Source organism: Bubalus kerabau, chromosome 13, assembly GCF_029407905.1.
Source record: "Bubalus kerabau isolate K-KA32 ecotype Philippines breed swamp buffalo chromosome 13, PCC_UOA_SB_1v2, whole genome shotgun sequence".
Lineage (NCBI taxonomy): Eukaryota > Metazoa > Chordata > Mammalia > Artiodactyla > Bovidae > Bubalus > Bubalus kerabau.
The window spans coordinates 61,965,972-62,105,607 of NC_073636.1; the positions used below are offsets into that span (position 1 = coordinate 61,965,972).

The following is a 139,636-nucleotide window of genomic DNA, read 5'->3' on the forward strand; positions in this document are numbered from 1 at the left end:
AGACCTTTTCTTAATCAAAGATGCTCCACGCTGGTCTGGAGGCCAGGTGCAAGGCTTGTGGACACAGAGCTGGGTGCTGGGGTCAGGGTTACTATGCCTGGGCCTGTGTGGTTCCAACCAGGCTCCGGGGAACCCCAAGAGATGTTGGCAGAGCCAGAGCCTGGCCTGAGCATAGTCTTGCCCTTCAGCCCTGTCTGAGAGCTCCCTCATCTACCTTGTCCCAAGTCAGAGATACCAGGCAAAGTCTGGGAGAAGGCTGCTCCCCCGGGGCCCCAGGTGCCCCCTCCTGCTTTCTCTTCCTGCTTGTTCCAACACCACTCTCCCCTCGGTCGGTCCACGGGAAGAATGCTGTGTCCTCTGAATGGGGGCCAAGAGTGACAGGTGGTGGCAGTCAGAGTTGCATGGCCCCTGGTGTAAGAGATCCTCTCCCCCGTCCCCGCCTCCTCTGCCTGCACCCCTGCCTCCGCCTCTGCCCACCAGGCGCCGGCCTTACAACTGCCCAGGACGGCTCCCGGGCAGCCGCTGTGAGACAGACGGACACCAGGTCGCCCCTCTCCACTCCAGGTGCCTCTGTCCCCTCCGCCGGCTAGCCCCCGCCTCCTCTCAGCCAGACAGGAGGAGGCATCCAGCAGCCCGACACACCTTTCTCTTCTTTCTGCAGCTGGAAAGACTTGAGTTAGACAAGCAGAAGCACACGCCTCCCTACCTCATGGCGACGGAAAACGGAGCAGTGGAGCTGGAAATCCCAAGCTCATCAACAGGTGCCAAGCGGGGGCCAGAGGTGGAGGGAGGAGCTTGGGAAGGGGTGTTTGAATCCAGAGCTGGGCCGGTGCTCTGGATTTGAAGTGGGAGTTCTGTGCCCAAGGCTTCTTTGTGTGGCACGTGGAGGACCCAAAAATCAGAATTATCTCTGGATAGGGTAGGACTGGGTCAAGGGCCCACGGGAAGCCTTCCCCAGAGAGACCGGGAAAATGTGAAGTTCCCGTGGATGAGGTCTGAACACTCAGAGCAAGTGTTGGGGGGTGGGCTCAAGGCCCACCAGGGGCCCAGAGCCCTGCACCCAGGGCCTCTGAGGCCCGGACAGCTCATATTGGGAGCCCACGGAATGGCCCCAGAAGTTCAGCGGGACAAGTGCTTGTAAACTGTGGCCTGGGTAGGAACCTGGGCCCAGAACCGGTCCCTGGCCAGCCTGGCTGGGGAAGGAAGGGTAGGAGGGTGGATCCTGACTGGTGTTTCACCTTCTTTGCAGACACGGCACCAAAGGGTGCAGCAGGCGAAGGACCCCCAGCTGCAGAGAAAGACCCTGGGCCCCCAGATCCACAGAAGGATCCTGGGCCCCCAGATCCAGAGAAGGATGCCGGTCCCCCAAACCCAGAGAAAGAACTTGAGTCCCCAGACCCAAAGAAAGAACCTGATCCCAACTCGACGAAAGATACTGAAGCCCCGGCCCCAGAGAAAGGGGACGGGGCCTCGGCCCAACCCTCAGCCAGCAGCCAGGGCCCTGAGGGAGAAGGAGGCCTGCAGGGAGAGCCTGCGGAGGGCTCAGCTGGGCAGCCGGCAGCCCTGCCCCAGGAGACAGCGACAGCCGAGGCCAGCGTCAAAAAGCCCGAGGCTGAGCAGGGGACCCCGGGCAGCCAGGACCCTGGAGAAGCCAAGGAGCAAAAGAAGGTAGCAGAGGGCCAAGCACCGAGCAAGAAGGGCTCACCCGCCTTTATGCACAGCCCCAGCTGCCCCGCCGCCATCTCGAGGTGAACGGCTCCTGCCTGGGAGTGGGGAGGGGTCTGCGTTACTGTCTGTCTCGGGCAATGTCACTACATGCAGTGCAGCTCCCTCTGTCCTAGGCATTGGCCTGACCGCCTGGTCTTCCTGCAGAGATCAGAACTCTGTGATAGTTCACAGAAGCCTGGAGTGTCAGGCAGCAGAGGACCTCAAAGACCCCTTCTCCAGGCATCTGGAGTCCAGAGCCCCCCTAACCCCATGGACTTGGATCTCACCAAGGGCAGGACTGAGATGTCAGGAGGAAAAGAAAACTCATCTTCTTAATACAGTTATTGGTATAATCTGAAAATATGACTAATAATCAGGCTGATAGATCATTACTAATACTCTTGAAGTGAAAAGTGAAGTGAAAGTGAAAGTCACTCAGTTGTGTCTGACTCTGCAGCCCCATGGACTATACCACCCATGGAATTCCCCAGGCCAGAACACTGGAGTGGGTAGCCTTTGCCTTCTCCATGGGACCTTTCCAACCCAGGGATTGAACCCTGGTCTCCTGCATTGCAGACAGATTCTTTACCACCTGCGCCACAAGGGAAGCCCAAGAATACTGGAGTGGGTAGCCTTTCCCTTCTCCATGGGACCTTCCCAACCCAGGAATTGAACCGGGGTGTCCTGTACTGCAGACGGATTCTTTACCAACTGAGCTATCAGGGAAGCCCACTATACTCTTAGAGCTGTAATACAGCACCAGTCTCAAGGTGCAATTCGTTAGCTTTACCTGAATGCCAATGATATAAGTGAGGTTATTAATGATATATTTATTGTAAACCACAATAATAACACTTACCATACCAGTTTGAACTACGTGGTAATATAAATAAGTATCATTAATACGTTATCTATTGTATCACCAAAATTTTATGAATCAAGAGCTACATAACCTCCCTAATTGTCACTACCTAATGATTAACCAAATCAGCAATCCTATTAACAGTTGTTAATGATCTCTTAGTGCATTGATACTCAAAATAGCAACACAGACATGGGAATTCTCTGGTGGTCCAGTGGTTAGGGCTCTGCACTTCCACTGCAGGGGGCATGGGTTGGTCGTTGGTCGGGGAACTAAGATCCTGTATGTCGCATGGCATAGCGGGGAAGAAACCACCACCACCACCACAGACATTTACGGTGTTATTAACATCCCCGGATTTTATATGAAGTGAATTTGGATTCACCATCCCACGTGTTTGGGTGGGGGCAAGGCTGTATCATCTCTAGATTGCAGACTAAGTTTTGGGAGGCCTGCCGGGGTAGGGGGAGCTGTGGCTGCTGAGGGTGTCACCCATCTGTGTTCTCACGTTTCAGCCTTGAGAAGCCACTGGCCGAGAAGCCCCTAGATGAGACATTAGAGCTCATCTTTGAAGGGGTGCCTGTGACCCCTGGCCCCACAGAAACTGAGCCAGCCAAGGTAGCAGAAGGAGAGAAGAACCTCCCGGGAGGCAGCCAGAAGGAAGGAGAAGAGAAGGCTGCAGGCCATGCTGGCCAGGCTGGGATGCAAGGGGACACCTCGAGGGGGATCGAATTCCAGGCCGTTCCCTCGGAGAGATCGGAGGTGGGGCAGGCCCTCAGTCCCACAGCCAAGGAGGAGGACTGCTTCCAGATTTTGGGTAAGCCGGGGCTGCCCTGGAGCCCAGGGAGGAGGGAAGGGGCTCTCCGTGTCTCCCCCGTCTCCTCACTTAGAGCACTAAACCCTTCTGAGCCACCTCACCCAGGGTGATACATCAAAGTGTCATCCAACCCACGGAAGTCTGAGTTCCTAGTCCCCTTCAAGAGACGGGGAAATGGGACTCAGGAAAGGGAGCACCCCAAATCCACAGCTAGAACAGGATATGAACCTGACTCCAGAGCTCTCTTGTTTACTTTCTTCTACATTGGCTAAAATTGAGTAAAAAAAAAAAAAATCAGACATGTTGGAGCACCACCAGTTCTCTGGACGGTGGGGTTTGATGTTACTCTGTAAAAGGGCTCAAATGCCCTTTTTAACTGCATCCTGGACGGGTAGGGAGGGTCATGGGAGCCACAGAGGGTTGTGAACTGAGGAGCACAGGTGTGTGTGTGTGGAGGGGGGAGGGAGGCGGTGACCAAGGAAGCTGGGCACATGAGATGGGCAGGACCGGAGTGGCCTCAAGTGCTGATGGTTTATTCAGCGAGCAGAAGGGAGCCATTGAGCATGAGCAAGCTTGGCCAGTAGGTGAATAGGGAAAGGGCCCGGGCAAGGGTGCAGCAGGCCTGGGGGGTGGGGTGAGATGGGGTCAGGAGAGCCCAGAGTGTCCTGACAACCCCCCTCCTCCAGGCCGAGGTGGCCTGGGAGACCTGCCAGTCTGCCTGGTGAGCGGCATAGTGCCACCCAGACAGGGTGGGAGGGCCTGGCGGCTGGGCGGCAGCCAGGAGCCCTGCCTCCTCCCCTTAGCAGCGGCACAGACCTCCAGGGCCACTCAGCCCAGCAATCACATCCTCGAGGGACGGACCTGAACAACCTCCAAGGGCCGTCTGATTTATCACCAGCCGGCTTCCCCTGCGGCCTCTTGCTATTTATAAAGAGGTTTCCATTCCGGGTGACTCAGCCTGTCGGCGTCCAGGGCCTGCTGTTCCCCGTATTGTCACTAGGTGGCAGCAAGTCTCTACCAAATAGCTCCATCCCCGGCTCCTCCCCGCCCACCCCTGCTCCTGGGCCAGGGCCGGGGGATACCCATTCCACAGGTGGTGAGAGCTTGTGGTGTTATTAGAGGGGATGGTAGGCAGGTCCTATCCTCGACTCCTTCAGACACAGTAACGCCTATCTGGCATGGCGCTCCACCATTATAGTTGAAAGTGAAAGTAGCTCAGTCCTGCCAAACCCAACTCTTTTCAACCCCGTGGACCGTAGCCCATCAGGCTCCTCAGTCCATGGAATTCTCCAGGCCAGACTACTGGAGTGCGTTGCCATTCCCTTCTCCAAGGGATCTTTCCGACCCAGAGATTGAACCCTGGTCTCCTGCATTGCAGACAGATTCTTTGAGCCACCAGGGAGCTCACAGTTGCGAACCCCCCACCCCCACCCCCACCCCCGCCCCGCTCCGCCCTTTTTTTAAATGGAAATGAAAAACTTTGGGATGGAGTCCTCATACCTTATAATGTGGGAGGGTCTGAGGAGTCCAATCAGCCATCCCCACTGTTGTGCCTGGAGAAGCTGAGCCCCACTCTGACAGAGGCAGAGGCCTTCCAAGGAGGGTGAGTGTTGGTTGCATAGCTGACATTGGAAACTGGGCCCCGAGCCCCTAGCCCCTAGCCCCTATCCTGGAGCCAACTGTCTCCCAGGTATCACTTGGTGAACGCCCCTGGATGGGGCCCAGGCCAGGCAGGAGGGCATGGTGCCAGGATGAGTCCTTAGCAGCCCCAGCACTGACCGAAATGGCTCTGCTCTGCTCCACAGATGACTGCCCACCGCCCCCAGCCCCCTTCCCCCACCGCATTGTGGAGCTGAGGCCCGGGAACATCAACAGTCAATTCAGTCTGAACTCCAAGGAGGCGCTGGGCGGGTGAGAACTGGGGCCCCGAGCCCCTGGCCCACGGGCGGGAGAGCGTGAAGTCCCCAGGCCTTACATCTGCCCCATGGGAGGCCCAGACATTCCGATCAGACGTGAGCCTCATGGTCACGATTGCTTCCATGTGGTCTCATGTGTCTGTGTGCAGGCTGTCACATGGCTGGTGTGTCAGTCACTCACACAAACACACCATTGGTCATTAGGTGTTTCCCATAGGAAGCACCTAATACTGTCTTGTCTGTCTCAGTTTGGAGTACCACACTGACCCCTTCAAGATGATCCTCTGTTTTGTTAGAAGTCCTGAAGTTCCCTCCCCCGGGGCCTGGTGCCCTTGCCTGCCTGTGAGGTGCCCATCAGGGGCTGTCCTTTGATGAGCCTACCCTTCCTGAGCCTGTGGTTTGTGCATGTCAGCCGTGGTCTCTGCAGTAGAGCTCACGTTTGGGGAGGGTACTGGAGCTGGCTGGGATTTCCCCATCTCACAGGGAACAGAGCACAGGCCCTCCACACTTGGCCTTTGCAACTCCCTTACTCTCAGCCTCTTCTCTCTCCAGCGGCAAGTTTGGAGCGGTCTGTACCTGCACAGAGAAGGCCACAGGCCTCAAGCTGGCAGCCAAGGTCATCAAGAAACAGACACCCAAAGACAAGGTAGTGCAGTCTGGCTGTGGGGAAGGGGAGGGGATCCTTGGAGCGGGTGCCTCTCACCTCCCGCCACCCACACGTCTGCACCAGGGGCCGGGGGTGAGAAGCTTGGTGCTCCAAAGACATCACACAGATCAACAGATAGACAGGCGGACAGTCCTGCCATAGGGGCCTGATGCCCCTGACCATAAACTTCACCCCACAGTTGGTGAATTTATCTTGGGGACTTCCCCTTCAAGCCCTCTGGTTCAGGTCAGTAAGGGCTGATGCGCACAGGCTCTGGGCCAGATGCTGTGCTGTGCACTGGACGTCCCCGAGGGAAGCCAGGTGGTCCCTGCCCCCCAAGAACAGCAAGGGAAACAGGCTTCAACACCAGCCCGGGCCTGGTTCAGAGCAGAGTTCGTTCAAGGAGTGAATGAATGAATGAAGCATAGACTCATATGGAGTAAGGGAGTTGGGTATGTGAGGAGGTGATGGCAACCTAGCAGCCTGGCATGGTGAAAGCTATATAACTCAGGAAAGCTCAGGCGGAAGGGTGGGGAGAGGAGTTCTCACAGTGGAGTCTCCCAACTCACCCGCAGGTCAGCAAAGGGTCTCCTGAATGAAGGCTTTGAAGAAGGAGGAGCTGTTTTCCAATGGGGAAGGCAGGGGAGAGATTTTCAGACAGAGGGGACTGTGGATAGAAAGGCCTGAGGATCAGAAACGGCAGGTGGGAACCCTTGAGTCAAGATCAAGACCAGGGGAGCAGAGACAGCACATGCAGAGGCCTGGAGCCCAGAAGGAGCAGGAGAAGCAGCTCCAGAGGAGTGCTGGGAAGTCAGAAAGATTTTCTTCGTGACTCTTTCTCTGTTGCTTCCACTTAATGGGGCTTGGGTCCCAGGCCTCTATCATGGACCTGGCTCAGTGGAGATGCTCAAATGTGATGTGTAAATTAATTGGAGTCAGCTATTGATTGGTTAATATTGGGTACTTTTTCTGTGCTGTGCACTGTGCCAGGTGCTAGGGAAATGGCATCGAACAAGTCCTAACATGCTAGAGAGGGGGAACAGACAACTAAAACCAAACCGAAACATAAAAAGTGTGGTGTCCGGAGCCGAGACAGTGTTAAGAAGACAAGTAAAGCCAGGAAGGAACAGGGTGTGTGGAGCTGCTCAGATAGGATCAGGTGACCTTAGGCTTCTCTGAGGAAGTGGCGTGGAAGGTGAGATATTCCAAGGAATGGAATAATGGAAAATGGAACAGTTCAGGCAGTGATCCAGTGCTCTGGGGGAACAGATCTAGGGAGAGACCTGATCTGTAACATTTGCCAGTTTCCTTGGTGTAAATATTCCTACTGTGGTTGATTTCAAGCTACGGATGTGACCACTGGCTGGCAGACTTTCTGAAAGTGACAAATAATGGCAGCTGAAACTAGGAAGGCAGTGATGGGGGAGCTGAGAAATGATTGGATTTGTAATCTACTTTGGAGGTGGAGTCAAAGGATTTACTGATTGGTTGGATGAGGGGGTGTGAGGAAGCAAGAAGAAGAGAGAAACCCTGGAAAGCTCCTAACTTTCTGTACACTGGGGTTAAAAATGACGGCCTTTTGCTGATGGACATGCTGCGGGCAACTCAACTGTGGGGAAAGGGTAGTATCAAGGGTTTAATTTTGGACATGAGAGATTTGAGATGCCTATTAGGCATCCAAGGGGGAGGGACTGGTGTCTGGAGTTCAAAGGAGCACTTGGGGGTGGAGATATGTATTTGGGAATCAGTCACATCTGGATGGAATTTCCAGTCATGGGACTTGAGAATGCCCTGGGAGACAGTGTAGAGCAGGGAGGGCTGAGCGGGAAGGATGGGGCCCAGGATTCAGCCAGCAGGAGGCAAAGAACCAGCAAAGCAAAGGAAAGATGTCCCAACAGAAATGACTGTGTGGTAAGGACACAGGCTGGAGGGTTGGGAGAGAGATGGGAGGTGAGGAGACCAGCGAGGAGGGGGAGGGCAGTGGTCCAGGCTAGGCCCACCCCGAAGAGGGTGGAGGGCAGGGAATCATGATGCTCAGATGGTAACCCTGATGCTCCTGGTCCCCAGGAAATGGTGTTGCTGGAGATTGAGGTTATGAACCAGCTGAACCACCGCAACCTGATCCAGCTTTATGCGGCCATCGAGACCCCGCATGAGATCGTCCTCTTCATGGAGTAGTGAGTGTCGGCAGCAGGGTGGGGGCCTGGGGTTGGGGGGGAGCAGAAGGCAGCAGGCCCAGAGGCAAGCCTGTAGAGGGGTCTGTGCACACAGCATCGAGGGTGGCGAGCTCTTCGAGAGGATTGTGGATGAGGACTACCAGCTGACTGAGGTGGACACCATGGTGTTTGTCAGGCAGATCTGCGATGGCATCCTCTTCATGCACAAGATGAGAGTTCTGCATCTGGACCTCAAGGTACTAGGGGTGGGCGGCCTCCTGGGAGGGGTTGGGGTGGCATCGGACCACCTGAGATCATTGCTGCAGCCAACCATCCCTCCATCCCCCATGACTCCTTCTCCTCCTCCATCCAGTCCTTCCAGCTGTAAGAGTCAAAACAGGGGGCACATCAGAGAGCAAGAAAGACTTGGTCCCAGTCCTCTCCTAGTCTGGAGTTGTTGTAGTATTTGTTGAAAGGGTCTCTTGCCGTTCTGTGAGCCCCACATATAACACTAGCTGATCAGTGTTGCAGGAGCACCTGCCTCTGTGTAGGCCCCTGATGGGCACTGCTAATGTTTGTTCACTTATCCCACAAACATGTGTTGAGGGCCCACTAGATGCCAGGCAGTGTTGGTGGTGGAGACCCACTGGTGAACAAAATAGATAAAAACGCCTGCCCTCGTGGAGCTTATGTTCTAAAAGGGGAATCAGGAAGATGCATCAGTAAGTATAGTGTTGGGCTTCCCTGGTGGCTCAGCGGTAAAGAATCTGCCTGCCAAGCAGGAGACCCGGGTTCAATCCCTGGGTTGGGAAGATCCCCTGGAGAAGGGAATGGCAACCCACTCCAGTATTCTTGCCTGGAGAATCCCATGGACAGAGGAGCCTGGCGGGTTACAGGCCCTGGGGTCACAAAGAGTGGGACACGACTTAGCGACTAAAACAAGAGCAAAGTGTAGTGCACGGGGCAGGCACTAACAAGAGTGTGTGCTGAGAGAATGTTTATGTTCTTCTTGCTCGATACCTTGCACATAGCAGGTGAGGGAAAGCAAACACTGGGTTGGCAAAAAAGTTTGGGTTTTTCCCTAAGATTTTATGAATCCCTCCAAGTCTGATCAGCTGGCCGTGGCCGTGATGTGGAGTGGGCAGGGGCCCCATGAGTGCCAGGTAGCCCCATCTTTACGGCAGGCGTTAATGTTTGTGGGATCAATGGGAAGGCTAGTGGAGAAGATGAAATCTGAACACTGAGGCGGGTGAACGCCCGTCGGCAAAGTGGACAGTACTTTCATTCATTCATTTGGTAAATACATACTGAGCACCTGCTTCTGTGCCTCTGTGCACAGAGCACAGTGCTGGGCGTGGTTGTTGCCCTCTGGATGGTGAGGACATGACCCTATCCCCTGGAGCCTGAGAGGTCAGTGGTAGAATCAGACGTAATAACTCGATGAATAGATCGTTTTATTTTTTGTTAACATTTTTCTTGATTTTTATTTTTGACTCAACCTGCAGGGTCTTGGATCCCCCATCAGGGATCAAACCCATGCCCCCTGCAGTGGAAGCGCCAAGTCTTAACCATAGGACTGCCAGGGAAGTCGCTTAGATCAATTTAAACCACTAAAAGCATTATGAAAAAGTGCGTGAGTGTAACAGGGAGACATACAAGGTGGAACTGAAGAAGAAGGTAAAGGCCGGAGCATTCAAGGTCCGATACAGGAGATGCTGCCGGTGCTGTTGTGGACTAACCCCTCCGCTGTGCTTACTAGGGGTCAGAGGCACTCAAGGTGTGTCTAGAGTGTGTGACAGCCCTTTGGGTCAGGTGTGCTGTTATCATTGCCACTGACAAGTGAGGGAGCGAGGAGGGTAAGGGAATGGGTTTCAAAGGGGCCATTCTGACAGCAGGGAATTTAGGAGGTGGTCATAATAAGCCAGGAGAGATGATGGGGCTGGAACCCATAGCAGTGGGGGAGGAATGGGAAGTGGTCAGATGATGGACACATTCTGAAAATAGAGTCAGCCGGATTTCTGATGGTTTGGATGTGGGAGGGCAGAAGGAATGGAAAGAGTGCAGGTGCCTCCCGAGTTTCTGGGCAGAACTCAAGCCTGCATGACGGCAGTGGAGGCTGCCCTTCTCTGGTCCTTGGGGTAGAGCAGGGTCCCTGATTAAAATGCAGTGTCCTGGGAAGAAGTTCAACTTAAATCTCTGTGTCCTAAATGTGATTTTTTTTTCAGGATAGCAATAAGTTTTTCATCAGTAAAGGGTTTCATGGTCGAGTAGGCTAGGTGAACCGCAGCCTGAAGCCCCTTCCCAGGGTCCCAGCTGCAGGGCTTTTCAGGAAGTCCCCTGTCCTCGTCCTCCAAAAGGAGATCTGGATCTGTCTGGTTTCCCCTGCCAATTGTGTCCATGGAGCCTTTATTTTTTTAATAATTTTTTTTTCTCTTTTTTAAAATTTTCTTTTGGCTGTGCTGGGTCTTCATCGCTGTGTTTGGGCTTTCTCTAGTTGCGGTGATCAGGGGTCACTGTCTAGTTACGGTGTGAGGGCTTCTCATTGCGGTGGCTTCTCTTGTTGTGGAACCAGGCTCTAGGTGCATGGGTTTTAGTAGTTGTGGCTCATGGGCTCCAGAACATGGGCTCATTAATTGAGACACATAGGCTCAGTTGCTCCAAGGCGTGTGGGATCTTCCAGGACTAGAGGTCCTTGCATTGCAAGGACCACTGGACCACCAGGGAAGCCCTCCTTGGGGCCTTTGCATCCTCCCCGTGTTTCAGTGGAGCACTGTTGGGCTGTTGAAGTCACTAGAATCCTGCTCTGAGTGCAGCAGTGTGAAAGGACCTTCAGAAAGCCTCCTGTTTGGGGCCTCAGATCAGATACCACAAAGCCCAGATGAAGAACAGAATCCTGTTCTTCAGAACCCATCTGGGTCAGGAGGTGGAGGCCCTGGGGAACTGGAAGACTCCTGCCCATCTCAGCGGTCAGCACCAAGTTCCTCCAAGCCGTGTGTGGCCATATGGCCAGGGCTTCCAGTGTTTCAGGGGGTGCTGAAAATCAGGGTTCTTGTGCAAAACCTGCCTTTTAGCCATCATTAACGACTTACAACGTTTCTGCCCCACAACCTCGGATGAGTCCTGTGTCCTTGTGTTACACGAGGAGGAGATGGAGGCCCAGCGCAGGAGGGGTTAGCCCTTCAGTGACCTCACATGCTCACCTGTGCTTGGGGTGCCGGATTCCAGGAGTCTTGGCTGAGCACCTACTGGGTGCTTTGTTAGATGCTGAGGGTGGGGAGCAGGGACGCCTAGAGAAGAGCCCCTCTCAGGCCTCCAGATCCCTCTCTGTGTCTGGAACAGGTAGATCTGAGGGTCTCTGATGGGGGGCTATCCACTCTGGCAGCCTGGGCCTCTGGTCCAGGGAGCCTGGGACTTGGATGGACTGGGATGGGGAGGGAGGGTGAGCTGGGTCAGAGGTCAGTCCAGGCCACCCCCTTCTCCTCAGCCAGAGAACATCCTTTGCGTCAACACCACGGGCCATTTGGTGAAGATCATTGACTTCGGCCTGGCACGGAGGTACCACCTTGGGTGGGCAGGGTGGGTGGGACCAAGGGAAGGTGGGAAGGTGTCTGGGAATGGGCTGGGAGTTGTGCTCTGAGCTCTTGGCCTGACCTCTAGGTATAACCCCAACGAGAAGCTGAAGGTGAATTTTGGGACCCCAGAGTTCCTATCCCCTGAGGTGGTGAATTACGACCAAATCTCCGATAAGACAGACATGTGGAGCCTGGGGGTCATCACCTATATGCTGTGAGTGTTGATGGGTTTGGGGCATATGGGTGGGCAGCTGAGGCCAAGATCACTTCCACCTCCCCACTCCCTCAGTTGAGGTTTACTGGGCATTGGGGGTGCACTCATCATTCCTCTTCTTCACGGTAACCCTGGGAAGCTGGGATGATTATGGCCATTTTACAGATGAGAAGAGTGAGGCTCAGAGAGGGGAAGTGACTTGCCCAAGGTCACCCACCCAGATTCAAACCCAGGTCTGTCCCACTTGAGCAGCTGGGGTCTTTTCAGCTCACGGTGCTGCTTCTCAGGATCTGTTGCATCCCCAACCCAATCTTACCTCCCTGCCTCCTACCATCGCCTCCTTCCAGCCTGAGTGGTCTCTCCCCCTTCCTGGGAGACGATGACACAGAGACCCTGAACAACGTTCTATCAAGCAACTGGTACTTTGACGAGGAAACCTTTGAGGCCGTGTCAGACGAGGCCAAAGACTTCGTCTCCAACCTCATCGTCAAGGACCAGCGGTGAGGCTCACCCCCCAGGACATGAACCCCATGTGTGCAAAGTCCAGTGCATGTGTTGTGCCTGGTGGGAACTGGGCTGGGAGGCCGGCTCCCAGGCCTGCCGCCTCCTCTCACCATGCCACCCCCTCTCCACAGGGCCCGGATGAGCGCTGCCCAGTGCCTCGCCCACCCCTGGCTCAACAACCTGGCAGAGAAGGCCAAGCGCTGTAACCGCCGCCTCAAGTCCCAGATCTTGCTTAAGAAATACCTCATGAAGAGGCGCTGGAAGGTACCGCTGGACTGAGGCGGGGAGGAGAGAGGGATACGGGGTGGGAAGGGCACTGGCCCCATTAGCCCCGTCTTGGCTGGTTCGGTCTGGAAAACAGAACTGGCTTTTCTCTCTTTGTCCTGGACTGGCTCCTGCCCTGGGTGGTGGCCCTCCACTCACCCCCTCCACCCTGGGGAGGGGCATCCTTTTATGGCCTGGGCTCAGGAAAAGGTCTCTGATCCCCATGTCAGGCTTCTTCCCTTCATTTCATAAATACTTCTTGACCATCTACCACCTCTGGGCATTGGGGACACAGCAATGGATTTCAGTCTTCGTGAACTTACTTTTGTTAGAGGATGGGGAGTTATTAAAAGTAATTCCTTTTAATAGGAAGGCTTTTTTTTTTAAGGAAGGGCTCTTTTGGCTCAGACAAAGAATCTGCCTGCAATGCAGACGACCCAGGTTCGATCCCTGAAGAACCCCTGGAGAAGGGAATGGCAACCCACTCCAGTAATCTTGCCTGGAGAATTCCATGGACAGAGGAGCCTGGTGGGCTACAGTCCTTGGGGTCACAAAGAGTCGGACATGACTGAGCGACTAACACTTACACTTATTAGGAAAAAATAAGAATGGTCAGAAAAAAAAAAAAAAGAATGGTCAGGAGTGCTGGGGAGAGGCTGTGCTTCTACATAGGGTGGCCAGGGAGGGCACACTTAGAAGGAGCCTGTGAACAAAAACCTGAGGAGATGAGGGCTGAGTCAGGCTGGTATGGAGGGGGAGTGGCCCCAGGCAGTGGGAACAGCGGGCGTAAAGGCCCTGAGGCAGGAGCACGGTTGTGGAGTGTGAGGAACAGGTAGGAGGCCAGTTCCTCTGAGTGGAATAAGCAAGCGGCAGGAGAGGTGTCCGAGAGGATGGGGAGGCAGGGCGTGGAGAGACTCAGCCACGGTGAGGGGCTTTTTCTTGGAATGAAATAGGAACCAGGGGACTGCTTCCCAGGTGGGTAGCGCTAATGGGAAAGAACCTGCCGGCCAACGCAGGAGACATAAGAGATGCGGGTTCGATCCCTGGGTCGGGAAGATCCCCTGGAGGAGGGCATGGAAACCCACTCCAGTATTCTTGCTTGGAGAATTCCACGGACAGAGGAGCCTGGCGGGCTACAGCCCCTGGGGTCACACAAAGTCGGACACGACTAAGCGACTTAGCATGCACACACAGACCGCCATGAGGGGAGCGGTACTCAGGTTTGCTGACGGGTCTGTTGAGTGAGGCAGGGCGTCCTGGAGGCTGTGGTGTCACGGCGCCTCCTGTGGCCATTTTGTGCACTGCAGCCTCCCTGGCCAGGGGCCCTCCTGGGACGAAGGGGATCTTGGGAGACTCACAGCCTGTCCTACAGCTTTCCCCCTGCCCCGCTGCTGACCGGGACCCCTCTCCCTCATCCCTCAGAAAAACTTCATTGCTGTCAGCGCTGCCAACCGCTTCAAGAAGATCAGCAGCTCGGGGGCACTCATGGCTCTGGGGGTCTGAGCCCGGGGGAGCAGCTGAGGCCTGGACGCAGCCGTGCAGTGGCCAGGGCTGAGGCCACACAGCCCAGAAGGCCGGAGCAGACGGGCCAGATCGCCGGGCCAGGCTGGCCAGGATGAGGCTGCGCCAGGCTGGGAGGCTCGGGGCTCCCACGCCCCCGCGCGGTGACTGCTTCCCCGACGTGAGCCGCCTCAGGTGTGGCCTGACTCCATCCTGCTAGCGCCTCCCCAGACAGGGCTCTGGCCCCCAGCACAGCCCGGACGCCAGGGGCCCTGTTGTTCCCGCCTGGCTCCCCTTCTTGGAACTGCTGCTCTGGTGACCCCTGCTTGACCTCACCTGGGGCATCCCTGGCCTGGGCTTGTTCCTAGCTAGAGTGGGAGGGCTGGGGGTCCTGGCATGTGGGGCTTCTGCAGTTGTGGGTGGGAGGCCTCGGTGGGGGAGGATGGCAGACGGCCGGTTTCTAAGGCGCAGCTGCCCGGGGAGACAGAGCAGGCTTTGTGAAGGAGGGCCTCCGTGTCCCCACCCGCATGTCTCCCCACTCCCAACAGATAAGGCTTAGCACACACCATCTGGTGCAGGGCCCGGCCCCCGCCCACCTTCCTTGCGACCACCAACATACAGGAACTCTGTGTGAGAGAGAAGACGCCCAGCCCAGGCCTGGGTGGAGGGGGAGGGGAGAGGCCTGGGGGATAGGGGAGACCACCCCCGAGCTTGCCTGAAGGCCAAGCCAGCCTAACCCAGCCACTCCGGCCCCCATTCCAGGGGTCACCCACGGCCTCAGAGGATGGTGTCAGCAGGCCCAGAGGAGTGGGAAGGCTGTCGGGCAGCCCCCAACCTGCTCTCAGCTTGTGCCATGTAAATAAATGTACAGGTTGGAAGTGGCCCCCTCCCTCTATGTGTGTGCATCTGGGTGAAGTCACAGCTGGCCACCGTTCACGGAGCGCTGCCATGGGCCAGTCACTTCAGCAGCGCTACGAGTATGGTGTGATGCTTACTGATGCAGCCTCAGGAGCCAGACTACCCAGTGCTTGATCTGGGCAAGGGGCTGCCCGCTTGGTACCTTAGTGTGCTCATCTGTGAGAGGCCACAGCACCAGCCAACATTTATACGGGACTACTATGTGTCTGGGCTTCCCAGGTAGCTCAGCTGGTAAAGAATCCACCTGCAACGCAGGAGACCCCAGTTCAATTCCTGGGTCAGGAAGATCCCCTGGAGAAAGAATAGGCTACCCCTCCAGTATTCTTGGGCTTCCCTGGTGGCTCAGACAGCAAAGAATCGGCGTGTAATGCGGGAGACCTGGATTCGATCCCTGGGTCAGGAAGATCCCCTGGAGGAGGGCATGGCAACCCACTCCAATATTCTTGCCTGGAGAATCCCCATGGACAGAGGAGCCTGGTGGGCTACAGTCCGTGGGGTCACAAAGAGTCAGATGTGGCTAAGCACAGCACAGCACTGTGTGTCTGGCTCTATTTAAGGGCTTGTATGTCTGTTAACTCATTTATAAGGTTACGAGATATATATTATTCATATTATACAGAGGGGGGATACTGAGGCTTAGAGAGAAGAAGGAACTTGAAGGCTTTTCAACAAGTCAGAAGCTGGGGCTTGAAATGGACTATTCCACCTCCCACACCCTCCCACCTGCCCACTTGTGGGCAAGGCTCTGCCCACAAGTCCTCCCTGCTTCTCACCAGAACAAGGTATAGGCAGATAGCAGAGTCTCCAAGTGGAGCCAGGAGTTCGGGCCTGCAGCGATGGGCGTTCCCTGGGAGGCCTAGGGAGCGAGCTGTTCTCCAGGCTCATCCACGGGCGTCAGCCCTGCTCATCCCAAGCCTCTGCTGGAGGGAGCAGCCTAGACGGCAAGAGAGCTTAATGCTAATAGGGTACAGCCTTTCTGGCTGTGAGGACAATTGAGTAAATTGAGGCCTAAGCGGGACTTCAGCAGGAATGGCAATAACAGCAGCTCCTATGCACTGAGCTCCGAGAGGGGCACGGCCCAGACCCAGCTCTGTGTGTTCCGTGACTCTGGTCCCAGCGACCCCGCATGGTGGGCAGCTGTATTACGTTCATTTCTCTTGATGGAGCAGCCAAGCCTCAGGGAGGCGATGCCATTTGCTCAGGGTCACACGGCTAGCCCATGGCAGAGCCAGGGTTTGTACCCAGACAGTCTGGGACCAGAGCCCCCACTCTGAACCACTGCACTATCTGCCTCTGCGAAATCTTGGATGGAGACCTTGACCGCTCAGCCTTCCAGCCCCTGCTTCCATGAACACTGGCCAGGAGGGCAAGGCCAGGTCCTCACCAGACCCTGCCCTGTTCCAGCAGATGGGTGCGGAGTTCCCCTGCCACAGGTGCCACGTGGGACAGGATCGGGGGGCTCTGGGCTCTGGGCTCTGAGCCTGCTGGGCTTGCACTCAGGGCTCGGGGAGGGGGGGCGGCGCCTGGGGGAGCCTGGCTTAGGCTCTTGGTGGGAGATGTGTAATGGGCAGGGACCCTAGGGCCTTGGATCCCTTGCCTGCCTGTCTGCCCGCCACCTGCTAGCTGGGCCAGGCCTGTGGTTTCCTCCGCATTCTCTCAGCCGTGCTGGCCCCCACCCAGGCTGAGCCTCGGCCACACAGCATGATGATGAGGAATGAGTCACCGCCATAGTGGAGGGGTAAGGAAATGAGGTCCAGCCAGCACCGAGATCCAGGGCTGGGATCCAGCTGGGGAAACCAAGGCCAAAATAGCAGGCTGCTCAGCAGGGACAGGAGAAGCTGGGACTAGAACCCAGGACCCCAACTTCCAGCCCAGGCCTCATCTCCCCCTCTATGAAACAAAGGACAAAGGACAAAGTTTCGGAGGACAGCTTCAGCACCACTGTCCTCTGCCACCCCAAGGGCCATGGTGACAATCGAGAGATGGGACGGGGGGCTCAGTCACCATATTTCACAGGTGAGGAAACAGGTTCAGAGAAACTGATCTGCATGAGGCCACACAGCGAATGAACGTGTCCGGATAAGGAAGCCCACCCAGAGCCGTGGAACATGGCTGGTCACTGCCTCTCCTGTCTCTATTCCCTCCAGGGAGCACGCCTTACAAAGCTCTTTTTGATTCATCGGGTGCCTCTTTTGGGTTTCCCCTGGTCCCTGGAGGTAAAGGATATGGACTCGACAATATGGAAACAATGAAGGGGGGCGGTTCAGAGAGCTTTTGCTCCTCCAGGGCCATGGAGCACACTCAGGAGAAGGCTGGGGTGGCAGTCCTTGGTGTGGGACTGAACCTCTGCCCGTCTGAGGCTGGGATCCAGCCCCGTGGCCTTCACTAGTGCTCCCATCCCCAGCAGCCTCAGAGCTGCCCTAATGGAGGGAGTGGAGCCAGAGCCAGGCCCAGAGCTCGGGGCTGGGGCTGGGGTTCTGCAAGTCCCGGGCAGCAGACCCTGCCCCTTGCTTGGCGTGCCCTGCCCACCCCACTGCCTGTGTTGTGGGCTCCCCCTGCACAGTGCCCATCATGATGCTAATGCTATAATCTTCTCTGCAAGGAGCTCTGTTGCCCCATGGGGCCAGAGCCACCAGCTGCTCCTGCACACCATCGTAGGCAAACCCCTGCCCCTACCGTGGACTCTGAAGGGTTAACACCCTCAACAGGACAGCTCCTCCCGACTGGTCCCAGCTCTTTGGTCCCAGAGAGCGGAGCAGAGAGCAGCGTTCTCCAAGACTATTTCCTGCCTCTGGGCCTTGGCCAGGCCCACAGTGACCACCCCCATGGGTCTGAGGCCACATCTGGTTTGGATTACTCCAGGGCTGGTGACGCTGCCTTTTCCTGTCGGCATTCAGTGGCCTTGAATTCCACCAGCCACCTTGGACCCAGCAGGGCAGCTGTGGGAAAAGATTCAGCCAGTGACAGGGCCGCCCCGAGGGTGTGGAGCAGCCAGGGCTGTCCTAAGGGATGTGCCCACCTGGACCAAGCATCCATTTGTGCAGCTGCCCCCGCACCTGTTCCTTCCTTCACTCTAATGGGTGTTATTTACTGAGCACCAGGCACCGTACCAAGTGATTCCCACTTGTGCAGTCACTTCATCCCACGCCGTGAGTGTGTATTCACTTTATCCCATCCCGTGAGTGTGTATTTCAGCAGTTCAGGGATGAGGAAACTGAGGCACAAGGAGCTGACGGACAAGTGCATGGATTCCCAGCCAGTACGTAGTAGGGTGAGGATGCAAAGCAGGTGGCCTGACTTCAGACACATCCTATCACTTCACTGCAATTTCTTGAGACCCTTTTCTGGGCCTGGCCTTAAACCAGAGCCTGGAGAAGAATTAGTCATGGCCTTGGTCTTTGGGGAGTTCACAGTCTCTGGAACCCCTGGGGTGGGAGGTTGGGGATTGTAGTGAAGCTAGAAGGGCGTGGAAGAAGACACTTGCTTCCATTCTCTCCTCTCCAGTGGGAGTGACAGCCAAGCTGAGAGCAAACACAGAGCAGGCCTTTTCCAGACAGAGTGAGGCGGGTTGTTCCGGGCAGCTCCAAAGACTTGGAACTGAGAACAAGCTAGTCTCGAAGCATCCCAGGGGGCTTTTGCAGACGAGGAAGCAAGAAATAAGTCTGGAGAAGTTAGCAGGAGCCTCAAATGCCAGGCTGAACCCCAGCCATAGGGAACCATGGAAGGGTTTCAAATGAAAGAGGGACATGATCAGATCTGTGATTTAGAAGGATTGCTGCAGTCCGGGACATCACTGAGTGGGAGAGAGAGACTGGAGGCAGGGAGAGGCCAGAGGGAGGTTGGGGCATGACTGCTTGAGGGGGCTGTAAGGACTGTGGGGACAAGAAGATGGAACTGCAGACAGGCAGAATGGGGTTCACGTGGACCTGTGCACCCTCTCTCAGCCTCAGTTTCCTGTCTGTAAAATGGGATGATAGTACCTGCCTCCCAGGGTCAAAGCAAAAGTGACCTGAGATGTACAGATCAAGCACCTGGCCAGGCTGCTGAGGTGATGTGTGTTCCACAATGCTCTCCAGTCCCTACTCTGTTCCAGACACTATTCCAGGTGTAGAGGACAAGCAACCAATAGACAAAAACTCCTGGCCTCATGGAACTTCCTTCTTGGGAAACAGACACTGGGCAGCAATAACGAACTTAAAATGAGTTGGTGAGGTGGATGGGGGACGTGGTGGTCAGGGAGTGAGTCCTGTGGGTGTTCGTGGAAGACTGGTCCAGGCAGAAGACGAGCAAGTGCAAAGCCTGTTTGGAGTGAGGGTGGGAGAGAGTGCAAGAGGAACCAAAGCCAGATCATACAGGCCTTTGAGAGCTTGGCCTCTGGCTCTGACCAGGAGCCCCTGGAGGATTCTCTGAGATTTAATCCACGGCAAATGGATTTATCCATTTATCCCCTCAGCACACCTTTACTGAGGGCCTGTTACATGCCAGTCAGTGGGTTGGAGAAGTGGATAAAGTGGATAAGGCAGACCCAACCCCTGGCCCCAGAGGCTTATGACACTAAGGCAGGGATGTAAGAAAAAGTGAATACACACAGAGATGCATAATTCCACATTACAATAGACGCCAGGTGGAGGAAACACATGGGATGCAAAGATGGGGGAAAAAAAATCTAGAGACATCCATTCAAATCAAGCGGTGAGGGGAGCCTTCTCCCAGGAAGTGATATTCAACTTGGGCTCTGGATGCTAAGAAGTCAGCCACAGGGAGTGAGCTCTTCAGGCGGAGGGAACAGCGAGTGCAAAGGCTTAGAGGAGTCAGCTGCCTTCACTCACTCGGGAGAGTCAGCCTCCTCTTGGTCTCCCAGAGAGATCAGGGCACCCTGAGGACTGTGGTCTGGAGGAGGCAGCCTTTCCGGGGGTCAAAGGCAGGGTTCTGGCTTTGGGAACTTTGACTGTGGGACTAAATGAGCCTCTGGTCTGTTTTTAGCCCAGAACCACTTCCTTTAGCCCCACCAGCTACCTCCCTGAGTCACCACCCAGTTACCAGCAGGGCGGGAACGGGGGATTAGGCACCTCAGGATCTGGACCTTCAGGGACAGTTTTGCCAGTGAAAGGGGCGGAGAGGCCTGGGCCGAGGGTACAAGGCCCTCCGGCGGGCCCTTTCGTGTTCTGCTAGTTGACGGACCGTGTAATGTGAGTTTCAGGTGTCCAGTTTCATTCATGTTGACTGAGTACACATATTGTGCAAGATGAGATTTTCCCATATACCAGTCCTTGAGCATTGAAATCTTGCTCCATTTTACAGATGAAGAAACTAGTACTCAGAGAGCTGACTCTACTTGTTCAAGGTCACACAGCAAGGAAGTGAAGACGCCAGGAATTGAATCCAAAGCTTCATCTCATAACAATCTCTCCTTTCGCTACACCTCCCCCCACCACCTCCACAGTAGCTAGAGCCTCCCCTGGGGGGTAAACCAGGTTAAGAAGACAAGCCCCAGAACCCACGTATTTATTTTGCTTAAACACATACATTGCTGTTTCCATGGGCCAGACCCTGTTCAAAGCACTTTGCAAATATTAATTCATGTAATCCTAGCAAGAATCCCATGGAGGTTGGCACTGTTAGTAAATCCACATTTTTCAGATGAGGGAAACCCAGAGAGGGGAAGCAACTTGCTCAAGATCACACAGCTGGGAAGGGAAAACTGGGACCTGAAGCCAGACAGCTGGGGTCCAGAGCCCTTGCTCTTAGCTGCCATACCTACTGCCTCTGGCAGCCTGGCCTCTTAGGAGTGATGGGAGGGGATGTCTTGGCTGGGGCTTGGATTCCTGGGTTTCTACACTCCCAGTAGGCGGACGTGCCAGGCTAGCCGACACAGCCTCCCCCGTCCTCCTCATCACTGTGGTGGCCCCAGAGGGCCCATGCTCTAAGGGAGAGGGTCTCCCCACCCTGGCCCAGGCGCTGTCTGGGGTGTGGGAAGGAGCCTGGAACTCTGGGCAGTGGAATGCTGTAAACCAGGGAAGGAAGCGGGTGGGCGGAGAGGCGAGGGGAGATAAGATGTGGAGGGTGGAGAAGCAGCTGAGGAAGGCCCAGCCCTGTGGGTGGGGGCAGCCTCCCTGGAGGCAGAGAGAGCAGAGACCAAAGGACCAGCAGGTGAAGAACTTCCTGACAGCCCTTCAGAGCTGCCAAACTTGGGTGGGAAGAGGCCAGCTCTGAAGGCACCCCACGTGATACGCACTGCCTGGTGTGGAGGGGATTCAGAAATGGGGCGGGAAACGCCCTTTCAGCTCTGATAGTCCAAGAATCTGAGTCTGGAATATTCTGAAGTACCACTGGTTCTACCGTTTTAGATTTGATTTAGCCTGACTCTACAAGGCCACTCAGCACCCTTTTGCACTCTGACCTGCTGAGGAGAAGGAGTGGAGGTTGGGAGCCCCTCCTGGAGACAGACCAGCCTCCAGTGTGGAGAATCAGAAGGAGAGGCTCCTGTCCTGCTAAGAGCTATACAGTTAAGGCAGCAGAGGGGTACTCCTGCCCTGCTGTGTGGCCCTGGGCACATCACTTACCTTCTCTGGCCTTGGTCTCTCCATCTGTGCTGAGGTTCTTTCTCTGGGTCGGCCCAGCTTAGGCATTCCAAGTCTCTGCCGAGCACGGTCCTTCCCGTCAGGTGGGGGTGGCTAGGCAGGAGCCGGAGGGTGTCTGTTGGTCACGGAAAGTATGTGAGGGCAGGAGGCCCAGTGGGTGGGGTCCCCGGGCTGGGCAGCAGGCAGGCAGAGGGTAACGTGAGACCATGGTGTCTGGTCTTCCTGGTCCAGCGCCTCTGGGAGGGGATCCCTTCCAGTTTGTCCCCCAAGTCAGCCCCACCCTGGGATTTGGGTTCAAAGAGTCAGGCTGTGCCTTCCTGACTGCAACCCCCTCACCGGGCAAAAGGAATGAAATCAGGGCCCAGAGAGATGGGCACCGGTCCAGGCTCACATGGCAAGTCCAAGGCAGGCTCTGAGCCCAGGGTCCTGCTTAGGCACTGGGGCTGAGGGGCCCATCTTCACTTCTGGACTCTTTGAGGGGACCTGAGAGGGACATGGAGGGGGCTTGCCTAGCTCTGGGTGTGGCTGACCCCTTTGCCTGTTCCCCTACCACAAATTGGGGGCAGGGGGTGCAGTTTCTTCTCCCCAAGCCCCCACCCCAGTTAGATGCTAAACCTCCTCCAGGGGTGGGTGGAGCAGGATGCCGAGGCTTGGGCTCTCCTCCCATTGGGCCGGCCTCCCCATCCTCCTACTAGCTCCAGGACACAGGCTGGGAAGGGACTGGGGTCACCAGGTCTCCACAGGAATGCACCACAGGGAACAGCGCCCTGCAGCGGCGTCTTTCTCTGATCCAGCTGAGATAGGACCCCCGCGCCCTGAATCTATCCCTGTCTCTGAGCATCTCTCTGTCTCCTCTCTCTCACACACACACCCTGAGTCATACTGACCCACACAGGCACACCCCGCGGTGTGAACCTCTCCTCGCCCTGCCCTGCACTCGTGGGCTCCATCCTGTCCCCTTTGGGCCACAAGGCCGCCCGAATGGGACGGGACGTCCCCCTACTGCTCCATGGGTTCCAGGCTGGGGCCCAGCACACACGGTGGGGAGGGTCCTCATACTGGCCAGGCATTTTTCCACCCCCTTCTGGCCCCACGGAGCCCCCCACCCTGCAGGTCCCCCCTCCACCCCAGCTCTGGAGTCTGTGGGAACCAGACAGCTGGGGCCGTCCAGCCGGGCTCGCTTCCTCCCAGGCCTCAGGGGACTGGCTGAGGGAGGAGGGAGCCGCAGAGACTGAAGCCAGCGTGGCCGCCTGCCCAAGAGGGGGGTTTCTGGAGGGAACTGGGCTGCCTGCCTGATGAAGGGGTCTCTAGCCTCCTGGGTATCATTTTGTGGGACCCAAGAGCCTCCAGCAAAGAATCCTTGGCTCCTGTCTTCTCTCCCTACACCCATGATCCAGACAGGGGACTGAGGTCCCAGAAGAAAGGCATCTGCTTCAGCAAGCCTGGTGTTGGAGGGTGTGGGAACAGTGAGGTTTCAGGTCCCTAAGTCTGTTCCTCTGATGGGGGACATGAATATACCCACTTCTCCTGCTTCCACCCAAGGGGGCAGCTGAAGAAGGTCAAAGGTCAGGGCTCAGTCTCTTCTGAGCTGTACCCTGGATAGCCACCCCCTCCCACCAAGAGGGAAATGTTTTCTTAAAGAGACACCAGGAGACTTCAGAGAGCTGTTGGCTCAGGGAGGTCTCCCAGTCACGTGGGAAATCCAGACAAGGGAAGTGTGCCTGCCTTTTGAGCCTTGGGCTCCCTGCCTGTGTTAGGGGTGAGGGGTGGCTTTTTAGACCTGGCACGCCAGGCTTCATAAAATGCCCCCCTCCCTCTGAGGGGGTCACTCTATGTGCCACCCTGCAGCCTCACTCAAACTGCAAGTTAGGATTGGTTGTGGGGTGGGGGGGGAGGGGCAGGTAGAACCACACAGACCTGGTTTGGATTTCTTCTCTGCCACTCATTTTCCATTTGGAGCCAGAGCTAGTGAGCCCCGAATTCTTTAGGCCTCAAGTTTCCACCACTGTAAAATGGGGATAACATTCTGTACCACACAGATAGATAGATATATATGAGAAGATATATATGAGCCCAGGACAGTATAAAGACCACAAATGGTCACAGGTATTGTGGCTGCTCATCATGAGGGAGCCAAGTTACAGACTTTGGGGCTGGAGGGTCAGCCACTCAGTGCCGCCCAGCCCCAACCCTGCTGGGCATCTCTCCTGATTACATCCCTCCTCTCTCTCTCTCCCACTCCCTGCTCCCCTTTCCTCTGCCTTCCTGGGAAACCCCCTGAGAAAGTCCCCAGCAGTAGAGAGCCTCATGTGGGACATTTCTATCCGGGGTCCCCTGCCCCTGCCATTCAACCCCACAACCACACCCACTCCACATGGAACCAGGCGTCCTGGTATTCAGCTGCCAACCATCCAGCAGACTGACCCTCATCATCACACTGGCTTTATTGGCCCTGAGAGCCACAGAGTAAATCCCCAGGGGGCCCTGCTTCCCCTCACCCCCAAGTCTGTCCAGAGGCCCTAGGGCTGGCTGAGTGTTCACCGCTGCAATCTTGGCTTCCTGTCCCAGCTGTCGTGGGCTTGCCAGGCCCGCATCCTTTGAGAGCTCCCCAGATCTCAGAGTCAGCCTCAACCTGGAGGGCGTAGTTGGCAGGGGCTATGCAGGGACGGCCTGAGGCTGGCTGGCCTTCACTCAAAGAAGAACATTCCTGGCGTCCGGTACAGGCAGGGGGTCAGCCCCAGTGGGTAGCTGGAGCTTCCCTGGACAGGGAAGCTGCCTGCAACCCAGGTTTCCTTGGGGTCAGCTGGCAGGGGCAGCGGGGCCCGGAGGGAGGCTGGAGGGGTGGATGGTGCAGGGGAGGGGGCTGCTGAGGCCAAGAGGTGCTCCAGTCCTGGGTCAGTCCCCATGCAGAAATTCAGCGCCTGCAGCCGGCACTGGTAGCTGCTCCCGATGGTGGCCTCGGGGGTCAAGATGGGTGCAGGAGCCTTGCTAAACCCCTCAGCCTCAGAGAAGCTGGTGGGAAAGCCAAAAGCAGGGCACGAGGAAGACGAGGTGGCCACAGGGAGCTCCCCTGGGCCTGCAGCCTTGGGCGTGGGCATCTCCTTGGCCTCTGAGGGTGTCTGAGGCCTGGCATCGGTGGTGGCCGGGCACATGCTGGCTGGCAAGGCCCCCACCAGACCCCCATAGCTTAGGCCCTTGGGTTCCAGTGGCTCCGGCGGGAACGGGCACTGTCTGCTAGCGGTGACGTTGGGGGCTCCTGGGTCCTGGCTGGTGGCTCGGAGGGGTCCACGGCGCGCTTTGGTGGGGCCCTTGGCGCCCTCAGCACCTGCCCGTCGGGTGAAGCGCCGCCGGCGGCGCAGAAAGCTGCCATGCTCAAACATGTCATGGCAGTCGGGGTCCAGCGTCCAGTAGCTGCCCTTGCCCGGCTTGCGGTCATCGCGGGGCACCTTGACAAAGCATTCGTTGAGTGACAGGTTGTGGCGGATACTGTTCTGCCATCCCGGCCGGTTGTGGCGGTAGAAGGCGAAGCGGCCCATGATGTAGCGGTAGATGCCGCTGAGTGTGGCCCGCTGCCCTGGAGAGTTCTGGATGGCCATGGCGATCAGGGCGATGTAGCTGTAAGGAGGCTTGGTTGGCTCGGCCGCAGGGGCCAGGGGCCCGGGCGGGGGCGGCTGTTGCATGCTGGCCGGGCTGGCCGGGCTGCCGGAACCGCAGAGGCCAGGCACGGTGTCCAGGGCTGGTGTCCGGCACAGCCTGCCCAGGCTGGTTAAAAGGCCCACTGGCCCAGCCTCCCAGCCTGGAAAGGCAAAAAGGGGTGGGCCCGCCAGGCTGCCCTCCCTTCCTCCCGCGCTCCCCTCCCCCCAGGCCCAAGAGGGGCGGGCAGGAGGGGCCAGGATTGGGAAGCTGTGAGCAGCTGCCCAGGGTGAGGAGACATGGGAGGGAAGGGACTGAGACCCTCAGCCCACATGTGCTGCCTGGTGGTGGTGGTTGAGGACGGACGGGATGTGCAACTGGGTGAGACAGAGACAGAAACAAAAAGAGATCAAGGCAGAGATAGAGAGAGAGAGAATGAAGAAAGGCAGGACAGAGACGAAGAGAGGTGGGGACATAATAGGGAGACAGGAACACACAGGAGACAGAGGCAGAGGCAAGAGACAGCAAATAGACAGCAAAAAGGGAGACACTGAGAGCCAGCCCCATACACGTGCGCACGTGCACAGAGCACAGAAAAAGAATCACTGAACAAGAGAAAGAAAGAAACCCACAAAGATAGGACGAGGGAGACACACACACACACACTCTCTCAGGAGAGAGGAGAGGTAGGATCTGTGAGCTCAAGCACAGGGAGCTTTGTGAGAAGAGCCTCAGGGCCTCTTGAATCCCCACCTCTGGTTTCCTCTTTCTCCTTTCCTCCTCCTCCCAGGCCCGTGATTCTCTTTCTCCTCCCCGCAGTGCAGAGCACTCGGGGTCACACTGTTCCCTGCCCTTCTAGCACTGGGGTCTGCAAGAGGTGGGCACCTGGGGTGGTCATGAGAGCCAGCCCAAACCCGGCCTGCTGGGCGCTGGCGCCCTCTAGTGACTAGCATGGGGAGGACAGACCTCAGGCCAGAGACATCCCCCTTCCAGGAGGCGCTCAACCAATTCTCTGGCAGAGCCTCAGTTTTCCATCTCTAAAATGGAGCTGATGACTCTGCAGTTGTCCAGGCAGTGGCAAAGCTTACACGGAATCCAGTGCCCTTTTAGAGCCTGGCACCGAGTAAGGGTTTGGGCATGACAAGGACTGTCACCTTGAGCTGAGTTTCTCCGATAGCTGCAGCCTTAGGCTGGGGGTACAGTGAAGCCCAGGACAGTCAAGGCTTGTGAAGGATGAAGCAACCTCCACTGTGCTCTCCCAGCCCCAAGCAACCAAGTCAGCCAGCACCTCCTGTGCGCCACTGACATGCCAGGCCAGCTCCCCTCCCCTCTCGACAGTTACTTCTCAGACCAACTCTGCTCCAGAGGCCCTCAGAGGTTCTTTTGAGTAGATGAGGAATCTGAGGCTCAGAGAAGTTAAGTCACTTGCCTGAGGTGGCACAGCTAGTGAGAGACCAAAGCTGTGATTTCAACTCAGAAGTCTGGAACTCCTTAATATACTACTCCTGTGAGGGGCAGGGGTAGAGGACAGTTACCAGGCCACCACTGGAAAACAGGTTTGTGACCCCCAAGGGAATAGGGACCATGGTTTGCTCTATCCCCAGTGTGCAGCATTTACCTGAAACAGAGTAGGTGCTCAATAAACATTTGTTGAATGAATTTTAAAAACAGTGATTTGACTGACTTCTGTCCTTTGCGGAGTCACACAGTTTCTCCTCTGTAAAAGTGGCTTATTTATATATCACTGAAAAATTTATTACATTGCCATCTGTAAGAGAACTCCTATAAATAAAGTCAGAAATCAGAAAAGGTAAAAGGTCTGATATCTGGGGTAGAAAACAGTGACTTTACTGACAAGGCAGGGTCACTGCCTTCATGGTGGAGGGGGTTCCCTCCCTCCACCATTCTCACAGACTCCCTACAACTCACATTTTGCAAAAATTGGTGGGGCTTGGGGATGGGATGGACTCCTGGCTCCCACTTAGGTTCCTATCCTAGGCCTGCCTCGGTTTCTCCAAAGTCAGTATCTACAGGTGGCGGTCTAGTGGTTAGCATTCAAAGCCCCAGGTTCAGGTCAAGTCCTCTGTTTTGGGAGCCCCGACCCCCACTACTTCTTACCCCCTCCAAAGAAAAGAGACTTGTGACAGGTGGAAGGAGGGTCTGGAAACTCAGAACCCCTCAGAAGTGGGACAGTTCTGTTACTGGTTGGGCTTCAGTCTAAACCATACCGAGGGTCTAATTATTAGTAAACTCAGCCCCTGCTCCTTTTTTTGGCCAGGCTGTGGGGCTTGCAAGATCTTCGTTCCCCGACAAGGGATCCCTCCAACCTGGGCCCCCAGCAGTGGAAGTGCAGAGTCCTAACCACTGGAGCACCAGGGAACTCCCAGTAAACTCAGCTTTAAGCAAACTTTATAATGGATCAAGTGCAGTTAGAGTCCACTTTAGGTACTTCCCTGGTGGCTCAGATGGTAAAGCGTCTGCCTACAATGCAGGAGACCCGGGTTCAATCCCTGGGTTGGGAAGATCTCCTGGAGAAGGAAATGGCAACCCACTCTAGTATTCTTGCCTGGAAAATCCCGTGGACAGAGGAGCCTGGTAGGCAACAGTCCATGGGGTCGCAAAGAGTCGGACACGACTGAGCGACTTCACTTTCACTTTTCACTTTTAGGTAAACCAGTGTAGGCATGTTTGACTCTTAACAAAAAGATCAAGCCTTGTTTCTGTCCTAATTGTTATTTCTGGAGCCTCAAGATTGAGTTTGATTTCCAAGCCTGATGCCTCAGGTCCAGCTGTCTATCTCTGCGCCTGGTTCCCAGGCTCCAGCTTGGTGGCTGAGTGGTTGAAGGCCATGACTGGCTTCCACTGTCCCAACCTATCTTAAATCCCCTGGCTCAGTTGGTGCAGGACTAGGGTGGGATCTATACCCTGTGGGGAGTTGCTTTAGTGGGTATGGTAGGAGGAAGAAGCCGCTTAGGGCTGACTCAGCTGTGTCAGCAGGTGATTGATGCTGTCGGGGATGCTAGGCTGGGAACCTGCCACCCTGGCACCTGGCCGTGGATCTTCGAGTGCAGGAGGAGCTCCCTGGCGAAGACTGGCTCCACCTGCGGGGTGGGAGTGAGGTGGAGGAATGAGCCAACCTTCTCCTTACCCACCCACTTTGTTGGGGGGCGGGGAGTGACAACCCATTTCCACATGCATTTTCACACAGGAGGTCTTCCAGATCAGAGGTCATATGGCAGGTCAGGGGCAGAGCTGGGACTGGAGGGAGCAGTGAGAGGCTATTTAGAGGGCCTGGGTGGGGGCTCGTTCTCCGCTGGAGTGGAAAGTGACTCACATGGGCCATAATGAGCCGCTCCTCGGGCTGGTCCGGGGGCCCCGGGTACTCCTCGCCAAAGCACAGCCGGATCTGGTATTCAGGCTCCGGGCGACCATCCTGTAGGTGTGCTCGCAGTTCTATGGGCACCAAGATGGTGGGGTCTGGGGTGGGGGGATCCCATCTGATGCCCACCTTGTGCTCATATCCCCTGACCATGTCCTGTAAATCCACATCCCCCACGTGCCCAGGCCCACTTCCACATCCCTATGCCTGTCTCATGTCTCACTTCTAATTCTCAGGCTCTGTGCCTTGTGCCCTAGGCTCACTATCATGCCCACTGCCACTCACCTATGCCTATCTTGTGCCCAGTGCCCCAATGCCCACCTTATGCTTAATGCCCTAAGACAACACGTGCCCAAGTCCTAGGCTTCTGTCCCACACCCAGCGTCCCAAGCCCGCCAGAAGCCTACACCTCCACCTCCTACAGGCTCATGTCCCTATTCGTTTCCACTCCCGGTGTTTCTGTGTCATGTCCTTTGTTTCCAGGCCCATCCCAGGCCCAGAATTCTCAAACCCGTGGCCCGGCTGTCGCGCTCTTACCCGCGAGGAAGCGGCGCGTGTCGAGCAGCTGGCAGGTGCGCTCGCGCTCCAGTTTGTTGGGCTGAGCGCGGTGCGGGGCAAGCGGGCCGCGCCAGTACACGCGGCCCTGGCAGAGGCGCTTGGCGAAGACGCCCTCGGGCGCCACCCACAGCAGCACGCCGCGCTCCAGGTGGGGCAGCAGGCGCCGCAGCACGTGGGCGCTGGCCGGCGGCTCCGGGAAGCGAACCTGCGCGACCCTCGGCGGCGGCCCCAGCAGTCGTTCGGCGGCCGCGGTGGCCGCGCGCGGGCTCAGGCTGCAGCCCTCGGCCGCCGGCGCTGTGGCTTCGCGCACCAGCTCCGCGCGGTAGAAAAGGCGCACATGCAGCCAGCAATCTGCGGGAAAGGGAGCGGGCGCGCCCGGCGTTGGCGGCGCTGGCTCCCCCTCCATCCACACAACCGGGCAGGGGACCCAGCGGTCCTCCCGGCCCCCACCTCAGGAATTTTTGACACTCTCTCCCGTTAAGTGATAATAATTCTAGCAGTAGTAGTGGTGGTAGTATATAACTGCAGCTTCCAGTATAACAACGGATACATACTTCGAACTACCAGGATGGAACTGGTAGCTGAGCTTCAAAATCCGAGTTTGGGGCCATCAGTACAATGGGGGCGTGATACTGCTGCCCTCCAAGCCCCAGTTTTTGGAATTCTAGGAGCTTTTTCCCAGCAAGGATTTTAGTGCTGGAAGACATAATAATAATAGCAACCACAACAAAACAGCAGCCTCCAGTTAGCAGTATGCTCAGTGGTTAGGGCTGTGGGCTCTGTAGCCAGGCCCTTGGATTCTAATCTCTCACTGCCACTTGGGAACTGTGGCCTCTTAGTAACTTTCCCAAGTTTACTGTGTGGCCTTGGGCAGGGTTCTTAATCTCTGTGTCTGGCTTCTGCATCTGTAAAATGCCAGGAATGGCAGTATCTATCTCACAGAGCTGTGGGGAGACTTAGAAGGATGCCTGGCATAAGCTAAGCCCTCAACAAATGTTCGCTCTTGTTATCTGGAGTCTGCATGGGTGCTTTGGGTGGGAGACAGAGGCTATTTGGCTTCAATCTTGGGCCCTCCTCAGTTCTGCACAGTGGTCAGAGGAGAGGGCCTTCCAGTTCCTTACCAGGGTTGCTGAAATCCTCAGAGGGCAAAGGGCTCCAGGGGTGGACGGGATTCTGTGCCTGGTAGCCTGGGGAAGGAGAGGAAGCAATAAGGCATTGTCTCACCCTGGGTGCCTTTACCCCTACATCAAGGTCACAGAAGAGGCCAGGGAGGGGGCAGGGTTGGGTGAGGAGACCCAGTCCTTACTGTGGTCAGCCAAAGGGCTTGGGAGCAGGAAGTCCTGCTGGGCTAGCCTGGAGGGCTGCTCCTTGTCTTTATCCTCTGTGACTAATCCGGATACATCCTGAGCATTGGGAGGAAGGGTGGTAAGGGTAGGAGATGAGACCTGTGGGCCACAGGAGTTCCCAGACAGTCTGCACTGGGGCAGATGGAGGTCTGGGCAGAATGGAGGGCAGCTGGGGTTAATAGGGACTTTGAGGTTTCAGAGCTGAAGACTCTTTCCCCACAGAGGTAAAGAGAGTTGATGGGGTTTTTAGAGATAATGGGGTCAGAGATGAAATTCATTGTGGTAGGGAGAGAAGTGCTAGGAGTGAATTAGGAGATGGATTGACAGAGATGGGGGGGACAGAGCGATGGATGGAATGGGGCACTGGGGACAGTGGAATGAACCAGGCTAATAGGGTGATGGGGATGGAGCAATGGACCATAGATGAAGGAGGAGATGTGTCGGGGTGGAGTAAGAGTGATGCAGACAATGATGGAGACAGAGATGATGGGAGATGATAGAGAGCTAGAAGTGATGAAGGTGAAGGGAATACAATGATGGAACTAGATTTGGTGGCATGAGTGGGGACATACTGATAGACCCAGTGATAACAGGGGAGAGGGGGTGAAATGGGAGAAAATAGGATTGATGCACATGAGGGATGGAGGTAAAGGTGATGGAGACAATGGGACAGAGACGGTGGAGTTAAGGAGAATAGAATGAAGGAACTGAAAGTGACAGCAGAGATGGAGTAGAGGCAGGAAGCAGAGCTGATCGAGGGATGGGGACAACGATGGCCAAGACCTGATGGAGAGGATGAGGTGATGCACTGGAGATTGTAGCAGGGGTGGCACGGGCACGAGGTGACTGTGTTGGCAAGGCTGCAGGGGCTACAAGGACATTGACCTGCTCTTCGTTCCTGCAGGCTGGCTCTGCCACTCCTCCAGGGGGCTTCTGCTGGCTCTGAAGAATGCCCTCCTCTTTACCGGGAGCACAAGCCCTGGTAACTGGATGGCACAAGAAATAGTCTGTGGTTTCCTGGGCCCCAAGGTGAATCCCTTCGACCTTGTCTGAGATGATCCCAGCTCACTGCATGATCTCAGGCAAGGCCCGCCTCTCTCTGGGCCTCAGTTTCCTCCTTTTGGAATGGGGAGGTAAACTGTAAGCATCCTTCTGTGTTTACCAGCCCATGATTTTAAGCTCAGTAAGTTCACTCTTTCCCATTTTCCAGATGGGCAAGGTGGAGTCCTTATTGCCTAGAGAGCCATTCTAAGCTTCTACCTCCAGGGGGCAGTATGGTACCTGGGTCGTGGGCACCATCAGACAGGAGCCGGTAGACCTTGTAGGGGTTGGAGATGTCCAGCTGGCTGCGTTCAGGTACTTCACAGAAGTCAGCACTCTTGTTGAGGGCACAGCGGAGCCGTGTCTTCCAGGTAGAGGGATCCTCCTTGTCAATGCCCTCTAGGTGCTTGCCCTTGTATATGGCCCAGGCCTGAGGATAAGCAGGGGAATAGGAGAGGAATGACCTGGGAGACAGGGCTGGTGCCATGCAAAGGGATGAGGACTGCCTTGGCTCCACCCTTCTCTCTCTTTCTCTGCCCCTAGGCTCCTCTGTTCCTCCCTCCCTCCATCCAACACTTATTTCTTGAGCTCCTGCTCCTTGAGCAAGCTCAAATTATAGACTGAAGGGGGAAGCAAGACAGACATCCCTGTTCTCAAGGAATGCAAGTCTAATGGGAGAAGGCAGCTGCAAACAGCTGAAAAGAAATAATTATATTCCAAATTATGGATTGTGAGAAATAAAAAATAAATAATACAACGGGACAAAAAATGATGGCAGTGATCTGCTAGCTGCTGCTGCTGCTGCTAAGTCACTTCAGTCGTGTCCGACTCTGTGCGACCCCATAGATGGCAGCCCACCAGGCTCCCCCGTCCCTGGGATTCTCCAGGCAAGAACACTGGAGTGGGTTGCCATTTCCTTTTCCAATGCATGAAAGTGAAAAGTGAAAGTGAAGTTGCTCAGTCGTGTCCGACTCTTAGCGACCCCATGGACTGCAGCCCACCAGGCTCCTCCATCCATGGGATTTTCCAGGCAAGAGTACTGGAGTGGGGTGCCATTGCCTTCTCTGGACCTGCTACCTGGAGAGCCATAAATAAAATCTGCACCTACTGTACCATACAAAGTGGACTCCAGATGACCAAAAAAACAAAAGTAAGGTGAAACCATAAACCTAATAGGAGATTATGTAGGAAGAAATCTTCTAGGGGGCAGATAATGTTTCATAAACAAAATTTTGAGGGCATGAACCATAAGGCAAAAAATTTGCAAAGTCTGAATCAGCAAGGGGATAAGATCTAGAACATATGGGAACTCCTGCAAATCAAGAAGAAACAGAGAACAACCCCGAAAGAAAAAAAAATCTTATCAAAGAACACCAATGGGTGGTTTACAGAAGAGGAAACCAGTAGCCCATGAGCATAGGAGATGTTGTGACTCATTAGTGCCACAGAAGTGCAGATAAAAGTATGAGATATCACCTCTAAGCTTACAAAATTTAGCCAGTTGGCTAAGCCAGGAGTTGGTTGGGATGTGGACACTGTTAGTGGAATGGGGGCAGAGTTTCTGGAGGGTACTCAGGCATGCCTAGTCCAGTTAAGTATAAGCATAGCCTGTGACCAGAAATTTCAGTTCCCAAGGAATTCTCACAGAAGCTCATGAGGGGACCAGATTCACTGCAGAGTTATTTGTGGTCCAGAAAGCAAATTTGTGTCCATCCCTGGGGAAGTAGATGGGTGTGTGTTTGTGTGTGTGTGTGTAATAGATACCCACTGTAGAGTCTGTACAGCATCTAGAAACAAATTAGATGGACAGAGAATAAGAATGGATCTTCAGAGCTGACCCTGAGTGAAATCAAAGTAAGATACAGAATGAGACCTACAACACAAGATGATGTACGTAAGGACACACACCAAACAGCAATGCCCACTTTGCAAGAACACATATAAACCAAAGATACTCATTAAACACATTAGAATGACTGTTATGGTTGTTGTTTGCTGTTCAGTGGCTCAGTCGTGTCTGACTCTTGCGACCCCATGCACTGTAGCCCACCAGGCTCCTCTGTCTATGAGACTCCCCAGGCAAGAATACTAGAGTGGGTTGCCATTTCCTTCTCCAGAGGATCTTCCTGACTCAGGGACTGAACCTGTCTCCTACTTGGCACTTGGGAGCCCGACTGTTATGGTAGAGGGACTAAATAAATAAAAAATAGGAGGGACTGCTTTAGAGAGGGTTATCAGAAAAGGCCTCTTGGAGGAAGCAGCATTTGGGCTGAAGCCTGATTGAAAAGAAGGAAGGAGTCTGACAAAGAACTAGGGGAAGGCTGATCTAGGTAGAAAGAACAGCGAGGGTAAAGGTCATGGGGGTGAGCTAGATTTCAAGGAAGGCCAGTGTGGAGCAGAGAAGTCAAAGGGGAAGACAAGAGATGTCTTGCTCGAATTGATCACATTCAGCAATCAGTGGTGGACGGGGGTGGGGGGTTATTTAACTGATAAATCACACTCAGTCATTGCTCTTGGAGATCCCAGGCTTAGTGGGACACCAGACAAAAGCCGCACTTCCCATGTTGGTGTCTCTTGCCAGTGGTGAGACCTTTAAGGCTTGATTTTGCGGTCTGTAAACTGTGCTAATAATACCTAACGTCACGTGGTTGTGGCAGGTGTAAGCTGAGTGGTCTGGGTACGACGCTTAGCACAGCAGCGGGCACACAGTCCGTGCTTGTTTACTGCAGAACGTGTTCATTATATTCATGATGCTCTAACTCAAAGGTAACCTGGGCTGGAGGCTCGGGGAGCTATCACCAAGCTGAGAGAGGGATCTTTGGGAACATTGCTGTGCCCCCCCCCCCAAGCACACAGAGTGGCGCTTGGCACACAAGAGATGCTCAGTAAATATTTGTGGGATGGACTGAATTTGGCCTTAAAGGATGAGTAGGAAATTGCCAGGTGAAGTGATATTCCTGGCAGGGTAACAGCTTGAGCAAAAGCGTGGCATGAAGCACGCAGAGGACAGTGAGCAGCCTGGTATGACGAGCTGATGTGTGTATGTGAGGGTGTGTATACAGTTGATTCTCATTACTCATGGTAGTTGTGTTTCCTAAAATTTACAGAAACACTGAGTAAGGGAACACTGAACTATCGCTCCTAAAGGAAATACAAGGCTAAGTCCTTGTCAGCCTCTGGTACATCAACTGGTCAATACATCCTGTTTATCAACTAGTCAATACATAACCTTGCTTTATGTGTATTTCTGTTGAAGGACACCTTATTGAATATAAACTGTTGATTCATTAACAGTGAACTTATGGCCAACACCACTATAACTCACATCTGAAAGGAACTTACCTTATACAGGTATTTTCTCCGAAAGTCATATCACAGCCTTCCTGTGCTCAGGAGTCCTACCAAAGCTTCAGCACTGTGTGGGCTTGGGGGTCATTTTAGACAGTGAAATCACCAACAGAAAGCACAAAAAGTATCAAAAATGTGGCACTAAGATTGTCTGGGAAAGGATACCTGTGAAAGGACAGTAGAAGACCTGAAACTACGGCTGTCACCTTGTTAAGCTTCCGCTGGAAATGTGCATACTGGTGACCCAGTTTTTTGTTTTTTGTTTTTTCATTCTGTGAATGACTGCAAAAGTGCCTTGAATATCAATCAGGGGATTATACATAATTTCAGCAAGTAAGAGAATTTGTCAATATGCTATCTGTGAAGAATGAGGATCTACTGCATGTGTTGGGGGAAAGGGAAAGAGGAATTAAGGAAGAAGACAGACTGAAGCTGGATTTTGAAGGCCAAGCATTATCCTGTGGGCTTTGAGGTACCGGGAGGGCGTGAAGCCAGGGGGTCACATGTGTGTGTCACTAGTGGGTTGAAGGATAGATCAAAGCACCCCCAAAGAGGGACAGGAAGGGCTAGTCCACAGAATCTCTCACTTCTGAACAGCACACAGCCTTAAGGTACAGGCCAGGTAACCACCTGTTCGACACTTAATGAGTTCCTTCCGTGAGCCGGGCACTGCGCTCGGGGTCACAACCCATGGGCAGCTGGAGGAGGCAGAATCATACAAGGCACTTGTAATTCATAGGGAAAGTTGTTCAATGGAGGAAGCAGAAGGGATCAGGACTGACTTGGACAAGCACTGAGAGCTTCCTCAATGCTTTAAACAAGTGAATACATCAGGGGAGGCTTGTCTTCAGTAGGGGATGTTTATGCTGAGCATGATGGGAGTTGGCCGGTAAAGGTGGAGAGGGTGTTCCAGGCAGGGGGAACGGAATGTACAAAGGTCTCCCAGTGAGAGACACAGGAACCATTTGGAAAGTGAAAGAACTATCTGGCTGGGTCTGAAGTTGGGGAGGGAGTGGGGAGAGATGGACAGAGGCCAGAAAGGAGCAGTTCGTGCAGGGCTTTGAGGTCCTGGGAAGGAGTTGGGACTTAATTACAGGAGCAACAGGGAGCCATGGAAGGAATCTGAGGAGGGGAGTGCAGAGGCAAGATTTACATTTAGAGTGATCCCTCTGGAGGACAGAGGGGAGAGCCAAGGGACGGGAAAGCAGGGCACTCAGTTGTCCTGGTGAGAGATGGTGGGAATGGATCCAAGTAGATGGCTGAAAGAGCGGTTCTGGAGGAAGAGCCAAACACCTTGGTAATGGGTTAGAATGAGATTGGAAGAGAGGGGAGCAGCCAGGGTTCAGGTGCCTGGCTCTGCCGTCTGGGTGGCGGGTGATGCTATCTCCCATTTTGAAAAGCAATTTTGCAGCGGGGAGCTGACAAGTGTGGTACCGAGGAGGTGCTGAGTTTGAGAGATCTGGGAGTGCTAGACTAGCAGGCTTGGGGCTTGGAGGGGAGGCTGGGAAACACTGGGCTCCATGCTGAGGCTGTGTAAGGAGAGTGGGACACCAGGAGGGAGGCCCAGGAGGGAGTGCTGCGAACACCGAAAAAGGAGGCGAGGGGATGGAGGCTGAGAAGCAGGGGCCCGGAAGGCAGGAGAACAGGTCAGGGTTGGAGTGGAGTGGGCACACAGAGATTCTGGGAACCAAGTGAGACTGTTTCAGGGAGGAGAAGGGGACCACTAGATGTAGACCAACTGAGGCGGCAGAGGGGGTGTCTAAGAAGATGATAGCAATGGCATTCTTAGAGACAATCAGAGACATCAGCAGGAGAAAGAGAAGCCAGACTGTGGGGAGAAGAGGAGCTGAGGGGTTATGAGTGAGGGCGTTGATGGTCAGAAGCCCCTTTCTAGATGCTTTATACCCTGTGAAAGTAGAGGGGAGACCAGAGAAGCAGGAGCTGGAGGTAGCTGTGGTGTTTGGGATGGTGGCAGTGGTCTGGGATGTGGCTGTTTGCTTATTGCTCATGTAAGAGATTTGAGTTAAAACTTTGATGGGAAAGAGACAGTTTGGAGGAAGTTAATGGTGACTGAACAAAGATAAGGCATTCCTGGAGGAGGTCCCTGAGAAGGGCTGGGGTTGGGAAGCACAGAAAATGTCCCGAAGTTGCTGGGGTTAACAGTTTAGGGGTGGGAAGTGGAGGGAATTTCCACCCATGGCAGTGGTATCTAATTTCCCCAGGAAGAGGGTGAAGTACCCTAGCGGGTGAGGACGGTGCAAGTCATGCAGCGCTTGGCTAATGCTCTTTTAAGAGGGTGGGCTTCCCAGGTGGTGCTAGTGGTAAAGAGCCCTCCTGTCAATGCAGGAGACATAAGAGACTCCTGCATTGATCCCTGGGTCTGGGAAGATCCCCTGGAGGAGGGCATGACAACCCACTCCAGTATTCTTGCCTGGAGAATCCCATGGACAGAGGGGCCTGGTGGGCTACAGTCCATGGGGTGACACACTGAAGAGCTGGACACACTGAAGCGACATAGCAGGCACCCAGGGGAGGGTCTCCCTTATGTAGAAAACATTATCATCAACCTAGAGACAGCCGAGGTTAAGGACTGAACGAGTGGCCGGAGGTGGCAGCGCATCAGGTCGCTCCAGGCGCTGGGACCGTGTGCATACAGAGCCCTCCGGGAACCAAACCTGGGACCCCCGCCCCGACTCCCTTACCCTGAAGAGCGCAGCGTCCTGCCGCACCTGGTAACCCTGCTTGGCTGCGTGCTTCCAGGGGATGCGGAAGAGGGTCTTGCCTGCGTCCTCCCAGCGCAGCCCCGCATAGCGCCCGCTCTCGATCTGCGCCACCAGCCATTCTCGGAGGCGCAGGGGACCCCCGGCCCCCGCCATGGGTCGCCTGCTGTCGGAGACCTTCCCTTCGTCCCTCCGCCAGGGGTCGCCGGCCATAGGGGAACGCAGTGCTCCGGGGACTAGGTCTGGGGCACGCGGGTGACCGAACCCCAGGGCGACAGAGGATCGCGCTCCGGGGCCACCTGGACAGCGCGGAGGCGGCGAAAGCGAAAGTCTGGGTAGGAAGTTTCGCTTTCCTTTCTGCTCCCTGGAGGCCCTTTCGCCCCACCCTGTGTCGCCTGGCCTGGAGGGCATCAGTCCTCACACAGCGGGCAGCCTGAAGTACCGTGGGAAGCCAAGACCCACTGGAGGGTAGAGGGTGGAGTAGCCCCGGGTTCTACCCGTCCCTGGAGCCTGACGCAGTGGAGGGGGGAGGGCCGCGGGCACCTAGGGTGTCCCTTGCTCCATCCCTGCATCTGTTTTCCTTTCTTCACAGCCTCCGGGAAACTTAGTCTCTTTCCAGGACCAGGACAGAAGAGGTGGGAAAAGCATAGTGCCTACCAAACTAACTCCTGGCAAAACTGGGAGGCAGAGACTGGTTTAAATGCACACTTCCAGCCTCCAACCTAGACCTGCAGAATTAGATTTCCTGGGCAAGAAGTCAGGGAATGTGAATTTTAAACAAGTCCCCCATGGGATTCTGATCCAGGTGATCCATGAACCACCCTTGGAGAAATATTTCCTTCAATACTGGGAGTCCCCTTCTTCTGACCACTCCCCAATATGCTTGCTTGGTCTGGCTTTCCTGCAGTGTCTCAATTGCTCACATGTCTCAACAGCATGTGAGATGTGTAAAATTACTGATTTTGTCATTAGAAGACTGAGGTCACCCAGTTAGTGCCTGGGGGAGCCAGTATCTGAATCCGGGACTCTCTGCCCCCAGAGTCCAGGAGCCTAAACAGTGTCCCACACGGCCTCCCAACAGCTGTACCTGGAGTTTATATAGATTCCTGGTGGGGTCTGTGATACCAACCCCCCACCCCACCCCACCCCCACCAGAAGTATATGCAATTTTTTCATCTCTATATTTTTTCTGGGTGGCGCTAGTGGTAAAGAATTCACCTGCCAATGCAGGAGATGTAAGAGACAAGGGTTCAATCCCTGGGTCAGGAAGATCCCCTGGAGGAGGGCACAGCAACCCACTCCAGTATTCTTGCTTGTAGAATCCCATGGGCAGAGCAGCTTGGCAGGCTACAGCCCACAGGGTCGCAGAGTCAGACATGACCGAAGTGACTTAGCACACACGTATCTTTCATTAAACTGTCAAAGGGGGATTGTGATATGAAAAAGGTCAAGGAGCTCAGACTGCTCCACGCTGGCTGTGTACCTGGGTAAACTGAGGCTCTGAGAGGGAGAAACCAGCCCTCCCTGCAGCCAGCACTGAGCGAGATGGGGGCCAGCATTGACCAGAGGCTGGCACTGTCCCTCGTGTGTACCTGCCAGGGAGCTTTCCTCATGCTCCCCACTCTCTGTCCTCATAGGGCCACTTGCAGATTCCATGAGATGCAGGTCCAGTGTCCAGCACATTGCCTGACCCACAGAGAGTGCTCAATAAATGAGTGATATTATTATTGCGGTTGTTGAGCCAGAGTGTGGTGAAGGTAATGATGAGGGGGGCGGGGAGCATCATGAAGGACCTGGAATATCCTATCAAGGGGTTTTGTTTTCTCCTAGAGATGACAGAGATAATTGTGTGTGCTCAGTTGTTTCAGTGTGTCTGACTCTTTGTGACCCCAAGGACTGCAGCCCACCAGGTTCTTCCTAGCAAGAATTTCCTAGCAAGAATATTGGAGTGGGTTGCCATGCCGTCCTCCAGGGGATGTTCCCAACCCAGAGGTCCAACCTGCATCACCACCCCTGAGCCACCAGGGAACTCCAGAGGGCAGTGGAGGCTTTTAAATAGGGCACGACACCAATTGAATCACGAAGATGTTTTGAACCCTGCGGGTGGTGGCACCACTAACCAGCCAGGAGGACCACAGGCTCCCTGCACTCTGGTGAGTCCTACCACACCGCTCTCCATACACCCTCCCACCTCAGGCCTCTTTAGGTACTGTACCCTCTGCCTGAAATGCTTCCACCCACACAGCAAAGCAGCTGTTTATTTGTTTATCCAGGGTCTTTCCCATCAGAATGTCAGCAACATGAGTGCAGAGGCTTGCTCGCTGCTGTGTCTTCAGTGCCCAGCTCATGGCCTGGCACACAGTAGGTACTCAATGAACTGTTGTTGTGTGAATGCCGAGGAGGAGGTGGAGCAGCAAGTGAAGGTTATTTCATCCATCTCCCACCCCCAATCCTGGAATCTGGGCCTCCCCCATCACCCCCAGGTCTCGGTGCATCCTAAGAACCCCTGTACAGGTGATTATTAGATTACAGAAATTTCAGATGCCTCTTAACTCTAAGTTAATTTTAGTTTAGGAAAAATAAGCTCAGGTGACCATTGTTCATCCTCAGCCAGTCTGCCGCTATCTTGGGCTGCCCTGAGGCCCTCCCCTCTCAGTGCTCCCCTGGCCTTTAAACTCTAAGTGGGAAGGGTCATTCCCAGTAGGCGGGGGCGGGTCCTCCTGGCCAGTAACCTTCAAGACCAGAAGGAGTTGCTTTTTAACAACCGTCATGGGACACAGACTGTCCAGGGTCACATCCAGCTTCCCCTACTCTGGTTGTGTGTCCTCGGACAAGCTGCCCGACTTCTCTGAACTTGTTTCCTCCCTGAGGATTAAGTGAGCTCATTCCAGTAAAAAATCAGGCATGAGGGAGGTACTACTTCTATACCTTTACTAGCTAGGATTTGTGGATAGGGAAAGGAAGGGAGCTGGGGAGGAAGGGATGGGGTTCAGGGAGGACAGGGGCTCAGCCAGGGGGCAGGGGGTTCAAAGACAAAGAGGAATTGGGGGCCTTTTCAGGAGACCAGGGCTCCAGGGAGAGAGAGCTGTGAGGATAAAGGAAGCGGAATTCAGCCCAGCACACTGCAGTGCTGGGAAGATGGCAGGCTTCTAAGGCCGTAGGGGATGCAAACTTCCTCCCATTCTTGTTTCCTGCAGGCGTCAGGAACAGCGCCCCCTCACCTTAGCTCAATGACTGAATGACTGGGAGACGAGATCAGACCGGCAGCTTCTGCGTCTCTTTAATATCCTCCAGGCCCATCCAACCCTCCCCCTCACCCACTCCCACTCCCGCCGCCTTCAATGGGGCGGGGCAGGGGGAGGCGCCCTCCCCCAGCCCAAGGACTAAGGCACCAGGTGGCTGCAGCAGGCCGGCCCAGACACAGAGCCACACACACAGATGGACACACGGACTGCGGACGCAGACAAGCCAGGCGGGCAGAGGGGCAGGGGCAGGGATCAGGCCGCCGCGCGGCTCCCACGGGCGCTGGGCCCCTCCTGAAGGCCGTGAGAAGCCCGGACGATCCCAGAAGGGGGACCAGTCGGGAGGACGAGGGGCGCCGCGGCGGGGGCGGGATCCTCACTTGCTGCCTTTGCGGGACAGACACCGCGGGAGGCAGGAGAAAGTCTGCTTGACGCGCGCCAACAGCGGCAGCGGCCGGTGGGCCTCCCGGGGCGAGCGCGGCACCAGGCGCTGCAAGGTCCCCTCCGAGGCCGTGGAGTTGGGCGCCGGGGAAGCGGCCGCGGTCGCCGAGCCCTGCCGGCAGCGCTTGCACAGCGGCAGCAGCGCGCGCACCTCCTCCTCGTCGCGGAAAGGGCTCTCGCCGAAGCGCTCCTCCAGCTGCCGGCGAAGCTGGGGCAGGAAGAGAGGCGGGGTCGGTGCCCGGCCCCGGGTCCCCTCTCCATCCTTAGACCTTCCGCTCTTTTACTAGCTCCCCACACCTTGCTAAGCCCCTCCCCTTCCTGAGCGTCCTCTTAGCTGCCCTTGGGGTCTCCATCCCCCTCAGTGAGCCCCCTCTCCCTCCGAGTCCCTTCTCTCTCCCTGAATCCCCTTCTTCCCCTTTGACACTCCAACTTCCAGACCTACTGAAGTGACCCCTCCCCCTGCACAGTGGGGACCACACTAAGCCCTCCCCAGCCTGCACAACTCGCCTCTTTCCTAATACAGCCTTGCAGACAAGTCTGGGAACCAGCTTGGCTTCCTACACTGGCTGCTTCTCTCTCTCCCTTTCTCATCTCTTGTTCCGGGGAGAGGGGAGGGTTGGCTCAGTCCCTGACATCTCCACGTGTCTGCCCAGTGGGCACAGGAGAAGGAATTGCTTTGGCCTCCTCAAGGACCCAGGGGTGGAGTAGGGACTGGACAGGTCTCTCTAAGGGAGCCAGAGGCTCAAATGCCTTCAGGTTCCAGGCAGGCAGAGTGGGCATTGCTGGCACCTGGCCAAATTGAAGGGTCCATAATCTGGCCTGCGGGTATACACATCCTAAGTTAAAAAGGAGAAGAAAACCTCTGGCTGTCCAAACAAAATACACCTAGGGGCTAAGTTAGCTCAAGAGCCACAAGTTCAAGACCTCAGAAAAATCTGCCAGGTCTGAAGCACAGGCAAAATTCTTTCCAGTCAGTGCTCAGCTCAAGTAAGAAGTCTCGCACCCCTGCCCCAGCCCCTGCCCCTGTTGTTGTTCAGTTGCTCAGTTGTGTCAACTCTTTGGAACCCCATGTGTAGCTGCCAGGCTCCTCTGTCCATGGGGTTTCCCAGGCAAGAATACTGGAGTGGGTTGCCATATCCTCCTTCAGGGTATATTCCCAGCCCAGGGATTGAACCTGCGTCCCCTGCATTGGCAGATTCTTTACCACTGAGCCGCAGCCCCTACCTTCCGGGAACTGCCCCAGCCAAACTCCTCAAGCTGCTGCCTAAAGCCTGGGTTGGGGTTGGCAATGGGCCGGGTGGCCTTGATGGCTTCAAGCACGTCCCTCCAGCTTAGCCCCGTCACAGTCATCACATACGCCGTCACGATGGTGGTGCTTCGGGAGATGCCTGCAAAGCTGGGACACCATACCCCCAAGACTTCAGGTTAGGCCCAGTCTCCTCTGTGTCCCCCAGGGACCGAATCCACACTCAGCTCTCCTACCTTTGCCTCCTGAGCTCCAACTACAAGGAACCTGCCAAAACCTGTCTTCTCACATCCAAGCCTTTGCCTTTGCTGTACCCTCTGCCTGGCATTCACCCACAACAAAGACCTGAGTGAAACATCACTTCACTCAATCATTCAACACATGTTTCCTGATCATCTGTGATTTTTCAGGTACTGGGGATATAGTTGGGAATAAAACAGACATAGTCTCTGCCAGCCTGGGGCTTATAAGATGGTTGGGAGAGACAGACACTAACCAGGGAGACAATTTCAGGTGGTGATAATTGCTTTGAAGATGAGTCCAGGGGCTAGGAAATGGTATAGGAAGAGGGATTCATCTAGTGGAAGGGATGTGGAGGATTAGGGAAGGGGTTCCCAAAGAAGTGACAACAAGCTGAATTCTGAAAGATGGGTAAGGATTGTTAAGAATATTCCGGCAGTGTACAAAGACCATGTGAGTGGGATCCAGATGGACTTGAAGAATGGAGAGATGACCAGTGAAGCTGAAGCAAAGAAAGGAGAGAGGGGGAGAGACAGGCTAGAGGAGGTGTCCCTATGGCTCAGGCAGACCTTCCCTGAAGCAAGTGTGGTGAGAAGTCATGGGATGAATGACATCTACAGGGCCAGGGGGTCCTGGGAAAACTCAAAGGTCCCATCTCCCAGCCTGGGGCTCCTCACTGCCCTATACTATAGCCTCCAAGGCTGGAGGGGAGGAGAAGGAGCTGGAACTACTGGAGGATGCTGAACTACATGCATGACTTCACCTATTCCTCCCAATAGCCCATCAGGTCAACAGTCTGTCCCCCATTTTACAGATGAGAAAATTGAGTCTCAGGGAGAAACAGCTATCTGGCCACAGCTGGGGAGAGCATCATCCATCAGGCTGTCAGATGAATGGTGGACTGTCAGGCATGGTGACAGGCTGCAGAAGCCCCATCACAGGCTGCACTCCCCTCAGGATGAAGGTGTGTTCAGGACGGAGGACACTCACTCACTTCCCCTCCCCCCACGCTCCTCCTAACTCACCAGTGTACAAGGCAGTTTCCCCCATTGAGGCGGCAACAGTGGATGAAGTTGATACATTCCTTGAAGTGCTTTTTGCTAGAGAAGAAAGCAAGAAGGTACTGAGTGCTGGGGTGGGGGGCACAGGTCTCCAAGAAGCTGTCCCCCCCCTCCATTTCTGGGATGGCGAGAGACAGACAAAGAGCCTTGGGTCCTCAGGTCAGCTGACACGTGAGGTGACTAGGGGCCGATGCTGCGGCACAGGTGGAGAAGTGTGTGTGCAATAATGGTGGCATTTCAGGCGGTGAGAGAAGCCTTAGATGAAATCCCACCACAGAGGCAGGAGCACCTCCTCAACGGGTCCTGTGGATCCTGTTTTCATGGAGGATTCATCTTGATCTTTCAAGGAAATGGGCGGGAGGAGTCCCACCCCTCTGGGGTCTACAATCAGAGCACCTGGGGACAACAGTCAGCAGTGGGGTTAGGAGCAAGATTCCCAAGGGGCAGGAGTGTCTGTCTGGGTCCCCTGCAGGCTGGGGGCCCCTACTACTAATAACACAAACAATCTTTGCTTTTTGAGCCCCCATTACACACCAGGCCCTGTCCTAGAGCCTCAACCTGTACCATCTGATCCTTGAAAGTCTCCTTGATGATGATAGACCCCCACACCCCACACATCCATTTTTCTCTCTCAGAGAGGGGAAGTGATTTGTCCAAGGTCACACAGCAAGTAAACGGCAAAGCCTGGCCTGAACCCAGATTCCTAACTCCAAGTCCAGGAACAAGCTGAGCCTGACCCTTTCCAACCCACGAGGGCATCTGAGCCTGAGGGACAGGGTGCTTTCTCCAGTCATAGGTGAGGATACTGAGCTCTTCTGGGAGGTTAAGGCTTGGCCAGCGGCATAGGCAAGGACGTGGCTGAGAATCAAAGCAGTCTGGGAGACCACCTGTGCTGGGGTCCCCAGGACAGGTCTGGGGCCTGAGTCTTCTCTGTCTTCTCTCAGGCCACCTCCCACCTCCCCTCCTCCCACCACAGGAGGCAGCTGTCCTGTTTGTCAGCCCGTCCAGAGGAACTTACATGGGTACCTCAGGGGCGTCGGCCACTGAGATGCGAAGGTAGGTTATGTCCTGCAAGCACAAAACACACATGGGCAGTGGGCAGCCCTTGCCTGCACCCCCTGACCCCAGCCTGGGCCTCCCAAGCACCTCGCGACCCTAGGCCAGTTCCTGCCCCTCTCTGGGCCACTGTTGTTGTCTCTGCCCAGAGGATAGACACCTTCTCTGAGAGCCTCTCAGGTCTGACCACCTATGGTTCCAGAACCTTCTGAGGAGATAGTATCCTAACCCCATGGGTGGCTTGGGCATCTGCCAAAAATGGGCGCAGGGACCTTTTATTTAACAGCTGGGAAAGAGTCACTTAAAGTGACTCCCCTCCATGTGAGGATTACAAAATTACACAGTAAGAAGGGCAAAGTAGATTTTATTATCTTGAAAAGAAACAAAAACTATGAAGATAAGCTTTTAGTTCATGAACTGTGGTTATAAACTCTGTGCATGCTAAGTCACTTTAGTCATGTCTGACTCTTTGTGACCCCATAGACTGTAGCCCACCAGGCTCCTCTGTCTATGGGATTCTCCAGGCAAGAATCCTGGAGTAGTTTGCCATGCCCTTCTCCAGGGCATCTTCCCAATTCTGTACTAATTATTAAAATAATCAAGTATGAATTGTCAGTAATTTCTCCAACAAACAGGCTCTGGTATCATACCCAACCTTCACACAAGATCTTAAAGATGAGTTCTGCCCACATTCCAAGAGGCACTTTTCTCAAGGACCTCTCTTCGTCCTTTGATATTCAAATGGCTCTTTTCAAGGGCCTGGCCCACCTCCAGCCAGTGACTAAGGGACCCCCTGGCCAGGTCCTCATCTGTTAGTGGCTTGTGTGAAATTCCAGCCCTTCTTCCCCAAGGTCACTAGAGCCTGCATCTTTTGCAAGGTTTGCAATTTCAGTTTGCAACACAATCGGCCTTGAACTTCCTGGGCATTATCAAACCCTGACTGGTAAATTCTGTGATGGATGGAGAGGGAGATGCTGGTGAGGAGAGGGGAGGGCTGTGGGAGCAAGGACTCATTTTGCCAGCTATCATTTCATTAGTAAATATAGTCATGCCTAGACAGCTTCCCCAGGCACTGTAGTGACTGCGTTCTCCAAATACTCCAAAACAAGCCTCTCCTATAAAGCAAAAGCCGACTCCACTGACCTGGAAATTTCTTCTTCAAATAACACTGAGAACCAAAGATTATCAGAGGTTGCTCTTAGAGACCATCAAATCTGACACAAGGGGAAACTAAGGCCCAGAGAGGGGAAGGACCCAGCCCAAGGTCACAGAGCAAATCAGTGACAGAAGCTGGTCTGGATCTCAGATCTCCAGGGCCTCTTTCCACCCAGTGTTCCTTCCCTTCAGTGGGTGACCCAGACCCTAACAGATAAGAAGGAAGGGGCTCTGTTTATAGGTTGAGAATATGATTAACTTTGTTATTGTATCAGCTAAAATTTATTGAGTACTTATTATGTGGCTCTCAACAACCCAGTGGGGTAGGAACTGTTATAAAATCCCCCTTTTTCAGACAACTGAGGTCTGGAGAGGTGAAGTCCTGGGCCCAAGGTTCCAGAGAGAATGTGGTAAAGATATGAATTCAGACCGCTGGACTCCAGCACATGTGGCCTGGATTTCTGTCTTTCCTACTCTAGGTCATAACCCTTACCCTGTTTTTTCCAGGACTTGATAATACCAGCACCAACCCTCCCAGTGGAGGCCAGTGTGCAAAACATCTTCACCATCTCGCAGCTCCCTGAGGACAGACAGGGCTGAGGGATCAGAGGCCCAGATGGGTAAAACCATAGCCCCAGGTCACAAGTGAGACACAGAGCCCAGAATCATCTATTCAGTTGGACAATGGGAAGCCCCTATGAGGACTTAGTTCCTTAGCCAAGGAGCTAAGCTTCCTGGATGTGTGGCCTTTGGCAGGTTACTTTACCACTCTGGTTCTCAGTTGCCAAAGAGGGAGCAAGTAGGGATGCTAATGGAAAACAAATCAGTTTTTAACCAAATGAGTTAGCATGGCTCAGGAAGGCCCATGTGCCAGAATAGGACCTGGCACGTAGTTGGTACTTGATAAATGAGTGCTGTGGGGGTGTAAAGCACCCCTCCCCCGCTATGCACAGCCCTGGGGTGGGGGTAAGGCATACCTGCAACAGAGGCTGGGGTGACTCGTGAATGGAGATGATGTGTGTGATCTTATTCCGGCCTAGCTGATCTGTGTCTTTGGCATCTGAAAGAAACAGGATGTCTGAGCCAGTCTGGCAGGTGTGATTTATATGTTCCCGATGGTCAAGTGAGGCAGGAGCTCACTGCCCTGCTCTCCTCCTGGTCCCTCCCTCTCCACCTCTGCCCACCCTCCGCCAGCGCCCTGCTCCTTTGCCACCTCTTGCCCCCAGCATGACAGGGGCATACCCCTATCATACCCCTAGGCTTCAGTCTTACCACTGGGGTACCCACAGGTAACAGCCCAGCACCTCCTCAGCCTTGCCCCCGCCATTCTTCCCATCGCAAACACCCTTTCCTGGCATATTCTTGACCAGGCAATTCTACTTTTAGGAATCTTGACTACAGAAGAATGAACTCACATGGAAAACTGTGTGGGAGAAGACCATGTTCTCTCCTTATGACCGTGAACACATCAGAAATAGTTAAAAATGGAAACAACCCAAAAGGGACTGGATAAATAATGGTATATTCATACTTGAATACTCTGCAGCCACTAAACGGATCTCTACGTGCTGATGTGCAAGGAAGTCCACAATATATTATTAAATGCAAAACACAGGCTTCAGAATAGCATGCAGAATAGACTTCCATTTTTTGTTTTAAAAGTGTATCTGTATCTATAAAGTTAAATGAAACATGACCCAGGGAGATGCCCCTCACAGCTCTCAGTGACCATCACTAGGGGCTGGATTCCCAGCGTATGAAGATCTTTTATCATCAAAGTAAATAAGACTCTATCTCCGCTCCATGCCCACTTCATCATCCACCACATTGACTGTTTACTATGTGCACCTTTGGCTGAGCATGGCACGGTGGTTCAAGTTCATGACCCCTGCCCTCATGGGCCTACATACTTAAAGAGGATTCAGACCTTACTTACCAAATATTCAGAAGTCGATGTGGTGTGAACTGCTGAGGAAGCTCCCAGGGAGGAAGGGACTAGGGTTTAGGAGAGGGGGAGCCCCTAAGCCCAGGGGAGACAGGAGTAGGTGGAGAAAGCTCTGCCCCAGGCAGATGTCCCTCCCTCCCCGAAGCTTTCTCTGACTCCACCGATGGAAGTGACTTCTCCTGCCACGGGTCTCACGAGCTCCAGACCAGCCTGTGTCTTAGCACAGGTCTGGGACAGGCAGAGTGCCGTGGCCTTGGGACAGAGCGGGCAGTGCTCACCAGTGAAGTTTCTGAGGTAGAGTCCAGTCTCTAGAGACCTCTCCTCTGAGGAGAAGGTTGTGCAGGGAAGTGTTCCCAGCTTCCCAGCTAGAAGCAACACCTCCAAACAGACCTCAGCCCAGAACCTCAAGACCGAAAAAACCCTTAGAGGTGGGGGTAGGCCTTGTGCTGAGGCAGACACTGAGGCTCCCAGCAGGTGTAGGCTTGCCCAGCGTCCAGTGTTCTGAGCCCTTTGCACTGGAGCCGCTCCTCCATCCTGGTCCCCCTTAGACCTCATGAGTTCTTCCCTGCTCCCAGCCTGGCATCACTTCCCTGCCCCCAGCCCCATTCCTGAGCATGTCCAGGGTGCGTGGGCCAGAGCATGAATGGTGGACACAGGCCTGGGACAGGGAGCATGCCAGGGCCTTGGGACAGAGTGGGCAGTGCTCACCAATGAAGTTTCCGAGGTAGAGTCCAGGAAGTACCTACAGGAGAGACAGGCAGGGGGTCAAACGGGTAGGGGTGCATGACAGCTCCCCTTAGACTCGTGAAGTGTCTGACTCTCAGGACTCAAGGAGCAGAGTCCTCTCTCTTGTGGGCCTAGACTCTCTGTGAGAGGGGTCTAGGGAGGGCGGCAGAAGTAGGCTACCAAGGGAGGCCAGCTTGGGTAGGGGGAGAGGAAGAAGGAGCAGGGCACAAAGACCTGGGGAAAGAGAGTGGGAGGAGCACAGGGGAGGGGCGAATGGAGAGGTGGACTTGGCGGGTAGCAGGTAGGTGGTGGAGAATTCTGACAGGGAGGTGGTGGGAAGTAGGGACAGGTGCGGGGTCAGGTAGAGGCATGGGGGTGTGGGAGTCGGGGTGGGGAAGGATGGAGAAACAGCACTAGAGAGTCCAGGGGGACAGAGACAAGGCAGACAGAGACACATGGAGACAGAGAAAGGGACTCAGGGAGAGATAGAGCCTAGGGTTGACAGAGAGCCACAGAAAGACACAAGAAATACAGAGTCACAGAGACACGGAGAGACAGAGAGAGAGAGAGATACAGCCCCAGAGAGACAGACATTGAAGTCTGCTCTTAGAGTCCCGGGGAGACGGAGAAACACACACACACAGCCAGCCAGAGCCAGAAGGTCAGAGGCCGGCGCCCGGCCGGGACTGGGGGCGGCCAGGGGCGGGCTGCGCCATCTCGGCCCCCTACCTTGGTCATACCATTCCCCATGATCCCAGGCACGGGGTTCCGGGAGCACCCCAGCTCGCCACCCGCTGAACGCAAGGGTAACAGCTGCCCTGACGGCCCGGGCCCGGCGCCTGCAGCCTGGCGGGGATCGGGGGGCCCGGCGTCCGCAGCTCGGCCCAGCTCTGCCCAGCCGCCTCCACCGCCGCCGCCGCCGCCCGCCGCCCCCCCGGCCAGGGAGGGAAATGCTGGAGCCGCCGCCGCCGCCACAGGCTCCTCCTACCTCCTCGGTCACGTGGGCCGCCCCCCACCAACCCGCGGGTCGCGGTGGGGGGCTGGACAAAGCCCCAGTGTGCCGGGCCCGGGGCCCGCGGGACAACGACAGCTTGTTGGGGCCGCGTGGGGCCTCCACCTCCGGAGGTGGGGGGGTGGGGGCGCTCCCCCAACCCTGGCACCGTCAGGCTCGGGGAGGGGACGGCGGCGGATGGGGGCAGAGAGAGCCCCCCAGCCTCGGGGCCCAGAGACTCGGATCCCAGTTCCGGCTCGGCCCGGCCCTCCCTGTGGGGCCCTGGGGCAAAATGCCGGGCTTCTTCGGCCTCGTCGGTTTTCTGGTAGAAACGTGACAGGGGCTGGATTTGGATCGCTAGGGGTCCTCTGATCTTCAGATTCTGTGTGAGGCGAGAAAAGTGGGTAATTCCTTCCTTTTTTACACCCTCCTGCCCCGCCCCCATGCAGGCATCCTACGCGCCAGTCATTCTCTTCCCAGTCTCCTGCAGCTGGTCCGTCCTCCCCTCCTCCACTCCATCCATTCACTGGTCCGTCTGTCCATTCATCCAGTCATCCTCCCATCTCTTCCTCTCATACACTTTGGCCTCTGAGGAGGGTACCATCTGAGTCAGCTTTCCTGGGACCAGGCATAACTCTACTTAGGAGCTCGCATAAATCAGAGGTACATGTGAGGAGGGAGATGAGTGAGCATTATGGTCACCTGGGTCCTTTGAAGTAAAGGAGACTGCAACAGGGTGTAGCTAGAGGCGGGAGTCTGAAAAGGTGGGTATGGAGACCAAGGTTCCAGGCCCTATTCATTCACCTATGACCTGTGCAATGACCCTGGGCAAATCCCCTTGGGCTCCCAGCTACTAACTGTATGTCTCAGTGTGTTACTAAAGCTGGAGAATGCGAAATAATTGAGAGCACACACCTCCTAGGGGACTGAAATAGTAACCGCTAAACCAGCTCTGCTCCTCAAGCAGTCACCTGCCCCTCTCCACCTACAGTAGTAGGTGACTGCAGCAGGAAGGTGGGGACCGAGTCCACGGAACGTGTTTGAAATACAGTGACTGGAGGAAAATAAAAGTGTTTCTTTGGTATTTCTTTCTTCCTCAAATTCGCAGTGTACATACAACTGCCTGTCTCAGCTGTGTGTCCAGGGTTCTCATAAAAACTAAATTATCCAACAGATACTTAGTACCCTCTATATTGGAGAAGGCAATGGCAACCCACTCCAGTACTCTTGCCTGGAAAATCCCATGGACGGAGGAGCCTGGTAGGCTGCAGTCCATGGGGTCGCGAAGAGTTGGACATAACTGAGTGACTTCACTTTCACTTTTCACTTTCATGCATTGGAGAGGGAAATGGCAACCCACTCCAGCATTCTTGTCTGGAGAATCCCAGGGACGGTGGAGCCTGGTGGGCTGCCGTCTGTGGGGTCGCACAGAGTCGGACATGACTGAATCGACTTAGCAGCAGCAGCAACCCTCTATATGGTAGTGACACAGAGGTAGGTAAGGTGGTGGTGGTTCCTACCTTTTTAGCTAATGGCCTAGACTGGCATTGCCCAGTATGAATACAATGCAAGCCACATGGGTTATCATAAATTCTCTAGTAGCCACATTAAAAATGTAGAAAGAATCAGGTTGTTACTAATAGTTTTATTTGACCCAGGATAGCAAAAATATAATCATTTCAATGTGTAGTCAATAGTTAAACATTATTAATGACATGTTTTACATTCTTATAATTGTATTCAGTCTTCAAAACCCAGTGTGTATTTTACACTTGAGCACATCTCAGTTCAGATTAGCCACATGTCAAGTGCTTAATGCCATATGTGGTTGGTAGATGCATATTGGACATCAGGGCTAAGAAGGAAAGCAAACAAAATAAGCAAATAGATAAAACATTTTCAAACAATGGAAATTTGCTGTGGAAGAAACAAAATGGGGGACAGGAAGAACTCTAAACAGGTGACATTTGAGATAAGACCTGACGTGTAAGAAGGACATGGATGTTTAAAGAGTGGTTTCCAGCAGAAGAAACAGCATAAGCAAAGGCTCTTTGGTGGGAAAGCTTGGCCTTTGGGAAGAGTCAGTAGGACTGGAGAGGAGGAGGCCAGAGGGAGGTGGTAAGTATGAGGCTAAGGAGGAGAGAGTGAAAGAACACGTGTGGCCATGATTGGGTGTTTATAGTTTAATTCTCAGCATGATGGAAAGCCTGACAGTAAAATTTTAACCTGAGAGGCTATGTCATCTGATTTACATGGATCATCCTGGCTCTAACTGGAGTGTAGATTAGAGAGGCAAAGAAGGGAGGTTTTCAGGAGAGATGGTGAGAGATACAGTACCCTGGGAGAAGTGGGAGCTGAGAAGCTGGAAAGTGTTGAGGCAGTCAAAGCGCGATTTGGAAAAGAATTTTCAGACACAGGGCAGTTCAGAGGAGTGAGTTTATTAAGAACAAACAGCAGAGATAAAGTGGGCACTGTGAGCTCAGTGGGGCGACCTCCTGACAGACCAGGGAAAGTCGACAGTTTTCATGGGTTAATAGCCAATTTTTATAGTCTCAAGACAAAGAAAATTCCTGCTGGACCGTTGGTGTTAGGTGATTGGTTGAGGTGCAATAGGGTGTTTACTGGAGTGGGCATCTTTGCTTAATTGGAAGTCAGGAAGTTTGTTAGTGGCTATCAGGGGGGCTTTGGGCAAGATTACAAAGGGGCTCAGTCAGCTTCGGAGGTGATCTTCATTCTGGGCTCTGTTTCTGTGGCCTTGGGGCAGGACTCAACAGAAAGAAGGGGACAGATGCAGCACATATGAGTATTTTGGCAGCATAGCTGACTGGCACATAGACTAGATATGGGGAACAGGAAGGAATTCTAGGATGACCCCTAGTTTTACTGCCTTGAAAATCACTATCTGTGCCTCAGAAGTAAAAGCATGGCTATTTATCCATTCAACAAATATTATTTATTGGGCCCTAGGTTACACATGAAATATTGTGCCAAAGATGTATGATTTGAGTTTCCCAGAATGTCCCACCCCACAGATAGCTTAAAGGAATGCCTAAAAGGGGGCCTGAAGTCCAGTTCCTCTTCATGACCCTGTCCTTAACAGCTGTGTGAACCTGGGCAGGTGACCAAATGCTCCAGAGTCTATTTTCTCATTCATATGAGATCAATTACCCTATAGCCCTCTGTTCCTCTACTTAACTTTTTCAAAGCACATGTAGGAAAGAACTCTATCACATTAAAAACCCTGGGAAAATGTAGTTATTAGAGTTAACACATTTAATATCTATGTACTATTCAGCCTTTGAAAGTGTTAGTTGTTACAAAGCCTAATTTGCCTTAAATGAGTCACGAAGTGACAGTTTTCTAAAACCAATAATAATGTGAAAATGCTAAAATGCAGTTCTCACCTTGTCTTTCCTTGCTTAGAACCATTCGGTGGTTCACCATGGTAGGCAAATTAATGGACAAAAACGTCCATTCTCTAATTCCTGAAAATTGGGAACGTGTTATGTTATGAGGGAATTAAGGCTGATGATGGAATTGAATTTGCTATCAGCTGACTGTGAGATGGGGAGATTAGCCTGGATTGTTTGGGTGGGTCCAGTGGAGCCACCTTGGATTCACATAAGTGAATCCTTGTAAGTGAAAGAGGGAGGCAGGAGTATAAGAGTCAGAGGGGTGTGGTGACAGTAGCAGAGGCCACAGTGGTATGATTTCTGGCTTCAAATATGGAAGGGGGCCATGAGCCAAGGAAGACAAAACAAAGAAACAGACTCTCTCCTAGAGCTTCCAGAAGGAGCTCAAGCCTGCCAACACCTTCATTTTAGCTTAGTGAGACTCATTTTAGACTTCTGACCTCAAGAACTATATGCTAATACATTTGTATTGTTTTAAGTCACTCAGTTTACGGTAATTACAGCAGCAGTAGGAACCTAATATACTCAATGTCCTTGGGGAAAAGTCCAACCTGCTTAGCATGGCACACAAAGCCTTGTGGGATCAGGCTTCTGCCACTGTGACTTGGAGCAAATTTCTTAACTTGTACAGGCCTCAGGTTTACTGTCTATAAAACAAGGAGGGAAAAAGCCCCTCTAGGTGTGTAGCAAGATTAAAAGCGAGGACATATTTAAAGTATCTACTAGAGAGACTGCACACAGCACATCATCACCATTATTATCATCATTATTGTTATTATTATCATCACAGAACAATTGACAGGGTGTTAGGAGGCCTGGGTTCTACAGCCCTCACTAGGGCTCTGTTTCCACATCTGTGAAAAAGGAAACAAACAAAAACATACAGGTTTGGCCGTCTCATCATCCCTCTCTTTGCTCTTTTCTGGTCACTGATCTGCATTCACTTCCTCAAATGTGTTTTCAGTCTCTTCTGATTTTGTACATGCTGTTCCCTCTTCCTGGAATGCCCTTCCTGTTTCCTTTACCAGATGAACTCCCATTTCCTCTTGAAAGTCTCTACTGACTCCAGCTAGAGTTGGTTAGACCCCACTATTGTGCATTCCCAAAGTATGACAAAGTATGACATTCCCAAATGTCATCTCTCATAGTGCTGATTTTCTGTTATTGCTATGGCTTATTTTTCATTTAGAAAAAAAACCTGAAAAACAAATTCAGATAAGAATATTTTGACATATTTGCTTCAACTGGGTTATTAAAATATTCCAAATAAACTTGACATAGTTGAAATTTCTTCTTCTCTTTCCTCATCTTTAATTCTTTCCCCACAGACAATACTGTCATGAATTGGGTATACATCTTTCATCTGTGTTTTTAAATTTGTAATACCTATATACCTGTAGTATATAGAGTATACTTTTGTATGTGTTTATATTTAACACAAATCATAGCCTTTAAAAATATTTATCCTTCTACAACTTTCTTTTATTGACTCAAAAATAGGTTTGGGGGATATTTTTTTGGGGGGGGGGATATTTTTATATTGATATAGAGCTGAGTCATTAATTTTTATCACTATATAGTATCTTATTATTAAACTATATCATTTTATTCATCTATCACCATACTAGTGGATATTTAAATCATTTCTAATATTTCCACTAATACAAAGAACAATTTATATTATATGCAAAGAACATCTTTATACATACAACCCTTGCACAAGTGTAAGAACTTCTTTAGGGAAGGTTGTCACCTTGCACATTAGCTGCAAAATGAAAGGTAGTTCATAGGTCTTGCGGCTGTATTCAAAGAGCGTATGTTCAGTAGTTGAAATGATGGGTTGTGAAGTGTGCGCCTGTTCAATGTATAAAATATTGCCAAGTTGCCTTCCAAAGTGTGAATGTACCAGCAGCATATAAAGATTCCTGTTTCCCAACATGCTCACAAACATTTGGCATTGATAAATGTTTTAATATTTTTCTGGTTGATGTAGTTAAAACCATATCTCATAATTATTTTTATGTATATATCTCAATTACTTATTAGTGATTTCAGTTCCTTCTACTGCAAATCCCCATTTGTGTATTTTATCCACTTTTCTTTTGCAGGTTGTGGGAGAGAATCTTTTTCTTAACAGTTTGCAAGAGTTCTTTGAATACTATCCCTTTGTTATACTGGTTGAAGATTTTTACTCCTAATCTGTAGCTTATCTTTTAGTCTGGTTTATAATATCTTGTGTTATATGGCGGAGAAGGCAATACTCCAGTACTCTAGTACTCTTGCCTGGAAAACCCCATGGATGGAGGAGCCTGGTAGGCTGCAGTCCATGGGGTTACTAAGAGACGGACAGGACTGAGCGACTTCACTTTCACTTTTCACTTTCCTGCATTGGAGAAGGAAATGGCAACCCACTCCAGTGTTCTTGCCTGGAGAGTCCCAGGGATGGGGAAGCCTGGTGGGCTCCCATCTATGGGGTCGCACAGAGTCAGAACGACTGAAGCGACTTAGCAGCAACAGCAGTGTTATATGGCAGTTTAAATTTTGAGAAAGTCACAGATCAGTTTTTCCCTTATGAGTTGTGGTTTATTGAAAAAATCATACTCCACAGTTGATCTTTGAATAATATTAATTTGAACTGGGCATGTCCACTTATTTGCAGATATTTTTCAATAAAAGCATAATACAGTACTATACAGTCAGATATTGGTTGAATCCAAGGTTGTGGAACTGTCTACAAGAAGGGCCAAATGTCATGTTATAGGTGGTTTTTCAACTGCTTAGGGGTTGGTGCCCCTAACTTCTGCATCATTCAAGGGTCAGTTGTAGTCTGAAATATTTGCTTGCCATATTTATTCTTTAATCTACTTGAATCAGGCATCAATTTTTTACTCCTATGGAAAGCCAGTTTCTCAGTGCCATTTATTGAGTTCTCCACCATTTCCCTATGGATTTATGATTCTACCTCTATTGTACATCAGTACGGAAAAACCTGTGTCTGTTTCTAGGATCCCTATTGTATTCCATTAATATTTGCCTCTTTGCACCATATGTGACTTGATCAGCAGAGAAATATTTCCCTTCCCCAACACATGAACTTTGTTGTTTGGGTTTGACAATTGCTCTCAAAAATTCTGATTAGATTTGGGAAAATATATGTCTTTATGATATTGAGTCTTCCCATCCATGTACATGGTATATCCCTCCACGTATTCAGGCCTTCTTTAATGTCCTTCAATAATGTTTTGTAATTTTCTCTATGAGAATTTTGTCTTTATTAGTTTTGTTCACTGTTGTATCCTCAGAGTCAAGAATGAGCCAGGACATAACAGTAAATGTTTAATAAAAATTTGTTGTTTGATGAAATGTCTTTCATATATTTTGTTAGATATATTCCTACATATTTTTAGTGCTATAAAATAACAACAACAAAAATTTGAAAATAGTTTCTAATCAGCTATATAGATATAGGTATATAGATCCCCTGGCAGTGGGAAGTAAGGCAGGGAAGGACATGGAGCCAGTACAGGATGCAGTGAGGAATAAATGGCCCGGTTATAGGCAGGGGAGAGACAAGATCAGGTTTGTGTTTTAAAGAGCTCTTTGCCAGCAGTGCAAAGAATGAACTGGAATGGATAGGGCAAAGTGGGCAATCCTAGAGGATCAGGAGGTTCCTGCAGACGTTGAGGTGAGTCCTGGCATTGAGTTGGTGCCTAAGAATTAGAGTGACTGGTTGGCCACGTGAGCAACTGATCAGGTGACTGTGAGGGACCGAGTAAGGAAACTTAGAACCATCTCATTGACCAAAAGCTGACAACTTTTCAGATGCAGGTCTATTAGGTCAACCGAAGTGCAGCCGGAGGAGACACGAGGCGTGAGTGCCCTCGGCTGGCAGCCAGTCTCCGGCTAGGTCGCGGAGGCATAGGGCTGGGGGAGAAACTTTTAGGGATTAGAGGGGTCTGGGCCGCCTTGGCACGCAACGGCTTCTGAGCTGGGGTCTGTGAGTTGCGCGGAAAGGAGTTTCCTAACCTCATCCAATCAGAACGGCAGAGCCCTCCCTCCGTCGCCTTGGCAACGGGACGCTAAGGCTGTAGCCAAAGTGGCGGTGTGGATCGCGCCCTGGGGAATCCTATCATGTCACGACCGAAGGTAGGCATGCCCCTCGATCCAGATGGTTCATCGTCCCTAGAGAGGGAGAGAAATCGCAGAGGGGTTCAGAAGTTGAGGCGTCCTCGTGGAGAGATTCCCGTTAGCAAGGAAGAAAATGACGCGTTCAGAGAAAAAACTGTAAGTCCCGGCATCCTTGCGCAACGCCGGAGTTTCAGCGCGAGTAAGAAACCTGGTTTGCCAGCCAGAAATTTATGAAACTCTAGGATTCTAAACTATAGCCAGCGATTTCTGTGACTCCGTGGAAAGCTCAGAATTACGGATTTCCTGATCTGGAAAAGCTCTTTAGAGATCTATTTACCCTGTCAGCTGCTTGCAACTCTCTCATCCATCCATCCCCCAAACGCTCATTACTGTTTTTTCCGAGGCCAGTCCAATACTGGTCAATGGAGAGGTGAAACGGACAAGCCCCTGCCCTCTAGGAGTGCACAGACCAACGCCCCCATTTCAAAAGTGGTAGAGATTTCTAATCTGGGAAAGATTAGACCCAGAGAAAAGAATGACTTCAAGAATCCAGCTGTCCCACCCCGGCCTGCTTCTTAGCCCGTGTTCCACCTCCGAAGAATGGCACTTCCATTTCTTTATTTCGATCCCTGGGTTGGGAAGATGCTCTGGAGAAGCGAATGGCTACCTACGGACTGGAGAATTCCATGGACTGTAAGAGTCGGACACGACTGAGCAACTTTCACTTTCAGAGCAAAAAAATAAGTGATTATCTTGGGCCCACCCAAATAATCCAGGATAATGTCTCTATTTTCAAGTCAGTGATTCCAAACCTTAATTCCATCTGAAACCTTAATTCCCCTTTGCCATGCAATCCCAAGTTGCACAGTGGTAAAGAATCCCACCTGCCAATGCAGGAGACGTTGGTGATATGGGTTCCATCCTTGGGTCAGGAAGATTCCCTGGAGTAGGACACGGCTACCCACTCCGGTATTCTTGCCTGGAAAGTTCTGTAGACAGAGGAGCCTGGGTGGGTACCGTCCCTGGGGTCCCAAAGAATTGGTCATCACTGAACACACAGGCATCTAACATATTTACAGGTTCTGGGGATTAGGACATGGACACATTTTGAGGGAGCTTTATTCTGTTTATCATCAAATAATTGGAAAGTGAAAATTTACAATGCATCATAAAATCAAATGTCTAAAAATAAATGTAATTAAACATGTTCAAGACTTCTATACTTAAAACTAGAAAACAGTGGAAAGAAGTTGAAAACTTAGATTAATAGAGATAGATCATATTCATGGAATAATGCACTCAATCGTTTATGATGTCACTTCTTCCCAAAATGATCTGTATGTTCATTATAATCCCAATAAAAATTCCAATATACTCTTTTGATAGAAGTTAGCAAGCGGATCCTAAAATTAATATTGAAGTCCAGAGGACCTTAACTTTTAAAGACAATCTTGAAAAAATTGGACTTACTCTACTTGATTTCAAGATTTACTAGAAAACTATGGTAATTAAGGCAGTGTGGTAGGGGCATAAGAGTAGACAAATAAGTCAATAGAATAAAATAGAGTCTAGAGATAGACCCACATATACATAGCCAATTGAATTTCGACAGAAGAGGCAAGACAATTCAATGAGAAATGGGAAATTTTTTTCAAGCAAAGACTCTGGAGCAACTGTGTAAACATACATAAACGTGAGGAAATAAAAGATATTATGAAAAAAGATTAGAACACTTGACTAGGGGAATTAGAGGGGCTTGATTGAAACAGGATAAAATTACCCTTGCTTTTGTGGGGGGCTTACTTCTGCAGGTTTTGTAAAACAGTAGCCTCTAGCCCTTTCTACTGTCTTTTTGAGGGGTAGCATTGTGTAGTAGGGGCTTCCCTGATAGCTTAGCTGGTAAAGAATTCACCTTCAATGGAGGAGACCCAGTTCGATTCCTGGGTCAGGAAGATGCCCTGGAGAAGGGATAAGCTACCCACTCCAGTATTCTTGGGTTTCTCTGGTGGCTCATACGGTAAACAATCTGCCTGGAATGCAGGAGACCTGGGTTCGATCACTGAGTTGGAAAGATCCCCTGGAGGAGGGCATGGCAACTCACTCCAGTGTTCTTTCCTGAAGAATCTCCATGGACAGAGGAGCCTGGTGGGCTACAGGCCATGGGGGTCACAAAGAGTCGGACACGACTGAGCAACTAAGCAGAGCACAGCACAGCACAGCATTGTGTGGTAGGCAGAATTCTAAGATGGCCCCCAAGATTCTTGGGTGTACACACTTGGTATAATGCCCTCCCCTTGAGTGTCGATGGAGCCTGTGGCTTTACCATGTTATATGAGCCTCCATCATAGCCAACTTGGAGTGGGAGAAGGGTTGGAATCAGAGGGATATGCTTTTCTTGGCCTGGAAGAAAGTAAGCATCCATGTTTTGAACTGCCTGAGGGGGCTGCTTCAAAAGGAACTGCAAAAAAAAAAAAAAGAAACTGCAAGCAGCCTCTAGGAGCTGAGAGGAGTCCCAACCAATGACTAGCAAATAAACAGGGACCTTGGTTGTACAACCCCAAATAACAATTCTGCCAACAATCTGGATGATCTTGGAAGAGGACCCCAAGCCCTAGAGGAGAAACATAACCACAGCCATCACCTTGATGGTAGCCTTGTAAGAACTGAGCAAAAGATCCAGCTAAGATGTGCCCAGACTGACTCCTGGTCCAAGGAAGCTGTGGGACATAGATCTGCACTGCTTTAAGCTACTATATTTGTGGTAATTTGTTATGAAGCAATAGTAGACTAATACAGATGGCACATCTGTCCAAGGTGCATAGGTCATCTTGCATAAGACCAATTTCTGATTCTCCTTTCACACCTGCCTTAGGGATCAGTCATACCAGGACTGAGGAGCAAACTGTTTTGGACATAGTTGTAGGAGAATAATACCCCAAATGCCCTTTGAGGATTTGGAAAGTCCATTTTGAGTCAAAGCAATTAACATTGCTCTGAGTCATTAACCCAGCGCCTCCTGAATCATGGGTCTAATCAAATATTCAGTGTTACAGAAGGTCCAGATCCTACTGAGTTCAGCCCTCATGCTGGGGATCAGGCTGGACATTTGAAACACTTAAAACTGGGTATTCACTATATGGTCATATCTGGAGTAAGCCTAGAGTGACGTGGACCCTTGGATCCTTGGGGATTCATTCTAAGGACCAAGTTTCTGGGTACATGCTAACCAGTGAGAACTTTGCCAGGCTAAACCTTCTTGTCATAGCATCTGTGCAGTGCTGTGTCTGATAGTTTGAACATGTTAATATCTGCAGTAAGTTGAGCTGGAAAAACAGAATGGAAATGCATAAAATTATATCAGTTTCATTTTCTCATTGCAGAATCAAAATTACAAGGGCCATGGATTGCCAAAAGGAAAAGAACGGTGAGTGGTCTCACCCAGTCCAATAAACTCAGAACTAATCGCTGCCTTCCTTCCTTCCTTCCCTTTGTCCATCTCTCCCTTCCCCCTTCTGTACTTTGATAATGATAAGGATTATGATAATAAACAATTAGCAAGCACTTGCCAGGCCCTGGGCTTGTTGCTTCACTTGCTTATCTCAATGAATCCTGACCACAATTCTTTGAAGTAGATACTACTGTTCTGTCCATTTTACAGGTGGGGAGACAAACTCAGAGAAGCTGTTACTTGCTCAAGACTGTAGGATCTGTTAGTGGCAGAGCTTGTTGGACTCCACAGACCATGTTGTATCTGTGTTCCCTTGCCTTGTTCAACAACCATGTGAAGTGGACTTGATAACTCAAATGACAAATCCATTCTAAACTTCTGCACCACTCTGCAACAGTAACCTGGGTGCAGAACTCAGCACCTTTTTGGATTTCTTAAACAGAATCCACATGCACAAAACAGGAGTAAGCAATGCAGACTTTACTGAAGATTTTTGTGGGGAGTTAAGGAGGTAGTTACATTGCACACACCATGGCAATTCTTTTAGAATTTTCTTATTTCATTTAGATATTTCTATTTTTTCTAAAGTCCTTCCTGACTACACCATTACTGGGGAGGGCACGCATGGTCTCTGATCTTTATCTCATGCAGCGCCCATCTTCTTTGCTTTCTGTCTATATGTACTGACTCCTTTCCACCAATTTTAAACCTTTCACTCTCGCACGCAGATCAGTTCCACTATGTTCAAGATCCTGGCCCCAAACTTACATGTCTGCTCCCACCTCAACAAAACAAAGAGCACTTCTGATAACAGAACCCATCCATCTGTTTTATTCAGTTCAGTCACTCAGTCGTGTCCGACTCTTTCTGACCTCATGGGCTGCAGCATGCCAGGCTTCCCTGTTCATCACCAACGGCCAGGCTTCCCTGTCCATCACCAACTCCTGCTGGTGATGTATGTTGCCATGGATTTCACTTATGTTATATTGTTTGATATTGTCCCGTAAGGTCCTGAGATCTGTTTTTCTAAATTTTTTCATTCTCTAACTCAGATTGAATGATTTCTATTGTTCTGTCTTCAAATTTACTATCTTTCCATTGTTTTCTAGCTTTACTGAGATGTAATTGGCATATAGTATTGTGTAAATTGGGAGAAGGCAATGGCACCCCACTCCAGTACTCTTGCCTGGAAAATCCCATGGACGGAGGAGCCTGGAAGGCTGCACTCCATGGGGTCGTGAAGAGTCAGACACGACTGAGCGACTTCACTTTCACTTTTCACTTTTATGCGTTGGAGAAGGAAATGGCAACCCACTCCAGTGTTCTTGCTTGGAGAATCCCAGGGACGGGGGAGCCCGGTGGGCTGCCGTATATGGGGTCGCACAGAGTCGGACACGACTGAAGCGACTTAGCAGCAGCAGCAGCATTGTGTAAATTTAAAGTGTATAATGTGATGATTTGATACACATATATATTGTAAAGTGTTTACCACAATAAGGTTAATCAACACATCCTTCACCTCACATAATTACCATTTTGTTGTTGTTGTTATGGTGAGAACACTTAAGATCTACTGTTAACAACTTTCCAGCATATCATACAGTATAGTTACCATGCTATACACTAGATCCTCAGAACTCATTTCTCTTATAACTGGAAATTTGTACCCTTTGACTAACATTACTGTCCTTTCTTCGATAATGTCCAATCGCCTGTTAAATTTATCCTATGAATTTTTGAATTTCAGATACTGTAATTTTCAGTTTTAGATTTTTCCATCTTGGTTCCTTTTTAGACTCTCAATATCTTTTCTGCAATAACTCATATATTTACTTATTATATCCATCTTTTCAGATAAATTCTTTAACATATTTATAGTAGCTGTGTAAAGTCTTAATCTTATAACTCCAATAATTGGGTCATTTATGAGTTTATCTCAATTGGCTGTTTTTCCTCTTGATTATGCATTACATTTTTCTGCTTTATTATTGCATGTCTTATATTTTTTATATTCCATTCTGCACATTGTGTGTAAAAAATAGTGAAGACCAAAAAAATTACGCACACCCACTTCCACACCCACATATATGTGTGTACATGTGTTTGTGTACAAGCATACATCCTTTTATTATACTTTGCTTTGTTGCACTTTACAGATACTATGTTTTTTTTTACAAATTGAAGCTTTGTGGCAACCCTACACTGACCAAGTCTATTTGTGCCGTTTTCCAGCAGAGTTTTCTGCCTTTGTGTTTGTGTCACACTTTGGTAATTCTCAACATTTCAAATTTTTTCATTATTATTATATTTATGATGAGAATCTATGATCAGTGATCTTTGATGTTACTACTACACCACACTGAAGACTCAAATGACAGCATTTTTTTTAATTAAGTATTTTTAAATATTTACATATTGATTTATTCATTTTATTTTTCGTTGTGCTAGGTCTTCATTGCTGCACATGGGCTTTCTCTAGTGGCCAGTGGGGACTACTCTTCGTTGTGGTGCTCGGGCTTCTCTTGCTGCTGAGCACAGACTCTAGGCACGTGGGCCTCAGTAGTTGTGGATCAAGGGCTTAGTTGCTCCAAGGCGTGTGGGATCTTTTGAGACCAGGGGTCAAAATCGTGTACCCTGCATTGGTAGGCAGATTCTTAACCACTGGACCACCAGGGAAGTCCCAGTAATAAAATGGGACAATAAATATTTTATTAATAAATAAATAAATTAAGATATGTCCATTTTTAAAGACACACAATGCTATTGCACACTTAACTCCAGTACTTTGGCCACCTCATGCGAAGAGTTGACTCATTGGAAAAGACTCTGATGCTGGGAGGGATTGGGGGCAGGAGAAGAAGGGGACAACAGAGGATGAGATGGCTAAATGGCATCACTGACTCGATGGACGTGAGTCTGGGCGAACTCTGGGAGTTGGTGATGGACAGGGAGGCCTGGTGTGCTGCCATTCATGGGGTCGCAAAGAGTCAGACACGACTGAGCGACTGAACTGAACTGAACTGAACTGAACAGACTACAGTATAAACATAACTTGTTATATGCACTGGGAGCATGGGTTGGATCAAAGCTTTAATACACTGACTTCATCTCGAGCCTAGCCTCCTGTACTGCCATTTTGAGCTTGTTAGTATCTGACCTGGGAGGAGATTGGACTGCAGTTGTTTGTTTGATTGTTTTTGTTTACTTTGGGGTTCAACTCTGGCAGGGCTGCTAGAATGCAAGCACCATGTGCAGAAATCTGGGTTTTCTCTCAGCTTTACTGTTTTCTATAGTTAGTGCTCCTTTCTTAAGCAAATTTGCCAGAATCCAGCTTTATTTCATTTGGTTTTGGAAAGAACTCTTCCAGATTTTTATCCACCCTACATGTTGTCTGTGCTGTGCTGTGCTTAGTCACTCAGGCTGACTCTATGCGACCCCCATGGACTGTAGCCTGCCAGTCTCCTCTGTCCATGGGGATTCTCTAGGTAAGAATACTGGAGTGGGTTGTCATGCCCTCCTCCAGGGGATCTTCCTGACTCAAGGATAGAACCCAGGTCTCCTGCATTGCATGTGGATTCTTTACTGTCTGAGCCACCAGGGAAACCCAAGAATACTGGAGTGGGTAGCCTGTCTCTTCTCCAGGGGATTTTCTCAACCTAGGAATCGAACTGGGGTCTCCTGCATTGCAGGCAGATTCTTTACCAGCTGAGCTACCAGGGAAGCCCACATGTTGTCTAAGCTCAGCTAATTTCTCCTGGCACCAAAAAGTCTATCTTCCACTGCTGGCATTGCTCCCTCACTTGTCCAACCCAGACCCAGAACTGGAATCTGCTGCATCTTCTCTGCTCCTCCATGAAGGCCTTGTTTCTCTCTGGAATGACTTTGTCAAGTTTTCTTTTGTTTATTGCTCTCCATCATGAACAGGGATGTTTATTCAATGCATTGTTTTCTCATTGTTATATAGTATTGAAACTCACATCCTTTTATATCATAACTAAAAGCAGAAGTCCTTTTTATCATAATTTGCATTTCTTGGTTATTGATAAGGTTGAGTATATTTTAACACGCTTGTTCGTCATTTAAGTTTCCTGTGCTATTAATTTGGGCTTCCCTGGTGGCTTAGCAGTAGAGAATCCATCTGCAATGCAGGAGATGCAGGTGCTATCCCTGGGTCAGGAAACTCCTTTGGAGAAGGAAATGGCAACCCACTTCTGTATTTTTGCCTGGGAAATCCCATGGACAGAGGAGCCTAGGGGGGCCATAGTTAAGTTTATATAAACTATGAGGTCTAAGGGACTTGTCTGGTGATCCAGTGGTTAGGAATTTGCCTGCCAATGCAGAGGACACAAGTTCGATCCCTGGTCTAGAAAGATCCTGTATGCCAAGGAGCAACTAAGTCAAAGCTCTACAACAAGAGAAGCCTCTGCAAGGAGAAACCTGTGCTCCACAATGAAGAGTAGCCTGCAAAGAAGCAGGCTAGCACAGCAAAGAAGACCTAGCACAGTTCAGTTCAGTTCAGTCCCTCAGTCGTGTCTGACTCTTTGCGACCCCATGAATTGCAGCACGCCAGGCCTCACTGTCCATCACCAACCCCCAGAGTTCACTCAGACTCACATCCATCGAGTCAGTGATGCCATCCAGCCATCTCATCCTCTGTCTTCCCCTTCTCCTCCTGCCCCCAATCCCTCCCAGCATCAGAGTCTTTTCCAATGAGTCAACTCTTCGCATGAGGTGGCCAAAGTACTGGAGTTTCAGCTTTAGCATCATTCCTTCCAAGGAAATCCCAGGGCTGATCTCCTTCAGAATGGACTGGTTGGATCTCCTTGCAGTCCAAGGGACTCTCAAGAGTCTTCTCCAACACCACAGTTCAAAAGCATCAATTCTTCGGCGCTCAGCCTCCTTCACAGTCCAACTCTCACATTCATACATGACCACAGGAAAAACCATAGCCTTGACTAGCTGGACCTTTGTTGGCAGAGTAATGTCTCTGCTTTTGAATATGCTATCTAGGTTGGTCATAACTTTCCTTCCAAGGAGTAAGCGTCTTTTAATTTCATGGCTGCAGTCACCATCTGCAGTGATTTTGGAGCCCAGAAAAATAAAGTCTGACACTGTTTCCACTGTTTCCCCATCTATTTCCCATGAAGTAATGGGACTGGATGCCATGATCTTTGTTTTCTGAATGTTGAGCTTTAAGCCAACTTTTTCACTCTCCACTTTCACTTTCATCAAGAGGCTTTTGAGTTCCTCTTCACTTTCTGCCATAAGGGTGGTATCATCTGCATATCTGAGGTTATTGATATTTCTCCCGGCAATCTTGATTCCAGCTTGTGTTTCTTCCAGTCCAGCGTTTCTCATGATGTACTCTGCATATAAGTTAAATAAGCAGGGTGACAATATACAGTCTTGATGTACTCCTTTTCCTATTTGGAACCAGTCTGTTGTTCCATGTCCAGTTCTAACTGTTGCTTCCTGACCTGCATACAGATTTTTCAAAAGGCAGATCAGGCGGTCTGGTATTCCCATCTCTCAGAATTTTCCACAGTTTATTGTGATCCAGTCAAAGGCTTTGGCATAGTCAATAAAACAGAAATACATGTTTTTCTGGAACTCTCTTGCTTTTTCCATGATCCAGCAGATGTTGGCAATTTGATCTCTGGTTCCTCTGCCTTTTCTAAAACCAGCTTGAACATCAGGAAGTTCATGGCTCACGTATTGCTGAAGCCTGGCTTGGAGAATTTTGAGCATTACTTTACTAGCGTGTGAGATGAGTGCAATCGTGTGGTAGTTTGAGCATTCTTTGGCATTGCCTTTCTTTGGGATTGGAATGAAAACTGACCTTTTCCAGTCCTGTGGCCACTGCTGAGTTTTCCAAATTTGCTGGCATATTGAGTGCAGCACTTTCACAGCATCATCTTTCAGGATTTGAAATAGCTCAACTGGAATTCCATCACCTCCACTAGCTTTGTTCATAGTGATGCTTTCTAAGGCTCACTTGAATTCACATTCCAGGATGTTTGGCTCTAGGTGAGTGATTACACCATCGTGATTATCTGGGTCGTGAAGATCTTTTTTGTACAGTTCTTCTGTGTATTCTTGCCACCTCTTCTTAATATCTTCTGCTTCTGTTAAGTCCATACCATTTCTGTCCTTTATCGAGCCCATCTTTGCATGAAATGTTCCCTTGGTATCTCTAATTTTCTTGAAGAGATCTCTAGTCTTTCCCATTCTGTTGTTTTCCTCTATTTCTTTGCATTAATCGCTGAGGAAGGCTTTCTTGTCTCTTCTTGCTACTCTTTGGAACTCTGCATTCAGATGCTTATATCTTTCCTTTTCTCCTTTGCTTTTCGCTTCTCTTCTTTTCACAGCTATTTGTAAGGCCTCCCCAGACAGCCATTTTGCTTTTTTGCATTTCTTTTCCATGGGGATGGTCTTGATCCCTGTCTCCTGTACAGTGTCACGAACCTCAGTCCATAGTTCATCAGGCACTCTATCTATCAGATCTAGGCCCTTAAATCTATTTCTCACTTCCACTGTATAATCATAAGGGATTTGATTGAGGTCATACCTGAATGGTCTAGTGGTTTTCCCTACTTTCTTCAATTTAAGTCTGAATTTGGCAATAAGGAGTTCATGATCTGAGCCACAGTCAGCTCCTGGTCTTGTTTTTGCTGACTGTATAGAGCTTCTCTATCTTTGGCTGCAAATAAATAAATTAATTAAATAAAATTAATTTTTAAAACTAGTTCACACAATAAAGTATGAAGTTTAAGTCTAGGTTCATATTTTGCTTATGCATATCAAATCGCTCCAGCACTGTTTATTGAAAAGGCTATTCTTCCTCCATTGAATTGATTTTATTCATTTGTCAAAATTTATTTGGGCATATTTGTGTGGGTCTATTTCCTTGTTCTTTTTTCTCTTCTCTAAGTATCTGTATCTTTTTTTCTGTGAATACCACACAGTCTTGATTATTGTAGCCACATAATGTTTTGAAATTGATTAGACTGATTTACCCCACAGGTTGATTATATTCTTTGTAGCTGAAGATGGAGAAGCTCTATACAGTTAGCAAAAACAAGACCAGGAGCTGACTGTGGCTCAGATCATGAACTCATTATTGCAAAATTCAGACTTAAATTGAAGAAAGTAGGGAAACCACTAGATCATTCAGGTATGACCTGAATCAAATCCCTTATGATTATACAGTGGAGGTGATAAATAGATTCAAGGGATTCGATTTGATAGACAGAGTGCCTGAAGAACTATGGATGGAGGTTTGTGACATTGTTCAGAAGGCAGTGATCAACACCATGCCCAAGAAAAAGAATTGCAAAAAGGCAAAATGGTTGCCTTTCATCACTACAAACAAAGCTAGTGGAGGTGATGGAATTCCAGCTGAGCTATTTCAAATCCTAAAAATATGATGTTGTTAAAGTGCTGCACTCAATATGCCAGCAAATTTGGAAATCTCAGCAGTGGCCACAGGACTGGAAAAGGTCAGTTTTCATTCCAGTCCCAAAGAAAGGCAATGCCAAAGAATGTTCAAATTATCACACAGTTGCACTTATCTCACACACCAGCAAAACAATGCTCAAAATTCTCCAAGTGGGGCTTCAACAGTACATGCACTGAGAATTTCCAGATGTTCAAGCTGGATTTAGAAAAGGCAGAGGAACCAGTGATCCAATTGCCAACATCCGTTGGATCATAGAAAAAGCAAGAGAGTTCTAGAAAAACATCTACTACTGCTTTACTACAAAGCACAGAGCCTCTGACTGTATGGATCACAACAAACTATGAAAAATTCTTAAAGTGATGGGAGTACCAAACCATCTTACTTGCCTCCTGAGAAATCTGTATGCAGGTCAAGAAGCTACAGTTAGAACCAGACATGGAACAACAGACTGGTTCCAAATCGGGAAAGGAGTTCATCAAGGCTATATACTATCATCCTGCTTATTTAACTTCTATGCAGAATACATCATGCGAAATGCTGGGCTGGATGAAGCACAAGCTGGAATCAAGATTGCCGGGAGAACTATCAATAACCTCAGATACACAGATGACACCACCCTTATGGGGGAAAGTGAATTACAGCTAAAAAGCCTCTTGATGAAAGTGAAAGAGCAGAGTGAAAAAGCTGACTTAAAACTCAACATTCAAAAAAACTAAGATCATAGCATCTGGTCCCATCACTTCATGGCAAATAGATGGGGAAACAATGGAAAAAGTGACAGACTTTATTTTTGGGGGTTCCAAAATCGCTGTAGATGATGACTGCAGCGATGAAATTAAAAGACACTTGCTCCTTGGAAGAAAAGCTATGACCAACCTAGACAGCATATTAAAAAGCAGAGACATTACTTTGTTGACAAGGGTCCATCTAGTCAAGGCTATGGTTTTTCTAGTAATCATGTATGGATGAGAGAGTTGGACTATAAAGAAAGCTGAGGGCCAAAGAATTGATGCTTTTGAACTGTGGTGTTGGTGAAGACTCTTGAGAGTCCCTTGGACTACAAGGAGATCCAACCAGTGCATCCTAAAGGAAATCAGTCCTGAATATTCATTGGAAGGACTGATGCTGGAGCTGAAGCTCCAATACTTTGGCCATGTGATGAGAAGAACTGACTCACTGGAAAAGACCCTGATTCTGGAAAGATTGAAGACATGAGGAGAAGGGACCGACAGAGGATGAGATGGTTGGATGGCACCACCAACTCAGTGGATATGAGTTTGAGCAAGCTTCGGGACTTGGTGATGGATGGGGAAGCCTGGCGTGCTACAGTCCATGCGGTCACCAAGAGTTGGACATGACTGAGCGACTGGACGGAACTGAAGTGACCCCACTTTATTCTTCTTTTCAAATTTGTTTTAGATATTCTAGTTCTGATATCTTGGTGTGTTTGTGTGTGCTCAGTTGCTTAGTCATGTCTGACTCTCTGCAACCCCATGGACTGTAGCCTGCCAGGCCCCTCTGTCCATAGAATTTTTTAGACAGGAATACTGGAGTGGGTTGCCATTTCTTTTTCCAAGGGTCTTCCCGACCTAGGGATCGAACCTGCATCTCTTGTGTCTCCTGCATTGGCAGGCGAATTCCTTACCGTTGAACCACCAGGGAAGCCCTTCTAATATCTTCGCCTTTCCACATATATTTTAGAATTATCCTGCAAAAAAATCTCACTAGGATTTTGATCCCAGGAATCATATTAAATCTGCACACTAATTTGGGAAGAATTGACACCCTTACTGAGCCTTCTAATCCATGCACATGGTACAGTTCTCTATTTAGATCTCTGAATTTTTGCTTTTGTAGTTTTCACTACGTAAGTTCTGCACATGTTTTGTTAGATTTGCACCTAAATATGACTTTTTAAAAAGAACTTGTAAATTGTATTTTTAATTTCAATGTTCATGTGCTCATTGATAATATATAGAAATATAACTAATTTTTGAATATTCATTTATATCCTGTGATCTCACTGATCTCACCTAATAGTTCATGAATTGTTTCTTAGATTCCTTAGGAAGTTTTACATAGTCATCTGCAAAAAGGGACAATTTTCTTTCTTCCTTCCTGATCTACATCACTTTTCTTGCCTTCTTGAACTGTCTAGAACTTCTGTGCTATGTTGAATAAGAGTAGTGAAAGTATACATCTTTGATTTTTTCCTGGGTTCCTCATGTGTTCTTCAAATGTGTCCTTAGTCACTCATTGAAACATTTTTATGATGGTTGCTTTAGAAAATTTGTCACATAAGTCTAACACATCTGCCATTTTGGCATGGGTATTAGCCACATTGAGATTCTCCTGATTCTTGGTGTGACAAGTGATTTCCAACTGAATCTTGAACATTTGGGATATTAAGCTGTAGAACTCTGGATCTTGTTTAAACCTATTTTAGGTGACATTTTCTGACCCTGCTCTGGCCAGGGAAGGGGGTATGGTACCACCTCATTATTGTCATAATAGGGGAGTCTAGTTTCCCCACTTGGCCTCCACTGACACTTGAGGGTAGAGGGGCTCCTTCTTACTGCTGGGTAGAGTGGGAGTTCTGGCTCCACTAGGCCTCTGCTGATTTCACCCTGGCTGGGAGTGCCTTGTTCCTGCTCCCCACCTGACCTACTCGAACTCCACAGGAGGTGCAGCCTCATCACCACTGGGTGGTAGTGAAAGTCCTGATTCTTTACCAGGCCTCTGTTGACAGTCAACCCAAGGGAGAGGGGTGCCCCCTTACTGCCAGGTGGGGATGGAAGTCCAGGCACATGGTCTCCGCTGTCACAGCAGGTGTGGGCGTCTTCCTACCACCTGCTAGTGATGAAAGTCCCGCTCCATCTTTGACCTTCTCTGACACCAACCTACCCAGGTTGTTGGGGGGGATGCTGGATGCCTTGTTACAACCTGGTGGGAAGTCTAGATTCCCTATTCAGCCTTTGCTGAGCCACAGAGTTGGCCAGAGTACAGAAGTTATTGTCTAGGTCTTCCTTTCCTGGTTGGAGAGAGGGGCTTTTATTGGAGCTTTTTTGTCTGTGCCCATTGGTGTTTCAGACTTGCCAGCTTCTTCCTCTCCACATCTGGGACCTATGAGGCAAAAAGATAACCCAGGGAATTTACCACATGCAATTCTTTGGGTCCTGAGATCCTTAGCCAGTCTGCCTTCTTCTGTCCACCTTTCAGTGTCTTCTTATGTTTGTTTTATATCTAATGTCCTGGGGTTGTAGTCTTCCTGGTACGAGGATGAGGGAAAAGTATACCCATTCCATCTTCTCAGATGAGTAACAGAAAGGGGGATTTGCAAATACTTATCACTTAATATGCTTCCCAGGTGGCACAGTGGCAAAAAACCCGCCTGTCAATGCAAAAGACATAGGAGGCATGGTTCAGTCCCTGCGTTGGGAAGATCCTTTGGAGAAGGAAACAGCCACCCACTCCAGTATTCTTGCCTGGAGAATTCCATGGACAGAGGAGCCTGGCGGGCTACAATCAATGGGTCTCAAAGAGTCAGACATGACTGAGCAACTAAGCACACACATAGCAAACACCATTCGATATAAGAGTTAGCAGTGGCACATGTAAAGCCACCAAACCACAAAAGCACTGAAGCAAGTGACTGCTATGATTTTTCAATGATTCAAAGATTCTGTAATTCTCAATTTGATTTTTTTAAGTGTTTCATGCTATGATGCTAAATTCTGAAATTTGGTAATTCTGTTTTGGCATTTCCAGGTATGGAATTAACATTTCTTCCTTTTCCTTTTTTCCTATCCCTGGCCCATCCTAGGGAAATAGTTGATTCTGAGCAAATGTTCTCTTGCCTTTTCTTTCAGAGAGCAGAGAGCCTCAATCCGGTTCAAGACCACTCTTATGAATACTCTCATGGACGTCCTTCGCCACAGGCCAGGATGGGTGGAAGTAAAGGAGTAAGATCGCCCCCCTCCACCAGCCTCATCTCTCCTTCCCTTTGTCGCTCAGGTCCTTGTCTCCCTTTGTTTTTCTCCCAGTTCCCCTGGGTGGCCTCTGGGATTTGTTCCAATTTGGCTATGACAGGGACCAATATTTATTTAGCATCCACAGTGTGTCAAGGGCATTACTGATGCCATCTCTGTCTTATTTAAGCCTCATAACCATCCAGAAAGAAGTGATTATGTTCAGAGATATTAAGCTAGTTGATTAAGGTCACACAGAAAGTGTCGGTGTGGGGTTCATGCCCAGTGCAATTTGACTCTTCCACAGCCAGTGTCCTATTGATCTCTATGCATCCATCACAGACCCACAGGGTGAATTCTCCCGTGATAGCAGGTCCTGGCCTCTTACTAATTCTGTGACCCCTAAACCTACATTTCTTCTTCTACATGGAGCCCTCTGGATACTGAGATGAATAAGCATACAACCCCTGGCACCTAGTAGGTGCTAATGTTAGTGAGGGTTAAGGTGTGGAAGCATATAGCAGAGACACAAAGTAAAAGAGGCTTTGACTGACTAGAATTTATTTACCCCTTGCACTGAAGTCCAGATGTAGGAGGTTCAGAGACGGTATGGAAATGTGGGACCCATCTGCTTCCGTCTTTCCACTCTGCTATTCTTTGAATGAGGCCTTCAGCCTCATGATCTGAGGTGAGAGGCTCCTGCACATTCCAAGCAGCAGGAGGTAAGGAGGAGATAAGAAAAGGCACATCCTACTCTTGAAGGATGCAACTCAGAAGTCTCTCACATTTCACTGGCCAGAACTTAGTCATGTGGCCACAACTAGCTGCAAGGGAATCTGGAAGATGCAAGCTTACATTTTCCCAGGTAAATGTTGAGCATCTTATGACTGTAGGAAAAGGAGAGAATACCTATGAGGGCTGAGGGCAACCAGCTGCCTTGCCAGGGTCCTCAATAAATATTTGTTGTATAACAGTAGCTAAGCCTGCTGGACATTCTTCAGCACTTAACATGCATGACCTCTTTAATAATCCCAGCAAATCTTCCAGTAGGTGCTATTATTATCCCCGTTTTCTTGAGGAGAAAAATTGGACAAAAAGAGTTAAAAAAAAAAAAAAACAAAAAAAAAAACCATGAGGTCATTCATCTTGTAAGGTTTGCATCTAGTCTAAGTGTCTGTAGAATCCCAGGCTCATCCTCCCTATTCTAGCAGCCTCTCGGTAAATGAAGAAACAAATGAGTGAATAGGTGAATCTATGGTTCCTACTTCCTCGTGCTGGAGTCTAGTAGGGGAGACAGACTTTGACTGAATCACCCCATAAAAAATTTAGAAATACCGAACTGTGGTGTGGGTAATCCAAGATGGCAGAGTCCTCTCTTTGGTGCTTTGGGTGAATATTACAGTGGTGATGATGGTGGTGATGGTGATGGTGGTGCTGATGGTGTCATGATAGTGATAGTGGTGATGATAGTGATGGTGGTGATGGTGATGGTGGTGATGATAGTGATGGTGGTGATGGTGGTGATGGTGGTGATGATAGTGATGGTGGTGATGATAGTGATGGTGGTGATGGTGATGGTGGTGATGATAGTGATGGTGGTGATGGTGGTGATGGTGGTGATGATGGTGGTGATGGTGATGATGGTGATGGTGGTGATGATAGTGATGGTGGTGATGATGGTGATGGTGGTGATGATAGTGATGGTGGTGATGATAGTGATGGTGGTGATGGTGGTGATGGTGATGATAGTGATGGTGGTGATGATGGTGGTGATGGTGATGATGGTGTCATGATAGTGATGATAGTGATGGTGATGATGGTGATAATAGTGATGGTGGTGATGATGGTGGTGATGATGGCAGCTACAGGGATTTTCCAGCTGTGGATTTTCCTTCTTGGTTCTCTCATGTAGCACACTTATCTTGGAATGAACTTTCCTTCCCTGGATTCTGAAGGACTGGGTGCAGTGGAGAATGAGGCAAGGGAAGTGTATAGGAAAAGGCACTGTCCTGACCTTCCACGTGACCTCAGGCTGCCCCCATCCCTCCTTAGCCTTGTTCCATGGTCAAGTGGGAAAAGGTCTGAGGGTTTGTCTGGTGCTGATGCTGTGTGAGCCCATGAAATGGGCTGTTTCCTGACTGATCCCAAATAGCCTCAAGAGTCCTCAAATCAAGGGCCAGAGGCCAGGGTGTTTACACCAGACATGGCTCAGTGAATGTGAGGCCTTGTCCTTAGGACCTAAGCTGGAGTCTGGTATTTCTGGACAGAATGAGGCCCCAGTTCAGACCACAAGCCTGTTAGGTCAGAGTTTGGAACAAATGTGGCCAGAGCTGTCCCTTCCCTTGCTTCCCACAAAGAAAGTGGCCATGATGCCTGGAATAGCAGCAACCATCTTGTGACCCTGAGAGGATGAGCATGAAGACATGTTGAGGATGGTAGAATGGGAAGGTAGAAGGAACCTCAATCCCTCTTGGCCTTGTTGAGCAGTTTAATGACTTCCCGGGGAAATGAAGAACAACTTGATTATGATAAACATGAAGATGGTATACAAATGAACAAACTTTTAGGATTAGAAAAGAATCTAAAATCCACACCAAGGTATACAAGGCCCTGCTTGTTAGGCCCTATTCCACTTACAGTGTCATCCCTGACCTTTGTCCCTCCACTCTGGCTTTTCTTCATATCCTTGAATGAGCCCTTTCAACATCAGGACCTCAGTTCCTGCTCTTCTATATCCTGGAGCCCTCTCCCCACTGCCCTTGATCTGGCTGTCCCTCCTTACTCTTCAGAATAAGTTGACATATCAGCTCCACAGGGTGGCCTCCACCTAACATAGGTTCCTCAACTGCCCTACCTCATGACATCCAACTGGATTACTCATGGCATGTTTCATAATTCCTCATTAGAGAGTTGCATATTTATCTCCTTGTTTATTTATCTTCCCCACAGGACTGTATGCACCACCTGGCCAGGTGTTTTTGTTCCCCCATATCCTTGCCCCCAACATTGTCTCTGACACCAAGACAACCTCAACACTTGTCTGTTACATGAATGAATGAATAATGCATTATTTATTCATTCATCCATTATTCATTCACCCAAAACAAAAGATTGGTAAGAAAAAAAGGGAAGCACATTGTCAAAGGAAATAGACAAGAGTGGTTCTATCCACAGAATTTGGACTCTGGAACATGATGGCCTGAGTTCCAATCCTGCTCTGCCATTTAATAGATTAATTTCTTAACCTCTCTGTGCCTCAGTTTCTTCATCTTTAAAATGGACATAATAACAGAACCTAATATGTATATATACATTTACTGTGTATATTTGTGTATTCATACATGGCATGTGCCAACAATGCCATGTACCATGTGTGAATACACACATATATCCATAGTAAAACTATAAAGACACTCATAGATATGATTACAAGTTCAGGCTAATGGCTTCCTTTGAGACAAGAGAATAAGAGGTACAATCAAGCAGGGATATACATGGGGCTCCGGTTATATCTAATTTTTTTACTAAAAACTTGAAAGTAACCATGGTGTTTTATTTCTTGTCACTCATGCCTTTTTCAGGCATCTCCTCTGTGTACCCTGCTCTGCTTTGTGAATTCAGTAGCTCCGTCTAGTTTCCTGTCCCCCTCTCTGGCATGGTGGTGAGGAATGGGTCAGAATTTGGAGGCAGGCAGGCTTGGCTGTGAATCCCGAGGCTGCTGTGTTCTCAGTGAGCAAGGCTGTCCCCATCTTAGGGCTCCAGGCATGATCACAGCACTTTGGGGGTTGCTTTGAGGAGTCAGTGAGAGGAAAGCTTTTTGAACTGGGAAGGGCTTACAAATGTGAGCTGGTTGGTAATGTGGATTCAGAGGTGGCTATGTGGATGCTTCTAGGACCCTGGCAGTTAACACGAGCAGGTGAGGTTGGCAGGTTGTCGTGGACCATGTAGCATAGTGGGGACTGTGATCTGGAGAGGGTGTGCCCTGTCTATGGTGATGAGTGCTGGGGGAGAGAGGCATCTGGGCTCAGTATGGCCAGATCTGAGATCTGCTGATTGTTCAAAGGAAGCCGGCAGCCTGGATTTTTGTAGGAACATTTCTGTAGTTTTCACTCTCACAGGCCTGTAGTTTTCTCAGGCCTCACCAAGTACATGGTGGGCAGCGGCGGCCCAAAAGCTCCTTGAGACTCCCGAAGGGCACACAGCTGCTCACTCCTCAGCTGTGCTTCCCCAGGCCCCAGATCCCACCCCAGACCCCCTGCAGTGCTGAGGTCCTCAGTCCTAACTTCTGTCCCACCCCCGCCTCCAGCGAAGGGGAATGGGATTTCTACTGGTGTGATGTCAGCTGGCTTCGGGAGAACTTTGACCATACCTACATGGGCGAGCACGTGCGGATCAGTCACTTCCGGAACCACTACGAGGTGAGCCGGGTGGGCTTGGAGACTGGGCATGGCAGTGAGCAGCGGCTGGCTGGGGACACAGGGACGAGGATGGAGAAGTATAAGGGAATTTGGAGCTGCAGGCCAGGTGTGGGGTGTGTGCACTAGATCCATGATGAGCTAGTGTGAGGCAGCAGGGATCTCAGACCTGAGGAACAGACTGCCCTGGGGAGGGGCTTGAGGTCATGGGCTAGTTGGCCTCTGGTGCAAAGGAGGAGCAAGCAGGATGCTTGAGGGATTATGTGATTTCAGGATGAGGCAAGTTGATCTGTTTGGAGTCTAGAGATGGGAAAGAAGAAATGGGAGGAACCAGACCACAAAGATGGGACGGGCAGGAGCGGGGGAACAAAGGTGGGAGATTTGAAAAGGTTAGTTTAGCTTAGCAGTTAGAACAAGAACTTTGGAGTCAGACAGGCCCAGATCAAACCCCGCCTGTGTTGCCTGTTATCTGGATAGCTCTGGGCAACTGACAACCTTTCTGAGCCTCAGTTTCCCTGGCTGCCTAGTCAGGATCATTATAGACTGGCAGACTCTCAGTCAAAGTTGCTCTTACTGTTATTCTTACCTCGCAAAGAATGGGTCTGCTTAGGGCCGCAGCTGGTGGGATGCTGGGGTTGGGAGGTGGACAGGGCAGTGAGCACAAGCACCAGTGACCTGCTTGCCAATCTTGCTGCCCAGCTCACCCGCAAGAACTACATGGTGAAGAACCTGAAGCGGTTCCGGAAACAACTGGAGCGTGAGGCAGGAAAGCTGGAGGCAGCCAAGTGCGACTTCTTCCCCAAAACGTTTGAGATGCCCTGCGAGTATCACCTGTTTGTGGAGGAGTTTCGCAAAAACCCAGGCATCACCTGGATCATGAAGCCTGTGAGTGCCAGTGCTGAGGCCCGGGGGTCGGGGCATCCTAGGCACTAGAGCAGGGCTCCTTCACTGGCACATGTCTGGACAGGACTCTGCCTGGGAATTCAGCCTTAGATGCACCATCTGATTTTCCCTAAAGGGCTGACTACATCTCCTTCTCTCTGCAGTGTGTGGACTCAGCACCTGTGACTGCTGGTCCACAGTATATGCTCAGTAAATGTATAGTAGATGCTCAACAGATGTTCACTAGATAAACAAGTGAGCCTTAGGACCCCAAGGCAGGGAACCCAGAGAAATCGCTTACTGATTTGAATGAAAACAATGGCCAGGCCGTGAGAAGGGCTTTGCTTGCATTGTCCAGGTTCTCATGATGGCCTTTGGGAAGAGGTATTATCTGCCCTGTTTTAAAGATGAGGAGCCTGAGACCTATTTATTCAGGCATCCCACACATGCTCTTTGAGCACCTGCTATGTGCCAGGCACAGAACTGGATGGTGGGGAGAGAGCTGTCAGGTAGAGGACACATGTGTGGTTACAGCTCTGGCAAGTGTTGATCAGGAGAATGGTGCCAGCAGAGGAAACAGCAGGAGGACTTCCTCCAGTCCTTCAGCAGGCTTCTCTGAAGAAGTGACAGACTGGGCTGTGAGGCCAAACCCTTTGGTTCAAATATTAGCTGTGCCACCTGCTAGCTGTGTGACCTCAGGCAGATTACTTAACTTCTCCGTGTCCCGGTTTCCCCATCTGGAAAGTGAGAATCACTATAGCACCTATCGATTGCATAATGTTGTTGTGTCACTAAATGGGTTAACAAAAGTACAGCACATTTTAGGTCCTCACTGAATGATAGTTGTTGTCATTGTAAGAATTAGTATTCAAAAATGAGACAAATTTAAAAGAAAAAGAATTGAGCTTTGATCTGAAGGATACAGAGGAGTCAGCCTGGAGAAGGGCGGAGGTCAGAGCAGTCCGAGAGGAGGGAACCGCAAGCACAAAGGCCTTGCATCTGGAGGGAGTCCTTGGGGGGATCAAGAAAAAAGAGGAGGGCAAGGGTGCCAGAGCTCCTGTCAGCCCCTCAGCCCTTCCTGGTGCCATGGCTGGACTCTCAAAACAATGCCACCATAGCCTTGAACGGCATTATCAGAGCCCCCCCAATATTTTCTGGATTTGGGAACATGCTGGGCCCCAGGAAGGGAGCTGGGGGTGGGGTAGGGAGGGGGCAGTCCTTTTTGTGGCTGAGGACACGCTAGTGTTGGCTGATACAGATTTAGCTAATATCACAGGTACACGGCACTAGTGGTAAAGAACCTGCCTGCCAGTGCAGGAGACACAGGTTCAGTCTCTGGGTTGGGAAGATCCCCTGGATGAGGGCATGGCAACTCACTCCAGTACTCTTGCCTGGAGAATCCCATGGACAGAGGAGCCTGGAGGGCTACAGTCCATGGGGTCACAAAGAGCTGGACACGACTGAAGCGACACAGGCACACACACGTGAATGGAGGGGGAAACTGACAAAAAACAATGGATGCTCCCAAAGGGGACTGAGCCAGGATTTACTCAGGCCTCTTGATGTGTGGCTGGAAGGCTCATCCCCCTCCCTGGGAGAAGGGAAGGCCAGCGAGAAAGGCTTGGAAGGGTGTTAAGCAGAGGAACACTGCAACCCACTGGGGTGGATCCCAGTTCCCAATATTATCTTCTCAGACACATGGTAATTTGTGCTAATTGGGAACAAGCAACTGCACATTAAGTTGATTCCTTTCCCAGCCCCCGGCCTTTGTTAGCAGCAGACACAACGACAGCTGTAATTAAGAGGAGGAATCTTGGCTTCATGTTTGTGTGTGCGTGCGTGTGTGTGCGCGCGCGCGCGCGCGTGTGTGTGTGTGTGTGTGTGTGTGTGTCTCCTCTCTCCTGAATTGCTGAGGCTCCCTGTCTAGGGTGTGGGGCGTGGAGAGTGGATGCTTCTAGTCAGAAGCCTGGGTTCTAATTCTGAGCCACCACTTGTGAGCTGTGTGACCCTGAGCCGGTGACTCAACACGCCTCAGTCCATTTCCTCATCTGTAAAATGGCCTTAATGGACACACCTGCCTTACATGGTTATGAGATAATTCACTGAAGTTACATGGGTTGTATACATGAATTGTATAAGCTGTATAAAGTGCTTCGCACTCAGGTGCCCAATAATTGACCATTTTTATTGTTATTTCACAGAGTCCAGGCAACACCATTTCTTCCCCCTGCCCCTGGGGAGCACTGGGTCCATGCTTCCCAAATTTGGATGTGCTCACAAATCCTTGGGGATCTGGTTAAAGTGCAGAGCCCCTCTCAGCAGGTCTGGATGAGAGTTCAGAATCTGCATTGTTAACCACTCATGGTGATGCCACTGGGGCTGGTTCACAGACAACACTTTGAGTAATGAGACTGTAGAGAAGTAATTCTCACACGTGAGGATCCTCTGGAGAGTTGATTCAAGCACCCACTCTACTGGATTCAGTTAGGCCTGGTGTGGGGTCTGAGAATCTGCATTCCTAACAAATTCCCAAATGGGGCAGTTAGGACTCGCCAAGGAAATAGAACCATTAGGGTGTGTGTGTGTGTGTAAGGAATTAGTTCATGCGATATTGTGGGGGCTGGTAAATCTAAACTGTGGTGACAGAAAGCTCAGGCAGGATTTCTGTTACAGTCTTGCAGCAAAATTGTTCTTTTTCCAGAACCCTCGGGTTTTGCTCTTAAGTTCTCATCTGAATGAGTGAAGCTCACCCACATCATCCAGAATGATATTCTGTACTTAAAGTCTACTGATTGTAGATATTAATCACATCTAAAAAATGTCTTCTTAGCAGCATCTAGACAAATGTTTGACCGAACACTGGGCAGCATTGCCCAGCCAAGTTGACACATGAAATTAACCATCACACTGAGTTACAAGGGTGCTAATGGTCTGGGTGCCACACTCTGAGAACCAGTGGGCCAGATCATTAGTTCTGGGATCCTGTTGTTTGGATCCTTTTGGTATTGAGAAATGTTAAAAAATAGGACTTTGCCCTAAATTTGGAAATTAGAGGGAGAAAGCCCCTTGAATCCCTCTGTTCTCACAAGGCCTGCCTTTGTGACCCAGCCAGTTGTCATCCACTCATATACCAGGTTTTTCACATCGTTGCTGTAGGCAGGCCAGGTGGGGCGGTGACCAGCCTGCCTTTCCCTCCAATGTCTCCTGTGCATGGTTCCCTGGGGCCTGCGAGCCTTCATCTTCCTTTTCAGTGGGGGCAGTGCAGGCTTGGAAGGAGAAGGTTGAACTGAGTCAAAAGGGAGCAGACAGTGTCATCCCCCTCATGTCACCCTACTACATCCACCTGCCAATGCAGGAGACACAGGAGATGTGGGTTCGATCCCTGGGTTGGGAAGATCCCCTGGAGGAGGGCATGGCAACCCACTCCAGTATTCTTACCTGGAGAATCCCATGGACGGAGGAGGCTGGTGGGCTACAGTCCATGAGGTTGCAAAGAACTGGACACGACTTAGTGCACACTTACAGAGATCTGTCTTCCCATCCCATCAGTCTAGTGTATAAATCACCTCAATCCAAACTTTTTTCCACCCAGGCGCTCTCTCTCTCCCACCAGCCCAGGCCCTCTGCATTAACAAGGAAATGAACAGGACCCAGCTCATGGGGACCATGCTTGCTCCTCCAGCCTCCCTTGTGTGGCTGGGAGGGCAGATGCTAGCACTCAGGGCCCTGTCTGTCAGTCTCTCGGTGTGTCCGCAGAGAGACTTAGTGGTCTGACACTTTACTAAGGGCTGTGAGCATCTGGGGCGACCACTGGGCTGTTCTGGACTTTGGGGGCCTCTGTCCAAACTACAGGATAGTAAAAATCGAGTTTTAACATTTTCTTATGTGGGTTTACCCCAACTAGCGCTTCTCACACTTTTTCACTGAACTCTCCCAAGAGTTGGGATGTTTGGGAGGGCAAGTAACAGAAAGCCCCAACTCACAGCAGCTCAGACAAGGAGGCACGGGTTCTGAACTGTTCTCACGCCTCGTGTCTCTTTAGCATCTGGTGAAATGTGCGGACCCCATCACAGAGCAGGGTTTTTAGAAGCCTGGCATAGAGTGTGTCTGACTGTAAAAGAAAGCAACTATGCTGTAAACAGTTACCAACTGTGTTAGTCTGGGTCCTCTGAGAAATAGACGCCAAGACAAGATTCAACAGGCCAGAGTGTGGCCCGTGGGACAAGGCGGAGGGAGCCGGGAGAGGCTAGGGCTGCTGATACCCCACCACGTCTGACACGTCGAGGGAGAGAGTGAAGGAAGGGTGGCCTGAGGGGAGCTCAGCGAGGCCTCAAGCCCAATTTGTTGTCAGAAGTCCCCTGTGTCCCGGGAGCGGGCCAGCCTTCGTGTCCCTGCATCCTCATCGCTGGCCTGGCCGGCAGGGCTGGGCTTCACCGCAGCACAGCAGTCAGAGTCCTGTGGGCACTTCTCACCGGGCAGCCACAAACTATTAACACATTCCTTATGCCGCAGGAGTATATGTGCTGTCCATTAACAATTAAAGAGAGTCTAGCAGCAGGCCCGATCATTACCATAATTTCGAGGTTGTAACGAGTATAAACAGTATTTGGAGACAGTTGTAATGCAATATGAAAATAACTGTGATTTCTTTTGAGACCCAAGTCACAGGCCTGGCTAACACTGTTAGGATTTCATGCCTGCATTTATAATGGAAGGAAACATGAAAATCTAGTCATGGGTTAATGAAAATAAAAATGAAAAATTTTCCTCATTCAAATTTACAGACCCCAGGGAATTTCCTTTGATGATGGAAGGTCGAATCCAGGGGTGGTTCGTTAGGCTGTTCTACATTATCATCTACTCCCAGTTCAGTGGGCTGACTGCTCCTCTCAGTCACAGCAAGGCTGCTGCAGCCCTAACCCACCCCCTCACATCGCCACCTGCCATGGGAATAAGGGAATACCCTGGTTTTGTGGCCTTTAGAAGAAGACACAAATTCCCAGAAGTCACCACGGCAGACTTCCTTCCCCTGGCATCTTGCCAGCTCACACCTGAACCAATCATGTGGCAGAGGCATGGAACTACTCTGAGAGCTCAGACCTCCCCAGAGGGCAGGGCCACAGGGAAGAGGAGACCCAAATGGGGTTCCATTGGCAAGGAAAGAGAATGGTTGCTGGGGAGACCACCAACCACATCTGCAACACCCACTGAATATGACCCTGATGAGTGGCCCCCAGGGGCATAGCAGGGGGAGGGAGGGGGTGAAGGGCTGTGAGTGGCTGCAGATCAGATCAGATCAGATCAGTCCCTCAGTCGTGTCCGACTCTTTGTGACCCCATGAATTGCAGCACACCAGGCCTCCCTGTCCATCACCAACTCCCTGAGTTCACTCAGACTCACGTCCATCGAGTCAGTGATGCCATCCAGCTATCTCATCCTCTGTCGTCCCCTTCTCTTGCCCCAATCCCTCCCAGCATCAGAGTCTTTTCCAATGAGTCAACTCTTCGCATGAGGTGGCCAAAGTACTGGAGTTTCAGCTTTAGCATTATTCCTTCCAAAGAAATCCCAGGGCTGATCTCCTTCAGAATGGACTGGTTGGATCTCCCTGCAGTCCAAGGGACTCTCAAGAGTCTTCTCCAACACCACAGTTCAAAAGCATCAATTCTTCAGCACTCAGCCTTCTTCACAGTCCAACTCTCACATCCATACATGACCACAGGAAAAACCATAGCCTTGACTAAACGAACCTTTGTTGGCAAAGTAATGTCTCTGCTTTTGAATATGCTATCTAGGTTGGTCATAACTTTCCTTCCAAGGAGTAAGCGTCTTTTAATTTCATGGCTGCAGTCACCATCTGCAGTGATTTTGGAGCCCAGAAAAATAAAGTCTGACACTGTTTCCCCATCTATTTCCCATGAAGTGATGGGACCGGATGCCATGATCTTCGTTTTCTGAATGTTGAGCTTTAAGCCAACTTTTTCACTCTCCTCTTTCACTTTCCTCAAGAAGCTTTTTAGTTCCTCTTCACTTTCTGCCATAAGGGTGGTATCATCTGCATATCTGAGGTTATTGATATTTCTCCAGGCAATCTTGATTCCAGCTTGTGCTTCATCCACCCCAGCGTTTCTCATGATGTACTCTGCATATAAGTTAAATAAGCAGGGTGACAATATACAGCCTTGACGTACTCCTTTTCCTATTTGGAACCAGTCTGTTGTTCCATGTCCAGTTCTAACTGTTGCTTCCTGACCTGCATACAGATTTCTCAAGAGGCAGATCAGGCAGTCTGGTATTCCCATCTCTTGAAGAATTTCCCACAGTTTATTGTGATCCACACAGTCAAAGGCTTTGGCATAGTCAATAAAGCAGAAACAGATGTTTTTCTGGAACTCTCTTGCTTTTTCCATGATCCAGTGGATGTTGGCAATTTGATCTCTGGTTCCTCTGCCTTTTCTAAAACCAGCTTGAACATCAGGAAGTTCATGGTTCATATATTGCTGAAGCCTGGCTTGGAGAATTTTGAGCATTACTTTACTAGCGTGTGAGATGAGTGCAACTGTGCGATAGTTTGAGCATTCTTTGGCATTGCCTTTCTTTGGGATTGGAATGAAAACTGACCTTTTCCAGTCTGTGAGTGGCTGCAGGTGATACAAAATCAAACAGGTTCATTTTAATAATCCACTTGTATTGTTTTCCAATCAATAACATGAAAGTGAAAGAGAAAGTCATTCAGTCATGTCCAACTCTTTGTGACCCCCATGGACTGTAGAGTTCATGGAATTCTCCAGGCCAGAATACTGGAGTGGGTAGCCTTTCCCTTCTCCAGGGGATCTTCCCAACCTAGGGATTGAACCCAGGTCTCCCACATTGCAGGTGGATTTATTACCAACTGAGCCACAAGGGAAGCCCAATCAATAACATATCTTTAAAAATACTATAAAAATATCTTCTTCCCGATTCATCAGGTAACACTGATGCTCTCAGAAGTGACACCATGTTTATCACCTAATTCTGCATACTCCCTCACATTTTGCAGGAGCTGAGTGAGCGCTAGGCTTGTGAAACAGATTTAACAAGCCTGGATTTGTCATCTACAAGCTAGGTAACTTTGAGCAGAGGGCTTGGCCTCTCTGTCCCTTGGTTTCCTTGGCTGCAAAATGGGGATATTAATGCCTACATACAAGTTTTTTGAAACGCTTTAATGAGGACATGAGTGTGAAACCTGTGTGCCTGGTTCATCGCTGAGAAATATTAGCTGCTAACATTATCATTGCTAGGAACTGTTCGCCTAAATTTCGGTTTCTGTTGCTTCATTCCTAAACTCAGAGGCTTGAAACAACAGTCATCTCTGATGTAGCTCACAAGTCTCCAAGCTGGGCTTGTGGCTGCTCCAGCATTTTTCAAGGCAGCTTTACCGAGGGCTGGAGAATTTACTGCCAAGCTGGCTCACTAGCTCAGCTGGCAAGTTGGTACTGGCTGCTGGCCGGGAGCTCAGCCAGGGTTGAGGGCTGAAAGACTCAGTTGCCCTTCACATGGGCCTCTCCATGTGCCCTGAGCTTCCTCACAGCATGGTGGCTGGGTTCCCAGGGTGACCATCCTCCAAGAGAAAGCGTGTGGAAGCTGTTCTGCGTTTTATGACCCAGTATTGGAACTCACACAGGATCGCTTCTGCTGTACACAAAAATAGCTGAGACAGTCCTATAGGCTCACACAGATTCAAGGAGAAGGGACAGCTATTTCTGCTCTTGATGGAAGGTGGAGGGTAATAAGGTTGTGGAAGACATATGGGACTGGGAATATCATGATTGCTTTTGGAAATGACAGTCCGGCAGGCTAGATATTAGATGATTTCCCGTCTCAACCACCCTGATAAATCACCATGCAGGAAGTTTATTCTCCACTCTTTAGGATTCTTCCCTTAGGAGGATATCTTCTAGAATAGGCATGTCAGTGACAGCTCTGTCCATCTCACACTGTATAAAGAGCTTCTCTTTAACCAGCTGGGCCATGCTCCAAGAAGATGAGAGCGAAATGAGAATTTGCACAGGCTGGGTGCATTTATGCTGGAGAAAAACGACTCTGGGTCACCTGCTCAATGGCTGCAAATAATTTAAAAGGGCTGTTCTGGGGTCTAGAAGTCATATTTGTTCTAGGAGGCCCTTGAGGCCAGTATCAGGCAGATAGATTTTAGCCCAACACAGATTAAGCTGTGAAAGTCCACGAGGTCTGGGTTATGGCTATAGCATAAAGCCAAGCACACCTATTACGTGCCTGTTGGATGACTGCCTAATACAGCTATCCTGCCATGGAATGGGCTATCTAGGGGCGGGGGAGGGTAGTGAGCTCCCTGGCTTTGTGAATGTGCAAGGTCAGGCAGGTGACCTGTAGAGGGATGTCGCCGAGGGGGCAATGTCTTTGGTGCCTCCTGCTCTGCATGATGTTAAAGATACTCCCAACCCTGAGACTCTGAAGCTTTGAATTATCTATGCTGGAATTCAGTAAAGGCAGACTGACTTCAGTATTAGCTGAAGCAAAATCTAATTAGGAAGGCAAATTGATTTCCAAAAAAAGAATTGGATGATATGTTCCCAGGACTGTTAGAAATGGCTTTTTAATTGTCTGCTCCTTTGTATTATTCATGCAATTGTGTGCCTTTGTGAACCAAGTCTCTCACTTTCTTCCCTACTTCCCTCCCTCCCACCCGCCAGGCTTAACACCTTCTCTGTCCCAACCCCTTCAAGGCTGCACTGGGCCAATCCTTGGGGACAGCTGCGAGGCCCACAAAGGAGTTGGAGACAGAGAAATGCTGGGGACGGGCCCCAGGTCCAGGGGCCCACAGGGAACCACATGGAGCTAAGAGCCAATCTTTCTGCCCTCACCCCCACCTCAGGTAGCCCGGTCACAGGGGAAGGGCATCTTCCTCTTCCGGAGGCTGAAGGACATCATGGACTGGAAGAAGGTAAGCTTACCTCTTCCCCTTCCTCCCCACATCCTCCTTTGCCCCCTTGCAAGGATCAGGGGCCCCGCCTCCTCACCCTCAATGCTCAGAGGGCTGGCAAAGGAGCTCTGCCCACAGGCCTGCCCATGGGTGCAGGGTCTCTGGAGCCAAATTGCCTGGGTTCAAATCCTGACCTTACCACTTCTTAGCTGTGTGAGCTTGAGCAAGTTATTTCACTTCTTGGTGCCCCCAGTAAATCAGGATAGTAAAGTACCCGTTGAAGATAGGATGAGTTAGTGTGTCTAAGAGAACAGTACGCTCTTTTCCTGGGCCTCTGACTCATCTGGCTGGGGGAGTTTGGCTAATTGTTCCTCCGGCTCCTGGACTAAGCCTGAAGCAGCCCTCTCCCTGCCCCCCAACCCAAGCCTGTCTTGGTGCAGGAATCTGTATAATAGAAATGCTGGCCCCAGCCCTGTCTCCACCGTTCAGCAGCTCTGTGGTCTTGGGGAAAGTGCTGAAGCCCTCTGAACCTGAAAGATGGTAATGGTGCAGGCTGGGTGACAGGAGCAGGCTGTCACAACCCGCGCCTACTGCCCAGCAGGCTCGCAGCAGGGGCACAATAAATGAATTGCCCCTCCTCACTGTGCGTCCCTGTTCCTCCCATGAAACTGTCAGGGCACCGCTGGGAAGAAGCTCACCAGCCTGGAGGCCCAGCCGGCCCGAAACACTGTCAACCCCTCTGGAAGCCATGTGAGTATAGGTGTGGGTGGCCCTGGACCCCAGAAAGAGAAGAACTGGCAGTTTAGATGGAGAAGCAAATCTTCAGGGTGGGGGTGATGGTAGGTGTAGATAATTCTGCCCTTGGGCCCAGATGACCTCACCAAGCATGTGACATTTGCCCTGGGGCCTCACAAGGTTACCTGAAGGGGACAATGGGCGGAAAAGGGCTTTGCAGATGGTGAGGTGAAAAGGCCTGATTGGGCTGGCTGCAAAGAATCCGCAGGAAGAGAAGGGAGAGGAATGTCCTTGGAGGCCCGGGTGGTACTCCAGCAGCACCATCAATGGGACTTTCTCCAGTGGGGGGAATGGCACACGCTCGTGCTCTCTCATGTCCTGACCACTAGTGACATGTTAATATCCAGACAATGGAAATGAGGCTAGGGCAGCTTGAAAGGCTGGACTTTTATTTCCTCTTTGACTATGATAAAATATACATAAAAAATTTCAGTTTAACCTTATTTAAGTGTGCAATTCAATGGCATGAAGTACATTCATAGTTTTGTGCAAACTGTGTTCCATTTCTGGAACTTTTTCATCTTCCCCAGCTGAAACTTGTACCCATTAAACACTAACTCCTGCCCCGCTGCCCCCAACCCCTGACAGCCGCCTTCCTACCTTCTGTCTCTGAGAATTTCACTACTCTCACCTCGTGAAAGTGGAATCAGACAAGATTTGTCCGTTTAGGTCTGGCTTATTTCACTTAGCATGATGCCTCCAAGTTTCATCCTTACTGTCACATGTAATATCATTTCCTTTTAATCAATTTAAATATAAATGTACACAGCCACATGTGACTGGTAGCTGCCTTATTGGACAACACAGATTTGGATGTTAAATGCCCAGGCTCTGGGCCCAGCCTGTGTGAGACCACTTCCCAGCTGTACCACCCATCAGCTGTGTGACCTTGGGCAAGTCACTCCCCCTCTCTGTGCTTCAGTTTCTCATCTGTAAAATGGTGATAACATTAGTACTTTCCTGACAGGGTTGATTTAAGGATCAGATCATATACCCAAAGTAGAGTGCCTAACACAGTGCCTCTTACACAGGAAATGCTCCCCCCAAAAAATGTTAATAACAATTATTGTTACAACTAGGACACAAGAAGTTCTGATGACCAGAAAGATGAAATTCCCGTGGAGAACTATGTAGCTCAGCGTTACATCGAAAATCCCTACTTGATAGGAGGTGAGATGGCCGTCTCTGCTCCCTGCCCTTCTACAGGATGGTCAGTCGGTTAGTCAGTCAACAAGCCTGGATCAGCAGCCAGTCATGGGCTCAGCCTGCCGCCAGGCATGATGGAATGCAAAGATGGAGCCCTATCTTTCAGGGTCTTGACCAAGAGGGGCCAGTGCTCTGAAGGGGCCCCATGGAATAGCATTAATATCACTTGCCCCCTCTCACTTCCTCAGACATTGTCCTTCCTTGGGGACTTCCGTGGGTCTCTCCTCCGCCCCTCCCTCCCCCAGTGACCCCCATCCTCTTCATGACTTTAATCACCACCCACATCCCGGGACTCCCAGATTTCTGTCTCCGGCTAAGACCTTGCTCCACGCCACAGACCCTGATGTCCTACAGTCTGTGACATCTCCTTGAGAGCATCTCTCTGCAGCTCGAACCCAACAAGACTAAAATCCAGCCTTGTCCGTCCCTTACCATCTGGCTCACCCCTCAGCCTCCCTACCTAGGGACAGAACTGTCCTCCCCTTACCAAGCCAGAAGGTGGAGACTATTCTGGAAACGTCCCTCTCTTCTCCTCCCACATATGGTTCTTCATCAAGCCTCCACGCAGCTCTTGAAGCTGGCTGGCCACCTCCACACCCAGTTCTGGCCACTGACCTCTCTTTCCTCGCTGATGCCCATGGCTCTGGTCCCCTTTGCTCTATTCCACACACAGTCACCAGGGGGGTCAGACACCCCTCAGTGGCTTCCCATGGTTGCTGGAACAAGACCCCAAAACTGCACACAACCTGGCCCCTGCTGACCTCACTAACCTTGTCTCCTTGCACTCTGCCCTTGGACCAAGCCCCCTTTGTCCCCTCTGAAACTCTGTTCAGGCAGTGCCTCCCACCTGAAGGCCCCACCCACTCTGGGCTAGGCAGGCACGTGGCACCTCCTGTGGTTTTATTGGGATTCACATTGGCCTGTCCACTGCCATCTCCCCCAAACCTAGCTCGGCACTGGACACACCATCGGTATTTGTTATGCCAATTCATCCTCCCCTTGCTTGACAGGCCGCAAGTTTGACCTGCGTGTCTACGTGCTGGTGATGTCGGTGAGTTGACCAAGACAAGTGCTCTCTCCTAGGGCAGGGGTGGGGCAGCTGGCCCAGGGGACAGGACCGCCATTCTGGGGGCACCCGTGTGAGCTGTCTGGTTTTACCTGCCTGGGAGACCCCAGGGGGTGGTCAACGGATCCAAGCTTCGCCATCTCAGAGGCCGTAGTATCTGGATCATCTCTGCCTTTCTTCTCTGTTCAGTCATCCGTGGTAACCACAGCCAACATTTATTGAGCACCTACTAAGTACCAGGCCCAGTATTTAGCAGATTTTCTTTCTTTCAGTCCTTCTAATTAACCAGGAAGGTAGGTTCTTTTGTTTGCTTCATTTTACAGATAAGGAGATAGATCAGACAGGTTGAGCAACTTGCTCGAGGTCACACAGCTGTGAATGGCAGAGCAGGGATTCGGATCCTGACAATGGACTCTCTTAACCAAACAGCTGCTGTACTCCCTCCACCCATGCATTCAACACTTAAACCTTCATGGTACAATATGCTGGGCACAGGATATCGGAGTGTCTAAGACAGGCTCGGCCCTGCCCTCCTGGAGCTCACCGTCTGGCGGGTGTCACTTGTGGTGGTGGAGCAGAGGAAAGGCCCATTAATTTTGTTCCCTTCTGCATCTCTCCATACCCACTCCTACCCGCTGGAAGGAGGGGGTCGAATCAGAGAAGGCTGATATTTGGGCAGATTCTTGCAGGATGATGTGGGAAAGAAGGCAGAGCATTTCAGATGGAGGAAACAGCAGGTGCAAAAGCCAGGAGGTGTGAAAGTGCTGGAATTGATCCTCCTTCCCTTTTCTCTCTCTCCATTCCCACCTCCCCCATAGTACATCCCGCTGCGGGCCTGGCTGTACCGGGATGGCTTCGCTCGATTCTCCAACACCCGCTTCACGCTGAACAGCATTGATGACCAGTGTATCCTAGGATTCCCCCACCCGCCCCCAGCATCTTCCAAGCACCCGCCCCCAGCATCTTCCAAGCACCCTGCCCTTCCCGTCCTCTGGCTGGTCCTGAGATAACTCATTCATTCCATAGATGTCAAACTCCCATCAGGGCATAGGAAATACAGCAGTGGAAAAAACAGCCCTGGTCCCTTCCCTCAGGGAACTTACAGTCTTGAGGGGGTGGGAGATCCCCCAGTGACCTGAGGGAAACAGTCCTGCTATGCTCATAGCAACTCACCCCAAGCATCCTTGCTTGATCATCATTTCACATTGATTTGATTCATAGGATTGGACTTGTTGAGCCCCTTTGGAAAATGTTCACATCCCTTTATATGCCTAGTCACTGACTCATTCATTCACTCGAATACAGTGCCTTTTCCATCAAATTGGCAGATACGAAAATTTTGATAACACGCTGTATTGACAAGGCTAGGGGAGTATATACATTGCTGGTGAAGTGTCAACCGTACAACTGCTTAGGCGGCAATCTGGCAAATTTCTATCAAAAAACAAATGCACAGACCCAGCAATTCCTTTCTGGGAATTTATCCTCCAGGTACATTCACAATATAGGATAGGAAAAGAGAGATTTAAACATTATCCACTGCATAGCCTTGTTGTGAGAGCAAAAAATAATAATAGGAAATAACCGAATGAATGGCTCATTTATACAACAGAATACTATCCAGCTGGTAAAAAGGAACCAGGGGAGGTGCCTTATGTATTGATGAAATAATCTCCAAGATGTATTGTTCATTGGAAAAAAACTAAGTGTAGAACTCTGTGGAAAGGATGCTCGCATTCATGTTAAAACGTATATCTCTGTATATACATTTATCTGTGCATAGACATCTCTGGAAGGATAGACAAGAAACTAGAAACAGAATTTGACTTGGAGGAGAAATGAATGGGAGGGGACAGGGTTGGGGTTAGGGGAAGGAGACATTCCTTATATACATTTTATACTTTTGACTTTTGAACTATGTGAGTGTATTATCTGGTCAAAATAAAAAGAGCAAACATTGTTTTTAAGACTTTTAGACATGAGCATCAGAGGAAAAGGGGTAAATGATCTAGAAATAAATATTTAGGAGATAAACCAGCAGGACTAGATTACCTTCATATGGGAGAGGTGGAAGTAGCAAGTGATGCTGCCAAGCTTCTGGCTTGGGCAATCCAGCTAATGCTTTTAGCCAATTCACATCGCTCTGTCTTAATCTCATCATTCAATTAAGTGACTGTCCAAGGTAATACATTTGCATTCCCTGAATGTCGGAAGGGCTTAGGCCTTCCTGAGTATTTTCTACAATTTGTTTCCTTCTGTTTAGCCAACTTCAGCATTTCCAGTATGTCTTATTTTGTGATTCTAACAAGAATTTGTCATAGGCAACTCATTGAATTTATTTTAGTTTCATTTTTTGCCACCTCATTTCTTATTAAGGTTAGATGAGGGACTTCCCTGGGTAGTCCAGTGGTCAAGACTCCATGCTTCCACTGTGGAGGGCGCGGGTTTGATTCCAGGGAACTAGGATTGCACATGCCATGTGGCCAAGGAAAAAACCTAAAAATAAATAAAGTTAAACGATACATGTAAAGCATTTAGACAGTGCCTAACCCAGAGTGACTACTCAGTACACATTATTGGTCCTCCTGCCCTCATTTTAAACTGTTTGTTTGTCTCTAGGCACCATAGAGCCTTATTAAATTGAGGACTCTTCACGGCTAGTTTCTGTTTAACAAGGCTTTGCTGTTTTCACTGTGAGTGAATATACATAATTTTAATCCCTTTGTTTAATTGCTTTTAATTTTTAAATACTGAAATATTTAAATTATATAGAAAACTGCAGGAAAGGCTGTAACAGAAATCTATGCATCTACCATCCAGATTTAGCAGTTATTAATATTTTGCCTTATTTGCTTCAGATATTACACACCAGCTTTTAAAATAATAAAGCAACTTTGGATTGCAAAATAATAATATTAATATATAAAATTATTTAGCTGACTTTAAATAAATATACATTTATTCAAATACATAAATCAGATACACATACTCAAAATGAAAAAATATTCACCTCAGCACTAATAGTAAACAAGCAGAAACAGCTTAATCCACCATAGAGGGATGGTGAAATGAATGATAAAGCATTTCTGTGATCCTGTGTAGCTGTTGAATACAGTGAGGTGATTGAAATGTTATGGAAAGGTAACTACAGGAATTCCCTAGTGGTCCAGTGTTTAAGACTTAGTGCTTTCACTGCTGATGACCAGAGTTTGATCCCTGGTAGGGGAACTAATATCCCACAAGCATCCCACAAGCCATGCAGTGCGGCCAGGGGAAAAAAAAGGTGTCTGTGGTAGAACATGAGGTGGAAACCACATGTGCATGTAGAACTGGGCTGTGTTTACAATCCCATTTTTTGCTTTTACATTTCTGTTTAGAAGAAAATATGAAAGGAGGTTCATGAATCTATTAACTTTAAAAAAATTAGAAGATTAAAATCAGGTCTGCTGTTGCTGCTGCTGCTGCTGCTGCTAAGTCACTTCGGTCGTGTCCGACTCTGTGTGACCCCATAGACGGCAGCCCACCAGGCTCCCCCGTCCCTGGGATTCAGGTCAAGAAACATTTATTTTTAACTGTAACATTTCTCTATATTATGAACTATTCTTGCAACCGATAAGCATTACTTTAATAATAAAGATAATAACACATTTAAAGGATATAGCCTTCATAATAAAAGTATAGCTCTTTGAAGACAAATCGGAAAATCCAGGAGAAATATACAAAAAGGAGGAGTGAGGAAGAGAAACCTTTTCTAGTCACACTAGAAATACCTTTTTGATGTATTTCCTCTGAAATTTTTGTTGTTGCCTACCCTTTTATATATGAGTGATCCTGTTAGGGGAAGCACTCTGACTGAAACCGCCCGCCCTGGCTAGGCACTATAGTAACCATGTGCATTTTATGACAGGAGGTCCTGGTAAGGAACACGGAACTTATAAGCCAACCCCCCCAACCGGAAGAGTTCAGGAAAGGTCCAAAGGAGACCCCACATGTCCAACCACCTCCCTGAATCCTCACTGGCATCCCTCTTAGCTGAACGAGGTGTTCACCACCAGGAAGGACTCTGAGTCAGAATGATTGGCTAAAGACAACCCATCACCAGAAAACCCGAGACTGGGAGCCACGTGACAGAGCAGTTCTCCTGGGTTCCCTTACCCTACTGCTCTCTGCCCCGGTGCCCTTTCCCAATAAAATCTCTTGCCTTGTCAGCACGTGTCTCCTTGGACAATTCATTTCCGAGTGTTAGACAAGAGCTCAGTTTCGGGCCCTGGAAGGGGTCCTCCTTCCTGCAACAATCCCACTAGATAAGTATAACCTTTTTTTCATTGAACATTAAGTATTTGCCTTATAGACATTTTTTATTAGTTACAAAGTATTCCGCTGAGTAGACTCACTGGTTTACTAATCCTATTGTACTTGCTGCAGACATTTGGGAAGTAGTCAGTTTTTTCCCAGAGAAGGCAATGGCAACCCACTCCAGTACTCTTGCCTGGAAAATCCCATGGACAGAGGAGCCTGGTAGGCTGCAGTCCATGGGGTCACTAAGTTGGACACAACTGAGTGACTTCACTTTCACTTTTCACTTTCATGCATTGGAGAAGGAAATGGCAACCCACTCTAGTGTTCTTGCCTGGAGAGTCCCAGGGACGGGGGAGCCTGGTGGGCTGCCATCCATGGGGTCGCACAGAGTCGGACACGACTGAAGCGACTTAGCAGCAGCAGCAGCAGCAGCAGCAGCAGTTTTTTCCTATAATGACAGACAATGCTGTAAAAAAACATTTTTTTCATAAATCTTTTACTATATTAAAATTTTTTCCTTTATATGGCCTCACAGAGGTGTAACTATTGGGTCAAGGGAATCAGCCAGATTGTTTTCCAGATTTCCCCATATTTTTACCCTCCCATTGACAGGGCCCATTTAGCCCCAGCTCCCCAGCACTGGGGACAATAAAACTGATTACAAAACACATTTCCTAAACAATTGTCACATCTAAGTGAAGCGTATATGGGCATACATTATACCATTCTTGTGAGTATTCTGTGGGTTTTGAGTTTTTCCAAATAAAAAGGTTTAAAAAAAAATGTAACTCATTTGCTGGGGAAGCAGATTTTTGCCTTAGAATTTGCATCTCTTCCAATTTGCATTTCCCCCCATTTACATTCCTTTAAAATTGTGTATCGTTTACTACTAGAAACTTTGGGCACTTTCCCAGATGGCCTTTTACCAGTTTTATTTTTGTTTGTTTGTTTTAATATCCTTTATCTATTTATCTATGAGGGTCATAAAATTTTACTGTTAACAATTTATGTGTGATTTTCACACAGAAAAACATTAGTCTGTCATCTTTGTTACAAATCTTTTCTCTAGTCGTGTTTGCTTGTCATTTTTGGCTTTTCAGTCTGATTGATTTCCTTTTCACATAGTTGACTATATTCACTGACTTCCTCTGTGATTTCTATTGTTGTTTCTAAGCTAAGAAAAGATTTTCCCCTTGAAAGATTTCACAGCTACTCACTCAGCTCTGCTTCTTTATGGATTGCTTCAGTTGTTGGCTTGCTCTTCACCATTTAGCTCGTTGGTTCATTAGAACCTGGTTTCAGGTCCATCGCGGAGAGAGGAGGCTGGGAAATCAGCTGACCCACACTCCTCCTGTAGCCTCTGCTCCGAGAAACTAGGAAAGTCCCTGATTTCTCCTTCCTGAGGGTAGCAGCAGTGTGCCGAGAAATGTGAGCGCTTCTTCCAACAAAAGGGAGCAATTTCCTCCCCCCCTTAAAACCAGTAACTCACTTTGCCTGAACATCCTCTTTTTTCATTTTTTAAATAATAACTTATTGTGGTATGTTCACATACCACACAGTTCACCCAGTTAAATCATACAACTCAGTACTTCTTAGCATCTTCACACAAGCATCACCACCAACAGTTTTAGAACAGCTTCAGTTCAGTTCAGCCGCTCAGTCGTGTCCGACTCTTTGCGACCTCATGAACTGCAGTATTCCAGGCCGCCCTGTCCATCACCAACTCCTGGAGTTCACTCAAACTTACATCCATTGAGTCAGTGATGCCATCCATCCATCTCATCCTCTGTAGTCCCCTTTTCCTCCTGCCCCCAATCCCTCCCAGCATCAGTCTTTTCCAATGAGTCAACTCTTCGCATGAGGTGGCCAAAGTACTGGAGTTTCAGCTTTAGCATCATACCTTCCAAAGAACACCCAGGGCTGATCTCCTCTAGAATGGACTGGTTGGATCTCCTTGCAGTCCAAAGGACTCTCAAGAGTCTTCTCCAACACCACAGTTCAAAAGCATCAATTCTTCAGCGCTCAGCTTTCTTCACAGTCCAACTCTCACATCCATACATGACCACAGGAAAAACCATAGCCTTGACTAGATGGACCTTTGTTGTCAAAGTAATGTCTCTGCTTTTGAATATGCTATCTAGGTTGGTCATTACTTTCCTTCCAAGAAGTAAGTGTCTTTTAATTTCATGGCTGCAGTCACCATCTGCAGTGATTTTGGAGCCCCCAAAAATAAAGTCTGACACTGTTTCCATTGTTTCCCCATCTATTTCCCACGAAGTGATGGGACCAGATGCCATGATCTTTGTTTTCTGAATGTTGAGCTTTAAGCCAACCTTTTCACTCTCCTCTTTGAACAGCTTCACCATCCCCCAAATCAGCTTTTCTAGGGCTTCCCTGATAGCTCAGCTGATAAAGAATCTGCCCACAATGAAGGAGACCCTGGTTTGATTCCTGGGTTGGAAAGATCCCCTAGAGAAGGGATAGGCTACCCACTCCAGTATTCTTGGGCTTCCCTTGTGGCTCAGCTGGTAAAGAATCTGCCTGCAGTGTGGGAGGCCTGGGTTCAATCCCTGGGTTGGGACGATCCCCTGGAGAATCGTCTACCCACTCCATTATTCTGTCCTGGAGAATTCCATGGACTGTATAGTCCATGGATCGCAAAGAGTTGGACACGACTGAGTGACTTTCACTCACTCCAAAAAAACCCAGTACTAATTATCTGTCATTTCCCAATTCCCTACAACCCCCCTTCCCAGCCCTATGCAACCACTTTCGTCTCTATGCATTTGTCTTTTCCAGACATTTCATGTAAACAGATTCATAAAATATGTGGCCTTTTGTATCTTACTTTTTTTTTTTTTTGGCTGTGTTGCATGACTTGTGAGATCTTACTTCCCTGACTAGGGATCGAACCGAGCCCCAGGCAGTGGAAGCATGGAGTCCTAACTGCTGGACCTCAACGGAAGTCCTCTTAACTTCTTGTATTAAAGCCTAATGTTTTCAAGGTTCATCATGTTGTACCATGTATCAGTAGTTTTTTTCGTCTTTTTTGTCTCCACATTTTGGCTATTAATAATACTTCTGTGAACATTTCTGCTCAAGTTTTTGTTTGGACATATGTTTTTATTTCTGTTGGGTATACACTAGGTGTTGAGTTGCTAGTCACATGGTAATTCTGTATTTAACCTTTTGAACAACTATTAGACTATTTTCCAAAGCATTGCACAATTTTACATTCCCACCAACATGGTAGGAGGGTTCCAATTGCTCCACATCCTTGCCAACACTTGTTATTATCTGTCCTTTTAAATTATAACCACCCTAGTGGATGTGAAGCGGTTTTGATGTGCATTTCTTTGATGACTAATAATGTTATTCATGAGCTTCTGGGCCATTTGCAAATCTTTGCAGAAATTTCTACTCAGTTTTGCGTAGTTTCTCATTGGATTGTCCCTGTTATTGTTGAGCTGTAAGTTTCAAGATGTATTTTCAATACTACTCCCTTATCAGATACATGATTTACAAATATTTTCCCCCATTGTGTGGGTTGTCATTTGTCTTTTAAGGACTATTTTTTAAGAGCAGTTTTAGGTTTCACAGCAAAATTGAGAGGAAGGTAGAGATTCCCCGTAGACCGCCTGCCCCGACATGTGCACGGCCTCCCCCATTATCAACACCACTCACCAGAGTGCTACATTTGCTACAATTGATGACCCCATGGCCATAGTTTATATTAAAGTTGTACGTTCTGTGAGTTTGGACAAATGTATAATGGTGTGTGTCCATCATTATTGTATCATACAGAGTATTTTTACTGCCCTAAAAATCCTCTGTGCACTTCCTCTTCATTTTCTTTATAGTGTCCTTTGAAACATAAAATTTTCTAATTTTGATAAAGTCCAATTTATCTACTTTTTGTCATCTGTGTTTTTGCTGTCCCATCTAAGAAGCTCTGCCTAACCCAAAGTCACAGTGACTTATTCTTAAATTTTATTCTAAGAGTTTTATAATTTTGGCTCTTATATTTAGGTCTGTGGTCTGTTTGGAGTTAATTTTTGCCTGTGGTATGGTAACTTCATTCTTTCACACACTGATATCCAGGCATCCTCACCCCATTTGTTGGAAAGATGATGGTTGAAGTGAAGTGAAGTGAAGTGAAAGTTTCTCAGTCGTGTCTGAGTCTTTGCAACCCCATGGACTATACAGTCCATGGAATCTTCCATGCCAGAATACTGAAGTGGGTAGCCTTTTCCTTCTCCAGGGGATCATCCCAACCCAGGGATCAAATCCAGGTCTCCCACATTGCAGGCAGATTCTTCACCAGCTGAGCCACAAGGGAAGCCCAAGGATACTGGAGTGGGTAGCCTATTCCTTCTCCAGGGGATCTTCCCAACCCAGGAATAGAACCGGGGTCTTCTGCAATGCAGGACGATTCTTTACCAACTGAGCTACTAGGGAAGCCCAAGATGATGCTTGCCCTCACTTAATTGCCTTGGCTCCCTTTTCGAAAATCAATAGACCAAAAACGTAAGGGTTCTCTTCTTATTTAGTGGTTTGTTATGTGCTTATTCTCTTGAAATTAAGGCAGAAAAACTCTCAGACAAATGTGACCAAAAAGTCTTTGAAGAGTTATAAAGAAGACATTCTAGGAAAATGGTGCTAGAGAGGATACCCACTTCCTCTGGAGAGGCTGCAATCCTGCCGATGTGCCACAGACACGGAGAAACATACGCGTTAGGGGAGTCAGACTTGGATCAGTGACCTAGAGGCTCTTACCTCCCCATCTGTGAACGGTCCAATATTTCCGGCCAGGGTTCTCGGCCACCTCAATCAATAGAAATTGATCAGAGGCAAGAAATACAGGAAGGTTTTATTGGGGTCCCTGCAGCAGCAGAGGGGAACAAGAACAAATAACAGGTTCCCTTGCTAGCTGGGCTTACCGAGGTGTGAAGAGTTGGTTATTTCTATGGGGTGAGGATAGGGGTGTGTCCAGGGTCAAGCTGGAAGTTTGGCTTAGGTGGTTTGCCCACCCCTTTGGTGGTGCTGTGTGCAGTACTCTGCTTTTGCTCCTGACTTCCTGCTTTTGCTGCCTGCCCTTCAGAAGTGGAAATAGGGCTCTTTGGTCTCTTTGTATCTTGTCCAAAATTTTCCCCAGTTGCACACGCACGCAGTTCTTTTTAGTCCCTTATAATTTCTTTGTATTTTTGCTTGAGGCAGAGATGTTTGTCCAGGTGCAAGCACTGCAGCAAAGGGTCCTGGTCCTAGGACTCTGCCTGTTTTACCAAGTCCAGGAGAAAGTTATGTTTGCCTCTTCGTGAGGTTTTGGGTTCCATCCTACTTAGCTATGTCGGGGAGGGTGGGGTATGCCGAGTGGCTGTCTCCCTGAGCCTTTCTGTGAGATGGGAGTGATTTGGGGAAAAGAGATGATGTGTGTGAACATACTGTATATAAGCTTTGGAATGTTGCTGATGTTACTGGTGGTGATGATACCGGTGATGGTGATGATACCAAAAGGCAGACTTCAAAGGTGGGTTTGGGACTTCAAAGGTGGCCATCTTGACCCCATCCCAATGCTGGGTCATTTCTCCAATATTCTTACAAAATAGCCACCCAGTCTGAGCCTCTCTAGTGACAGAGAGCTCAGAACGTCCTGAGAAGGCTGTTCTGTATTTGGTGTCTCTACTTGTTAGAAAGGGTTCTCTCCTTTAGAGTGGGACAATCCTAACTAATCTAATAATATCAGCCATGCCAGGCACTGTAAGAGGTGCTTCTACACAGCATCTTATCTGATCTTTCAGATAACCCCGGGAGATCAACATACTACTAGGCACTGGCATTTAATAAGGGGGGAAACAGGCTCAGAGAGGTTAAGTGACTTGCTCAGGAGCCCACAGCCAGTAAAGATAGATGCAGGCATGATTTGGACCCAAGTCCATCTGACTCCAAAACCCACTCACCTGAGCTCTGGGCTGTTTGGTAGCCTTTCCTCAGAGATTCCCAAGCAAGGGTCTCCGTTTGGTCCCTGGGGGCTACCCTTCTTATCCACACTGGCCCTTGACCACTGACTTCTGCAGACGTTCACCTCACCAATGTCGCTGTGCAAAAGACGTCTCCCGACTACCACCCAAAGAAGGTGAGGAAGCTGGGCTCCTGCCCTTGGATATGGCCTCTGGGACTGGGCTGGGGTGGTGAGGAGGGAGAGCCCAGGAGAGTTCTCCAGAGAGGTCAGGTCACTGCCTGTTTTCAGGGCCCAGGGTAAGCGTATACATGGAGGCCCACAGATCACGTGTTTAAATGTTTAAGAGTTACAAATCAAACCAGTACACCCTTTAACAATATGCGTTGTGTCGTCCTACCTTGACAGATATATTATCTATCAATCTACTTACCTACCTACCTAATAACCTGCCAGAAGACCAGGTTCATATTTAGCATACTCAGACTTCTTAGAGTTAAGAGCCAGAACAGAAGAGTACAGAAAGAGCTGGTCCCCAGCTCTCCAACACCCTGTGGGGGCCTCCTGCAAACATGCACACACCCAAAACAGCAAGCTGTGGGTGACTCCCTGGGTCTTGGGGTACCCACGTGGTCAGTGCAATCTGTCCTCAAAGGGCAGGCCCAAGGAAGAGGCCGGTGCAGGGCATTTGGGCAGAGACTTCTGGGGTGGCAGATAGCAGGTGGTGCTCTAGAAAAAGAGGCCCAGGCTCTGGGTGGGCCACACCTCCTTGGGAGTGCAGATTCTCCGCCCGGTAAGGGTTCTGCTTATCACAGGACTCAGGGCTGGGCTCCCCTTGTCCAAGACTAAGGCCTGTGCTGATGGCAGATGGCCGTCCCGGCTGGCCCGGTCTGGGCTGATTCAAGTTTCCTCTCTCAACCTGGTGGTGGGGCCAAGGGCTGCAAGTGGATGCTGCAGCGCTTCCGGCAGTACCTGGCGTCCAAGCACGGGCCCGAGGCAGTAGAGACGCTTTTCAGCGACATGGACAACATCTTCATCAGAAGCCTGCAGAGCGTGCAGAAGGTGATCATCAGCGACAAGCACTGCTTTGAGCTGTACGGCTATGACATCCTCATAGACCAGGACCTCAAGCCGTAAGTGGATGGGCTGGTGGCCCGGAGAGAGCGGGGGTTGCAGGGGAGGGGGGATGTTTTACACACTCTGCACCCAGACTGCCTGGGTTTAAGCTCAGCTCTGCAACTTCCTAGCTGGGCAGGCTTCCCTTCTCTGAGCCTTGACTTGCCTGGCTGTAAAATGGTCACTGTGCAGAGAGGAATGTTATGAGGAAGAAATGAGCCCCATGCCCGACACTGTGGCCTTTCCCCAAGCATCTGCTGAGTCAGCAACCCTCCTCTCCCATCAGGCAAGAAACTTCCCCTCTGTGAATCCTGGTGCTTTGAGGATGCAAAGGGCTGGGCAAGGGAGTATTGTTACCATGTCAATTCCCAAAATTTTGTGCCTTCCTGCAGTTCTCACGAGGAGGTTGAACACACCCGAGCTGTCAGGTAACACACTGCTGGCCCTTGGGTGATACAACAGGGCACAGAAGCCCAGTGGAGTTATTCAGGCAGCTTGAGGTCATGCAGTAAGTCCAGGGCTGAGCTGGGCCCAGAGTCCATGTTCCTGGACTGAGCAGCTTCCACCAGCACTATGGGTCCTGGACCCAGCCCCCTCCCCAGGGTCACTGTATCGCTCTTGGGGGCCTTTCTGAGCCAGGAGTAGGAGCCCTAGAGCAAGACCTAAGTCAGGCCCAAGTTCAAGAGAAACCAGGGCCAGGCACCAGCAGGTCTCTCTCCTTTGCCCTCTGGGATGCAAGCTGTGCTATAGGCATTAACGTGGTCACCAAAGGGGGGAAATGAGCTTAGGAGAAGGCAGTAGATAGGAAAAGGGGGCCCCAGTCTCTCACTGACCTGCTGGGTGAGCCCTCCTCCCTCTGTACCCCAGATTCCTGTCTGTCAACTAACAGAGCTGCAGAAAACCAGAGGTTACAGGCTGGAAGCCCTTGGGCTGCTTTTGGCCTGCAGACACTTTGAGTTTGACCTTCAGAATGTTTTTTTTTCATTGGGTTGATTTTCATCGACCATTTCCCATAACTGGAAGATGTTTGCACAAGCATCGGGATGTTTTGGAAGAGTCAGAGGGTCTTAGAATTTGGGGTTCATATGCTCACAGGGCAACACTCTGCTTCAGCTGCCACAGCCACCCCTTCAGAGGTGGAACGCTCTTCCCAGCCCACCACAGGCCTACCCCTCCCTGCCACTCCCCACCCCCCTGACTTGGCAGGCTGGTTACCATCTTTTAAAAACCATCTTTTATTTAATACTTTTATTGATTTATTTGGCTGCATCTGCGCTTCACTGCAGCATATGGGCTAGTTGCCCCCATGCATGTGGGATCTTGTTTTTTTTAACTGGACAGTAACATTTTAACATATTTTTCAACATCAAGTTTTTACAGATAATACACATTTTTAAACTTATAGTACCAGACAAAAATACCTAGTTCCAAAATTTGAAAAGTCCAAATATCAGTGTTTGAAAAAAATATTAAGAATGCATATGGGATCTTAATGCCTCCACTAGGGATTGAACCCATGTCCCTTGCATTAGAAGGTGGATTCTTAACCACTGGACCACAGGGAAGTCCCCTGGTTACCATTTATAGACAAATGTTCACTATGAAAATTTCTCTCATACTCCAGCTCTTCTGAAAGAAGCCAAAGGAGTAATAAACACAAGGGCACAAAATTGTTCTTACCCCCACCAGCTTGCTTCATTTAAGTCACCACCTAGACCCTGGGGGGGTTTCAAGTGTGTGACAGTTGTTTTCAAAAGTTTTAGTCCCTGCAACCTTTCTTCAGATGGAAACGTAGAGACAGCAGCGCTGGTTGAATTGAGGGTGGGGCCCAGGCACCTCATCTAGTCTCTCGTGAAGTTCCAGGGACCAGGCAACCTTAAGATTTTCCAGTCCCTTCCCTCCCCAGGTGGCTCCTGGAGGTCAATGCATCCCCATCACTGACAGCCAGCAGCCAGGAGGACTATGAGCTCAAGACCTGCCTCCTGGAAGACACCCTGCACATTGTGGACATGGAGGCCAGGTGAGAGAGGGCAGCCTCGCTCATACACCCCTGTACCTCACCATCAGGGCTCCCACTGAGGAGAGAGAACTTGGAACCCTGGAACTTGAGAGGACCTCAGAGATGTCTCTGGCCCCTCCACCCTCCCCCGCCCCACTGTTCCACAGGTGGGGAAACTGTGATGTTCACACAGGATCAGGTCCTGGCCCAAGGATTCGGCCCTGACCCAGCAGAGCAGGGCCAACTACAGCTTTCTGAGATTCAGTCCCACAGGATTTCCTCCACCTTTCCTGACTGTGGGACCCTGACCCAGTCACTTCTCCTCTCTGAACCTCAGTGTCCTCATCTGTAAAGTGGGAGATTTCATATCTAACTCTCAGGGTTGTTAGATTAATTTACAAAGGTAATTTATTTTAACATGTCTAACTCACAGTAAGTACTCAGTAAGAGGCTATTTATTGATATAATGATGTATATATAATAGGAAGATCCAGGGTTTGACTTCAGGAATGGCTCAGACAGTGTTGGCTGGTTTGTCTGTTCTCGCTTTCCTCTCTCTCACCTCTTTCCTCTGTGTTAGTTTCTCCCCAGTTATTCCAGCAAAAGTTTGAGGGCTGACTCTCATTGCTCCCTGGTGGGATTGAGTACATGCCCATCCCTGAATCAATCACTGGGACTCTGATTGACCAAGCCTAGGTCTTGTGCCCTCTCCCAGGGGTTGGGGTCAGCCCCACTTGAACCATGAGAGTGAGAGAGTGAGGCCTGGTTTTCAAAAAGGAAACCCCAGGTACCCAAAGGCTAAAAGAAGTGAAATGGATGCTGAGCAGGCAGAACCTCAGGTGTCCACCACCCTTATCCACCATCACTTATTCCTTCAGCAAACACTTGAGGCCCTCCTGTGTGCCAGGCCTGGTGCTAAACACTGGGGACACATAAAGGACATGGCAGCCTAGTCCCCGCCTTCGTGGAGTCTGATCTGGGAAGGACAGCAGACTTTAAACCAGAAAGCACGTTACTGGGGCCAAGTGTGGAAGCCTGGGGACAAATGGGGGATGACCCCGAGGTCATCCCCCACTTTGGATGGACAAAAGGTACTCTGACAGGGTGGGCGCCAGTAGGGTGCTGGGAGCGTTCAGGGCCCTGGCTTGAGGGCCCCACCAGGTGAACCCTTTGTATCTTCACCAGGTGAACCTTTCATTAACCCTTTGTATCTCCTGCTTGTCCAGGCTCACAGGAAGGGAGAAGCGAGTAGGAGGCTTTGACCTCATGTGGAACGATGGCCCTGTCAGCAGAGAAGAGGGCGGTCCTGACCTATCGGGGATGGGGAACTTTGTGACCAACACACATCTCGGTATGTGGGGCTAGGTGGGGAGTGGGTACATGGGAGGTGGCAAGTAGTCTGAGAGGCAACTTGTCATGGAGTTGAGGATGTTTTACTAGATTTCTATTGTTTTGTATTTTTCTTTGTGTACACTTTTATTGACTTAATGTGTTGTGCTGTGCTGTGCTTAGTCACTCAGTGATGTCCAACTCTTTGTGATCCCATGAACTGTAGCCTGCCAGGCTCCTCTGTCCATGGGGATTCTCCAGGCAAGAATACTGGAGTGGGTTGCCATGCCCTCCTCCAGGGGATCTTCCCAACCCAGGGATTTAACCTAGGTCTCCCACATTGCAGGTGGATTCTTTACCATCTGAGCCACCAGGGAAGTCCAGAATGTTTTAATTTGGTCTAAAATTTACCAGCTGTGTGACCTTGAGCAAGGGACTTAACCTCTCTGTTCCTCATCTGTAAAACAGAGATTCAATAGTTTCTATCTCAATATATGCCTAGAATACTGCACAGAATGTGGTGAAGGATATTATTAATCTGTTTGAGGCCGATTTCAAAAAGCTTAGGCGGCACATAAACAAAAAACACGATATGTTGCTAAAAGAAATTAAGGACTTCAGGGCTTGACCTTAAACTTGGCTTTTAAAAAGTGAAAAATTTCCCTGACTATAAAACTATAAAAATTATTCACACTCATTGTAGAATATTTGAAAACTAAAGAAAGAAATGAAAAAAATCATCCAAACATAACCATCTTTAACAATCTGGTGTATTTCCTTCCAATTTTATAAAAATGCATATATTCATATTTTTTTCTACAAAATTGGCATTGGGCTGAAGCTTTGAGTCTAACTTTTCCACATAGCATTTTCCAGCTCATTCAATAACATTAGTAAGAGCCTCTATTTTGGGCTTCCTTAGTGGCTCAGCTGGTAAAAAATCCACCTGCAATGTGGGAGACCTGGGTTCGATCCCTGGGTTGGGAAGATCCCCTGGAGGAGGGAAAGGCTACCCACTCCAGTATCCTTGCCTGAAGACTCCATGGACTAAAGGCAGACACGACTGAGCAACCTTCACTCACTCTCTTTTGGAAACACACTATGGCCAGGTCCAGACTACTTTATATACATTATCTCATTTCACTTTTAGGCAGCCTTGATTATTTTACAGACGTGGAAAGGGTCTCCAGATGTTAGATCATACGCCAACGGTCTTGGTCATAAGTGGTGCGAGAGGCCTTGAACCCAATCTGTCCAACTTCAAAACCCGAAAGCTAGGCTGCTAGCACTTGTCCCTTGGCAAAATTAGAAACAAAATCACCATACAGCTGCAAAACATCCCCAAATTTATGAAACCAATTTCACATAATTGAGCATTTGGCATGACTCCAGTTTTTCACTTTTATAAAGAATGCTGTGAGGACATCCTCTCAAATAAAGTTCAACTGAAACTGGCTATTTTTTTTAGGACAGATTCCTAGGAATAGAACTACTGGGTTAAAAAAATGGACTTATTACAGTCAAATTGCTTTCTTAGAAAGATTACACAAATTTGCAAGCTCTGAATTTAAAATGACAGCAGCAGCAGCAACAAAAAAACCTTTGCCAACTTCATAGGTAAAAATATTTACTTGTTTCCTGTGCATTCCATTGATTATGTGTGAGGCTTCAGAGTTAAAATTTGCAGTTGTTCTTTTGTAAGCTGTCCATACTTATTTTTCCCCCCCAGTGGGCTTCCATTTTTCTAAATTTGTAAAGGCCTTGGATATTAATATATTGAGGATATTTTCCCTCTGTCAAACTTACTGTAAATATTTTCCTTTTGTTTGAATATTTCCATTCAAACAAAATGAGTTTGTCATTTTCCTTTTTGTTTGTGGCATTTTTCTTCCTTCTTTTTTGATGAAAAGTTTTGAGTATCTTTTAGGGTTTGGTATGATTTAGGATTGGGTTTGGCTGCAAACAACTAACAAACTAATAGTTACCCAGAGAGGAACTGATTTGTCCTGAGTCACCAGAAGTCATGGGGCAGGCCATAAGTGACAGATGCACAGTGCCACCAAGGACCCAGATCTTTTTTCTTTACCACACTCAGCCTGTTAGCCCTGATGCTCATGCTTGTTGCCTCATGGCTGCTCCAACTCCAGGCACTGTGTCCCTTATCCCAGGCAGGCCCAAGGGCCAAAGGCTTTCCTTCAAGCTTTGACTATTCCCAAAGGAAAGCAGGTAACTCTGCTGACATCTCACCCACTAGAGCTGGGTCACATGGCACCTCTGCTGCAAGGAAGCCCGGGAAGTCCAAGTACTAAGCAGTTTGCTTTGAGGAAGGCAAAGGAGAGGCGGTTTGTGAATGCTTCTCCCACGGCAGACCCCTAGGGCTTGCCACGTGGCGTTGTTGGAGGATGGCTATACAATGCTTTCAAGCTGTACAATCACCTGGGAATCTTGTTAAAATGCTGTTCTGACTCAGTAGGTCTGGAAGAAGAGGGCTAATAGTCTGCACACGTAAAAGCCCCCTAATAGTTAACTATTATTGTGTAACAAATTCTCTTGAAGCTTTGCAGCTTGAAATGACTATCTTAATTGCTTATGATTCTTTAGGTGTGGCTTGGGGTCTCTCACAGGGGCAGGCACTTAGCAGATGTGCTGAGACACGGTGGCCTAGGATAGCTTCATTCGCATGTGCGGTGGTCGAGACGGGCTGTCAGCTGCCTTTTCTTCCAGGTGGCCACTCGTTCACACAGTGGTCTCAGGGTTCCAAGAAGGCGAGAGAAGACAGTGAAGCCTCTTGAGGCCTAGGTTCAGAAATTCCATGTGTCATTCTGCCACAGTCCGTTAGCCAAAGCCTGTCCAGCCCAGATTCAGGGGTCAAGGAAATAGACTCCACCTCTTGATGGGAGGAGAGGCAGTCACTTTGCAGGCAGGTCCATGGAGGACTAAGAGGGTCGTCACAGCCACCTTTGCTAACCATCCACCTCAGGTTCAGTGCCAATGCTTCCTGCACCATATTTAAGCAGCAGAGACTCAGAACAGTGGTTCTCCAGTTGAGTATCTGGGTGGGTGATTTTGAATATAAGAGGAGCTGGCTGGGGGTGGGAAGAGTATTGATGAAATGAATTAGGGATGTGTTGGCAATCTGGTGAAAAGATCAACAGATAACCCAGAGATGAGCCTAGAACTCCAAGAGATTTGCATTGGACACGAAGGTTTGTGAATTATGAATGAATTATGAACCTTAGTTAAGGCTAAGGCTCCACGGAACTCACTTTGGAAAGCCCGGGGATTGGCATTTAGTGGACTTTCAGCTCAGGGAAGTCTTGATTGCTGTTGATGCCTAGGAGGCAGGGGTGGGGCTCTGGGGAGCTGAGAAACATGGCAGACACCTCCAGGTCAGTTGTGCCCATGGGGATTCAGTCATTCAACCCCTGTTTGTGAGGTGCCATCACTGCACCTGGCACAAGATTAAATGACCATGGAGTTGCCTCAAGGATTAGCTCTGAGCACAAAAGAAAGGAAACACTGTGAATGCACTAGGAGAGGATGTGAAGTCAGCCTGAACTGCCTGGGACACCCTCCCACAAGAGTAGGAGCCACCTGTGGGGCCATCCACCTCTTAGCTGAATGTGCCTGACACATGAGATTTAGGTACCAGGCCCTGTGCCAGCTTTAAGTGCATTTTCACGGAGCAAAGCCAGAAGGCAGGGCAATATGGGGAGTGGTTAAGAGCTTGGCCTCTGGAGCTAGGCAGCCTGGGTTCAAGCCTCAGTCCTGCTACTAATTGTGCAATTTGGAGCAAACTACTTCACCTCTCCGAGCCTCCTCTTCTCTTGCATACATTATGCCTGTGAAAGCTTAAGTCAAATCTACATCCTCACCTGAAGTAGCCCCTGATTTGGGGTAGGCCTCCAGTGAATACTACCTGATCCTTGCATTTACCCCATAAAGCAGGTATCCTGATGTACAGATAAGAAAACTGATGCTCCAAGAATTAAGTGACCTGTCTAAAGGTCATGGCAGTTGGGAGGGGATGTGTGCTAGGTTGCATCAGTCATGCCCAACTCTGCAACCCTTATGGACTATAATACACCAGGCTCCTCTGTCCATGGGATTCTTCAGGCACAAATACTGGAGTGGGTTGCCTTCCCCTCCTCCAGGGGATTTCCTGACCCAGGGATCGAACCCATGTCTCTATCTCCTGCATTGGCAGGTGGGTTCTTTACCACTAGCTCCACCTGGGAAACCATCCGTGGTTGCCCGGCTTCTGCTGGCCCCTCCTTCTGCAGGTAGTAGGAGCACTGGCCCCTTCTACTCCCCTAAGACCCCTCGACCAAGGACAGCCCATCCCAGTCAACTTTCCACTTCCCTTCCAGGCTGCGTCAATGATCGGAAGGAACAGCTGAGGCAGCTGTTCTGCTCCCTTCAAGGCCAGAAGAAAACGCCCAACTAATCCCCAGCATGGAGAACCACTGGTACCACAACGGTCCTCTCTCTGCTCCCTGTTTTTCAGCGCAGCAGCACTCAGCACTCAGTCACCCTCCCTCCCTCTTTCCGGCCTGGCAGCTGCTTTGGCCCAGCACCCCACCCTACCCTGGATATCTTTGCACCAGGAGAGAACCAATCTCTGGGACTGGATAGATTTTAACCTTGATGGATTGGTTAGCTTGGTGAAGAGGAGAAATGCAGCAAGTTATACCTGAGGGAGATCACATCTAATAAAGGATTACAGCCCTTATTTAGAGAGTCTTTGGGCTCCAGGTTTGGCTCAGGGAATGCTGTTGCCGCTACCACATCTTCCTGGTTTTGACCCTTTGATGTCTCTCAGGGGATGTGTTGATAGGCTCCTCCAAGAGCAAGGGCTCAGTTCTTAAGTTGTGTTCGCAAAGCAAGCAGTTGTTAAGATTGTGTGTTTACTGGGGGTCCAAGTAAGGGCTGAGCCTTAAATACATCCTGCCCTTCTTACAATACCCTGACTGCATGTCAGGGGACCCATGGAGCTCCCTGACCATCTGAAAACCAGTGGGCCAGAGCATCCCCATTTCTCAAGTAGAGAAGGCAAGGATTAGGCAGGCAGAGCTGCTTAGTGAGTCTCCATGAAGGTGCACTTATTAAGTCAGCTAGGTGACCTAGGTGCCTCTCTGGGCCTTCCTATTTGAGGTTGGGAGCTGAGCTTTTTAGATTAGAAAGCCCTGGGCTGTCAGGCAGAGATGGCTTGGGGAGTTGGGCACAAGTAAGAATGTCTGCATTTTCCACATTCCAACGCCTCTTGGTTGAAGAGTTGAACCAAGAGTGGGCTGGTGGCTAACTGCTTCAGGACAACCTTTCAAGGGACCCCAGGCAGCTCCTCTATCACTCCGCCTGCTTCAGGACAGTTCTTTTAACTGCAAACAGCAGAATCTGACTGCAGGGGGAAGGGAAGGGCTTTTCAAAGAAAAATACTGGCAAATCTAAGTAGGTCAGCCAGCCTTGGGAAGGCCAGAAGCCAGGCCTTTCTGGGGCTCGTGCTCCAGAATGTGGGGGCTTCCCTCATCCGTGTGACTGGGTAAAGCCCAGACAACCCTAGGAATGGGGTCCACGTCTCCAGGAGAAAGAATCTGATTGGCTCTTCTTTGGCCTAGCATCCACCTGGTCAGATAGGCAGGGTCAACATTCAGAGAGAACAACTGAGCCAAGCAGTCATCTAGACAGTATCTACCAGTGAATGCCATAACTCCCCATTTTCTTACATTTTTATTTTAAAAAATACAACAGCAACATGTCCTTCCCTTGCACCCAACCATGTAGTTTCTATTCTGAGGGAACCACATAACTGTTTGCACACAAATTATGAGCTTATTAGACACCTGTCTTTGCTTCTCACTTTAATGTATCTTGAAGCTTGTTCCAAATCAGTTTTCAGCTTCTTTATTCTTGATTACAGCTGTATAATATTCCACTATTTGGAGTTATCAAATCCTTTCATCTACTCTGGACATTTAGTTTCCGATTCCACCTCCCTACTTCCTAGGGCCACCTTGGAGAAACCCCAGCAATTTCTACTAAAAAAAAAAAAACTCAAAAGGATGCAAAACCAGAGGTTTGGGCCAAATGTGGCTTATATAAAGTGTTTTGTTTGGCCAACATTCAAGCTTTTTAAAATTTTCTGAATTAATCAGCAGTATTTAAAAAGCAAAGGATTCAACTTAAAAAATCTAAATTTCTAGGTTTTCGAAAAAAACACAAGATCTGGCCATGGCAGCCTGTGTCCCTGCATTTAACTATTGGCCAGAACCAAATGGAGTGCCCTCTCCACCCTGCCCTGACGTCATTTCAAGGAGGAACCACTGCCCCTTCATGGACAGTACTGCAAAGGGAGTGGCATACCTTCCATTAAGGACTAAGTGAGGTAAAGACTAGAAGCTACTATTCGTTCATTTAGTAACATGTATTGAGCCCTGGAGGCACACCGAAGACATCCCTCCCGGCACATTCACATTAGGATCGCAGACCCTGAAGGCAGACAGGAGCTCTAAGCATCGCTGCCCGGGTTCTGCTTTCAGAGCCCACGGAGTCACGTCCTGCCTAAGCACAACACAGCAGGATGGCCCTCATCCGTCGCTGGCGCAGGGCTCTGCAAGGCCTTCCTGACTCCAGAGCAGCCGAGGCGGGATGACAGGCAGCACCTGCTCTGGACTCCATCCCGGGGGTGAGCAGGAAAATGGGCCCCAGTGGCAGTGCAGGGGGACTATGTGTCTGCCTGTGCTGAACCACAGAGCACTAACATTCTGTCCTCTATCCAGCACAGGAGCCTCCTGTAAGCCTCCTGCTTTATTCCAATTCTGTTACACACACTGCTTGAAAATACGTCTCTCTCTTTCTGAGAGGAATGCTGGAATGAAGCTCCCACTCTTCTCCCTCCAGGGCCCATTCCAACAGCAGGCCATTGTTGAGAAGTGCCTGCTGCAGTCCTTCTCACACCCCCACTGGCGCTGCCCCCACCCACCTCCTGGTGGCTACCAGGGCCTGTCAATGGGCCTTGTGTCCATCCAGCCCCAGTGGTCAGGCCGGCAGATACTGGTGTAGGCTGAGGGTTCCCTCCTGCTGTCAAAAAGTAGCCAAGTGCTACAGACAAAGAAGCTTCGTACAGGCTATGGCTGCACTTCTCACACCTGTCCCCTTGCAGGGTAGATCCTGTCCTTGCAGGTTTCAAGGCTGGAGAGTTCTGGGTCCTCCATGACCCCAGGGGAGGATGCTGGTCTTAGGTCCCCCACCTGGGTTCTTAGGTTTCATCCTTTCAAGATGACCTTGAGAGCTTTAAGCTCATCCTGGTTGAGGGGGGTCAGGTTAAAGCCCTTCAGCTCCGGTTTGCCTAGGGGAAGAATTCATCAGTGAGTCAGGGCTCCCGCTGTCCAACCTACTGGCCCTGGAGTCTAGCCTGGCAATGCGGCTTACACTGCATTCATGCTGCCAAAAACTTGGCCTTGAAATCTGACAGAGAAGGGCCTCAAATTCTGCAAAGCACAGAACAAGGAACATCAACACCTGTTCCTGAGTTACCAAGAACCTGCAGAGTCATGACTGCTGTGCAGAACCCTCCTAATTTGTGCCAGACTGACCAATTTGGAGAGGTTAGGTTTACCTAGAAATTCAGCTCTAACCTGGACCACCTGACTGAGGCCTTCTGACCCTTAGTCAGAGGTATCTTGGCCCCCACAGTCACACCCTGGCATAAAATGTGAGACACTCCATGCCATTCTTGTGCCTGAAAAGAACTTGTAATGGGAATAAGATCCCACAAACTTCCTGTCCATTCCATCTCTGGTCAGCTCAAGACAACCCTGCCCACTTCCCACTCACCAGCTGTCCACCCCAGCCTGCAAAGTCTGAGCTCATACTGTCTCCCCTGCTGGTTTCCGGCCCCACGCTTAGTCCCCAGGCCAATACCTTGGGCCTCAAAGAGGCGATTGACCTTCACTTTAAGTTGTTTCCGGAGTCTTTCTATTTCTTTATCCAGATGTTCCTGATCTGAAAAATTGAGACAGGCAAACAAGATGAGGTTACACTATAGACACCCAAGGATACCAGCCTCTGCCCAGCCCCACTGAAGGCAGGGGTCTGAGCATGCGGGGGTGAAAATGGGACTTGGGAGACCAGTTGAGGAAGAAACTAAAGGCTAAAGAAGGGACATGGCCTACCACGACCACTGAGTGAGCCCAGAACAGGGTTGAGCACACTAGTTTCCCAACTTGCAGTTTATCAGCCTGTTTTCATTATGCAAAGTACCCTGGGCAGTGGATGGTGAAGGCAATAGCAGGATTTTAGGTCACCCTCTCACAATGAAATTATGGAAAATTCAGATTTAAGAATAAAAAGACCCAGCCTATTCAAAGATGGATGGAAAATAGGTGGTTGACGAAGTTTACAAACCCACATCCAACCAGGTGAGGAGTTTTCACAACAGCAGGACTGTGGTAACTGTGACCTGAACAGTCAACACTCTGTCTCATGCTCACACTCAACCAATTCACGGCAGGGAAGAGAGGGCTGTCTTACAGAACGGACTGTGCCCAAAGGCAGATGCATCGTGAGAAGTGCAACCAACTGATGACACCCAACCAACTCCGTCTGCTGTTTTCACCCACTCATGAGTGACATTTTTGCCTTTCCTACAGACCTTTATTCCTTCTGATGGTGATAAGCCCTGACCAGCTAAGCATTCTGACCTGGGCAGTCGCTCTGGTTCTCGTTGTAAATGAGTAACCACCATCTTGCATGATCTTTGTTTAGCCTGTGTCCATCCCTAAGAAACAGAGATGCTGCCCTGGAACCCTTCTAGGTCAGTGACAAGACCACACTCATGGGCCAAGAGAGCTGGGGATCTGATCCTCAACCCAGGCAGGCGAGGCCCTCTGGAAGCTTACTCTAAGCAGCCTCCAGTCCCTCTGCAAGTGCAATGACAATTCAATTTTATAACCATGATATTAGTGTATGTTTTCTTTAAAAAAAAAAAAAAAATGTTTGTTTATTTAACTGTGTTGGGTCTTAGCTGCAATGCATAAGCTTAGCTGTCCTTTGGCATGTGGGATCTTAGGTCCCTACCAGGGACCAAACCCGAGTCCCCTGCACTGGAATGTGGACTCTCAACCACTGGACCACCAAGGAAGTCTCTAGTGGATGTTTTTCAACGGAAGTTTCTCCTCAAAGCTGATCTACTTTCCTTCGACAGAAGTTCAGTTTCAACAGGGATAGAGTTACCCTGTTTTCAGCGGCAGCGGCAACCGTGCTGCTGGTTCTCTTGGCCCACATGTTTTCAGGGGTGAGGAAGAGAAAACGTGTAACCTGCCCTTATCCCAACCAAGGACCCATCTGCAGCCTGACCTTTTGCTTTCATGACTTTTCTCCAAAGAGCCTCTAGGATCATGGTTGTGAGATCTGTTGTGTACCCTAGTGTGGCAAACTCAAGAGCTTCATGCTCCTCAAACCTCCATCTTCAACCCTGATGCTACTCTGGGGATGTGAAAATATGAGCACGTGCCTTAGATCTGACCAATGAGGTATCAGCAGAAGTCCCTGAGGAGGACGGTCTTATTTCCAAACCAGAGGGCAAGGCCATATATGGAGAAAGCCCTCCTGCCTCTCTCTAGCCTGGCTCTCAGACACGAGGCCTGCAATCATGACACAACAACCAAGAGAATACATCGACTCTGCTGAGCAGCTGTGCCAGTCCTGGACTGCCTTTCTCTGGACAACTTCTTACATGAGATGAACAGAACTGTATTTCCTTAAGTCCTACTAACTGCTAGATTTCTGTTATTTGCAGTCCAACTCATTCCTCAATGACAAACAAGCACTATGCTGCTGCTGCTGCTGCTGCTAAGTCACTTCAGTCGTGTCCAACTCTGTGCGACCCCATAGCTAAGTACATATATTATTTTATCTCAACTTTTACAACAACTGTGCTATGTAGACGTATCCCCCTTCAGAGATGAAGAAACAACTCAGTGGCACATCAAAGATTAAAATGCACACAGCCACCAGCTACCTCGCATCAAGCTGCCAGAAGCCGGGGTGGGGGTGGAGAGGGTGTGGCATGGGGGGTGATGCTGTTCCTGACCCCTGCCCAGGAGGCTTACCTTTCTCAATCATTTCCTTTGTCTCAGGGTGAGGCATCCTGATAAACATGTTCCCAAAGCAAACCATCACGTCTTCTGAAATGGCAAATAGTCATTCTTTCAATAAATATTTTGATGCCAGGCATTGCTTTAGATGCTGAAAACACAGCAAAACAGGACGAAATTCCTGCCTTCCTAGCTTATGTTAGAGTGGAGAAGAGAGACTATACAACAACGTCAAGACAATAAAGATATGATTCGTCAGACCCTGAAAGGTATCTTAAGAGAAAACTAAAGCAGGGAAAGAGAGATGGGGAATGCCAAAAGGAGGAGCTTGTCATTCATACCAGGCAGTCTGGGAAGGTCTTACAGATTATGTGCCATTCCGGCAGAGACCTGAAGAAAATGAGGAGTATGTAAGCCCTGCAGACACACATCTAGGGAAAGAGCGAGCCAGGCAGAGGAACCAGGAACAGCAAGGATCAGGACTGTGGCGGTGTGTCAGAACAGCAAGGAGAGCAGTGAGGGTGCAGCTGATGAGCGAGCGTGAGGTCAGAGGAGACAAGGGGGCAGAGTTCAAGGAAATCAGTTTACACAGTCCTGCAGGACTCTGGATTTTACTCTGGTGAGACAAGAAACCGGAAGGTTTCAGGCTTTCCAGTGCACTTTAAGTGCTTGGTTCCTGAGGCCCTTCATCATGGCCTGGCCTCTGCCCATCTCTCCAGCATGATCACATGCTCCTCCCCTATTGCTTCCTCTATCACTACCACTTAGCCTCACCTAAAGAGGTGCCATCCCATTATCCAAGATCAACCCTGTGTTCACTTCCTTCTTCAGCTTTCTTACAATTTTCAGTTCTCTATTTATGCTGTTGACTTACTTGTAGAGCACAAGGGCAGGAACTTCACTGTTTTTACACCCCCAGCACTTTCCCAGTGTCAACTGATAAGCTAGCAGCTAACAACCTGTCACTGAGGTAAGAAAGTGAAAGCCTGAGCCACAGTCTACGTCAGACCTGCAATACTGTCTCTCCCATCTCCACGGGCTGTGCCACACACCTGTGGCCTCCTGCCTGGTCTCTAACAGGAGTAAGTCAAAGGCATTAGAAGGTAAACTGAACAGGCCTCTGGGCTGCAGCAATGAAGGTAGGCTTACCAGTGAGGCTGAGATCCTTCTGCAGGGCCCTCAGGCCCTCCCGGTTCCGATTCCTTTTGGTATCCAGGTCCACAATCTGAAAAGCACAGGGGCAGGAGGGAACTCAGTTACCTCCTACCCGGGTCTGTACTCCCAACAGACCAGGGATGTTAAAACCTAACAAAGACGACAAGGCATCATTCCTTGGTTAATTCTAATGTCCTGCCTATAGTGGACAGATGTGTGAAGGTACTTCTTCCCCTGCTCAGCTTCCAGCTCCTTAAAGACAATGCTTCATCCAGGTGTCTTTCCCCCCAGAGGAGGTGCTGGGGAAATGTCTAATGACTAAATGGGTCATTTTTTATTATCATCCACGGGAGCACTAGTTCTCAAGCTTCAAGGCATTTCAGAATTACCAGGGGAGTGGAAACCACTTCCTGAACAAGCTCCTCCAGCTGATTCTGACCGAGTATCCTGAGAAAAACGACAATATTATATTAGAAAGGCACGGGTACTGGCACTGAGACGGTGGTCACAGCAAAACGGCTACCAAGGAAGTGAGGTGGCAGCGCAGTACTACTGCCGGGCGCTGGAGGCTGTGGGGCGGAACACCCAGGTTTGAATCCTGCAGCTTGCTATGAGCTGTGTGACTTCACCTCTCTGAAAAACAGGGACAGGAAGAGAACCCACCACCTAGGTTATTAACCTAGGAACTAAGTTGGCACAGTACTTGATACACAGTAAGTACTCACTCAACTTTAACTGCTATTTGTCAGCCAGCACACCTTGATGCAGTGTTTACTAGGCTCTCCCTTAATACCCAACTGACCAAGCATCCAATCATTCTAACTGGAGATGAGGAGTCTGAATCATTCTTGATCCCTCCTACTCCCTCACCCCTATACTTCAGCATCATGGAGGCCATCTCCAAATGGAGATGACCCATCACCACCACCTAGGCCCAAACCCATCCCTTACCTGGCCCCTCATTTACCCCTTGCCCCCTTATAGTCTGTGCTCTACAGAGCAGCCAAAGGGATCTTTCAAAGCCTCAATCCATTATATCACACTTTTTTCCCACCACAAGCTTCCTTAAACTCCCTGTGCAGGTCTCCACGGCCCTCCGGTGGCCTGGGCCCCACACTTCTCCCACGTCCCGACTTCTGCGCGATTACTAGACCACCTGGACTTCTTTCCTGTTCCTCTTTTGGCCTAGACTGGAGCGGTGCAGCCCAGGTCGGTGTGGGGGCCCAAAAACTGCATTTTCAAAAAGCGGTTCAGGTAAACCAAAGGCCCAAAGAGATAATGGGTCGGGATCCGGAAAGCTGGGCAAAGGGCAGAGGAAGAATGGCGAGAGAGGAAAGGCCTGGCACAGAAGGGCTTAATATGTGCCAAATACAGGAGTCAAGCGCGGCGCTGTGCCACGCATTCGACATTTGGCCCACATGATCTCACAACCGCCCGGTCTGTCGTCACAGCCCTTGGCCCACAAGACTAGGTCAATTCACAGCGAGCCCAAGCTGGAGCCGGATTCCGGACCCTGCGCGCTGCCCTAGGAGCTCGCAGGCCCAACCGCAAAACCCGAGCCCCAGCCCCGTGGACACGCCTCCTACCTGCCGTTTGTCCGCCAGCACCTCCTCGGCGAGCTCCTCCACCTCCACCAGGTACCGCAGCACCCGTTCCGCCTCGGGCGACAGCATGATGCCTGCCAGTCACGACTCCGCTACGCCGCGATCCTACCGAGCTCACCTCCGGCTCTGCTGCACTGCAGCTCCGTCCGCGCAGGCGCCGCTCTCACAGGGCTTCCGGCACGCATGCGCAGTTAAAAGAAGAACGGAGGCTCGCAGGCTCCAAAGCTCGCGCGAAAGCGGACGCGAGAGGCGGGGCCTAGCTTGGGGGCGGGGCTGGAGCGCCCCCTGCAGGTCCAAACCTCTTAACCTCGCCCTCCCTTAGTTGTTCATCTTGCCCTCGCCTTAGTTCTTACGCGCTGAGGATGCGGAAGTGAACAAAACGAAGCCACTGCCCCTCGCGCAACTTCATCTAGTGGGTAACATAAACAATTGATCACAAAACAAATAATTATATACCATGGCAGGCAGTGATAAGGCTTTGGAGAAATCAAATCATTCTTCCCCTGCCTGAGGAGCACCAAGGAAGCAAGTGTAGCAGTTTCTGATTTATAAAATGAGAGTGAATAAAAATCCTTCTCATTGTGTTTCCGCAGGATTGGAAGGAGGCAGGAGTCTTAAAATTCAGTTTGACCTCTACTTTCATTGAGCCCCTGTGTTGGACCCAATGTCAAGAATAGCTGACCTAGACCCAAGGAAGGACGGTGAGTGATGAAGTGCCAGCTCAGAAGAGTTGTATGAATGCTGGAAAGTGAATCATTGTGGGCTGTAGGAGCTGGGAAGATTTCCAAGAAGAAGTAGGCAGGTGGAAAGTGTCTGCCCTTCCGAATCAGAAGATTCCCTAGAGATCTTCACACCCAAACCCTTCATTGTACAGCTGGAAAAGCCAAGGTTCAGAGGGTGGTGAGGGTTTTAAAAAGTCAATAGCAGACCCAGTACTAGAGCTCTGACCTCTTGTCTCCCTGAGTCCAGCTTGTATTTCTCTCCTTTTGGCCACTGTAACCAAGCCCTTTCACACCCCTTGCCTTCCTTGAATTTCACAACCATCTTTGTATGGGTGGGTTATTACACATCTCGCAGCTGCACACTGAGGCTTGCTCCTTGTCCCACAGCAAGTCAGGAGCAAACATGGTCCAGGAGTGCTCAAGCTTCCAAACCACAGCTGTTTCTGGATCCTGAAAAAAAAAAAGGCCCTCCACCAAGTTGTGGCCCCAAAAGTCCTCGAAGCACCTTGTCTTTGCCTGGCCTTTGGCTTCCTTCAACTGATGAGGCAGTTAGTTTTCCCTGCAGCCACCTGGCATGGGGAAAGAAGGAGATTCATTAAGGATTCCTCATTAAGGGTGAATTTGTCGCCAAACCCAGGATGTTTTGTGTAAATACCTTCTGGTTCAGAAACACAGACACAGGCCCTGTGAAGGAAGGAGGAACATTTGCTAAAGGAGAAACAGGGCTCACCAGGCATCCCTGAGGCCTGGACCCTAGGATTATCTCCCCTCCACCTTGGGGCTTAAAGGGGCCTGGGCCAGGCTGACCCCTGACCCCTGCCAGATGGGCCTGGATGGGAAAGGGTTGAAGGAGGCTCCCAAATTGGCAGCTTCTTGGCTGTGACTGGCCCTCAGAGGGCACCCCTGGCCACTGGCATTGTATGGAAGGGACATAAGCCTTTGAGACAGTCATACCTGGAAGGACTCCTATTTTAGAACCGCTTATGTTTCAGAACCATCAATTTCACAAATATGTATTGACTGCCTTGGCCCTGTTATAAGAATTCATCATGAGCAAAACCAGATTTGGTCCTTGCCCAAAGCTTTCAGTCTGGTGGGAGAGACACATAATAAATGCATGAACAATAAAATACATCTTATGTCAGGTGATGGGTGGTAAGCACTATGGAGAAAAGATCAGGGCAAGGTTGATTTATAGTTGCTAAATTGTGTCTGACTCTTTGCAACCCCGTGCCGTGCCATGGGCTGCAGTACATCAGACTTTACTGTCCTTCACTGTCTCCTGGAGTTTGCTCATACTCATGTCCATGTCAAGGTAGAGAGGGAACAAATGAGGGGTGATGTGAGATAAGGTGATCGGGGCGGGGGGTGGCTTCTCTGAAAAGGTGTCATTTATGCAGAGATGTGGAGGAGATGAGAGGCTGAGCCATGTGGATATCTAGGGGACAAGCATTCTACCCAGGGGGAACAAAGGCCCAGAGATGAGCCTTCATTTTGGCGAGTTGCAAGGCCAGTGTAGATGAAACAGAATGAGCAAGGAAGGAAAAACAGGAAGTGAGGACGATAGGGGGAAGGAGGCATTGAAACTATGGAGCTATCGGAGGGGCTATAGGTGCCCTGCTCACATGGCAAGGCCCTCCCTTGAGGTGGTCAGCAGGTACTGCAGCAGGGGCCTGTGGCTTCCAGCTTCTCTCTGCTCATGGATACAGATTGAGCGTGGAATGTGGGTGAGTTAATGCACATAGGAGTGGTCCTCAGCCAAGAAGAGAATAGAGCTAGTGGCTGCGTACCCCAGCTTCTTTGTCTTTCTGTGGGAGACCCATGAAGAGGCTATTACAGTCATCCACGTAGGAGCGGATAGTTGCTGGACAGAGGGTGGCCACAGTGATAGCACTGGTAGGATCCTCAGGGCCTTTGCACACACCCTTCCATCAACCTGGGTTCATTTTCTCCCACACCTCTAAATGTATAACTACTACACAACCCCCACTTATCAGCTTGGCGACTCCTCCCAAAATCAAGAGTCCTCCCTCCCTAAGCCCCCAGAGCTTCCTGGGGTACCCCTCTCTCTACTTACCACACTATCTTTTTCTCTAATTATCTCCCTCTACAACTGAGAGCTCCTTGTGGCAGGGATCTTGTCTCTCTTGTTTACTGCTGGGTTCCAGAATGCAGGATATTGCCTGGCATACAGTATGCACTCAGACATGGACTCAACATGAGGCAGAACTTTCTAAAACCCAAAGTATCCAAAGGTGAACAGAACTAACCCAACTGTAACTAGGTTCCCATGCCAAAAGGTGTATCAGGCTGGGCTGCCATATGGTCAGGATATTACAGGCCATGAATCCCTCTGCAATTCATGTAGGAGTGATCCCTAAGTCTTTCTTAACCAGAAAAGTCTACCTGGTCACACTGGGGTGTGCCTCATCTTTAGCGAGCCCTTCCTTCCAGGCCAAAAAGACTGTAACAACTGGGCTTTGGTGTTTGGAGGCAATAAGAACAATGCTACACCCCTTGCCCTTGGAGACCCTTTACTGCTTCTGTGTGCTCTTCTTGGCTAAGGGTTCAGTGACCAGCACCCACTTCTCTCCTGAGGGAGGACCACTCTCAGGCTGCTGGGGCCTCCTGGGAGGGTCTTACCTTCCCTTTAAGCTGTGGCTCATCATTTCAGGAGTATGGAAACCCACCTTCCTTGCATGGAATGCTGACAGGAGTGGGGATGGATAACTCTGAGGTATAGCTTAACGCTCCGGAGTTCTCCCTTAGGATCAGGCTGAAGCAGCCACCCACATGATGTCCACAAGCCTTCCCGGGCTTCCTCTTCTTCTCTGTCCTGCCTCCCCTGCCCCCACTCCTTTATGGTCAGAACACTTTAGCACTGCCATCTCACCAGTAAAAGCTAAACTTCTCCCTGAGGCCCACCAGGCCCTCCCTGGTCTGCCTTACCCCTCTGAGCATCTCCCATCTCTCTCCCCACCTCCTTTCTCTCCTGAAACCAGCCCTGTGTGGTCCCACCTCAGGGCCTTTGGATTGGCTGCTCCCTCTGCACTTTCCCTCCGAGTCCTCTTGTCTCCCTCCCTCAGCTCCTATAAGTCTTCATTTAAATTTCACCTTCTCAACAAGGCCTATCCTGAACAATCTATTTAAAAATGCCCCCTCCCCCAGTACTCTTGATCAAGTTCCTCTGCTCTGTGTTTTCTCCTCCCACAGCATTTGTCACTTTCCAGCATGCTATTGAATGTACTTATGTTTACTGTTAATCTCTCTCTGTTAGAAAGGAAGTTCTGTGAGGGTAAGAATCTTTGTCTCATTTGCTACTGATGGATCCCCAATATCTAGAACATTACCTGGCCCACAGTAGGTGCTCAACAAACGTTTCTGAATGAATGGATGAGGAAAAGAGCCAGAATTCTAAGCAAGGCAGACTCTCACTGAGGCCAGGCTCTTAACCCCTATGCTGGAGGTGGTGGAATGGGAGCGGCAGGTCACGCCAGGCCTGTCACTAAGGCAAGGGGATTGGCTTTTGTTCTCAGATCAGCATGAAGCTACTGGAGGGTTTTGAGCAAGCATGGGACATGATTGGGTTTCCTTTGTGAAACCTCTCTGGCTGTAGCGATAGGATGGGATTAAAATGGTGAGTATGGTGTGGTTGTGTGTGTGTGTGTGTTGGGGATGGGAGGATAATGATGGGGCTTGGAGAGGTGGCAGGGCTGTGACTGTACTGGTGTTAGGAGCAGCAGGAAGCTGGCTCAATATCCCAATTTTTCAGGCAGCCTGGGTGGTTGGCCCACAGGCTCTGGTCTGTGAGTGGTCCAGGCCCAGCCTCCCAGCTGCTGACAATGTGCCCCTGTCCCACAGATGTGTTGTTTGCTCTTCGGGGTGGTCCCCAGCTCCTCCCTCCACTTCCTTTGTGCCTTGTGGGCTTGGCAGGTGGAGGGGAGGCCGCCACTCCCTCTCCTCTGACCCAGAGAATAATCCCTTATATTCATGTGATTCTCCTCCTGCCCTCTCTCCATCCTCCCATGTCCCCAGGGAATGAAGAAATCTGACTCCCATTGGGCAGTTGAGGACACTGAGGCCCAAAAAGAGCATGGGACCCTCCCAAGGTCATGCAGCCAGATGGGGACGCCAGGTGGGGACCTGCGTCCTAAATCCACACGCCCTGATTTCATCAGGCAACAGATGGTCCCAAGGCTTGACTTGAAAAATCTTAAATGACCTCAAAGAGAATACAAGCCCAGAACATTCCAGGCCTCCCTGAGCTGGTCTTTACTACTACCTTTAATACGAAATCCATTCATTTAAAATTCCATGAATAGATTCTTTTTATTGAAAATGAAAACATGAAAGAGAAAACTAAAGTTCGGTTTTGACATCCCCCGGCCCCGACACCTCAGTTCCCTCTGGAGTCCCAGTTTGGGTGTTTGATGATGTTCATTTAAAGACATAGTTAGGAACCCAGAGAACATATGTAAGACTATCACATACGTGGCAGGGTAGGAAGGCGGGAAGGAGGGCGTCGCACGCAAATGATCACTCTGCAGCCCGTGTGCTCTTGGACATCTTTGATGGGTATATTTAGATCTCTCCTATTCCCTGACAGCTGCAGAGTATTCTACAGTGTATAAGCACCAGAGTTCATTTGTTTATCTAGTTTTCTAAATTAAAATTTTACATTTACTTTTCACACACTAAAGCGCAGATGGTTGACTTAATCTCACCGCTCAGCTCTTAGCACATGGTCATGAGTTAGTCTTCGAAGACCCTTTCTTAAACGTTTATATGATTTTCTCTTTTCCTCCCCACCCCCACTCAATTCTGAGCCCACCCTCTCTACTACTACTACTGTTGCTAAGTCACTTCAGTCGTGTCCGACTCTGTGCGACCCCATAGGCGGCAGCCCACCAGGCTCCCCCGTCCCTGGGATTCTCCAGGCAAGAACACTGGGGTGGGTTGCCATTTCCTTCTCCAATGCATGAAAGTGAAAAGTGAAAGTGAAGTCGCGCAGTTGTGTCCGACTCTTAGCGACCCCATGGACTGCAGCGCACCAGACTCCCCCGTCCATGGGATTTTCCAGGCAAGAGTACTGGAGTGGGGTGCCATTGCCTTCTCTACTGTGTGTGATATATGACCTAAAATATTTGTGGTTTCTTGAAAAATACACAGTAGTTTTGTTAAATGTTTATGTGTTTTAAAAGTTCTTATTAAGGTATAACACATACAGGAGCACACAAATCTTATTTTATAGTTTATGAATGTTCAAAAACTGAACACACTGTTGTACCCAGCACTCAGATCAAGCAACAGAACATCAGCAGCCCCCTCCTAGGGAAATCCTCCAAGCCCTCCCATCCACCACCAAAGGTAACCACCACCTTGACTTCTAACACTGCACATCGATTTTGCTGGGTTTTGGACTTTATACAAATGGAATCACACTGGGTGTGCTCTTTTGTGCCTGGATTTATCTCTGTTGTTGGGTGTAGTTGTGTATGGTGTACACGCAATGCTGTAGCATATTCCATCAGAGGACTACATTGCAATTAAACCATTCTGCTTTTGGACCTGCAGTGGTTTGCAGCGTGGGGCTGTTACAGAGTGCAGGTATGAACAGTCATGTGTGTGCCTTTGGGTACATACACATACGTATCATTCCTGTGGCATGAATACCGAGGATTGGGTTGCTGGGTATGTTTAGTTTCAGTAGGTAGTAGACACAGATAATCCACATAATATCATTGTGCTGTTGTGTTAATTTTCCACTTTTTTTTTTTCTCATCTCAATGTTCCTTCCATCTGTCCACATCCTCTGTGTATCTCTCGTTCCTGAGAACCCCAGACTTCTTCCATGACATTTCATATGTCTTCTCCCTTGGCTGTGGGTGCTTTAGTTCCCTTTTTCTCTGCACCAGCCACACAGTGCCACAACAAACACCCTCATGTGCTGTTGCCTTGATGGAGAGCTTGCACACACTTCTTTTTCCTAAACAATGCCACATTCTCTTCCAGAATGGCTGTGCCCATTTACACTCTTACCAGTGATGCACACCCTTCCCAACATTAGAGACTAAATAACTTCCTAAGGCTTGCTAGTGTGGCGGTTGTAAGTATCATGTTTACTGACCCTTTCTTTTCTGGATAAACACTTAGTTGTTTTCCATCTTTGGGGTTTAGAAGAAGTGCTACACTGTTGCTGGGAATGTAAATTGATACAGCCACTGTGGAGAACAGTATGGAGACTCCTTAAAAAAAAAACTAGGAATAAAACTACCGCATGACCCAGCAATCCTACTACTGGGCATATACCCTGAGGAAGCCATAACTGGCAAAGACACATGTACCCCACTATTCAGGCTTCGCTGGTGGCTCAGCAGTAAAGAATCTGCCTGCAATGCAGGAGACGCAGGAGATACTGATTCGATCCTTCAGTTGGGAAGATCCCCTGGAGGAGGGCGTGGCAACCCACTCCAGTACTCTTGCCTGGAAGATCCCATGGAGGAGGAGCCTGGTAGGCTGCAGTCCATGGGGTCGCTAAGAGTCGGACACGACTGAGCAACTTCACTTTTCACTTTCATGCATTGGAGAAGGAAATGGCAACCCACTCCAGTGTTCTTGCCTGGTGAATCCCAGGGACCTGGCGGAGCCTGGTGGGCTGCCATCTATGGGGTCGCACAGAGTCAGACATGACTGAAGTGACTTAACAGCAGCAGCAGCAGCATAGTCCCTAGGGTCACAAAGTGTTGGACACGACTGAAGTGACTTAGCACATGCACGCACCCCAATATTCACTGCAGCACTATTTTACAATAGCTAAGATATGGAACCATTCATCAACAAATGAATGGATAAAGAAGTGTGATACATATATACAATAGAATATTAGCCATAAAAAGGAACACATTTGAGTCACTTCTAGTGAGGTGGATGAACCTAGAGCTTATTATACGGAGTGAAGTAAGTCAGAAAGAAAAACAAAACACCATATATTAACACATATATGTGGAATCTAGAAAAATGGTACTGATGAATCTATTTGCAGGGCAGTAATATGAACTATGGAATGAGGTTCGTGACATTGTACAGGAGACAGGGATCAAGACCATCCCCATGGAAAAGAAATGCAAAAAAGCAAAATGGCTGTCTGGGGAGGCCTTACAAATAGCTGTGAAAAGAAGAGAAGCGAAAAGCAAAGGAGAAAAGGAAAGATATAAGCATCTGAATGCAAAGTTCCAAAGAATAGCAAGAAGAGATAAGAAAGCCTTCCTCAGCGATCAGTGCAAAGAAATAGAGGAAAACAACAGAAATGGGAAAGACTAGAGATCTCTTCAAGAAAATTAGAGATACCAAGGGAACATTTCATGCAAAGATGGGCTCGATAAACGACAGAAATGGTGTGGACCTAACAGAAGTAGAAGATATTAAGAAGAGATGGCAAGAATACACAGAAGAACTGTACAAAAAAGATCTTCACGACCCAGATAATCACGATGGTGTGATCACTGACCTAGAGCCAGACATCCTGGAATGTGAAGTCAAGTGGGCCTTAGAAAGCATCACTACAAACAAAGCTAGTGGAGGTGATGGAATTCCAGTTGAGCTATTTCAAATCCTGAAAGATGATGCTGTGAAAGTGCTGCACTCAAGATGCCAGCAAATTTGGAAAACTCAGCAGTGGCCACAGGACTGGAAAAGGTCAGTTTTCATTCCAATCCCAAAGAAAGGCAATGCCAAAGAATGCTCAAACTCCCGCACAATTGCACTCATCTCACATGCTAGTAAACTAATGCTCAAAATTCTCCAAGTCAGGCTTCAGCAATATGTGAACCGTGAACTTCCTGATGTTCAAGCTGGTTTTAGAAAAGGCAGAGGAACCAGAGATCAAATTGCCAACATCTGCTGGATCATGGAAAAAGCAAGAGAGTTCCAGAAAAACATCTATTTTTGCTTTATTGACTATGCCAAAGCCTTTGACTGTGTGGATCACAATAAACTGTGGAAAATTCTGAAAGAGATGGGAATACCAGACCACCTGACCTGCCTCTTGAGAAATCTGTATGCAGGTCAAGAAGCAACAGTTAGAACTGGACATGGAACAACAGACTGGTTCCAAATAGGAAAAGGAGTACGTCAAGGCTGTATATTGTCACCCTGTTTATTTAACTTGTATGCAGAGTACATCGTGAGAAATGCTGGACTGGAAGAAGCACAAGCTGGAATCAAGATTGCCGGGAGAAATATCAATAACCTCAGATATGCAGATGACACCACCCTTATGGCAGAAAGTGAAGAGGAATTAAAAAGCCTCTTGATGAAAGTGAAAGTGGAGAGTGAAAAAGTTGGCTTAAAGCTCAACATTCAGAAAATGAAGATCATGGCATCCAGTCTTTGTGACTGAAAGTCCATGAGACTCAGGACTAGGCCTGTCCTCTTAAGAGTTGGATCCATAGGGCCTTGCACAGTGTAGGCACTCAAAAACCATGAACTTGAGGGAAAGAGTGAGTGCCAACACCCATTTTACAGAGGGGTTGAGACATGCATCCCGATGCAAGACAAGGGAAGTCTGGATTCCAAGTTCCACTCTCTTTCCAGTGGAAAGAGCAACTTTTGTAAGGTTCTGGTTGGTAAAGAAGAGGGAGATTGGACCCTTAATTAACCCCAAAGCATGATTAAATCATGGTCTCACTCATTCATGCCTTACTCACCTCTCCTGAGGCATCTTCTGAGGATCCTGGGCAGGTGAAGCCCACAGAGCCCCTAACCTCAGTAAGAAGAGAAGGCCCAGAGTCCTTCTAGAAGACCTGAGGGAGAGCCACCCTCCTGAGGCATCAGGTCAGGGACGGGATGGGGTCTTCTAGGAAGAGGGGCCTGAAAAGAAGAGTAAGCCTCAACAAGTGGAGAAAGAAAGCAAAGGATATTCCAGGCAGAGAGCACAGCCTGAGCAAAGGCTGTGGGCAAGTCAGGGAGTATTTGGGAACTTGGGTTCAAGGAGAGTAGAGGAAGATGAGACAGAAATTGAACTCACAGGCAAGTCCCAGGAGATGCTGATGATGTGTTCATGCAGGTACCATTCCTAATTGTGATGAGACTCAAATGAAAAGCTCAGAGTCCAGTGAGATTGTGTAGAGAGTCTCTCAACCTAAATCAGGGAATAGAGGTAGAGGAAGCTTTCTTAAAAAAGTGACATTTGACCTGGGCCTAATGATGAGTAGAAATAAGCTAAGCAAATGGAGAGATTGTGGCGGGGGAGCAGGATAGATAAATTGAAGCAGGGGAAACAGCAAGTGCAAAGGCACTGTGGCAGGAGGGAACCTGGAGGAGGCAATGTGGATGGAGCCCAAGGATAAGGGGAGAGGGATAGGGAATGAGTCTGAATAGATAGGCAGGAGCTAGGTCATAATACAGGGCCTAGTGGGCAAAGCAAAGTTGGAAATTGGACTTATTCACTTAATAATTATTTGGACAGCTTCCATTTGCCAGGGTTGTGCTATAACAGCGAATAAAACAGACAAGGCCCTTGTTCCCACAGAACTCGCAGACTAGGGGCAGATAGCATCCAGCAGAGGAGGAATGCTACCTTCAGAGGGGCCCTACTATGTGCCAAGAGCTGTGCTAAGGACTTCCCTGCACTACCTCATTGATCTTCACCACCACATTTTATCGATGAGGAAACAGGCTTAGCAAGTCTGAACAATTTATCCATCTATAAGGAGTCTTGAGGACTTACTGAAGTCCATTTTAAAAGGCCTTTTATGAGCACTTTTACTCAATGCTGATGTGTGTGGGATAAATACATATAGTCCCTACAGGGGGCATCTATCAAAATTACAAACACACCTACCACTCAATCAGCAAGGCCATTTATTCTACAGATATCCAAAATGGTGTGTCCACAAAGTCATTCACTGATGTACTGCTACAAGCTGCTAACAACCTAATTGCCCACCACGTAGGGGATTGGTGAAGTGGATTATGGTACATCAAAGCAATGGAACACTGGGATGCCACAAAAAAAGAACAGGAGTGCTCTCTATGCACTGAAATAGACCAGCCTCCCAAATCACTGTCGTGAAAAAAAGGCACAATACGAAACTGTGTATAATTAAGCTATGATTTGCTTCAAAATGGTGAAGGACAATATAAAGATAAACAAAGTGTGTGGGGAGGTGGTGGAATAAGGAAAGAAGGAAGGAAGGGGAAACTTGCGTGCATCCAGGAAGAACCTTGGAGCACAAGATAGGAGAGAGACATGTGTTCCTTTGTACCTTTGCATGTCGAGTCATGTGAATGTATTAACTATTTGATAAATAAATAAACACAATTACATTTGTTTAAAGGACTTCCAGATTCTTTTGGAGAAGAAAGTGATGTTGGGACAGATTGTTGAAGTGACGGTGTCTTTTAGTGACTGAATGAGGAAACTGAGGCCCAGAGAAGCGCGGTGAGTTCCTTAAGGTCATGAAGCAGGTAATGGCAGAACCAGGATGGGCTGTCACCTGAATTGTTAGACTGTGCCCTTTCATGTCACAGCTGGTTCAGGATCACTAAGCATTTATGTGCCAAACTCTGCTAAGTGCTGAGGATACAGAGGTGAACAATATGGGTGTGACTGCTGCCTCCACAGGTTTTGTACTCTAGATTAGAAACAAATATGTGTTGTGTAGTGATAAATGCTGTGAATGAAAAATAAGGCATGCGAGGGGACGGAGTGCTGGGGGAAATGATGAGGAAAACCCCTCTGAAGAGGCAGCATTTTAGAAAAGAGAGAGATGGAGACTTGTGAACACCTAGGGGAGCAGCAGGAACAAAAGCTGGGTGGGAACGAGAGGGTGGATGTTAAAGGAATAGCAGAGTGTGGCTGGAACTGAATGTGAGAGGGAAACTTGGAAAGAGGTGAGGTCGGGGAGGCGGGCCTGAGGACTATAGGCAGGGCTGAAGACTCAGACGCAAAGCGAGGTAGGAAGTAGTCAGAAAGTTCTAAGCAGAATGGGGTCTGATGAAATTTCCCTTTTCTAAAGCCCCCTTCCCCCAACCCCCCACTGGAGACTTTCCTGATGGTCAGGTGGTTAGGATTCTACCCTCTCAATGCAAGGGGCTAGAGTTTGATCCCTGGTCAGGGAACTGGATCCTGCTTGCCACAACTAAGACCCAGCACAGTCAAATAAATAAATTAAAAAAATATATATATATATATATATACACACACACACATGTATACATCTGTTAAAAAATAAAACAAAAAGGTCCCTCTGGCTAATGGTGAAAATTGATCAATAGGTGGAGGAAGAAGGCCTGTGGAGTACCCAGTGAAGGCTGGTGTGGTCCAGGTGTCCAGGAGAGAGGTGACAAGGCTAAAAAGTCTGGGGTGGGGTGTTGGGGAGCAGAAGGCAGTCTTTGCAGCTGCACAAGCGGGTTGGATGAGATGGTCTCCTTAGGGCCTTTCCGGCGCTGACATCTTATAATCTGGTCAAATTACCTCAGCATACACTGACTAGGTGCAGGGAAGCTCCTGTTTTTCTTTTATTGCAATCTCTTAGATGCTGAGTCTAGACAGAGCCCAGTGATCTGAGGCTCAGAGCAGAGACTTCTGCCCGCCCCCATCACTGCCAGTCCCACTCCTATCCCCACCTCCCAGGGACAGATGGGTGGGCAGCAGGAGGCAGCTGGGCCTTGATGCCTGCAGGGCCCCAGGGGAGGGATTTATCTGAGCGTTCATAACCCCTCTCTGCCTTCCAGATCTTGAGTTAAAAGCCCCAAATGTCACAGCCCCAAGGGACAAAGGTTGGAGGGTGCCAGAAAAGGGGAAGGACAAGACGCTTTCCTGTTTCTGTCTGTAGTTACCCACGTGGGGGCAGGGACCTCGGGTGCTGAGAACTCCCAGCTCTGGGAGCCGGAAGCCATTTGAGCTGAGGCTGAAAACTGGTGGCTTTCAGGCTGTGTCTGACCCACTGACCTATTTATTTGGCCTGAAAAGCGTTTGAGAAAAAAATGGAGCCAAGGTTTAAAAATCAAGAGATTTCACAATAAAATCTGGATTTCTGGCTTCTCTTGAATAATTGAAAAATGTGACCATACTGGGCGCCTATTCCCATATGACAGCACTCAGCAGTAGCTGACTAGCAGCTGTCCCCATTAGTATTTCATTTTATTAATAGGTAAATACATTCACATGATTCAAGAAATTATAAATAGTTATATAATAAAGTCTCCCTCCCATCCTTGTTTCCCTTCTGCCCAATGCTCCCCAGTAATCTCATTTCCTTACGTAGACTTCCGAAGTTTCCTTATGCATATGCAAACAATTGCAAATATAAATTATTAGTCCCACTTTTCACCTGTTCTGTCCATTGCTTTTCCTTATGAACATCTCTCTATATTAGGAGACAGAGTGCTTAAAAAGCCCCTTTACTGCCATATGCCATTCTGTTGTCAGGAAGTCCACAATTTATTTAGTCAGTCACCTACTGATGGGCAAGTGGGTCATTCCCAATTTTTCTTGTTATAAACAATGCTGTGTCAATTATCTCGTGCATAATTTGCACAGGAACTAAGGAATGGTATTAGAAACTGGTCCAAGCAGAGGGTGTGGTTGGCACGAACTGAGCTCTTGGCTAATTGAGGAAATGTGATAAAAGCTGTTCCCAAGAGAGATTCCCAACAAAACCCAGAGTCTAGGTCCTTGGGCACAAAGAAAAAGTTCTTAAATTTGCTTCTGCCACTTGTTATATGTACTTCTCTCTGTGTTTACAGTGTCCCTGTAAAATGAAAGAACTTAGGGAACTGGGTGAGATGTCAAAGGACCTACCCACTTCTGACCAGCTTTGGTCCACCTTCTGCCTCCACATCAGCCAGGCCCAGCCTCACTGTAGCCCTTGAATGAGCCTGGCTCAGTCCCATTGGAGAGCCTTTGCCTAAGCTGTTCTGCCTCAGCCCCCAGTGGAACACCACCCCTGTACTTCCTTATTGGTCTCAGTCTGAATCCCTGATCTCTGATCTCAGGCCACTCAGAACACACTGGTCCAAACTCATTCAGGGCAGAGTCCCCACTATAGTGCCACCGACAGGTGAGTCTCTCCCATCTGACCCACACTCTAGGCACCCCACCTGTTCCTTCCCCTATGCCACTCCAGGTACCTGAACTAGAGTTCTTGAATGCCAACTCTGCTACTTCCTAATTAATGGTCTTGGGTAAATGACAGGACCTCCCTGAGTCCCAGTTTCCTCACCCCCTCCAAAATGGATGGTCTGAAGATAACATGTGGTAATTTCAGTAGATTTCTTAACACAGCTTCTGACATACAGAAGGGTTTATAGTCACACAGGTCACTGCCCTTTTCTGAATCAGTTACTTTGTTTATAAAATACAGAGAATAGCAGAACCTATTTCATAGGGCTGATCATTCATAATTTCATTCAATGATTTTTACAGAATATCTGTTGAATGCCAGGAACAGTGATTTGTTAGTGAAGAAAACAGATGAATTATTCCAACTCTGGTGGGACTCCCAGGCAATTCCAAACAGGCAGACATAAAAAGATAAATTTCCAGTGCATTGATGTTAAGAAGGAAAAGACTAAAGTGTCATGGAAGCTCATAACAAGGGAGGGTCAGGGATATTTCTCTGAGGGATAGGGACCAGGGCACAGCTGGGTGGGAGATTCAGGAGGGCTTCCAGAGGGAGGCAACACCCCAACTAATGATGAGCATTAATTATCTTCACCACAGCCCTAGGAGGAAGGCATTGGTTATCCCCCATGTCTATCATGTTACTTTCTTTTCTGAAGCTAAGAGAAATTGAGTGACTTTCCCAAGGTCACAGAACCAGGAAGGAGTGAGAAGGTTTGGAACCAAGGTTTCCTGACTCTAGAGTCTCAGACGCAAAAGTGTGTCTTCTACTGCCTGTTTTAACAGGCTGATCCTGGAATGTGGAGAAGCATGGGAAGTAGAGGGGCTGTCTTCATTGGGTGGGGCCAAGAACCTGACTTTGTCAGGCCCTATCAGACACATGTAGAGCTGGCCCAGGGCCACAGTTGGGTCTGGGGTCAGATCTTCCCTCTGCTCTTGGTTCTGTGCGCCCCATGAATCTCCCTACCTAGGGTCGTAGAGGAGAAAGGAAGGAAGAGACACTGCTCTTGTTTAATCACATTGGGATTCTGACTCCCCTCCAGCCCAACCCATCAAAACTCCCACCAGTCTACACAGGCCCATGGGGAGATTGTCAGCTTTGTATCCAGCTTGGAAAACTCCCTTAATCCCTAACTCTTCCTTCTCCACATTCAGCCTTGGACAACAGCTGCCACTCCAACCTCCTGAACATCGCTGGGACCAAAACAGTCCCTGGACATGAAAGGGATGCTGGGCTGAAGGGCTGCAGATGGCTGGGGCTTCCCAGCCCAAGGCAGCTGTCTTCCCTTCATCTTCCCTTTCTTGCCACTCTGAAGCAGAGCGATCCTCAAACCTCCTTTCCTCCCCTCCTCTCTCCTCCCTTTCTCACCTAATTCTTATCCTCCCCTTGGAAGGTAGAAAGGTTCTTAGTCTGGAACTGGATGATGGCTTTGAATTTGACTTGGTGTTTACTAACTGTAAGCACTTAGTGTGATTCCACACACACAAACAACCTTCTCTGTGAGTCAGTTTCTTCATTTGTAAAATGGGAGGAAAACAAACACTGCCTCACAAATTATAAGGTTAGAGAGTTAGTAAATGTACAGTGTTTGGAATGGTCCTGAGCAAAGAGAAACTGCTACATGAGTCTTTGTATCATAGATACCCTGGTACATCCAATCTGAGCAAAGCAGGGTGAGATGGGCTGGTGAGCTAGGGATACCCAAGACATATGAGGGACCCTTCTTCTCTCCTGGATTACTGTTACCTCTCTCTCTCTCTGTCTCTGGTCTCTCCATCCCCAGGCTGCTTCCCTCTAAGCAATTCTCTCCTCTGGCAGCAAAATGTTTTTTTCCAAATACTGATTTGATCATATTACTTCCCTGCTCAAATTCTGCAATGGTTGCCCATTACTTCTGGCCTTTTAGGATTGCATCCCTTGGAACTCTCTAGTCCTCATCTTTCTTAGCTTTCCACCTCCTTCGATCTGTGATCCAGACTTGCTTGAAAACATGCCCTCCAGTCTCATGCCTCTAGGCCTTTGCATTTGCTCTTTCCTCCACCTGGTGTTTCCTCCCATCCCTTTCCCTCTGATTTTGCCCCCTTCCCAGCCTCTATTTAACTAAGGCTGTGGCCAAATGAAGGCAGTCCCTGAGGGAGGGATAGGGGAGAGTGGGAAGAGACAGCAAGTCTCAGAGCTGCAGTTTACTCAGCTTCAACGCAGTAAGAAAAAGACAATAAGAAAAGAGACCTCTCAAGATCAAAGAAAGGGATGGAACAATATGTGAACACTTTGGAAACTAGGAAGTGGTGTGTGAGCACGGATTACTAATGGGTTATCGGGGTGCCCGCCTAAAAAGCTCCTTGTTTTCAAAGTCCCTGGTCCCCTACCCTCTTCAGACCCTGACCACCAAAGGTAAACAGAGGAGATGAAGAGCAAAGGATGGAGAAAGGACCGGTGAAGAAAAGAGGAACGAAGGAAGTGGAGTGGGGAGGGGGGCCAAGAGGCAGAAAGCATGTGGCTGGAGCTCCACGCCTCTGAGGAAGGAAGGAGAGGGTGACCTGGGATGCTCTCCCCACCCCTCCCCCTCTTCATTCCCCGGAGGTCTGCCCCCATCCAGCCACAGCCCAGGCGGAGTGGGGGAAGGCAGGGGCGGCGCCGAGGGGAATGAATAATTGAAGTATTAGGGAGGAGGAAGAAGAAGAGGAAGAAGAAGAGGAGGCGGGAGCCGCCTGCACAGAGTCCTCCCCAATCCGCACCCCACCCCCCCTCCGCCGCCCGGAAGTCGCTCCCCGCCTCCTGCTCCGCCAACATGGCCGCGAAGTCGGATGGAGCGGTGGCCGCGGCCGGCCCGGGGCCGGAGGAGGCGGCCGGAGGAGCCCGGGGCAGTGCAGGAGGGCGCGGGGAGGCGTCAGAGGTAGCCGGGGGGCCCGGGGTGACGGGGGCTGGGGGCCCGGGGCCGCGCTACGAGCTGCGGGACTGCTGCTGGGTGCTGTGCGCGCTGCTCGTGTTCTTCTCCGACGGCGCCACGGACCTGTGGCTGGCGGCCTCCTATTACCTGGAGGGTCAGCACACCTACTTCGGCCTCACGTTGCTGTTTGTGCTCCTGCCCTCGCTTGTCGTGCAACTGCTCAGCTTTCGCTGGTTCGTCTACGACTATACGGAGCCCGCGGGGGCCCCGGGACCCGCCGTCAGCACCAAGGACAGCGGTGCCGGCGGGCCGGTCATCAGCACCAAGGACAGCGCCGTCGCCTTTCGGACCAAAGAAGGCAGTCCTGAGCTGGGCTCCCGACCCGCGCCCTCCTCGGCCAGCACCTACCGCCGCCGTTGCTGCCGCCTCTGCATCTGGCTGCTGCAGACCCTCGTCCACCTCCTGCAGCTCGGCCAGGTCTGGAGGTAGGAGAAGCTCAGGTGGAGAGAACCGCGTTGGAGGAGTGGGGGTGGTAAGGGGCTGCCCACCGCCCCAGTCCTTGTATTACCCTCCACGCCCCCTTATGTCCTGACCTCCGCCCCGCCCCACCCTATTACAGTTCTGATTCCTTCTCTGCCGGCTCTTCACTGATCTCTGCCCTCTAACTCTGACCAGCTTCAATTCCATCCTCTCTGATCTGGCTACTAAAGATAGGGAATGGGGCAAGAAGAAAGAGAAAGAGATCATCAGGGGTGTGTGAATGAGGAGGGCCCAGGGCCAACGGAGATGAATATGAAGCTTGGAACAGGGCCCCAGGGCTCCATCCAGCCCTGTCCTACTCCAGTCTGCCTGAGTGCTGAGTCTGAGCCTGGGCTTAGGAAAGATCTCAGAAGTCCTTTCCTGCTGTCAAAGATTCTCAGTTTGGAATTGCAGTCCATTCCCAACCTCCCATGAGAAACAGAATTTGAGGCAACTAAATGAATATCCTGCCCAAACTTTTTGGGCTTTTGGGAAAGGGTGTACTGGACCCAGCTGAGAAGGTGTCTAGCTCTTTCTGCTTCCTAAGATTTCTTCAGTGTCTCTACCTTTACCCTCAAAAGAAACAGGGCCATGGGGATATGGGATCTTAAATCTGAGGTTAGATAGCCACTAGCTGTTCTTTCATCTCAGGACAGTAAGACAAAACTGAGGCTTTGCACAGCAGCCTAATTCTAGGCTTCCTCTGCCAGGACTGAGGGTGCCTGCTGAGCTGAGCTGAATTAATTGGAGACAGGGGGAATTCTGAACCTAGGGTTTCCCTTGAGTCTGTATTTCTCTAGTAAGTTGGGCTGTACTGTGTACTGACAGAATGAACTTGCCTACTATTTGAACTTAGGCAAACCCCTCCTCCCTCCAAGCCTGTTTCCTTACCTGTGAAATGAGGGAGATTCCCTCTTTTTCTCATCTCATTGACTTACCATCACATTTTGTTACCTCTTTGGGTTGGGCAGGTGAGGAAAGGTCTTTGTAAAAGCCCTGCAGACTATAACATATTTTAGGAATATAGTAGATTATCATGATTATCACAGATGTGGGGAAAACATGGAAAAAGTCAATGCTACTTCAGAGTAAAGGGTGATTATTGCTGTTGTTAAGTTTATTCTGCTACTTGTTAACATGTTCTGCTAAACTCAGTAGATTCAGTTCTGGGCTGAGGGTTGGAAACAGGACTCCCAGGGTTTGTCCCAGCTGCTTACTTGCTGTGTCACCCTTGTTATGTTGCCAAATCTCTCTCTGCCTTGGTTTCCCCATCTATGCTTTGCCTAGATGTTCTGTGTATTCCATTTAGTTTGCCCTGGGGGAAGAGGTGGGTGGAACACTATCCACACAAGGTGGTGGTATTATTATTAGCTTGACACATAAAAATATTCATGTCTACATCCAGGAACTAATCTGCATTTATCATTCTGTGCCCGAGTGGACAGATGGTGAAAGATATTTTTAGATTCTGAAATGGTAACTTCCTATTCTTGGTAGCCAAAGCTTCATCCCCCTTTCCCTTCAGCCTAAAGTGGGCCAACTGCCCCTTGACTCACTGGCTACCTCAAAACCTCCTTCTCCCTATGCTCAGAATCTACTTACAAGAAATGAATAGTTTTTTTCTTGAACATAAAACTGAATTTCCCTCAAACAGAGCGAAAAATGACAACAGGGTGGGGGTGGGGGTCTCAGGAGAGTGGCCGCAGATGGCTGAGAGTCCGTTGAACTCCATGGTTTCTTAGATGAAAGGGCTAGCAATTTCTACTCAACCCTATTTGTAAAGTGAGGGGGTTGGGATGAGGTGATTTTGCAGGGATGACAAACTAATAGCTCTTGGATTGAACCTGGGCTACAGTAGTGTTTTGTCTAGCTTGTATAGTATTTCAAAAATTTAGAGTCCTCACTCTCCCTTGGAAAAAAAAGGCATCTAGCAGTTCCAGGCCTAGAACAATTTAGACAGGATATTTGTGCTTCAGTTTGCCCAGTTCCATTCTCTTTGATCACATCTGGACACAAGACCCTAATTTACAGTTCTGTAACAATTGTTTTATTAAGCACTCACTTTGCACCAGCCTATTGGTTGCCTTTTTACCTGCTTCATCTCCTGTATCCCTCCTAGGAATCCTGTAACATGGTTGTATTATCATTCCTACTTAGCAGATGAAGGAATGGAGGCTCAGAAAGGGGACATCCTTGCCCAAGGTCACACGACTAGAGAGTAGAAGCGTTGGGACTCAAGACTCTCTGCCTTCAAAGCTCAAGTTCAATTTATTTACCCTGCAATTCTGCCACTAAAGTGTCCCCCAAGCTCAAAGAATTATGAATCTGAGATCCCAAGATTCCAGGATGATAGAAAGTCAGGGCTTCTGCTAGACTGAGATAAGAATGGGAAAGGAGGGGGAGGGAGTTGAACTATGTGGATAAGGATGGGGAGACAGTGCATATTGTCAGAAAAGTGCTGGATTGGGGGTAGTGTGGGGATCAGGAGACTTTATGTGGGTTTGTAACTAGCTTGCTAGGTGACCTTGGGCGAGGGCTTTTCCCACCTCTGGGCCTCAGTTTTCCTGTATGTAAAATGAGAATAATAGATTTGATGACCTTAAGAGCCTTCCCTTTTCTGGAATTCTGACTCTGGGTCTAGTTATCAGGGCTGAAGCCTCTGGGCCCCTGTCCCCAAAGCTTTGGATTCTAAAATGACTGAGGATATGGCTGCTGCTGCTAAGTCACTTCAGTCATGTCCGACTCTGTGCATAGACAGCAGCCCACCAGGCTCCCCTGTCCCTGGGATTCTCCAGGCAAGAACAGTGGAGTGGGTTGCCATTTCCTTCTTCAATGCATGAAAGTGAAAAGTGAAAGTGAAGTCACTCAGTTGTGTCCAACTTAGCGACCCCATGGACTGCAGCCTACCAGGCTCCTCCGTCCATGGGATTTTCCAGGCAAGAGTACCGGAGTGGGGTGCCATTGCCTTCTCCGGAGGATATGGCTAAATGGAGGCAAATCCAGACGAGAAGCCACCAGGATTAGTATTCCTAGAAACTAAGCAATGTGGGCACAACGTGTTTGCTTACCATGTGAAAGGTTCCCACAAAGAACCGCTTCACTGTTAGGTGGGACTTGGTGCAGATGTTCTCACGGGTGGAACCTGGGGTAATGAGGAAGGAGATGTGTGTGTGTGACCTGCAGAATCAAAGCTGGGGGATTGGCCAGTCATTTACTTCCTGAAATTTTGAATAAATTAATCCAAATAAATTACTCTGAAACCTAAAGATGTTTTTCAACTCCTCATGCTTGTACTGATACAATGCTGAATCGAAATTTGAATACTTTTAAGGAGCTAGATTAAAAAAAAAAAAAAAAAAAAAAGGAGCTAGATAACATAGACCTGTGTCAGTACATGGGTTTCAGTCAAGGGACAGTATGAGGCAAGCCTAGAGAAGATGAAGCTACTACCCAACTCCAGCTGATGGTGCCATGTGAAATCATGGACCAGGCGTTGTCTTGATTTCTCTTGAGAAATCAGAAATTGGGTTTTTTTTTGGGGGGGAGGGGAGCTGAATTCTGCCAGTATTTAACTACTAATTAAGGTTTTTAAAAATAATGTCAACTACATGAAATAAATGTGGGCCCCATCCTCCTTGTAACTTCTGGCCAGCTCCTCACAGTTGATTGAAGTCCTTTGTTTTTCTGTTCTCAAACAATGGGTATTATTATTTTAAATGCAAAATGGGGCTCTGAGGTGGGAGAGGAAAGGAAGGAATTCACAGACACTGTTCACCCTCCAAGCCTCAGCAGGCCCCATGTGAGGTGCTCGAGGAATGTGATCCTTTTTTTGCCCTGAAACCTTCCCTCTGGTGGCAGTTGATTTACCCATTTATAAGACAAAAAGTGAGACTTGGAGAAGTAAAGTAACTTGCCCAAGGTTAACCATCGAGGCAGCAGGGGAGAGGTGAGATGTCCACCTACTTTTGTCCAGTTCCCAAGCCCAAGCTCTATCCCTGCTACCATCACGCTGGCTGCATTAGAAGATTCCAGAGCAATGGCCCAGCACAGAAACAGATTGATACCTGAGAGAACACACAGATCCTCTGGTCAGACACGAAGCTGGCTGTGGGCTGGACACCAACCTGTGTATTCATCCCTTTCTGCCCAGCGCTCCTCCCCGCCCTGCACAACCCTCTGAGCTGTTAAGCCACTCAGCACTGTTAAGCCAATTAAAGTCCTAACCCTGTCCCCTCTGACCCCGTGGGCAGCAGAGCAGTAAGCCATGAATCCTGCTTTCCCTAATCTTAAACTCACTGGGCCCTAGCTTTGCCCAGATAAGCATGATTTGTTAAGCCAATTAGTGGGAGATGATCTGGCATGGGATTCCTCCCAGGCTGTCGGGATCTGGGGACCCCAAACAGGAGGGAGAAGAAGGAAGGAGGCAAACTGGACATCGAAGGCCCTCCCTCTAACACCTCCTCCATGTTTAGGCCCCAGTATTGCTCCCTCTGCCTCCTCACAAGCTCTGCACTCAAGAAAAGTTTGAAGATGAATTAGTGACCTCCCTGGTGTGAAAACCAGGCTCTGGGTTTCCTCTCTGGGAAACTCTATTCTTCACATAATGGTTAAGAGCATGAACTCTGGATTCAAATGTGCTCGATTCAGATCATAACTGTACCACATTATATATGTGATCCTGACAAGACACATAATCTCTCTGTGCCTGAGTTTCATCCTTTATAAATGAGACCATAATGGTGTCACCTCTTGGGTTGTTTCGAGGTCTCACGAGATAATATACCAAGGGTTTAGCAAAGAACCGGCCCATCATTAAGTATTCAGAACCGCTGGCAGTGGTTCATACCATCAGCCCGAGCTTTATTCCCTGTGGAAAGAGTTTGTTCACGGAGTAAGTGGTCTGAGAGTGGGCAGGAAGGTAAGAGGGCCTAGAAGGCCCCTGAAGCCATAGGGACATGGCAGCTGTGCACTTAATCTGTAATCATTCATTCCACAAATACATGGAGCACCAGCTGTCTACCAGGCACTGCTCTAAGTGCTGGAAATAGAGTGGTGAACAAGACAAAGTCTTGGCCCTCTTGGAGCTCAAAACTCCAGTGGGAGAAACCAATAAACATAATATAAATTACCTAGTATAAACATAATATTTAATAAAAATATAACACAGAATATAAAATATAATGGGTCAAGATAGTGGTAAGCCCTAGGGAAAAAGTGAAATGGGTGAGAGTGTAGTCCTTCAAGATAAGGTGGTCAGGGCAGCCTCTCTGAGGGGTGGGCACATGGGCAGAGGGCTGAACAGAGTGAGGGGGAGCTGTGTGGA

The 139,636-nt window shown here is 49.5% G+C and overlaps 7 protein-coding genes and 2 non-coding genes across 14 annotated transcripts in view; 5 read left to right on the forward strand and 4 right to left on the reverse strand.

Annotated features, from left to right (window-relative positions):
* Window positions 1-425: 425 nt before the first annotated feature.
* Window positions 426-15,040, forward strand: MYLK2 (myosin light chain kinase 2). 2 transcript variants are annotated; one of them, XM_055544712.1, is made up of 13 exons: window positions 426-564; window positions 662-761; window positions 1,250-1,748; window positions 3,085-3,386; window positions 5,192-5,297; window positions 5,855-5,948; window positions 8,016-8,125; window positions 8,220-8,361; window positions 11,589-11,659; window positions 11,762-11,890; window positions 12,238-12,390; window positions 12,526-12,658; window positions 14,081-15,040. In XM_055544712.1, exons 2-13 carry the CDS (start codon window positions 710-712, stop codon window positions 14,159-14,161), a joined length of 1,872 nt encoding a protein of 623 aa, XP_055400687.1. In that variant the 5' UTR covers window positions 426-564; window positions 662-709; the 3' UTR covers window positions 14,162-15,040. The 2 variants fall into 2 exon arrangements, with proteins under 2 accessions (XP_055400687.1, XP_055400686.1); XM_055544711.1 differs by having other exon boundaries at window positions 468-761.
* TRNAG-GCC (transfer RNA glycine (anticodon GCC)) lies at window positions 8,846-8,916 on the forward strand. The gene has a single exon. It is a non-coding gene; the product is annotated as a tRNA-Gly (tRNA).
* An 8,726-nt stretch (window positions 15,041-23,766) lies between the features above and the next one.
* FOXS1 (forkhead box S1) lies at window positions 23,767-25,351 on the reverse strand. Its single transcript, XM_055544716.1, has one exon. It carries the CDS (start codon window positions 25,335-25,337, stop codon window positions 24,345-24,347), a length of 993 nt encoding a protein of 330 aa, XP_055400691.1. The 5' UTR covers window positions 25,338-25,351; the 3' UTR covers window positions 23,767-24,344.
* A 1,609-nt stretch (window positions 25,352-26,960) lies between these two features.
* Window positions 26,961-38,129, reverse strand: LOC129625827 (interferon regulatory factor 4-like). 3 transcript variants are annotated; one of them, XM_055544713.1, is made up of 9 exons: window positions 37,665-38,128; window positions 31,855-32,044; window positions 31,459-31,559; window positions 30,534-30,630; window positions 30,349-30,414; window positions 29,207-29,578; window positions 28,625-28,743; window positions 28,215-28,391; window positions 26,961-27,072 (listed from the first exon to the last, which is right to left on the reverse strand). In XM_055544713.1, exons 1-8 carry the CDS (start codon window positions 38,091-38,093, stop codon window positions 28,281-28,283), a joined length of 1,485 nt encoding a protein of 494 aa, XP_055400688.1. In that variant the 5' UTR covers window positions 38,094-38,128; the 3' UTR covers window positions 26,961-27,072; window positions 28,215-28,280. The 3 variants fall into 3 exon arrangements, with proteins under 3 accessions (XP_055400688.1, XP_055400689.1, XP_055400690.1); XM_055544714.1 differs by lacking the exon at window positions 26,961-27,072 and having other exon boundaries at window positions 28,256-28,391; window positions 37,692-38,129; XM_055544715.1 differs by lacking the exons at window positions 26,961-27,072; window positions 30,534-30,630; window positions 31,459-31,559 and having other exon boundaries at window positions 28,256-28,391.
* TRNAC-ACA (transfer RNA cysteine (anticodon ACA)) lies at window positions 27,741-27,812 on the forward strand. The gene has a single exon. It is a non-coding gene; the product is annotated as a tRNA-Cys (tRNA).
* Window positions 38,130-40,200: 2,071 nt separating the features above from the next.
* On the reverse strand, window positions 40,201-49,726 carry DUSP15 (dual specificity phosphatase 15). Of its 3 annotated transcripts, none has more exons than XM_055544718.1 (7): window positions 49,535-49,726; window positions 48,777-48,810; window positions 47,101-47,183; window positions 44,931-44,980; window positions 43,877-43,951; window positions 42,590-42,761; window positions 40,201-41,573 (listed from the first exon to the last, which is right to left on the reverse strand). In XM_055544718.1, the coding sequence occupies exons 1-7, from the start codon at window positions 49,535-49,537 to the stop codon at window positions 41,301-41,303; spliced, it is 690 nt and encodes a 229-aa protein (XP_055400693.1). In that variant the 5' UTR covers window positions 49,538-49,726; the 3' UTR covers window positions 40,201-41,300. The 3 variants fall into 3 exon arrangements, with proteins under 3 accessions (XP_055400693.1, XP_055400692.1, XP_055400694.1); XM_055544717.1 differs by having other exon boundaries at window positions 49,524-49,726; XM_055544719.1 differs by lacking the exons at window positions 44,931-44,980; window positions 48,777-48,810; window positions 49,535-49,726 and having other exon boundaries at window positions 47,101-47,158.
* On the forward strand, window positions 49,543-108,872 carry TTLL9 (tubulin tyrosine ligase like 9). The gene is made up of 16 exons (XM_055543330.1): window positions 49,543-49,794; window positions 49,961-50,110; window positions 57,238-57,344; window positions 72,103-72,195; window positions 76,508-76,619; window positions 77,316-77,501; window positions 86,389-86,457; window positions 87,112-87,186; window positions 88,311-88,401; window positions 89,448-89,488; window positions 90,322-90,409; window positions 99,877-99,935; window positions 100,695-100,891; window positions 102,781-102,894; window positions 104,100-104,224; window positions 108,573-108,872. Exons 1-16 carry the CDS (start codon window positions 49,543-49,545, stop codon window positions 108,647-108,649), a joined length of 1,836 nt encoding a protein of 611 aa, XP_055399305.1. The 3' UTR covers window positions 108,650-108,872.
* A 1,038-nt stretch (window positions 108,873-109,910) lies between these two features.
* PDRG1 (p53 and DNA damage regulated 1) lies at window positions 109,911-117,250 on the reverse strand. Its single transcript, XM_055544721.1, has 5 exons — window positions 117,038-117,250; window positions 115,446-115,521; window positions 114,312-114,386; window positions 112,123-112,203; window positions 109,911-111,547 (listed from the first exon to the last, which is right to left on the reverse strand). Exons 1-5 carry the CDS (start codon window positions 117,122-117,124, stop codon window positions 111,465-111,467), a joined length of 402 nt encoding a protein of 133 aa, XP_055400696.1. The 5' UTR covers window positions 117,125-117,250; the 3' UTR covers window positions 109,911-111,464.
* A 16,445-nt stretch (window positions 117,251-133,695) lies between these two features.
* Window positions 133,696-139,636, forward strand: part of XKR7 (XK related 7) — a 24,476-nt gene continuing 18,535 nt past the window's right edge. Inside the window, exon 1 of the mRNA XM_055544722.1 lies at window positions 133,696-134,279. Within this exon, the coding sequence (XP_055400697.1) occupies window positions 133,696-134,279 (584 nt within the window). The remainder of the gene's footprint in view (window positions 134,280-139,636) is intronic.

Bases quoted from the DNA above. Each gene is read 5' to 3' on its own strand.
- LOC129625827 (XM_055544713.1), bottom strand. From the start codon at position 38,093: ATGCCCTCCAGGCCAGGCGACACAGGGTGGGGCGAAAGGGCCTCCAGG. The intron at 30,631-31,458 runs GTCAATGTCCTT...CCCAATGCTCAG, and splicing joins CCTGCAGGAACGAAGAGCAG to GATGTATCCGGATTAGTCAC. The intron at 29,579-30,348 runs GTAAGGAACTGG...CCTTTCCCGCAG, and splicing joins TGAGGATTTCAGCAACCCTG to ATTGCTGGCTGCATGTGCGC.
- PDRG1 (XM_055544721.1), bottom strand. From the start codon at position 117,124: ATGCTGTCGCCCGAGGCGGAACGGGTGCTGCGGTACCTGGTGGAGGTG. The intron at 115,522-117,037 runs GTAGGAGGCGTG...TGTGCTTTTCAG, and splicing joins TGCTGGCGGACAAACGGCAG to ATTGTGGACCTGGATACCAA. The intron at 112,204-114,311 runs GTAAGCCTCCTG...TCAATTTTTCAG, and splicing joins AAAGGAAATGATTGAGAAAG to ATCAGGAACATCTGGATAAA.
- TTLL9 (XM_055543330.1), top strand. From the start codon at position 49,543: ATGATCCCAGGCACGGGGTTCCGGGAGCACCCCAGCTCGCCACCCGCT. The intron at 90,410-99,876 runs GTATCCTAGGAT...TGACTTCTGCAG, and splicing joins GAACAGCATTGATGACCAGT to ACGTTCACCTCACCAATGTC. The intron at 99,936-100,694 runs GTGAGGAAGCTG...GGTGGGGCCAAG, and splicing joins CCGACTACCACCCAAAGAAG to GGCTGCAAGTGGATGCTGCA.
- MYLK2 (XM_055544712.1), top strand. From the start codon at position 710: ATGGCGACGGAAAACGGAGCAGTGGAGCTGGAAATCCCAAGCTCATCA. The intron at 3,387-5,191 runs GTAAGCCGGGGC...TCTGCTCCACAG, and splicing joins GGACTGCTTCCAGATTTTGG to ATGACTGCCCACCGCCCCCA. The intron at 12,659-14,080 runs GTACCGCTGGAC...CTCATCCCTCAG, and splicing joins TCATGAAGAGGCGCTGGAAG to AAAAACTTCATTGCTGTCAG.
- FOXS1 (XM_055544716.1), bottom strand. From the start codon at position 25,337: ATGCAACAGCCGCCCCCGCCCGGGCCCCTGGCCCCTGCGGCCGAGCCA.
- DUSP15 (XM_055544717.1), bottom strand. From the start codon at position 49,544: ATGGGGAATGGTATGACCAAG. The intron at 42,762-43,876 runs GTGAGTTAGGAG...ATGGTGTCCCAG, and splicing joins GGAAACTGCCTTGTACACTG to CTTTGCAGGCATCTCCCGAA. The intron at 41,574-42,589 runs GTAGGGGCTGCG...TTCCTGCCCCAG, and splicing joins GCTGGGGCAGTTCCCGGAAG to CTTCGCCGGCAGCTGGAGGA.